General features: G+C 43.2%; 1 protein-coding gene across 3 annotated transcripts; it reads right to left on the reverse strand.

The window, feature by feature from the left end:
* Positions 1-52,122: 52,122 nt before the first annotated feature.
* On the reverse strand, positions 52,123-114,234 carry LOC139582638 (leucine-rich repeat transmembrane protein FLRT2-like). Of its 3 annotated transcripts, none has more exons than XM_071412805.1 (2): positions 113,982-114,234; positions 52,123-55,110 (listed from the first exon to the last, which is right to left on the reverse strand). In XM_071412805.1, the coding sequence occupies exon 2, from the start codon at positions 54,582-54,584 to the stop codon at positions 52,578-52,580; it is 2,007 nt and encodes a 668-aa protein (XP_071268906.1). In that variant the 5' UTR covers positions 54,585-55,110; positions 113,982-114,234; the 3' UTR covers positions 52,123-52,577. The 3 variants fall into 3 exon arrangements, with proteins under 3 accessions (XP_071268906.1, XP_071268905.1, XP_071268904.1); XM_071412804.1 differs by lacking the exon at positions 113,982-114,234 and adding an exon at positions 59,597-59,950; XM_071412803.1 differs by lacking the exon at positions 113,982-114,234 and adding an exon at positions 59,360-59,950.
* Between the last annotated feature and the right edge of the window lie 29,945 nt (positions 114,235-144,179).

Below are 144,179 nucleotides of genomic sequence, written 5' to 3' on the forward strand. Positions count from 1 at the left end.
ATCTAAAAGTGTCTGGAACTCTATTGGAGGGATGTGACACAATTCTTCATCAAGAATTTCCATTATTTGGTGTTTTGTTGATGCTGGTGGAAAACGCTGTCTCAGGCGCCGCTCCACAAACTCCCAGTGTTCAATTGGGTTGAGATCTGGTGACTGAGATGGCCATAGCATATGGTTTACTATGTTTTCATGCTCATCAAACCATTAAGTAACCACTCGTGCCCTGTGGATGGGGGCATTGTCATCCTATGGGGGCATAGTCTTGGTAACCCAAAAATGAAAATAATGATAAATAATGGCCTGTCCAGAATATTCTACATGACCCTAATTATACATGACCATGAGCATGATGGGATGTTAAGTGCTTAATTAACTCAGGAACCACACCTGTGTGGAAGCACCTGCTTTCAATATAGTTTGTATCCCTCATTTACTGTGCTTCCATTATTTTGTCAGTTACCTGCTCACTATCTGTTACACACACACACACACACACACACACACACACACACACACACACACACACACACACACACACACACACACACACACACACACACACACACACACACACACACACACACACACACACACACAAACTCTCTCACACACACACACACACACACACACACACACACACACACACACACAAACTCTCTCACACACACACACACACACACACACACACACACACACACACACACACACACACACACACACACACACACACACACACACACACACACACAACACACACACACACACACACACACACACACACACACACACACACACACACACACACACACACACACACACACACACACACACACACACACACACACACACACACACACACACACACACACACACACACACACACACACACACACAAACACACACACACACACACACACACACACACACACACACACACACACACACACACACACACACACACACACACACACACACACACACACACACACACACACACACACACACACACACACACACACACACACACACACACACACACACACACACACACACACACACACACACACACACACACACACACACACACACACACACACACACACACACACACACACACACACACACAGTCTTATATATTGTGTCAATGTTGAATAGATGGAGACAATCTATATTTAATTTGTGTTGGGACTTGGAAGGCACATCCCCTGTGGTTTCAGCCTTGTCAAACTGTCTCATCTCCATTCCCCACAGGCATAATGACCAACCTCTCTCTCCTCTATTCAACTTCTCTCTCTCCGCCCTCCATCCAACCTCTCTCTCTCCGTCATCCGTCCAACCTATCTCTCTCCATCCTCCGTCCAACCTCTCTCTCTCCATCCATCCTCCATCCAACCTCTCTCTCTCCACCCTCCATCCAACATCTCTCTCTCCACCCTCCATCCAACATCTCTCTCTCCACCCTCCATCCAACATCTCGCTCTCCACCCTCCATCCAACATCTCTCTCTCCACCCTCCATCCAACATCTCTCTCTCCGCCCTCCATCCAACATCTCTCTCTCCACCCTCCATCCAACATCTCTCTCTCCGCCCTCCATCCAACATCTCTCTCTCCGCCCTCCATCCAACATCTCTCTCTCCGCCCTCAATCCAACATCTCTCTCTCCGCCCTCCATTCAACATTTCTCTCTCCGCCCTCCATCCAACATCTCTCTATACTTTTGTATATATAGTGTAAGTTCATGTGGACCTTATGAAGAACAATGCGTGAAAGGGTGTAAAAGGGTCCAGTGCAGAAATTAATTGGTTACTTGTGGGGGTAGTAATGTGAAAGGCCTGTGTGTGGGGGATATGAAAGTAGGATGATTGGGTCTAGAGACTGGAGGTCAGTGGGGAAACACAGTAATTAAGTTCTAACTGCCAGGAAGGGAGAAGGGAGAGAGATGGAGAGGGAAAAGAGAGAGGGGGAGGGAGGGAGCAGTCTGTTTGGTAGGATTGAGCCCCCTAAAGCCATCAGATACACATTCAGCATTTATGACATCGCACAATAAATTACATCACGGGTGATTTCGTGTAAAAGTTATTCGGGATCGGTGTCCATTCCACGGGACGGTTGAGCTAATGTAGGCTACTGCGATTAGCATGAGGTTGTAAGTAACCGTAACATTTCCCAGGACATAGGCATAACTGATATTGGCAGAAAGCTTAAATTCTTGTTAATCTAACTGCACTGTCCAATTTACAGTAGCTAATACAGTGAAATAATACAATGCTATTGTTTCAGGAGAGTGCACAGTTTTGAACATGAAACGTTATTAACAAACAAATTAGGCACATTTGGGCAGTCTTTTTATTTATTTATTTTATTTAACCTTGATTTAACCAGGTATGCTAGTTGAGAACAAGTTCTCATTTGCAACTGCGACCTGGCCAAGATAAAGCATAGCAATTTGGCACATCCAACAACCCAGAGTTACTTATGGAATAAACAAAACATACAGTCAATAATACAGTAGAAAAAGAAGTCTATATACAATGTGATCAAATGAGGTGAGATAAGGGAGGTAAAGGCAAAAAAAGGCCATGGTGGCGAGGTAAATACAATATAGCAAGTAAAACACTATAATGGTAGATTTGCAGTGGAAGAATGTGCAAAATAGAAATAATGGGGTGCAAAGGAGCAAAATAAATAAATAAATAAATACAGTAGGAGAAGAGGTAGTTTTTTGGGGTAAATTATAGATGGGCTATGTACAGGTGCAGTAATATGTGAGCTGTTCTGACAGCTGGTGCTTAAAGCTAGTGAGGGAGATAAGTGTTTCCAGCTTCAAAGATTTTTGCAGTTCGTTCCAGTCATTGGCAGCAGAGAACTGGAAGGAAAGACGACCAAAGGAGGATTTGGCTTTGGGGTTGACCAGTGAGATATACCTGCTGGAGCGCGTGCAACGAGTGGGTGCTGCTATGGTGACCAGTGAGCTGAGATAAGGCGGGGCTTTACCTAGCAGAGACTTGTAGATAACCTGTAGCCAGTGGGTTTGGCGACGGGTATGAAGCGAGGGCCAAACAACGAGAGCGTACAGGTCGCAATGGTGGGTAGTGTATGGGGCTTTGGTGACAAAACGGATGGCACTGTGATAGACTGCATCCAGTTTGTTGAGTAGAGTGTTGGAGGCTGTTTTATAGATGACATCACCGAAGTCGAGGATCGGTAGGATTGTCAGTTTTACAAGGGTATGTTTGGCAGCATGAGTGAAGGAAGCTTTGTTGCGATATAGGAAGCCGATTCTAGATATAATTTTGGATTGGAGATGCTTAATGTGAGCCTGGAAGGAGAGTTTACAGTCTAACCAGAAACCTAGGTATTTGTAGTTGTCCACGTATTCTAAGTCAGAGCCGCCCAGAGTAGTGATGCTGGACGGGCGAGCAGGTGCGGGCAGTGATCGGTTGAATAGCATGCATTTAGTTTTACTTGCATTTAAGAGCAGTTGGAGGCCACGGAAGGAGAGTTGTATGGCATTGAAGCTCGTCTGGAGGTTAGTTAACACAGTGTCCAAAGAGGGGCCAGAAGAATACAGAATGGTGTCGTCTGCGTAGAGGTGTATCAGAGAATCACCAGCAGCAAGAGCAACATCATTGATGTATACAGAGAAGGGAGTCAGCCCGAGGATTGAACCCTGTGGCACCCCCATAGAGACTGCCAGAGGTCCGGACAACAGGCCCTCCGATTTGACACACTGAACTCTATCAGAGAAGTAGTTGGTAAACCAGGCGAGGCAATCATTTGAGAAACCAAGGTTGTCGAGTCTGCCAATAAGAATGTGGTGATTGACAGAGTCGAAAGCCTTGGCCAGGTCGATGAATACGGCTGCGCAGTAATGTATCTTATCGATGGCGGTTATGATGTCGTTTAGGACCTTGAGCGTGGCTGAGGTGCACCCATGACCAGCTCTGAAACCATATTGTATAGCGGAGAAGGTACGGTGGGATTCGAAATGGTCGGTAATCTGTTTGTTAACTTGGCTTTCGAAGACGTTAGAAAGACAGGGTAGGATAGATATAGGTCTGTAGCAGTTTGGGTCTAGAGTGTCACCCCCTTTGAAGAGGGGGATGACCGCAGCAGCTTTCCAATCTTTGGGAATCTCAGACGATACGAAAGAGAGTTTGAACAGGCTAGTAATAGAAGTTGCAACAATTTCGGCAGATAATTTTACAAAGAGAGGGTCCAGATTGTCTAGCCCGACTGATTTGTAGGGGTCCAGATTTTGCAGCTCTTTCAGAACATCAGCTATCTGGATTTGGGTGAAGGAGAAATGGTGGGGGCTTTGGCGGGTTGCTGTGGAGGGTGCCGGGCAGTTGACCGGGGCAGGGGTAGCCAGGTGGAAAGCATGGCCAGCCGTAGAGAAATGCTTATTGAAATTCTCAATTATAGTGGATTTATCGGTGGTGACAGTGTTTCCTAGCCTCAGAGCAGTGGGCAGCTGGGAGGAGGTGCTCTTATTCTCCATGGACTTTACAGTGTCCCAGAACTTTTTTGAGTTTGTACTACAGGATGCAAATTTCTGTTTGAAAAAGCTAGCCTTATCTTTCCTAACTGCCTGTGTATATTTTTTCCTAACTTCCCTGTAAAAAGGTGCATATCACAGGGGCTATTCGATGCTAATGCAGAATGCCACAGGATGTTTTTGTGCTGGTCAAAGGCAGACAGGTCTGGAGTGAACCAAGGACTATATCTATTCCTAGTTCAATTTTTTTTGAATGGGGCATGCTTATTTAAGATGGTGAGGAAGGCACTTTTAAAGAATAGGCATCATCTACTGACGGCATGAGGTCAATGTCATTCCAGGATACCCCGGCCAGGTCGATTAGAAAGGCCTGCTTGCAGAAGTGTTTTAGGGAGCGTTTGACAGTGATGAGAGGTGTTCGTTTGGTCGCAGACCCATTACGGATGCAGGAATGAGGCAGTGATCGCTGAGATCTTGATTTAAAACAGCAGAGGTCTATTTGGAGGGCGAGTTAGTTACGATACAGAACTCTGCAGGCTATCTTTACAGTAGATTGCAACACCGCCCCCTTTAGCAGTTCTATCTTGGCGGAAAATGTTAAAGTTAGCGATTGAGATTTCAGGGTTTTTGGTGGTTTTCCTTAGCCAGGATTCAGACACGGCTAAGACATCCGGGTTGGCAGAGTGTGCTAAAGCAGTGAGTAAAACAAACTTAGGGAGTAGGCTTCTAATGTTAACATGCATAAAACCAAGGCTTTTATGGTTACAGAAGTCAACAAATGAGATCACCTGGGGAGTGGGAGTGGGGCTAGGCACTGCAGGATGTGGATTAACGACTACATCACCAGAGGAACTGCGGAGAAGTAGGATAAGGGTACGTCTAAATGCTATACGTACTGGCCGTCTAGCACGTTCGGAACAGAGAGTAAAAGGAACAGGTTTCTGGGCACGATAGCATGGATTCAAGGCATAGTGTACAGACAAAGGTAAGGTAGGATGTGAGTACATTGGAGGTAAACCTAGGCATTGAGTAATGATGAGAGATATATAGTCTCTAGAGACGTTTAAACCAGGTGATGTCATCGCATATGTAGGAGGTGGAACAACATGGTTGGTTAAGGAATATTGAGCATGGCTAGAGGCTCTACAGTGAAATAAGACAGTAATCACTAACCAGGACAGTAATGGACGAGGCATATTGATATTAGAGAGAGGCATGCGTAGCCAAGTGAACATATGGGTCCAGTGATGCTAACAAGCTAACAATTAGTAGGCCGGGTCTAAACATGCTAGCCGTTAGCAGACCGGGGCTGGCAAGCTAGCAGTTATCAGACCGGGGCAGGCAAGCTAACAGTTAGCAGACCGGGGCAGGCAAGTTAGCAGTTAGCAGACCGGGGCTAGCAAGTTAGCCTTTGGGGGACGTCGCGATGGGGATAAGTCTGTTTTTGCCTCTTTGTGCGGTGACGTCGATAGACCAGTCATGGAATTAGTAGGGTTCCAGGTAGCTCTAGGTAGCTAGCAGGCCTAACAGGTTAGCAGAATGGGCCTTCAGCAGGCGTCGCGCCTGAGGGGCCTGTTGGAATCCTCGGGCAGATTATGTCGGTATTCCAGTCGTAGAGGATCGGCGGGGTTCCGTGCCCCGTACCGGCAATAGAAGGGGTCCGGATATTGTAGCCCAGGAGTGGGCTTCGATGGTAGCACAGGAGCCCTGGCCGGGCTAGCTTCAGGCTAATTGGTGCTTGCTCTGGTATGGAAACGCTAGCCAGGAGTGGTCCCCCGGGATTGCGGTTAGCTAGTTGCGAAGATCCAGATGAAAATGTTCAGAGTTTGCGGTAGGAATCCGGGGATATGGAGAGAAATAGGTCCGTTATGCTCTGCTAGCAATGGTTTGCTAACTGATAGCTGGTAAGTAGTTTGCTGGCTAGCTTCAGTTGAGGGATTCCAGATCCGAAGTAAATGGAAATACTTTAGAAAAAAGCAGATCCACGCCACATTGGGTGAGGCGGGTTGCAGGAGAGTATTTAGAAGTTGAGGTTTAGGAAAATATTTTTAAAAGATATGCGAAGAAAAAGATGTAAAAAGATATACACAAGGGACACGACAGGACAAAGACAAAGACGTCTGACTGCTACGCCATCTTGGATAATCCAGTCTTGATACAACGTTTTGAACAGAAATGCAATAGTTCATTGGATCAGTCTAAAACTTTGCACATACACTGATGCTATCTAGTGGCCAAAATCTAAATTGCACCTGGGCTGGAATAATACATTATGGCCTTTATCTTCCATTTCAAAGATGATGGTACAAAAAAATACAAAAGAACAGTTGGTTTTTCTTTGTATTATCTTTTACCAGATCTATTGTGTTATATTCTACTACATTCCTTTCACATTTCCATAAACTTCAAAGTGTTTCCTTTCAAATGGTACCAAGAATATGCATATCAGGGCCTGAGCTACAGGCAGTTAGATTTGGGTATGACATTTTAGTTGAACATTGAAAAAAAGGGGCTATTCCTTAACCTGAGCATGCACACATTCAGTTAGTTTTTTCCAAATGGAACCATGTGTCACGGCTGTTGAAGGAGGAGGACCAAGGTGCAGCGTGGTGGGCGTACATGTTCCTTTATTAAACAAGACGCCGAACAAAACCGTAAACACTACAAACAAACCTTGAAGCTCAAAGGCTATGTGCCCTAAACAAAGTCAACTTCCCACGAACACAGGTGGAAAAAAGAGCTACCTAAGTATGGTTCTCAATCAGAGACAACGATAGACAGCTGTCCCTGATTGAGAACCATACCCGGCCAAAACATAGAAATAGAAAATCATAGAAACACAAACATAGAATGCCCACCCCAACTCACACCCTGACCAAACCAAAATAGAGACATAAAAAGGATCTCTAAGGTCAGGGCGTGACACCATGTTAATAATTCAGCCAGGTCACACCAGACTGACTTCAGTATTCGACGTCTGTCCAGGTCCCCAGCACATCAGGAGATGCTTTCAATACCCTCCAATAGGGACAATGTGAGCACCTATTACCATGTAGTAGGTTTTTAGCTTGCTAGGGAGTTTGCCCTTCAGAACAGCCTCAATATGTCGGGGCATGGACTCTACAATGCCGAAAGCGTTCCACAGGGATGCTGGTCCATGTTGACTCTAATGCTTCCCACAGTGTCAAGTTGGCTGGATGTCCTTTAGGTGGTGGACCATTATTAATACAGACAGGAAACTGTTGAGCCTGAAAAACACAGCAGCGTTGCAGTTCTTGACACAAACCGAACTTAAATATTTTGTTTTGCCCATTCACCCTTTGAACTGCACACATACATAATCTATGTCTCAATTGTCTCAGTGCATAAACATCCTTCTTTAACCTGTCTCCTCCTCTTCATCTACATTGATTGAAGTGGATTTTACAAGTGACATCAATAAGAGATCATAACTTTCACCTGGGTTCATCTGTTCAGACTATGTCATGAAAAGAGCAGGTGTTCTTAATGTTTTGTACACTCCGTGTATTCTGTAAACCAAACATCTGTTCAGATCTGTTCTTTTCATTCAAAATCTTTCTTTCAATTTGTCAGTTCTGGTTATAGATCGCACGTACATGGACCCATAGAGATGTTTAGAGGGCACACTTGCCACTAGATGGGAAATCCCTCTATGGTGTTTGCTATCACAGAAGTGATCAATGGCAAAGAGGTCAGGGGCCCCGGGACATCCTACAATAGCACCCGATTCCAATCCAACACCAATGCCGTTTAGCAAACTCCAGGCATTTAAGTGTTGTTTGCTCTCAACAAATGTGGCAACCCTACCAAAGACTCTATTGGCATGGAGATGGCATTTAATTTACAATTAAGAGATTTGTTGAACCCAAGATATGACCATGTTCTGTAATTCTTCAACTGTGGCCCCTTTGACTTTTCTTTGCCTCCAGAACCATCTTCTTCACTCTGTGTGGGGACAGGGTACACATAGGTCCACTACCAGGCTAATTTACCACTGTTCAAGTGGTTTTAAACTTCTTAGTTAATAAGTGGTATATTTCTGGGCGGGTTTTGCAAAAAAATACCCATTGCCTGATCTATGAGGGTCAACAACCATTTCACACTGGGCAGAGATGTCAGTTCAACATTCATTTTGATTTACATTTGGTCAACTAACGTGTATTCAGCATTAAATCATCAAAACATTTCACTGAGTCATTGGATTTAGGTTAAAAGTTTAATGATAAAAATACAAAATTCCCTTACATAGATTACTTTTTTCAAATCCAATCAGTTCTCCACATTAAGTCAACGTCATCACATTGATTTATTTTGTTTAAATGACGTGGAAACAACTTTGATTCAACCAGTTTTTGCCTAGTGGGCTGTCTCTTTTCGTTTCAGATTTTTTTACCTTTCCCCATGGTGATAGATGAAAAATGGATTTTAAACGTGTGTTACCTAATTTTATACCCTAGTGAAACAGGCAGCCATGGAAGGCCACAATACCGTTCCTTAAAATGAGATTATCTTTAAAGGTGCAATGTCAATGCAGATTTTATTTTATTTATAAGAATCTTTACGGGTGCCAATCATTTTGACACCTTCATTTTGATTAACCTAAATATATTAAACGGAATAGCATTTTTTAGATGCAGGCAGTTTATTTGAAAAGGTCTAAGATATAATTGAGCCCCCTATACATTTACCTGACACCCCTGTGCACTCCTTCACCAGGTTCTCCTTTTCATCCTTCTCTGTTTCAGAAGTGTGTAAAGCCCTGAAAGAAATTGATTTAAAAAAATCCCCTGGCCCTGATGAACTAGACCCCCGCTTCCTACACCTAGCTGCAGACGTCATTGCTCCCCCCTTAATTAACATGTATTTTTAACCTCACGCTTGATGTTAAGGAAATCCCCAAGTTATGAAAATCTGCTTTTGTACTGCCTCTCCTGAAAGGTGAAGATCCTTCGCTACTTGACAACTATCGACCCATATCACAACTGTCTGTATTGTCAAAGGTACTGGAGTCCTTAGTTAGTAGGCAGCTAAAGACCTACTTCCAAGAAAACAACATCTTAAATGGAATGCAATCAGGTTTTAGGTCTGGCCACAGCACTGTTTCAGCAACATTGAAGGTTTTAAATGACATCCACTGCGCTCTTGATAAGAAGTTACACTGTGTGTCTGTTTTTATTGATTTGTCGAAGACTTTTGACACCGTGGACCATGCTGTGTTAGTGAAAAGGTTAAAATGTTGTGGAATTACTGGTCATGCTCTAAATTGGTTAATAAATTACCTTTCAAATCGTACACAATGTCTAATGGCGGATGGTTGTAAATCTGGGTCCATAGAGATGTGCTCAGCTGTTCCGCAAGGTTCTATTTTGGGCCCACTGTTGTTCATTTTGTATATCAACAACATTGGGGATCTTATTGAAACATCGGATGTTCATTTTTATGCAGATGATACTGTTCTTTATTCAAGTGGTAGTAGTTTATCTTTAGCTTTTGAAAATGCCCAAATAGCATTTAACATCATACAACAGAATCTGTATGATTTAAAGCTGATTCTAAATTCGGGTAAAACAAGATGCATGGTATTTTCAAATGCCAGGCATGTTACAAATCATGTCATTGCTACATTGGCTGGACATACTATAGAGTAAGTTAAAGTGTACAAATATTTGGGTGTGTGGGTTGATGATAAGCTGAGCTTCACTGTGCATGTAGAGAACTTGATAAGGAAGCTCAAGCTGAAAATAGTATTTTATTACCGGCATAAGGCTTGTTTTTATTTTGAGGCCAGGAAGGAGCTGGTACGATGTACATTACTGTCGGTTTTAGATTTTAGTGATGTTATATATATGCAGGGCTCAGCCACTACCCTGAGAGCACTTGATTCAGTGTATCATGCAGCCCTCAGGTTCATTACAAATCAGAAACGTCTAACACATCATTGTGATCTCTACAGCGCTGTTGGCTGGTCGTCATTGACCTTGCGTAGGCTTAAACACTGGTATACACTGATTTATAAGGCCATATTGGGTAAAATGCCATTTTATCTCTGTTCTTTTTTAGTCAGGTCAGTAAATAAATATCAATTACGGTCCCATTCTGATTTGCTTCTAACAGTACCAAAAATTAGAACAGGTCATGGTAGAAATAGTTTTAGTTACTTGGCACCGTGGTCCTGGAATTCTCTCCTGAACATTTTAAAATGTGATGATCTAGTTCCGTTGGTGGAGTTTAAACACTTGATCGATGTATATATCATAGAAGAGTGTAATTGTTTTTAGGCCAGCTGTTTTTAGTCAAGATGTTTGTGTTGTTAATGTAAAATGATTGTTGTACTGTATGTGTGTTTATAGTTTTGTTTAATGTTGTGTTAGTGTATGTAAGTTGTTTTGTCTGCAACATTGTTCCCTCTGCTGTTATTTGACCAGGTCTCTCTTGGAAAAGAGATATTATCTCAATGACAAAAAAACGGTATAAATAAAGGTAAAATAAAACATTTCAAAAAATCTTTGTGTGAGTATTTAAATTAGTATAAAACAGTGGTGGAAAAAGTACCCAATTGTCATACTTGGGTAAAAGTATAGATACCTTAAAAAGTTATTCAAGTAAAAGTGAAAGTCACCCTGTAAAATACTACTCGAGTAAAAGTCTAAAAGTATTTGGTTCTAGATATACTTAAGTATCAAAAGTAAATGCAATTGCTAAAATATAGAAGTATCAAAAGTTAAAGTAAATGTATAAATCATTTAAAATTCCTTATATTAAGCACAGCAGATGCCACCATTTCATTTTTTTTTGGATTGGTAGGGTCACAATCTAACACTCAGACACAATTTACAAATTATGCATTTATTTTCAGTGAGTCGCCAGATCAGAGGCAGTAGGGATGACCACGTGTTCTCTTGATAAGTGTGTGAATTGGACCATTTTCCTGTCCTGCTAAGCAATCAAAATGTAATGAGTACTTTTGGCTGTCAAAGTAAATGTAGGGAGTAAAAAGTACATTATTTTCTGTAGTGAAGTAAAAGCAAAAGTTGTAAAAAAATATATAGAAATAGTAAAGTAAAGAACAGTTACCCTCCAAAATGACTTAAGTAGTACTTTAAAGTAGTTCTACTTAAGTACTTTACGATACTGGGAGAAACCCTGACCTTCTATACTATTCAGGCTAACTGTAACTATGCAATTCTAAGGTACTTTACCTTCTGCTGAACTTAAAAAACATTCCAAATGACAACAAAGGTGTTATGATAGATTTTGATCAAGAAATCTTTAAGATTGTAATATCTATTTCAGACTCTGTAACATCCATAATGTTTGTTTTTCCTCTCTAAAGTAATAATGGAAATGACTGTTTTTGTGTTCAGCCAAGCCTTTCCTTCGAAATGGAAATCAATATATTTGACCTAAGACTTAAAAACTCACAGACTTTTGCTAATATGTTCTGTCACCCCAAAAAGCGTATTACATTTAATGTAACATCCGAACGCTTCTTATTTGTCAATATTTAGAAGTGGGGTTTTTGAGATATACGCTCCCACAAGGGGTACTGTAGAACGTTTCATATATATTTCATTTGTCCATTCTGTGAGACATTGAAGTTGTGGTTTTGCATGCAAATGTAATGTCCTTAACGCTGGAATTGGTCAAGAAAGTCTAGCCATTTTGTATCAGATGGTAGGCTACAGTGGTACTGTAAGCTAAGCGGCAGCTCATCTTGTACACTGCCTACCACAGCCAGAATTAGGTGCAGGTTTGGAGAAAAGTTCAGACGTAATCCGTATGGACGGACAAGGAGTTCCAGATTATAGACATGGTTTTTGGAAACATGTAAGCCTTGGGACATTTGACTGAATATGTTCCGGGCTCCACATTCTAGGACACCATTGCATTCAATGCGCGGCGTCTTATGTGGGGCTACGCTTTCCTGTACTATAGCCTCTGCCAAGAGGTCTCGGCCTTTATTGTACATGTTGCAGTGTGATCACCGTGAAACAGGAGGGTTGCTGGTACAGTGTACTCCTGCCAGAGATGCTAGTCATTATCATCCCAGTCCAAGTCCTGGGCTGCCACCATTGTTGAAAGTACACACACACACACACACACACACACACACACACACACACACACACACACACACACACACACACACACACACACACACACACACACACACACTCACTCACTCACTCACTCACTCACTCACTCACTCACTCACTCACTCACTCACTCACTCACTCAGTCACTCACTCACTCACTCACTCACTCACTCACTCACTCACTCACACACAAACACACTCACAGACACACCTCCTGTTTTCTCAGTTGCTCTGCTAGAATCCTCCCCCCTGGATTCTTGTACTACATGAAACCAATTAAGCAGGAACAGAGAGGCTCCTCATGTTGTGTGTGATTGTTTTTTAATAACAGTGCAGGTAAAAACAGCCCCTCTAATTGCTCATCCAACACATTACACTTCTTTGTCTGAATTCACTGGTTTTACGCACCAGCCAAGCTTCTGGGAGAGCGCAATGGTTTTCTTTTGAATAGTTATCATCCAACACATTCCCACTAAATATTAAACAGTATTGAGGCTGCGTAGTAGCAAATACCATGTGTGCTACATGTGTTTGTCCATATGTTTTAAACGGCCCTTGATGCTTTGCACTGCTTGTCACCAGAATTGTTATTGTCTAAAAATCCTATTTAGACCTTTGCCTGGTAGTCACAGTCATGCAGCCAGATCTTCATAATCATAAATCTCAAGTCTTCCTTGAAAGGAAACAAGGATGAATTTGCGGCATTTGTGCCGCGGCGGTCTAAATGAATGGGAGAGCTACATTTTTAACTGAGTACGAAGTCGTTAATGTCGTTTTAGAAATGTTACCCTTCAACAATGAATTGACGGTTGCCTTAACGGTGAGGGAGACAGGACAGGTGAAATAAAAGGCATGCTTATAATTACCAAACCATTTCATTTTAAAATGGATGCCGTTGTGTCCTCAGAGTTCCACTGTCTCTTTTCTTTGCTGTGGCCCGATGCCAGGCACCCTGTCACCGTCCCTGATACTAAAGACGCAGTAACGTAAACATATCATGTGTAGGAGGGGAGAAGTAGTATGGAGATGGAGTACACAGCTGTATCAGGGTACACATCAGTGTGTTATCTAACACTTCATTGGAGAATTATGCTGTATGGGCTTTTGTGAATCATGAAGTTAGGTTCAAAACAGTTGATATGTAGCATGTGCAGGGTCAGCAGTACTGTATGTCAAGAAAGACTCCTAGGCCTGTATTTTAATGTATTTATAAAAATCTTTATTTAACTAGGCATGTCAGTTAAGAACAAATTCTTATTTACAATGACGGCCTACACCCCCCAAACCCAGACAACTCTGTGCCAATTGTGCGCTGTCCTATGGGACTCCCACTCATGGCCGGTTGTGATAGAGCCTGGATTTGAACCAGAGTGTCTGTATTGACTTGATATTGTAGGCCTAACTTCAAGACATCACTTGCTAACTTCAAGTAAACTTATTAAATCTATACCAAGTACTAGATACTAGATATTAACTTTTTTCTCTATCTCGCTGTGTAAACTTCCCAGCGTATTTTGATTGATATTGATCAACTGGATAAACATTCTAAGACAATATGAAAAGAACCTGACACGATAGAATGAAATAACAGAAAATGACAAATCCAGAGGCGGATTGGACATGGCATTTTTTTAAATCAGCGAGGCAGTTTGTTCATTAAGAAGCCCTTGAGCCATGATACACAATACCGGTGTCAGACGTCCTCACAGGAAGACCGAAACGTAATCCGATTGGAGCGATGACATAAAAATAATTTTATCCCCATCGTTCTTGTTGAAACACCAGAAGGCTTGTCTTGCAGACGGCCCCTGACTGTCAATCCACCCTGTTGATGTATCTCCTCTCAGGATCGGCTTCCTTTGACAGTTGGGTTTGAAAAGACAGAGGAAAACAGTAGGTCACGTACGCAGTGAGAGGGTTGTAGTTACAATGTAGAAGAGGTGACGGATGGTAGCATAAAAACACAGCGGATTGATGTGATTACCATGGATATGCTATGTCAGAGCTGCAATAGAGGTGGTAGGAGAGACTGGAAGGAATCCTGTTGATCAGGCTCGCACCTTCATCTGACACTCCTGCTGCTCCAGAATCCCATTTCCACACGGTTGTGAGACAATGTCAGCCTCCTCCACTACTGTAAATCTCAAGGGCACACTACGAGAAGGGAAATGCTTACCTCAATTTTGTATTTTTTTTAAGTCAACCATCTTAAAGGGCAACAAACCTGCTCCTGTCAATGCGATGGGATGGGAGTCCCGCAGAAAGAGTCCTGTTGTTGAGAAAGACCATATACAGTATGAGATGGATCTAGTAGAAGAGCCAATGGTTGTAGCCGTCACTTTGGTTACAAAACAACAACATATAAGCACAATTTTTTCACCTTTACCACTTATATTGGAACCGGAATCCTTACTGGAGTTTTTGACATCAGCGCATGTTCAACGCAAGGGTCCAAGTGTGTGCGTCACAAAGTAAGGATTCGACCCTTACTGTTGTTTTTCACTATTTCAAACACAATACACATAGCTACACATGCATTTTAGCAGGTGGCTAGCTTAGTACTGACCCTTTCTCATAACACTGTTGCAGTGCACTAAAAGCTGATCGCCTTCTATATACTTCATATAGTATATATATATCACTGTCTCATACTAAACTTACAGCCTGAAAGTATGTAGTATATATATATATATATACATATATATATATATATATATATACATGTATATGTGTGTATTTATATATATATGTGTGTATTTATATATATATATATATATATATATATATATATATATATATGCTACATACTTTCAGGCTGTAAGTTTAGTATGAGACAGTGAGACTGAAGCGTTCCTTAACGAGCGTCTTATTGATTAAGAGTGGCCCTGAAACCATCTTAAACCATGCCTGGGATCCGATTTATGTCTCTTCCTCCCAGGTTTATCTTCACTCTAATGCCTCTTTGTTCAACAGCCTATTGGTGTTTCTATCACGTTGCTGGGATCTATGGCAGAATATCAGTGGCCCGGAATGGGCTCGTCCAAATGTCAGGTCGTTCTAATCTATAGCGTAATATGGACGGCAAGAAAAAGGAGGAGAAAGTAGTAACATCATGCCATACTATCTCCATCCTGATTCATGTCATTTAGAAGAGAGAGGGAGAGGGAGAGAGAGAGAGAGAGAGAGAGAGAGAGAGAGAGAGAGAGAAGAATGTGTGACAGCATTTGCTTTGTAATCAGATTCCAGAGTTCTCTTCAATATGTTTGGTACATTAATTTAATATCGCCCTTGACAATTCTCCTCATCTCATCTACAGTACATCTCCTCTATGTCTGTGACACTAGCTACGTTTCCATTAACTTGTCAAGTGATTTTTTTTGTTGACATTTAGAAAGTATAAGGGCACAAGGCGAGACCCATATGCAGACACAGGAGGCAGATGGTTGAGCTCCGATATTTATTATAACACAAGGGGTAGGCAAAAGGCAGGCTGGGTACAGACGAGAGTTCATAAACCAGGTCAGAGTCCAAACAGTACAGGGCGTTAGACAGTCTCGAGGTCAGGGCAGGAAGAATGGTCAGGCAGGCGGGTTGTGTGTCAGGACAGGCAAGGGTCAAAACCAGGAGGACTAGGAAAAATAGAAACTGGGAAAAAATAGGAGCTAGGAGATAAACACTGGTTGACTTGGCAAACAAGATGAACTGGCACAGAAAGACAGAAAACACAGGAATAAATACTCCGGGATGATGAGCGACACTGGGAGGGGGTGGAGACAAGCACAAGGACAGGTGAAACAGATCAGTGTTTGACATAAAGTTTGCATAGAAAATAGATGTGAAAATTGCCTACTACGATCCGTTTCCACTGAACTGTCTTGTGTTGATACAAACAGTTGCAGGTAAGGACGTCACACATAAAAAAAAGCACATTTCGCAAAAAACCTACGGTGTCTTGAAAGTCAAGACAGTGCTTGTCCTGCAAATAAACATTATTTTTATAGTTGAAAAATAGATCTAGCAAGCAGTAGGTATTTAGAATTAGACGTGAAGCATTATAGATACGTGATTACATCACATGCCCCACTTAACTTCCAAATATTCCGGAAATCATCATTTATTAAAAAAACACAGTCACCGTTATCATTTTTCACAATAAACAAAGTTTGACACAAAAAAAACCCACCCCTGTCGAACGAATAAAAATGTTGGCGATCTTTAAAACATTTCTCCTATAGCTATCGTTTCCATTACACATGTCACTATGTTTTTTTTGGTGACATTGCTTTTGTCGAAAAAAACCTGGGCCAATGGAAACCTGAGTAGTGTGTGAAAAACACTATTATATGTTGATCTATTCCAGTTTTATTGTACTTTTTGTAATAATTTGCATTGATACATCTGAATAAGCATTGCCATTGATAGGGTCAGTCTGTTATATCTTGAGTATTGTTCCTGTCTTATCCGTTGTCCTGTGTGAATTTTAAGTATGTGCTCTCTAATTCTCTCTCTCTTTCTCTCTCTCTTTCTCTCAGAGGACCTGAGCCCTAGGACTATGCCTCAGGACTACCTTGCCTGATGACTCCTTTCTGTCCCCAGTCCACCTGGTCGTGCTGCTGCTCCAGTTTCAACTGTTCTGCCTGAGGCTATGGAACCCTGACCTGTTTACCAGACGTGCTACCTTGTCCCAGACCTTCTGTTTTCAACTCTCTAAAGACAGCAGGAGCGGTAGAGATACTCTGAATGATCGGCTATGAAAAGCCAACTGACATTTACTCCTGAGGTGCTGACCTGTTGCGCCCTCGACAACTACTGTGAATATTATTATTTGACCATGCTGGTTATCTATGAACATTTGAACATCTTGGCCATGTATTGTTATAATCTCCACCTGGCACAGCCAGAAGAGGACTGGCCACCCCTCATAGCTTGGTTCCTCTATAGCTTTCTTCCTAGGTTCCTGCCTTTCTAGGGAGTTTTTCCTAGCTTCTACATCTGCATTGCTTGCTGTTTGGTGTTTTAGGCAGAGTTTCTGTGTAGCACTTGTGACATCAGCTGATGTAAGAAGGGCTTTATAAATACATTTGATTGATTGTGCAATGCGTGTGTCATTTCGGTCTTTTATCCACCTCTTTTTTAAACCTTTGTGATTGCTTATGTAATGTGGACAATTATATAAAAAGGTTGAAATTAGAACTCATCGAACTCAAGTGAAATGCATTAAACAGGAAATGCCCAAAAGTAGTTCTACAAAGCTACAAGATGCAAAGTGTATCTGGCACTGACTCACTAGGCACCCAGTGGAATCAGATTGACCAAAGAAATGCTTATGATTGAGCCTCAGAGTATCTGTCCAGCCAGTGTTGACCCTCTTCTTGCTCCTCTGCTCTCAGGTATTTATTGTGTCCCGAGTTGAGGCCTAGGCGAGCATCCTGCGGATGTCCTGCGCCACTCTGCCCCTTCCACCCAATCAAACATCATTAGGCTTTATTGTCTCCGTGGCATTTCTGCCTTTGACATTCCTGCCTCTGGAACTGAAGATGAGCCAGTGGACACTGGAAAGCAGCAGCATGTTGTTAACCAATGAAATCACAGGCAGGGACATGAAAAGAACATTAGGGAAGAGTACTTGATGGACTCTTGGTCGTTTTAAGAACTTTGATGTTGACTTCATCAATTCGTAGTGACAAGCATTGCTATTGCCCTTAAAAAGGCTTTGACAAGAGTAAACACAGAACTATGTAATTCTTGACACTTCACCACTTGACATACAGTATATATGAGTGTAATGCATAGGTCAGCAGCACATGTTTGAAACTAAGGCAGGTAAAGCTGTCTGCCAGATCACTGGTCCAAAACCATTAGACTGACTGACACAGAAAGAAGCAGACGGGTATGAAATGACAGTACAGACTTCTTGGCCAGCATCCAGAACCGTCTGTCAGCCAGGAGAGTGAGGAGACTAAAGTTATGGAGTTAGGATGGATGGAGATAATTTGTCTGTGTTGATAGATCATTCATTTTGTCTGATTTTAGAATGGACCAATGCAACCTTTCAGCCACACTCTTAGAAAGAAAGGTTTCCGAAAGGGTTCTTCGGCTGTCCCCATAGGATTACCCTTTGAAGAACCCTTTTTGGTTACAGGTAGATCATTTTTGTGTTCCATGTAGAACTCTTTACACAAAGGGTTCTACATGGGGTTCATCCCCCTACTCTCCCCTGTAACTATTCCTCAGGTCATTGCTGTAAATGAGAACGTGTTCTCAGTCAACTTACCTGGTAAAATAACAGATAAATAAAAAATGTAATAAAAGAGTTCTACCTGGAACCAAAAGGGGATCTACCTGGACCCAAAAATTGTTATTCGAAATGTTCTCCTATCAGGACAGCCAAAGAACTTCTTTAGGTTCTACATTTTTTTCTTAGAGTGCAGGCTCAATCTCTACAGGCTAGAGGTTTTTATTTATCCAAATATCTTAATGGACAATGAATAACAGGCGTCCCTCGGTAATGTGTTTATGGTCTTGGAATGAAACTTCACAGCTTTAGTTAAAAGCCCTTGAAACTTGGGTTTTGTATTTAATTTGAGTCCTATTCTTCAAGAGGAGCAAGGATGACTGTGTTAAATTTTCCTTGTCCTTGCTTTCATGTTTTTCACTTATGATGAATGGCTGTATTTAGGCCACTTCCTCTCTCTCTCTCACTGATATCTTGCTCTGTATTGAATCTTTCTTCAAAATCTCATCTCCACTTTTTGTTGTCTCAATTACAGTTTATTTTTTGGGGGGCGTTCAATGGATAGCTCTCTGGCATCATATCCATCCAACATGGCCATTACCAGGGCTCATTTCATTAAATGTTGTCTATAAATCCTTGAATGTCTCTTTTATTCAATATGAGCATTGAGTGAGATTTTACCAAATCAATAGTTATCCTGAGTTTGAACCCCCCTAGCATCCATACTATATAGTTTCTGGCATAGAGCCAATTCTACAGCTAAGGTATTGCCCAGATTCAAATGAAAATACGAAATCGTTTTCGGAGATGAGAGGGCAGCATGACAGAGCCTTGTTGTATCGATCAAGCTCGTATGAATAATATGATCTGGGTGAGACCCCATATTGGCTTCATATTTATCTCCGTATTGCGGCATATTTATTCACTGTGAGGGAGGTATCAGTGACTCAATGAACAGTGGTTTCTGAAACCAGGGCCGGCTCTAGGCTTTTGGAGACCCTAAGTGAGATTTGGTTGGGGGGCCCCCACCAAGTGGTATTTTTTGTTGTTGTTGCAGTTTTAAAGCAAATTTTCTGCATTTCTAAACATTTTACCATGACTTATGCCATGTTAATGATATCTGAATGAGAGTGACTAACACAATCAATGGGGGCCACCGGGAGGTCAGGGCCCCTAGGCATATTCGGCCATGATTACAACAAGTTTAGAACTGGCTAAACTAACTTACGAATCCAAATTTTTTTTAGCTGACATCGCAAATTGAGTGACAAATCGAGAGAAAAATGTTTGATGCACAACCAAATTTCTACTATTCTAACTCTCAACGTTAAGTTGAGACTGCGACTGAGTCCACCGTCCACCCCCCCCAAGAGAAGTACAATATTTTTTTGATGGGAGCCTCTTGCCTAAGCAACCGCTTATGTCATTTATGCCTGGAGTTGGCCCTGTCTAACACGCACACACACATGCACACATACAATCACACACAGTGCTGCTGAGAGAAAACACATTCAAAACTAATCTAATTAATCATTTGGTGTTCAGTTCTGCCCACCAATTTACCAGCTCGATATGTCTATAAAGCTATGGTATATGCTGTGCGCTGCACATTGAGACAGAGGCAGAGGTATCGACAGACGGCGGGCAGCCATTTCACGCCTGCACGGTTTAACAGCTAATGAGAATGGTTTGCATTTCCATGTGTGGGCTGGGTGGCTATGTGATCGAACACTATTTAATCTATGCAGGTATTAGATTCATTTTGTTACGAAATCACTTATCAAAGCCAATATTTTGTGGATTTTGATTGGATGATGTATTGAAAGAAAGATCTCAATACTGTTATTTTGACATTCCATAAATGTCAAGTTCCAAGCATAAATTATATATTTTCCATTGTTAGCAATGCATCAAATTTCTCTTTCCTTATCATTCAACAAACATATTTAAACATTTTGTACTGCAATGTTGAGGGATTGTACACATGTAAGTATTTCACTGCACCTTTTATACCTGTTGTAACCTGTGTACGTGATGTGTACCATTTTTTTTTTTTTGAACGCACATATTTCCACATTCCACATAACATCAATGCATGAACATCCACCATCCAGACTCGCTACACAGTTCATCCACTACTCCATTTCCAGTCATCGTCTGGATCCTCAGTGGCCTTTATTTCTCCATGGGATTGGAGATGCCCAAAGCCTCCGAGCTGCATTCCAATGGCTGCTAATTGAGAACCGACCTATCATTCGCGCTGTGATTGAAGGCATAATTAATGACGGGTCTGTTTGATGGAAATGCCTGGCATGAGGCTAATTCCTCTCTCTGTCTGCCTTTGTGTGGATGAAAGGTGAAGGAGGAGGAGGAAGAGGAGGAAGAGGACGCAGAGTGTCCCTGGAACTCTGGTCTAACGCTAACCTTGTCTCTGTTACATGGACAGCGAGGTGTGCTGAACTGATGTACTGTTGTACACTCCTGGCCTGGCTCTCTCCTTTAACTCTTGGGTGGTGTTCATGTTTTTGTTATTCACCCAATGTTCGCGGGTCTGATGGACCCACACCATTATTGGGTATTTAAAACAATACAGCCATAAAGATTTACGTAAAAAGACTTAATACTTAGATGTTGACATATCAATTACAAGCAATATGGACAGCATACATGGTTAATATGGACAGCATACATGGTTAATATAGACAGCATACATGGTTAATATAGAAAGCATACATGGTTAATATAGACAGCATACATGGTTAATATAGACAGCATACATGGTTAATATAGACAGCATACATGGTTAATATGGACAGCATACATGGTTAATATAGACAGCATACATGGTTAATATAGACAGCATACCTGGTTAATATGGACAGCATACATGGTTAATATGGACAGCATACATGGTTAATATAGACAGCATACATGGTTAATATAGACAGCATACATGGTTAATATAGACAGCATACATGGTTAGAATAGACAGCATACATGGTTAATATGGACAGCATACATGGTTAATATGGACAGCATACATGGTTAATATAGACAGCATACATGGTTAATATGGACAGCATACATGGTTAATATAGACAGCATACATGGTTAATATGGACAGCATACATGGTTAATATAGACAGCATACATGGTTAATATGGACAGCATACATGGTTAATATAGACAGCATACATGGTTAATATGGACAGCATACATGGTTAATATAGACAGCATACATGGTTAATATGGACAGCATACATGGTTAATATAGACAGCATACATGGTTAATATGGACAGCATACATGGTTAATATAGACAGCATACATGGTTAATATAGACAGCATACATGGTTAATATAGACAGCATACATGGTTAATATAGACAGCATACATGGTTAATATGGACAGCATACATGGTTAATATGGACAGCATACATGGTTAATATAGACAGCATACATGGTTAATATAGACAGCATACATGGTTAATATAGACAGCATACATGGTTAATATAGACAGCATACATGGTTAATATGGACGGCATACATGGTTAATATAGACAGCATACATGGTTAATATGGACAGTATACATGGTTAATATGGACAGCATACATGGTTAATATAGACAGCATACATGGTTAATATGGACAGCATACATGGTTAATATGGACAGCATACATGGTTAATATGGACAGCATACATGGTTAATATGGACAGTATACATGGTTAATATGGACAGCATACATGGTTAATATAGACAGCATACATGGTTGATATGGACAGCATACATGGTTAATATGGACAGCATACATGGTTAATATGGACAGCATACATGGTTAATATAGACAGCATACATGGTTAATATGGACAGCATACATGGTTAATATGGACAGCATACATGGTTAATATGGACAGCATACATGGTTAATATAGACAGCATACATGGTTAATATGGACAGCATACATGGTTAATATGGACAGCATACATGGTTAATATGGACAGCATACATGGTTAATATGGACAGCATACATGGTTAATATGGACAGCATACATGTTAATATGGACAGCATACATGGTTAATATAGACAGCATACATGGTTAATATAGACAGCATACATGGTTAATATAGACAGCATACATGGTTAATATGGACAGCATACATGGTTAATATGGACAGCATACATGGTTAATATGGACAGCATACATGGTTAATATGGACAGCATACATGGTTAATATGGACAGCATACATGGTTAATATAGACAGCATACATGTTTAATATGGACAGTATACATGGTTAATATAGACAGCATACATGGTTAATATGGACAGCATACATGGTTAATATAGACAGCATACATGGTTAATATGGACAGCATACATGGTTAATATAGACAGCATACATGGTTAATATGGACAGCATACATGGTTAATATAGACAACATACATGGTTAATATGGACAGCATACATGGTTAATATGGACAGCATACATGGTTAATATAGACAGCATACATGGTTAATATAGACAGCATACATGGTTAATATAGACAGCATACATGGTTAATATGGACAGCATACATGGTTAATATAGACAGCATACATGGTTAATATGGACAGTATACATGGTTAATATAGACAGCATACATGGTTAATATAGACAGCATACATGGTTAATATAGACAGCATACATGGTTAATATGGACAGCATACATGGTTAATATAGACAGCATACATGGTTAATATGGACAGTATACATGGTTAATATAGACAGCATACATGGTTAATATTTGCCATTTACCTGCTAGATCACATTTATTAATAAAAGCGCTATTCGTTTTTTTACATACAGGTTTTTATGGAAATTTAAAATTAGCCCCATTGAACACAAATTAAGGCCGGTCTACACACCACATGAGGGATATAGTTTTACAGTGTGTGTGTTGCAAATGTATTTCTTGTTCTTGATGCATGTGTACTGTGTCTTCCTGTCCTTCTTGGGTCCACACACATCACAGCGCTTCTTCTTGTTGCTACCGGCTGCAGTCTAGAATGATGAAAACACTTAGTTCAGGAATTTTACTAACATCTCACTCACTCACGACTGAAGACCGTGCGTAGATCATGATATTCCTCCGGCACTTCTGTCTCATCACCAGGCTCCTCCTGAGTAGAGGGGACAGAAGAAACAGGAGGGATAGCAGACATTAAACACTTCACATGACAAGAAACGTTCCAGGAAAGGATAGAATTACTAGCCCAATTAATAGAAGGATTATGACATACTAGCCAGGGATAACCCAAAACAACAGGTGTAACAGGTGAACAAAAAATCAAAAAAGAAATGGTCTCACTGTGGTTACCAGATACAGTGAGGGTTAAAGGTAGTGTCTCATATCTGATACTGGGGAGAGGACTACCATCTAAGGCGAACATGGGTGTGATCCTCCCTAACTCTCTGAGAGGAATGTCATGTTTCCGAGCCCATGCTTCGTCCATAAAACAACCCTCAGCCCCAGAGTCTATCAAGGCACTGCAGGAAGCAGCCGACCCGGTCCAGCGTAGATGGACCGACAAGGTAGTACAGGATCTTGATGGAGAGACCTGAGTAGTAGCGCTCACCCGTAGCCCTCCGCTTACTGATGAGCTCTGGCCTTTAACTGGACATGACATGACAAAATGTCCAGCAGAACCGCAATAGAAGCAAAGGCGGTTGGTGATTCTCCGTTCCCTCTCCTTAGTCGAGATGTGAACACCTCCCAGCTGCATGGGCTCAGTCTCTGAACCGATGGAAGGAGATGGTCGAGATGCGGAGAAGGGAAACCCCGTTAACACGAGCTCTCTTCCACGAGCTCGGTGACGAAGATCTACCCGTCGTTCTATGCGGATGGCGAGTGCAATCAAAGAGTCCACGCTGGAAGGAACCTCCCGGGAGAGAATCTCATCCTTAACCTCAGCGTGGAGTCCCTCCAGAAAACGGGCGAGCAACGCCGGCTCGTTCCAGTCACTGGATGCAGCAAGAGTACGAAACTCTATAGAGTAATCCGTTATGGATCGATCACCTTGACATAGGGAAGCCAGACCCCTGGAAGCCTCCTTCCCAAAAACTGAACGATCAAAGACCCGTATCATCTCCTCCTTAAAGTTCTGATAAACGTCAGAACACTCAGCCCTTGCCTCCCAGATAGCTGTGCCCCACTCCCGAGCCCGCCCAGTAAGGAGTGATATGACGTAGGCGATCCGAGCTCTCTCTCCAGAGTATGTGTTGGGCTGGAGAGAGAACACAATATCACACTGGGTGAGAAAGGAGCGACACTCAGTGGGCTGTCCAGAGTAACATGGTGGATTATTAACCCTGGGTTCCGGAGACTCGGAAGACCAGGAAGTAGCTTGTGGTACGAGACGAAGACTCTGAAACTGTCCTGAGAGATCGGAGACCTGAGCGGCCAGGGTCTCAACGGCATGACGAGCAGCAGACAATTCCTGCTCGTGTCTGCCGAGCATTGCTCCCTGGAACTTGACGGTAGTGTTGAGAGAATCCATAGTCGCTGGGTCCATTCTTGGTCGGATTCTTCTGTTATGCTGGTGAATGAGGACCCAAAAGCGACGTAATAGAAACAGAGTCTTTATTCCAGTATTAAACAAATAATGATTCTCCTGGATATATCGATGGTAAATCCAAAACAGGAAACTGAAATCCTCTCGTCAGTAGAGAGGAACGACTGGAGACGCGACCACAGACTGCAGGTCGCTTCAGGAAGGCACAGGCCGTAGCTGACATAGACACCTGCTCACACGCAGCATCTGAAGAAGGCAAAAACACGACAGGGCGGAACAAGGACAGAACAGCAAACATCAAACGAGAATCCGACAAGGACAGGAGCGGAAAACAGAGGGAGAAATAGGGACTCTAATCAGAGGGCAAAATAGGGGACAGGTGTGAAAGAGTAAATGAGGTCGTAGGGAGAATGAGAAACAGCTGGGAGCAGGAACGGAACGATAGAGAGAGAGAAAGAGAAAGAACCTAATAAGACCAGCAGAGGGAAGCACAGGGACAAGACATGATAATCAATGACAAAACATGACACACTCACTCATATATATAGTTACAGCAGGCCAAGGTAGGGGAGTCAGACATACACACATGCAACAACATCACTCACACTTATTGGTTGTTGGTTTTGTGAGTCTGGCGGATGGGGCATCCTCCTCCTGAATCCTCCTCACGATGGCCTTGAGATATGTTTCCTCTTCTGGAATTTAGGTCTTACCAATGCCTTGCCCAGCTCCTCGAGAAATAGCCGTCTCCTCTGGAGCTTCCCTCTGTTCCAATCTGGGTTCAACGCCATCCAGATGACAAATGCATTGTATGCCGAGATGTCCAAGATGTTGAAGAAAATCACAAGTGGCCAGCGTAGGGTTCTTCTTTTGCAGCTGTAGCCAGTCACCAGCTTGTCTAAAATGTCCACCCCTCCTTTTGTGGCATTGTAATCCATTATGATTTCTGGTTATTGATGTTCCTGCCCACAGATTCTCCCATTCCTATGCAGCATACTCATGAGTACCACATTTTTGCCTGTCTTTGCCACATAGGACTCTAGGGACATGTCGGCCGTGAACACAAAATGGGAGGAATTGATAGGCCTGTTCTGTGTATTCAACAGCTGAGGTGGGAGCTATGGCTTGTTTTTTCACACTGTTCCTAACATCATCAGCTTCCTCTTGAGGAGCTCCTGTCACAGCTTGTGTGAAGTAAAAAAGTTATTGCATGTGATGTTATGACCACAGAGTCCTTGTATCATTTCCAGGACAACCCGCATCCCTTGGTTCTTCTCCTCCATCTGGCTTCCCTGTATGCAAGTTCCAGACATATGATGAAGCAGCATCACAGGCAGCCCAGATCTTGATTCCATATTTTGCTGGTTTAGACGGTATGTACTGCCTGAAGGGGCAGCGGCCCTTAAATGGCATAAACTGCTCATCAACAGTAATGTTGGCCCAGGGGGAAGGCGGTCCAGGGGAAGGCGGTCCACCCACTTGTCCCACACTGACCTGATTGCAGCTAGCTTGTCTCTCTGCCGCCGTGCTGGTCTGGTGTCTCGGTTATTGAAGCGGATAAACCTGGAAATAATGTGGAAGTTTTCCAGAGACATTGTTGAATGGAAAGTTCACTGCCAGTTTCTGCATCCCACAGGGATTCTCTGGATTCCCCATTGAATCTGAAAACACCAGCAAGGATAAGAAGCCCAAAGTATGCATGTAAATGAGTTTGGTCCATCTCCTTCCATCCCTCTCCAAAAACACATCTTCCCTCCAAATTAGTGCAGTCCAGAATGATTTTCTGGATGATGTCTGGGATGAACAGATCAAAAGAAGACCATTCGCGTCGAGCCTGGTTGCGTCCTTATCACTTTGGAAGCCATGCGGTGTGGCTCATTCCTTGGGCAAGAAGACCATTCAATTGCCCAATTTTTTGGCATCCATATTGCTCCTCCTGCAGACTGCTGATGAGCTGGCTGCTGATGGGCTGGTCCTGGGGCTGGCTGAGGGTCAATCTCATCCTTTTCTTCCAACTCACTGTCAGACTCCGAATTGACAGAGACATGATCCTCCTATTCATAATATTCTTCATCTTCCAAAGTGGAAGACACTCCTTCCACACTAGCTTCTCTCTCTGCAAAAAAAATGTCTAAGTCCCTCTGAGCAGAGATTATTTTTGACAAACTGATTGGCTGTAGTAAGGAGCCACAGATGCAAAGCAAAGCTAAAGTTGAGGTCGGAAGTTTACATACACTTAGGTTGGAGTCATTCAAACTCGTTTTTCAACCACTCCACACATTTCTTGTTAACAAACTATAGTTTTGGTAAGTCGGTTAGGACATCTACTTTGTGCATGACACAAGTAATTTTTCCAACAATTGTTTACAGACAGATTATTTCACTTATAATTCACTGTATCACAATTCCAGTGGGTCACAAGTTTACATACACTAAGTTGACTGTGCCTTTAAAACCTCTTATGGCTGAGATCGGCTAAGATCCCGTTTGCGGGATCGATTTGACAACAGCCAGTGAAAGTGCAGGGCGCCAAATTCAAACAACAGAAATCTCATAATTAAAATTCCTCAAACATACAAGTATTTCACACCATTTTAAAGATAAACTTGTTGTTAATCCCACCACAGTGTCCGATTTCAAAAAGGCTTTACGACGAAAGCACACCAAACGATTATGTTAGGTCAGTACCTAGTCACAAAAAACCACAGCCATTTTTCCAGCCAAAGAGAAGAGTCACAAAAAGCAGAAATAGAGATAAAATTAATCACTAACCTTTGATGATTTTCATCAGATGACACGCATAGGACTTCATGTTACACAATACATGTATGTTTTGTTCGATAAAGTTCATATTTATATCCAAAAATCTCAGTTTACATTTGCGCTTTATGTTCAGTAGTTCCAAAACATCCGGTGATTTTGCAGAGAGCCACATCAATTTACAGAAATACTCATAATAAACATTGATAAAAGATACAACTGTTATGCATGGAATTTTAGATCCACTTCTCCTTAATGCAACCGCTGTGTCAGATTTCAAAAAAACATTACGGCAAAATCACACCATGCAATAATCTGAGTACAGCGCTCAGACAACAAAACACGCCATACAGATATCCGCCATGTTGTGGAGTCAACAGAAGTCAGAGATAACATTATAAATATTCACTTACCTTTGATGATCTTCATCAGAATGCACTCCCAGGAATCCCTGTTTCACAATGAATGTTTGATTTGTTCGATAAAGTCCATCATTTATGTCCAAATACCTCCTTTTTGTTCACGCGTTTAGTACACAATCCAACTCACAACGCGCGGGCGAAAGTCCGGGCGAAAGTTCAGACGTAAAGTCATATTACAGTTCTTAGAAACATGTCAAACGAAGTATAGAATCAATCTTTAGGATGCTTTTATCATAAATCTTCAATAATGTTTCAACTGAAGAATTCCTTTGTCTGTAAAAATGCAATGGAACAGAGCTAACTCTCACATGAGCGCGCGTGATCAGTCCATGCAACTCTGGCAAGGCCCTGACTCATTCATGATGTCATTCGCCCCCACTTCACAGTAGAATCCTCAAACTAGGTTCTAAAGACTGTTAATATCTAGTAGAAGCCGTAGGAAGTGCAATATGACCCCATAGACACTGTATTTTGGAAAGGCAAACCTACAAACCTCAGATTTCCCACTTCCTGGTTGGATTTTATCTCAGGTTTTTGCCTGCCATATGAGTTCTGTTATACTCACAGATATCATTCAAACAGTTTTAGAAACTTCAGAGTGTTTGTTCTCCAAATCTACTCATTATATGTATAATATTATATTAATTAATATTAATCATATTAATCTATGAATAATATGCATATATTAGCAACTGGGCCTGAGTAGCAGACAGTTTACTCTCGGCACCTTATTCATCCAAGCTACTCAGTACTGCCCCCAGCCATTTAAACAGCTTGGAAAATTCCAGAAAATGATGTCATGGCTTTAGAAGCTTCTGATAGAAAAATTGACATAATTTTAGTCAATTGGAGGTGTACCTGTGGATGTATTTCAAGGCCTACTTTCAAACTTAGTGCCTCTTTGCTTGACATCATGGGAAAATCAAAAGAAATCAGCCAAGACGTCAGAAAAAACATTGTAGACCTCCACAAGTCTGGTTCATCCTTGGGAGCAATTTCCAAATGCCTGAAGGTACCATGTTCATCTGTACAAACAATAGTACGCAAGTATAAACACCATGGGACCATGCAGCCCACAAACCGCTCAGGAAGGAGACGCGTTCTGTCTCCTAGAGATGAACGTGCATTGGTGCGAAAAGTGCAAATCAATAACAGAACAACAGCCTTGTGAAGATGACCTTGTGAAGATGCTGGAGGAAACAGGTACAAAAGTATCTATATCCACAGTAAAACTAGTCCTATATCGACATAACCTGAAAAGCCTCTCAGCAAGGAAGAAAGCCACTACTCCAAAACCACCATTAAAAGCCAGACTAGGGTTTGCAACTGCACATGGGGACAAAGATTGTACTTTTTGGAGAAATGTCCTCTGGTCTGATGAAACAAAAATAGAACTGTTTGGCCATAATGACCGTCGTTATGTTTGGAGGAAAAAGGGGGAGGCTTGCAAGCCGAAGAACACCATCCCAACCGTGAAGCACGGGTGTGGCAGCATCATGTTGTGGGAGTGCTTTGCTGCAGGAGGGACTGGTGCACTGCACAAAATAGATGGCATCATGGGGATGGAAAATTCTGTGGATATATTGAAGCAACATCTCAAGACATCAGTCAGGAAGTTAAAGCTTGGTCGCAAATGGGTCTTCCAAATGGACAATGACCCCAAGCATACTTCCAAAGTTGTGGCAAAATGGCTTAACAAACATAATCGATAATATTTCAACCGGACCGTAACCTATTCAATAAGAGAGAAAAAGAAAATGGAGAGCTACCCTCTCGCGCGCAGGAACTAATCAAAATCTCGCTCATTTTTCAAAATAAAAGCCTGAAACCGCCTGGGTTTCAATGGCTTCCATTGAAAAAGGAATCTGGTTGATACCCCTTTAAATGGAAGAAAGACGGGCCAGGAAACACAGATAAAAAAAATAAAAAATCACTTCCGGGTTAGATTTTCTCAGGTTTTCGCCTGCAGAATCAGTTTTGTTATACTCACAGACAATATTTTGACAGTTTTGGAAACTTTGGAGTGTTTTCTATCCTAATATGTAAATTATATGCATATTCTACGATCTGGACCTGAGAAATAGTCTGTTTACCTTGGAAATGTTATTTAAAAAAAATAATAATAATCTGACCCCGAGCGTCAAGAGGTTAAACAATTTAATGGCATTGCTACCAAATACTAATTGAGTGTATGTAAACTTCTGACCCACTGGGAATGTGATGAAAGAAATAAAAGCTGAAATAAATCACTCTCTACTATTATTCAGATATTTCATATTCTTAAAATAAAGTGGTGATCCTAACTGACCTAAAACAGGAATTTGTACTAGGATTACATGTCAGGGATTGTGCAAAACTGAGTTTGGTCTGGGGTAGAGTGTGGGAAAATTCAGATTTTCTTTACAATGTATCGAAATAATGTATTGTAATAACATATATTCATGTTCTGACACACTACAAAAGGTTGAGTGTGAGAAAAGCAGGAGACAGGCAGACAGGATGGGAGACAGACAGGTTATTGGTGCTATTTTGAAACTGCAGGCCCAGGGAGGAGAAAGACAGGGTGAAGGCACACACAAAATCTTTTTGTTTCATTTATACATGTTTTCACCTACACACTTTTCCACACTATTATTACACTCTGGTCCAGTGGATCTGAACACCACATATGTAATATAAATGTGTCATATAATTATTTTGGTAAAAATTGAAAAAACATTGAAAATGGGTCCCACAGACCCGAACAACACACAAGGGTTAACAATGAGCCACCGAGGGAGCGGGAGACTGATTAAAATAAACTGTCTCACATGCAATCATGACAAGGTCAAAGGGATGCCGAGCAAACTGCTTTTGGCACCAACTTTCTCCTCTCTCTACGTGGAAGGCAAGGCGGCCGGTTGGATATCTGAAGATGTGTGAGAAGACACCTGTACATGCGGGGGCCTGGAATGTAAAACATTTAGTTGTCACTATAGATCTTACTGCGTGCAAATCGGAGAGCAATAAATAAAAAATATTATAGATTTTTGTGTTTGTGTGTGTATTTTACCCCCTTTTTCTCCTCAATTTCGATCTTGTCTCATCACTGCAACTCCCCAATGGGCTCGGAAGGTGAAGGTTGAGTCATGCGTCCTCCAAAACATGACCTTCCAAACTGCAGTTCTTAACACCCGCCGGCTTAACCCGGAAGCCAGCCACACCAATGTGTCGGAGGAAACAGCGTTCACCTGAAGAGTCGCTAGAACACGATGAGCCAACGAAAGCCCCCCCGGTCAAACCCTCCCCTAACCCGGACTACGCTGGGCCCATTGTGCGCCGCCCTATGGGACTCCCGATCACGGGCAAATCAACTTTTAACAATGCAGGGAGTGATATGAGGTCCTAGTAGGAGCTTGTATGACACAGAGACCCTAGAGTATGGATGTTGGTTATCTGGCATTATGGTCAACGAAAACAACCTTTCTCAGAGGTAGGCGTACCACTTTTGACAAAGTATTGTATAGATGCACAGTGGAACATTTGACCCAAGTATGTTTGAGTTAGCAGTATACAGTCCCAAGACGTCAGGGCATTTGTTTAAGCCTTGTGTTTGAAGCCACATTAACATTTTATCTGAATCAATACTATAACAATCATATGAAACTCTACAAATATGGCTTACAGAGTTAAAACAAACAGTGATGGGGAAATATTAGTTTTGTGTCACGTAATTTCAGATAAGCACTGTGTAAAAGTGCTTCCAGCAGGAAGAAGGAGTGGGGCTGGATGAATGAGCGAGGGAGGAGAGAGAGAACAATATATGTGGAGTGAAAGTTGGACAATATATTTCGAATGAGTGGCATCCAATCAGTACTCCTCATTTCTTAAGTGGTTTCAAGGGATGTCGGTGCTTGATGACTCACTATTGGAGCTTGTCCATGTCTCATGGACGGAGTCAGAACCGTGTGCCATCAGAAGGTCCTGTCTGAAACACTAGTGGCATCGGCAGCATATGCTTAATTGGCAGTTTGAGCCTCTTGCTCCGCTGTCCGTGTTCCAACTCATTACCATGTAATGAGCACTCTGGACCATAAGTCTACCGATGAGTGTGCCTGTCATTACATTTAAGCAGCCATGAGACCATGGGTTTTGCCCAGCTGTGAGACAAGAGTCTGGGTTTGTCTGGCGATGGAGTGGTCTCTCTTTTTTAGCTGTGTGATCTAACGGCACCTTTCCACCTCAGGCCATGTTCTTGTAGTTTTCTGGTGGGATAGTGTTCTCACTAGGCTAGTTTTAGACTCGGCTACTTGTAGAACAGTGTGTGAGACAAATAGAGAAAGAGACTATCTTGCACTGACCCCTACACACACACTGTGTCTTCCCTTCCTACTGTGAAATGTTGGGATTTGGATCTTTTTTGGAAAATCACGTTTTTTCTCTTTTTGAAGTATACTGTCAGGGACCATGGATATTTAGATTATGCTGTAGACCTTCTTTGTGGGTGACAATAAAATAACTTCCGTGTCATGCAGGGTGAGACCAGGTTCTGTGGACTTTTGTAATAGTTTTTCCATTTAATTTATATATATATATGTTTAATAGAGTGGGTTCTACAACCCTGTCAGACTCTCCGACCCTGAAAAAAAGTTGTTTGTTTGTTTGCTTCCAATTTTTATTGCACATTTACTGTTTGTATGCACATAGATGTCATTTCTGCTTGGCTGTCAATTAATTGAAAGAGAAAGAAAGCAAGAAGGGCTTTTTACGCCATCAAAAAACACATTCAAATTAACATACCAACTAGAACCTGGCTTAAAATATACAAATCTAGAACTGAACCAATTTCCCTATATGGAAGTGAGGTGTGGGGTCCACAAACCAATCAATATATTTTTTAAATGGTACGAACATCCAATTGAAATCTTTCATGCAGAATTCTGCAAAAGCATTCTTAGAGTACCAGGAAAAGCCCCAAATAATGCATGCAGGGCAGAATTAGGCCAATATCCATAACTAATTCATATCCAAAAACAAGCCATCAAATTCTATAACCACTTAAATTCAAGCGATTCCCACTTCTACCACTACAAAGCCCTGAAATGCAGAGATGGACATAGAGAAAAGTCCACTCATCCAGCTAATCCGGTGCTAAGTTCACAAACCACTACTAACCCAACAAAGCCTCAGGACAGCTCTCAGACAATTTGGCCACCCCAAAATATAACCAAACCAAAATAAAATGATATTACCTATTGGGAAAACATGACAAAATCTCAAACTGAAATGCTATTTGGCCCTAAACAGACAGTACACAGTGGCAGAAAACTGAGGAAAGAATTGACAACGTACAGACTCAGTGAGCATGGCATTGATATTGAGAGAGGCCGGCATAGGCAGACCTGGCTCACATGATAACTTCTGTATTTCCCTCAGAATACAAGGACCCGAAAAATATTTGAAAATAAATCTAATATTGACAAGCTTCCGTACCTGTTCAGTGAAATACCACAGTATGCAACCATCGCAGCAAAATGTGTGACCTGTTGCGATAAGAAAAGGGTATCTGTTGATTTCTTTTCCCTTACCATTTATACTTACATTTGTTCACACAGCACATGCACCAGCTTGCTGCGCGGGCCCTAGTGAAGCCAGCATAATTTGTAATATGCAAGTAGTTACATTTGTCTGTGAGCTATTTTATCTTCATTTATAGCCAACTTTACATTTTATTTAGTGTATAGACCAACTTTTTTGTGTTTGTTTTTGTGCGTAGTTAATAATTTAACATTTCAAACTTTGAAATGTTTGTGTGTTTAACCTTTACTTCATACCCATCCCGGATCCGGGAGCATCCTCATCAAAAAAGCTGACTAGCATAGCCTAGCCTAACGGGACAGGGATATCATATAATATAATTTTCATGAAATCACAAGTCCAATACAGCAAATGAAAGATAAACATCTTGTGAATCCAGCCATCATTTCCGATTTTTCAAATGTTTTACAGCGAAAACACAATATGTATTTCTATTAGCTAACCACAATAGCCAAACACACAACCGCATATTTTCACCATGTTTCCACCGAATAGGTAGCTTTCACAAAACCTACAAAATAGAGATATAATTAGTCACTAACCAAGAAACAACTTCATCAGATGACAGTCTTATAACATGTTATACAATATATTTATGTTTTGTTTGAAAAATGTGCATATTTGAGGTATAAATCATAGTTTTACATTGCAGCTACCATCACAAATAGCACCGAAGCAGCCAGAATAATTACAGAGAGCAACGTGAAATAATTAAATACTCATCATAAAACATTTATGAAAAATACATGGTGTACAACAAATGAAAGATAAACATCTTGTGAATCCAGCCAATATTTCCGATTTTTTAAGTGTTTTACAGCGAAGACACAATGTAGAATTATATTAGCTTACCACAATAGCCAAACACACAAACGCATTTATTCACCGCAAATGTAGCTTTCGCAAAAACCAGCAAAAGATATAAAATTAATCACTAACCTTTGGACAACTTCATCAGATGACAGTCTTATAACATCATGTTATACAATACACTTATGTTTTGTTCGAAAATGTGCATATTTAGCGCTGCAATCGTGGTTATACATTGTGAATATGTAGCAACATTTTCCCAGAATGTCCGGAGATATTTTGGACACTCACCTAATCTGACCAAAGAACACATCATAAACTTTACATAAAAATACTTAAAAATACAAATGAAAGATACACTGGTTCTTAATGCAACCACTGTGTTAGATTTTTTAAAATAACTTTACCATAACATAACTATTGCGAGACAGAGCTCACCAAAACGGCGGAGAATAGGACTCAACATTTTACACAGAAATACGAAATAACATCATCAATTTTTTCTTACTTTTGCTGAGCTTCCATCAGAATGTTGTACAAGGAGTCCTTGGTCCAGAATAAATTGTTGTTCTGGTCCTTGGTCCAGAATAAATTGTTGTTTGGTTTTTAGAATTCGCGCCACAATGCTAGCCAAGGTTGATAACATTCCCATCCTCTCTTGACGCAAAGAATGGAAAACTCCAAAAGTCCCAATAAACGTTAAATAAACTGATCAAACTCGGTTGAAAAAACCTACTTTATGATGTTTTTCTAATATGTATCAAATAAAATCAGAGCCTGAGATATTCGCCGTGTATACCGATCGCTTATCAGAAGACAATGTCGAGGTCCTTCGTGCGCCTTGGAAAACTGACAAAATGGCTGACCTGCCACTCCAAAAGCTCTTGTTCGACCTCAGATCAAGCTAGACACCCCATTCCACCTTCCACTGCCTGTTGACATCTAGTGGAAGGCGTATGAAGTGCATGTATATCGATAAATATAAGCCAGTTGAATAGGCAGGCCCTGACACAGAGCCCCATTTTCAGAATTTTCACTTCCTGTCTGGAAGTTTGCTGCCAAATTAGTTCTGTTTTACTCAGATATAATTCAAACAGTTTTAGAATCTTGAGAGTGTTTTCTATCCAATAGTAATAATAATATGCATATTGTATGATCTACAATAGAGTACGAGGCCGTTTAAATTGGGCATGATTTTTTCCAAAGTGAAAACAGCGCCCCCTATTGACAAGAGGTTTTAATGTTAACTGTTAATTTGTGATTGTTTATTTCACTTGCTTTGGCAATGTTACTGTATGTTTCTCATGCCAATAAACAATTGAATTGAGAGAGAGTGAGCGAGAGCGAGAGCGAGAGAGAGAGAGAGAGCGAGAGAGAGCGAGAGCGAGAGCGAGAGAGATTGCCTTTCTGCACTGCCCTAATTTATCTCATCTAATGTGAATGTACTTCATATTTGTTTTACGAGGGGGATATGGACAGTTTCAAAGCTACTTAATTTTGTCTTTTGAGGAAAACGTCCATCAGGATCTGTACAGTTTGAGGCATTACTGAAAGCACTATACCGGCAGCTCATTTCCGTGGTGTTTCTAGCAGATTGCTGATTCTCTGTGATAATGTTGCAAAGTACAGGATAGTTTCATTTCGACTATTAAAATTCATTGATCCAGCACAGTAAACAAATGCAGTTCTTGCATCAACATAAAGTTTTTGTTGAAATTTTAAACTAGCAACATTTTACAGTTGGTTAGTCATCCTTAAAGCGATGAGAGACCTTTTGTCTTTTACTATTCATCAACGTCTTTCTTCATTACAGGCTTTCCCAGACAGAGCGTTGCGCTCAAGGTCACATCTGCTCGCTCCCACCTGGAATTGTAACCCCCCTGACCATGCGGCCTAGCGCATATGGAGTTCCTACCATGTCCATGCAGTCCAGGGGAGAGAACGTTTCAAGTTTAATTTAGGAGTCTGTCAGGGAATTTGCTCTGAGTTTATCCTGGCAAGTGGAGTTTTAATAATTTACTTAAATGCTTGGTTCACATTTAGTTTAGATGTGGATGACTTTTCATTACGAACAACACATTGCAGCCAGAAATGTAAATGCATTTGTTGCAAAGAGGCAAGTGCTCGACAATTTGGGAATTTAGATTTTGGTTATTCTATTGTGCCTGATTTGTGCTGTGCATGAACCTTTCCCGAAATGACATCTTCTGTTGTTGCATTTCAGTAGTGTATATTATTGACAACTCAAGAGGCAGTTAATATTGCTTCTCTCCCTCTACCAATGATACCTACTGAACTAAAGTACAATGGAACAGTGACAGAACATACTCCAATTATTCCCTTGTTTTATTATTGTATTCTAATCATTCTCTTATTGTATTATTGTATTCTAATTATCACCCTATTCCATTATTGTATTCTAATCTTTCTCCTATTATATTAACGTATTCTAATCCTTCTCCTATCCATTTATTGTATTCTAATCCTTCTCATATTCTGTTATTGTATTCTAATCTTTCTCCTATTCCATGATTGTATTACTGTATTCTAATCATTCTCCTGTGCTATTATTGTATTCTAATCCTTCTCCTATTCTGTTATTGTATTCTAATCCTTCTCCTATTCTGTTATTGTATTCTAATAATTTTCCTATTCTATTATTGTATTCTAATAATTCTCCTGTTCCATACTACTATATCAATGCATTTGTAGCATTCTTCTGTTCCATACAGTTTAAATTATACATTTCCTTGGCAGCTTTCCACGTACAGATTGCTTATTAAGTGATCATAATAAGTTATAGCAGGTAATTGCCAATTACCAATTACATTATTGTAATCCAACACCTGAGACGGAAAGATTAATTTGACGTCAAGAAAAAAATTGTAGATTACAGTAATACTATTCTGTAATCAGAATGCAGACTGATGCAAAATGGCTTATAGATTCATCAATGTAATGAATGGAACATGCAAATTGCTTACCAGCTGTGTCATTCAATTATTTAGCACAGAGTTAAATAACATACTTGACCTATTTTAGCAGTACCGTAAATATACATAACTCAGTGCCTCTGAGACATACAGTATACTGAGGTTTGATCTAGAGACATACAGTATAGTGAGGTTTGATCTAGACACATACAACATAGTGAGGTTTGATCTAGAGACATACAGTATAGTGAGGTTTGATCTAGACACATACAGTATACTGAGGTTTGTCCTAGACACATACAGCATACTGAGGTTTGATCAAGAGACATACAGTATAGTGAGGTTTGATCTAGACACATACAGCATAGTGAGGTTTGATCTAGAGACATACAGTATAGTGATGTTTGATCTAGACACATACAGCATAGTGAGGTTTGATCTAGAGACATACAGCATACTGAGGTTTGATCTAGAGACATACAGTATACTGAGGTTTGATCTAGACACATACTGTCATGTTTTGTCATTGATTATCATGTCTTGTCCCTGTGCTTCCCTTCTATTCGTTTCCCTCTGCTGGTCTTATTAGGTTCTTTCCCTCTTTCTATCCCTCTCTCTCCCCCTCCCTCTCTCCCTCTCTCGCTCTCTCTCTCTATCGTTCCGTTCCTGCTCCCAGCTGTTCCTCATTCTCCTAACTACCTCATTTACTCTTTCACACCTGTCCCCTATTTTGCCCTCTGATTAGAGTCCCTATTTCTCCCTCTGTTTTCCGCTTCTGTCCTTGTCGGATCCTTGTTTGATGTTTGCTGTTCTGTGTCCTTGTTCCGCCCTGTCGTGTTTTTGCCTTCTTCAGATGCTGCGTGTGAGCAGGTGTCTATGTCAGCTACGGCCTGTGCCTTCCCGAAGCGACCTGCAGTCTGTGGTCGCGTCTCCAGTCGTTCCTCTCTACTGACGAGAGGATTTCAGTTTTCCTGTTTTGGATTTACCTAAGATAATATCCAGGAGTATCGTTTTTTGTTTAAGACTGGAATAAAGACTCTGTTTCTATTAAGTCGCTTTTGGGTCCTCATTCACCAGCATAACAGAAGGATCCGACCCAGAATGGACCCAGCGACTACGGATTCTCGCAACACTGCCGTCGAGTTCCAGGGAGCAATGCTCGGCAGACACGAGCAGGAATTGTCTGCTGCTCGTCATGCCGTTGAGACCCTGGCCGCTCAGGTCTCCGACCTCTCAGGACAGTTTCAGAGTCTTCGTCTCGTGCCACCAGCTACTTCCTGGTCTTCCGAGTCTCCGGAACCTAGGGTTAATAACCCACCATGTTACTCTGGGCAGCCCACTGAGTGTCGCTCCTTTCTCACCCAGTGTGATATTGTGTTCTCTCTCCAGCCCAACACATACTCAAGAGAGAGAGCTCGGATCGCTTACGTCATATCACTCCTTACTGGTCGGGCTCGGGAGTGGGGCACAGCTATCTGGGAGGCAAGGGCTGAGTGTTCTAACGATTATCAGAACTTTAAAGAGGAGATGATACGGGTTTTTGATCGTTCAGTTTTTGGGAAGGAGGCTTCCAGGGCCCTGGCTTCCCTATGTCAAGGTGATCGATCCATAACGGATTACTCTATAGAGTTTCGCACTCTTGCTGCCTCCAGTGACTGGAACGAGCCAGCGTTGCTCGCTCGTTTTCTGGAGGGACTCCACGCTGAGGTTAAGGATGAGTTTCTCTCCCGGGAGGTTCCTTCCAGCGTGGACTCTTTGATTGCACTCGCCATCCGCATAGAACGACGGGTAGATCTTCGTCACCGAGCTCGTGGAAGAGAGCTCGCGTTAACGGTGTTCCCCCTCTCCGCATCTCAACCATCTCCTCCCACCGGCTCAGAGACTGAGCCCATGCAGCTGGGAGGTATTCGCATCTCGACTAAGGAGAGGGAACGGAGAATCACCAACCGCCTTTGCCTCTATTGCGGTTCTGCTGGACATTTTGTCATGTCATGTCCAGTAAAAGCCAGAGCTCATCAGTAAGCGGAGGGCTACTGGTGAGCGCTACTACTCAGGTCTCTCCATCAAGATCCTGTACTACCTTGTCGGTCCATCTACGCTGGACCGGTTCGGCTGCTTCCTGCAGTGCCTTGATAGACTCTGGGGCTGAGGGTTGTTTTATGGACGAAGCATGGGCTCGGAAACATGACATTCCTCTCAGACAGTTAGGGAAGCCCACGCCCATGTTCGCCTTAGATGGTAGTCTTCTCCCCAGTATCAGATGTGAGACACTACCTTTAACCCTCACAGTATCTGGTAACCACAGTGAGACCATTTCCTTTTTGATTTTTCGTTCACCTTTTACACCTGTTGTTTTGGGTCATCCCTGGCTAGTATGTCATAATCCTTCTATTAATTGGTCTAGTAATTCTATCCTATCCTGGAACGTTTCTTGTCATGTGAAGTGTTTAATGTCTGCTATCCCTCCTGTTTCTTCTGTCCCCTCTTCTCAGGAGGAACCTGGTGATTTGACAGGAGTGCCGGAGGAATATCATGATCTGCGCACGGTCTTCAGTCGGTCCAGAGCCAACTCTCTTCCTCCTCACCGGTCGTATGATTGTTGTATTGATCTCCTTCCGGGGACCACTCCCCCTCGGGGTAGACTATACTCTCTGTCGGCTCCCGAACGTAAGGCTCTCGAGGATTATCTGTCTGTTTCTCTCGACGCCGGTACCGTGGTGCCTTCTTCCTCTCCCGCCGGAGCGGGGGTTTTTTTTGTTAAGAAGAAGGACGGTACTCTGCGCCCCTGCGTGGATTATCGAGGGCTGAATGACATAACGGTTAAGAATCGTTATCCGCTTCCCCTTATGTTGTCAGCCTTCGAGATTCTGCAGGGAGCCAGGTTCTTTACTAAGTTGGACCTTCGTAACGCTTACCATCTCGTGCGCATCAGAGAGGGGGACGAGTGGAAAACGGCGTTTAACACTCCGTTAGGGCATTTTGAATACCGGGTTCTGCCGTTCGGTCTCGCTAATGCTCCAGCTGTCTTTCAGGCATTAGTTAATGATGTACTGAGAGACATGCTGAACATCTTTGTTTTCGTTTACCTTGACGATATCCTGATTTTTTCACCGTCACTCGAGATTCATGTTCAGCACGTTCGACGTGTACTCCAGCGCCTTTTAGAGAATTGTCTCTACGTGAAGGCTGAGAAGTGCGCCTTTCATGTCTCCTCTGTCACATTTCTCGGTTCTGTTATTTCCGCTGAAGGCATTCAGATGGATCCCGCTAAGGTCCAGGCTGTCAGCGATTGGCCCGTTCCTAAGTCACGTGTCGAGTTGCAGCGCTTTCTCGGTTTCGCTAATTTCTATCGGCGTTTCATTCGTAATTTCGGTCAAGTGGCTGCCCCTCTCACAGCTCTGACTTCTGTCAAGACGTGCTTTAAGTGGTCCGGTTCCGCCCAGGGAGCTTTTGATCTCCTCAAGAAGCGTTTTACATCCGCTCCTATCCTTGTTACTCCTGACGTCACTAAACAATTCATTGTCGAGGTTGACGCTTCAGAGGTGGGCGTGGGAGCCATTCTGTCCCAGCGCTTCCATTCTGACGATAAGGTCCATCCTTGCGCTTACTTTTCTCATCGCCTGTCGCCATCGGAACGCAACTATGATGTGGGTAACCGCGAACTGCTCGCCATCCGCTTAGCCATAGGCGAATGGCGACAGTGGTTGGAGGGGGCGACCGTCCCTTTTGTCGTTTGGACTGACCATAAGAACCTTGAGTACATCCGTTCTGCCAAACGACTTAATGCACGTCAAGCTCGTTGGGCGTTGTTTTTCGCTCGTTTCGAGTTCGTGATTTCTTATCGCCCGGGAAATAAGAACACCAAGCCTGATGCCTTATCCCGTCTCTTTAGTTCTTCTGTGGCTTCTACCGACCCCGAGGGGAAGCATAGTGAGGTTTGATCTAGACACATACAGTATAGTGAGGTTTGATCTAGAGACATACAGCATACTGAGGTTTGATCTAGAGACATACAGTATACTGAGGTTTGATCTAGACACATACAGCATAGTGAGGTTTGATCTAGACACATACAGTATAGTGAGGTTTGATCTAGAGACATACAGTTTACTGAGGTTTGATCTAGAGACATACAGTATACTGAGGTTTGATCTAGACACATACAGTATACTGAGGTTTGTCCTAGACACATACAGCATACTGAGGTTTGATCTAGAGACATACAGCATACTAAGGTTTGATCTAGACACATACAGCATAGTGAGGTTTGATCTAGACACATACAGTATAGTGAGGTTTGATCTAGAGACATACAGCATACTGAGGTTTGATCTAGAGACATACAGTATACTGAGGTTTGATCTAGACACATACAGAATAGTGAGGTTTGATCTAGAGACATACAGCATAGTGAGGTTTGATCTAGAGACATACAGCATACTAAGGTTTGATCTAGAGAAATACCGAATAGTGAGGTTTGATTGAGGTCAAGACAATCTTAACATTCATTTAGGCCAGAAATGTTTTATAATGTCATATCATCCACTTTGAAATTCTAAAGGGGCCATTAAAAATGTTCTACCTCAACCGATCAAAAACACCACCGAAAAATAACAAGTGTTGGTTTTAGTGAGGTGAAGACGGTCATTTGTGAGATGGGGAGTGCGGAGTTTAAAAGCCTGTGGTTGTTATTGGGATTGTAGGGATGAGAGAGGCATCCATGAGATGTTGACAGCCTCAGAGCTGCCATAAGCTGGGTCTCTGGGGAACTACTGATGGAGCAGCTTTCAGACGGCAATTTTATTCTGAAAAACATTTTGTCGCCAATTAGGCTCAGGAGTAGCTGAGATGTGTGTGCTTGTATAAGCTCTGAGAGGCAGAACAGAATGTATTTTGCTAAGAAAAAAAATGTATGTTTGGGAAAGTAGGGAGGAGATTTTCACTGGGTTGTGAAAGCGAGTCTCTTCGGCGGCTGTAAGCCTGTCATTTTCACACTAGTGTTCCTTTTTGGTAAATAGGGTATATTAGATGGTAATCTCCATTGGGTTGCATTGCTCATATTTTCAATCCAGTTGTAGAAACCTTAGAAGGAGCGGACTGTATACAATTGATTACATGTAATCTCTAGACAGGTCATTTTCTCACTTCTCAATGCATTAGGAATACACTTATTTTTCTGAGAAAATAACAGCAATTGGTATCTTTGGTGTTTCAATGGAATCCAATGTTTTGGCCTTATGGGTAAAGGTCGTGGATACAGCTACCAGCATCTTATTTGTGCAAAATAAGCCTTAAACCTGTTATGGCTGCAAGCCCGACACCGGTACACCTATGACAACATCCAGCTCAAGTGCAGGGCGGCAAATTCAAAATCTATTTTTTTTTAATATTTAACTTTCACACATTAACAAGTCCAATACAGCATTTGAAAGATAAACATCTTGTCAATCCAGCCAACATGTCCGATTTTTTAAATGTTTTACAGAGAAAACACCACATATATTTATGTTAGCTCACCACCAAATAAAAAAGAGGACAGACATTTTTCACAGCACAAGTAGGATGCAAGTAGCATGCACAAGCCAACCTAACTAACCTAGAACCAACCTAAATAACCTAGAAAAAACTACCTCAGATGACAGTCCTATAACATGTTACACAATAAATCTATGTTTTGTTCAAAACAATTGCATATTTTAGCTATAAATCAGTTTTACATTACTGCTACCATCATAGCTACAGTCAGAAATCGCACGGGAGTAGCCAGAGAAAATACAGACACCAACGTCAACTACTCTAATTACACATCATAAAACATTTCAGACAAATATATGGTGGATAGCAAATGAAAGACAAAGATCTTGTGAATACAGACAATATTTCAGATTCTTTAAATGTTTTACAGCGAAAACACCACATATATTCATGTTAGCTCACCACCAAATACAAAAAGAGAGACAGACATTTTTCACAGCACCGGTAGCATGCAGCTAGCATGCAGCTAGCATGCAAAGCCAACCTAACTAACCTAGAACTAACCTAAATAACCTAGAAAAAACTACCTCAGATGACAGTCCTATAACATGTTACACAATAAATCTATGTTTTGTTCGAAAAATCTGCATATTTCAGCTATAAATCAGTTTTACATTACTGCTACCATCATAGCTACCATTATAGCTACAGTCAGAAATAGCACGGGAGTAGCCAGAGTAAATACAGACACCAACGTCAACTACTAATTACTCATCATAATACATTTCAGAGAAATATATGGTGGATAGCTAATGAAAGTGAATACAGCTAGTGAATACAGACAATATTTCCGATTCTTTAAGTGTTTTACAGCGAAAACACAATATATCGTCATATTAGCTTACTACAATAGCAAACATAGCAACAGCATTGACTCAAGGCAAACGGTAGCATAGCACAGTTCGACAGATATATATGAAATAGCATCCCAAATTGGGTTCTTATCTTTGTTGATCTTCATTCAGAATGTTGTACAATGGGTCTTTTGTTCAGAACCAGCTTTGTTTCGATCCAAAACGAACTATTTCCCTCTTGAATTAGCAAACACACTGGCCTTCCTGTGCTAACCTCTCCATCTTGAAAAAAATTCTTCCTACGCATCACGTATAAAATCACGAATAAATTTAAATAATATAATTAAACTATATTTAAAAAACATACTTTAGGATGATATTGTGACATGTATCAAAAAAAATCGAAGCCAGATGTCATATTCATCGAGAACGACCGTTTTCCAGGTGGAGAGTCCTTGTCCGAGTTCGCGCCTCAGGAAAAATATATTTTGGCGGTCGTCTCATTCAAAGAGGGTGTATGCATTCTCTGAAAGAGATATTCAACTCCTTTCTGTTCTCACTTCCGCATGAGACCCAGAGGAAGGTGTATGACGTGTTTCTACAGTCCTAAGTGACATGACCTTATATAGACAAGCTTTTGAAGAGCGACTTAGCTTTTGGAAATCTCACTTCCGGATAGGAAATGAGCTATAAAAAGGGTTCTGTTTCACTTAGAGACATAATTCAAACGTTTTTAGAAACTAGAGAGTGTTTTCTATTCAATATTAATAATAATATGCATATTGTACGAGCAAGAATTGAGAACGAGGCCGTTTGAAATGGCCACCTCTTTCCAGGGTACTCAAGGCTCCGCTTACAGCCATAAGAAGTTAAGGACAGGGTTCCCCAACTGGCGGCCAGCGGGCTGAATTTGGCCCACGGGTGGTTTTATTTGAAATATATATGTTTTACATTTTCATTGTTGGATATAAAAGACTGTAGAAACACCAGAAAACCAGCTCCAAGTTCTTTACATTTTGGAAATCTGTTCCCAAGTATTCTTACGCATAACAGAAAGATTTAGGCAAATGTAGGCAAGGTTTGAAATTATTATGTTTTAGTCAAATATTATATATGTTTGGGCTTCTTGCGGTCAATTTGCAGTTTGCAAATGATTAGAAATCATGATCTAGCACCCTGACCATCCGCACAAGAAACAATGAATCAAGTTGATGATCTCTGCCTTAGAAAAACGTTTTCCCATGATAGAAAACCAGTCCAAATATCCTTCCAATTGTTCCTCTCAACCATTTAGCCAAAGCATTTTACTCACTAAGCAGTAGCCTACTTAAAAAAAAATTCCATCAATTTGTGTGTTGATATTCCACTCAGAACAGTAAGCCAAGGCAATGATCTTCAGTGGATTTGCTGTCTCCTTCTACTTAATGATTATTACCCTCATCAGTGGAGGCAGATGGGCAGAGATCCAGAGATCCATTGTATACATTGTTATAACACTGCAGAACGGAGAGGGCAAGGCCTCACCTCCATGCAGGCTGTAATTAAAGCCTATTGAATGGTACAGAAGATGGAATTCGGGGAATTGAATCAGAACTAGAGCATTTAGCGTTTAGCAGGCAAACTGCTCAAATGGAATCCAAGTTGACTATGTGTACAACTGGACATCAATGTTACATTTAATAAGAGTCAATTAACCAGCTCATCTACAGTTGTAGGATCTTAATTTGATTACCCTATTGCAGGATAACTTTTCCTGCACCGTAAGAAATGCACATAAGCTTTGTGATATACGTACATTTGTCAATGACATAAATAGGGATGCACTTGTGTTACACAGTAGAACATTACCGTATTCAATTCAAAGCTAAGCAGGATAGTTGTAATGTGACGTGTTGAGCTACAGTATGAATGATAACCAGGTACAAATATGTGGATAACTATAGATGACACATTGTAAGCATACGTGGATTAAAAGTTCAATAGGTAGATAACTCTGTAGATAGGAATTAAAGCTCAGTGTTTTACCCAGAACAGTGCCTATTTGTGCTCTATTTTGAAATGTCACTGTCTTCACACACCCGCATACACACACATACACTCGCACACACTGACAGCTGTCAGCTACTGTAGAATGCAGTCACCAGAACAGAGAACCAACGCCATGTAAACAATTACAAGGTCAGTAACATTGTCAGTGGATCTACTCAAGTTGTGGAAAAGTACCTCTCTAGTACATCTGCTGACATCTAAAGTAAACTAAATGTTTCAGAGAGCTTAAACAAAACATTCTGATTGAAATGACGATGAATCAAATCCCATGGAACTTTTATTTGCAAAACTCTTCACTTCTATATTTACATTTTGTGCAAAAACATTTAAAGGTTTCAAGAACTTTACATTGTAAGTTAACCTCAAGGCACATACATGGGACAACAACAAGATTTCATCATGAGAACAAAAATTGTACTTTGGTTCCTAAATAGCATATTGGTTTATGATGTTAAAGTCAAAACAACGCAATGAAAAGCCATAATAGTCAAGAACACCCTAAAGAAGCCAAATTACATGCATGGTTGATTTTCAGCATACTTTCTTCTGTCAAATGATACATGAACAAATAGCCTGTCGTTGTTCATATTATTTCAATGAATCCAACCCAGCAGCTGTATGGGGAAGTGTTGATTATCCAAAACACAGAAAATTCAATTACTTCAAAAATCCATTAATAGTTTGCTGAAGACTTCTGTGAATAGATGCACAACTCCTTGAATTAATTTTAGTCTATAATGGAAATTTGCAGACAGTAATGCACATGAGGGGGATTTGCCCTCAAACTGAAAATGAACGAGAGACGAAACAAAGATAACTTAACATGTATTACATTTTATCCACTGGGGTACTTTGTTTGAATTGATCTGCCAATGGTTTAACATAGTTATTCCAATGAGAATCAATGAGCTTTAAGGACATTACTAGCAAAGCCTGAAGCAGTAATAAACCAGAGGTTTCAGTATGTCTCTATTTTTCACTTCTCTCTCTCTCTATAATGTGTTCGGTCTAATTCCATTGGTCACGCCATTGCATCTGTGTACTCTCTTTACATGAGGGAGGAAATTAAGAGTAATGTACTGCCGCAAATAACCAACAAGGCTTCTCAGTCACTTTGTATCATTCATTACCCAGCACCACTCAAGGCGTCGTTACGAATGAACAGTCTTTCATTAGTTATGTGTCAGATCTATTGTTGTCTGTCACTCTCTCTTTGTTGTTGCAGAAATATGAAAATATGTGCTTTCCATACAGTAACTATTCAATCATTAGTTTAAACCTTGCTTCTGCTCTGAACAAGTAATTGAACTAACCAAGTACAGTTTGCCCATACAGTACTGCATAAAGGTAAGGCAATAAATGGACTATTATCACTCCTTGGAACATTCCTTTGGGAACTTGTTGCAACAGGTTGGCCTGACTGACTAACAATACATTTAAAACCTAATCCCTGGTAAAGAAAACAAAGACACTTTGCTGTATGTAATTATTGTCAGATAGAATAACTGTTCTACAGGCAGGTAGGTTAAAGTGTTCAGTGGATAAATAACCTGTCAAAAGCACTAGGGCCATGTAGCAGTGTGAAACTGACCGCAGGTCAGTAAATGTCAGTTGGATATTGTAGGTAACTTGCCATGTAGCAGTGTCAAACTTAATGAGTGTCAAACTGACGATAGGTCAGCTTACGCTAGTGGGGCTAGTTGGACGTAGATTTTAATACAGGTTGATACGCTGATATGTGTACGTTGGTAGAAAAATGTGGAGACACTTTGATAACCACAGAAGAGCAACTGTCATTTCTTAACAAAAAGAGTTTCTGCATAATAAATGGAAATTAGACTCAAAAAGCACGTATGAAAGCGTAAACGTCAAGATGAATGATGGCGTCATAGTGTTTATAGCATCATAAACTCCCCACTTCGGGAAATACTGAAGGAATTAACACTAATACATGCACTGGCATGGCAGTTATTCAAATACAGACAATACAACAGAGATTCTAGCCATGAACAGCCCAGCACAAGAGTTTGACCTTTAAAATGGTCTTTACTGTTGATATTGTTAGAATATCCATCCAAAATAATTTTTAGTCAAGGACAGTGTTTCCCAACCTTTTTCTGCCTTGGCTACCCCTGAAGCACCCCCTCATTTGCATTTTACCTGTAGGCCTATGGTCTCATGAGTCTTTTCAAGTACCCCCTGTGGATAGGCCAAGGTCCTCATACCCCTCGTTGTGAACCACTGGTCTAAAGTCCAGCCAAACCATTGGAATGCAGTGGTTTAATGGTGTCCCGTGAAGGGAAGGGTAATCTCCTGTCATTTGGCCCTCCTCCCTCTCTCAACTTGTGATTCACACGACCAAGTCTGGAAAATAAAGTCTGCATATTTTTCTCACTTTTTTGGATGAGGATTATGAGGAGTACACAATTTGTGGCACCCCAATGGTGGAACAAACTCCCTCACGACGCCAGGTCAGCGGAGTCAATCACCACCTTCCGGAGACACCTGAAACCCCACCTCTTTAAGGAATACCTAGGATAGGATAAAGTAATCCTTCTAACCCCCCCCCCCCCCTTAAAAGAGTTAGATGCACTATTGTAAAGTGGTTGTTCCACTGGATATCATAAGGTGAATGCACCAATTTGTAAGTCGCTCTGGATAAGAGCGTCTGCTAAATGACTTAAATGTAAATGTTAAATGAGTAGGGGGGTGGATCCTTTGAACTCCTCCCGCAAAATAAAATCATGTCAAAGCAAATAAAGTCGGAGTAAGAAGTGTATAATGATGACTTCTCAGTGGCACCAGGCATTCCTAACTTGGAGCCAGCTTGCCTGAAAAAAAGAGCTCTGTCACAACTCACATGCACACACAGGCTGAAAAAATACACACATACTGCAGATCCATAGAGACACACTCTGTTTATTGCCAGATAGCATCTCTCTCTGTGTCTCTCTCTCTCTGTGTCTCTCTCCCTGTGTGTCTCTCTCTCTCTGTGTCTCTCTCCCTGTGTGTCTCTCTCTCTCTGTCTCTCTCCCTGTGTGTCTCTCTCTCTCTCTGTCTCTCTCCCTGTGTGTGTCTCTCTCTCTGTCTCTCTCCCTGTGTGTCTCTCTCTCTCTCTGTCTCTCTCCCTGTGTCTCTCTCTCTCTCTCTGTCTCTCTCCCTGTGTGTCTCTCTCTCTCTCTGTCTCTCTCCCTGTGTGTCTCTCTCTCTCTGTCTCTCTCCCTGTGTGTCTCTCTCTCTCTCTCTCCCTGTGTGTGTCTCTCTCTCTCTCTCTGTCTCTCTCCCTGTGTGTCTCTCTCTCTCTCTCTCTCTCTCTCTCTCTCTCTCTCTCTCTCTCTCTCTCCCTGTGTGTCTCTCTCTCTCTCTCTCTCTCTCTCTCTCTCTCTCTCTCTCTCTCTCTCTCTCTCTCTCTCTCTCTCTCTCTCTCTCTCTCTCTCTCTCTCTCTCTCTCTCTCTCTCTCTCTCTCTCTCTCTCTCTCTCTCTCTCTCTCTCTCTCTCTCTCTCTCTCTCTCTCTCTCTCTCTCTCTCTCTCTCTCTCTCTCTCTCTCAGCATCAGAAGCACTGTAGTTTTAATTGAGCCGATGCAGTCTGAGAAGCTTTAAGATGAGGGAGATCAGATAAGAACATGTTCATGCTTCATGTTTGGGGGCAGCTCCAGATTTAGCTAACATTGTTTTGGTGAATCTGTTGTTTTGGTGAATGGTGAATCGGTCGTTTGAACCAATCAATGAATTAATGAATAGAATAGCCAATCCCAATGGAAATTATTCACATGCTACAGCAGGAAACTCCTTCTATCAACACAGTGTAAAGCAGATAAAAGATAATCACATTGATCATTCGTTGTGATTCACACATTTGTCATTTAAATACTAAACAATAAAGGACAATAGAAAGGTAGCGGACTGTATAATAACTGTGAGTGTATCTCCTACACATTCATCATCACTGCAGACACCTCCCTGCAAAGACAAGATACCCAACACAACCTCATGGGCCTCCCCAATGATAGTAACACACTGTGGTACAAATCAATATCATTTAGCCGCTGAACAACAAAGCTGAGCACAGTTAGTTTTAAATTATTCCACATCATTAAGTTGGAGCAACTTAATGAGCATTAATACTCAGAGCAATGCCATTTGAGATTGAGTAACGGTCGTCACTAGTTAACACAGCCAAAAAGTCATAATTATGTCTAAAACCCACCTATTTCTACAATTTATCTTCCTAAAATCTGATTTGAAACCTTGTCTAAACCTTAACCCTAACCTTAACCACACTGCTATTCTTATGCCTAACCCTAACCACATTTTGTCTTCATTAATCTTTACAATATAGCCATTTTGACTTTGTGGCTGTGGCAACTAGTGACAACCATGAGTTATGGTTGCTGGAGCTAAAGGATCTTTACTGCTAACTCTCTTGCTTACCCCTCTATACTGACTGAGAGAACATGCCCCCTAGTGGCCACAGCTGGTACTATCTCATGTGTCACTGACAGATAATCTATATCCAGTTGTCAAAGCAGTCTCCCTCCCTGCCATAGGAGGTTGGTGGCACCTTCATTTGGGAGGATGGGCTCGTGGTAATGGCTGGAGTGGAATTAGTGGAACGGTATCAAATACATCAAACACATGGTTTCCAGGTGTTTGACACCATTCTATTTGCTCCATCTGGCCATTATTATGAGCCTTTCTCCCCTCAGCAGCCTCCACTGCTCCCTGCCTACCACATTCATACACGTTCACTTAGTCCTGTGAAGGCATTCTCCCTGCCTACCACATTCATACACATTCACTTAGTCCTGTGAAGGCATTCTCCCTGCCTACCACATTCATACATGTTCACTTTGTCCTGTGAAGGCATTCTCCCTGCCTACCACATTCATACATGTTCACTTAGTCCTGTGAAGGCATTCTCCCTGCCTACCACATTCATACATGTTCACTTTGTCCTGTGAAGGCATTCTCCCTGCCTACCACATTCATACATGTTCACTTAGTCCTGTGAAGGCATTCTCCCTGCCTACCACATTCATACATGTTCACTTTGTCTTGTGAGGGTAATAGGGGGTGTTGAAAAGTGTGCGCTTTCCTCTCTGATGGGATTTCCACAAAAAGCTAATTTCCTGGATGGCTGCTTACTCTCTCTGTTACATTAGAAAGTGCACTTTGATTCTTAAAAAAAACACCAGCAGTGCCTATTCTCCACTGCAATCTAATCAGCAGTGTTACTATGTCCCTGACCACTGTGTTATCGTAACTAATGTTTCTGAGGGGGTGGCTCTGCACAAAGACCATCATTTAGCTCCTGTGGTTAGCAAAGAATCCCATCCCTCATAGCACCCAACAACCCAAAACCTGACAGACAGGGCAGCGTTTGTCAGAACCAACCCAGTGTGTCGTAATGGTACAAATTCCTATATACAGTACTTAAAATTAAGGATCTGACAATTTCTTTCAATTTTTGCCTAAAATGACATACCCAAATCTAACTGCCTGTAGCTCAGGCCCTGATTCAAAGATATGCATATTCTTGGTACCATTTGAAAGGAAACACTTTGAAGTTTGTGGAAATGTGAAAGGAATGTAGGAGAATATAACACAATATATGTGGTAAAAGATAATACAAAGAAAAAAACAACCGTTCTTTTGTATTTTTTTGTATCATCATCTTTGAAATGCAAGAGAAAGGCCATAATGTATTATTCCAGCCCAGGTGCAATTTAGATTTTGGCCATTAGATTGAAGCAGTGTATGTGCAACGTTTCAGACTGGTCCAATGACCCATTGCATTTCTGTTCAAAATGTTGTATCAAGACTGCCCAAATGTGCCTAATTTGTTTATTAATAACTTTTCATGTTCAAAATTGTGCACTCTCCTCAAACAATAGTGTGGTATTATTTCACTGTAATAGCTACTGTAAATTGGACAGTACAGTTAGACTAACAATAATTTAAGCTTTCTGCCAATATCAGATATGTCTATGTCCTGGGAAAATGTGTTGTTACAACTCATGCTAATTGTATTAGCCTACGTTAGCTCAACCGTCCCGTAGAAGGGACTCCAATCCCGAAGTTAAGCAAAAAACACTTACTGTAATTTAAACCTACTGATTAGAAAACCATTTGTATTCCTTCTAACTAAGAGTAAAAAAGATAGCAGATAGAATTCCACATTACTGTCCACAGTATAAATTACATGGCAGACAGAACTTGGAAATATCTATGGTACAGTATATTCTTTTCTCAAACAACTGGTGTGGGAGCATCCTGTTAGAAGCATCACGTGTGGCAGAACTCGGTGCTGGGAACGTTGCTGCTCTTGCAGTAGGCTAAGCTATTGTTACTGAGGTGGCAGTCTCTGAAGCCGATGCCTCCATTGGGTGTGTAGATGGGCTGAATCCTGTAATCCCCTTTCAAAAGTTGCTCATTGTTCAGGGAAACTATCTGAAAGCTGGTCTCAGTCATTTCCAGTATAGAGTTATCCTTTTTGGTCCCCGCCTCGCAGTAGTCGTCTTTTCTCCTGCCACGGTTGTATTTCCACTTGGACGATTCAGAGCGGCTCTTCTTGTGCATGTGCCAACAAAACAGGCTCAGCAGCATTACCAGGATGACAAGGACTGCCCCGCCTATCACCCCGGCCAAAAGGAGAGTGGAGTTGGTGTCCTGTTGAGCTTCCTCCGACCCTGTGGCCTTGTTGTTGTTGGAGCTGGATGAGGTCGACTTGGTTCTGGCGTCTGAGCATATTGTATCCTCCCCTGGGCGGTAGGAGTTGAGGGTGTCCAGCACATAAACACAGACCCGGTACACCGACCTGGGCTCCAGGTTGGTCAAGCTAAGCTTCCGCCTTTCCCCACTCACCGTCCTTTCGCGGCTGACGTCGCTCATCAGGCTCTGGCCCATCTTGACCCAGGTCACCTTGTAGGCTGTGACGGTGAAGTAGGAAGCCCAGCTTACCTCGATGCAGGAGGCATTGACCACATGGAAGGATATCCGTAGGGGGTCCTCATATGGGGGCAGTGGGCCAGCGGGGTGGGGAGGCAGGGCAGGGGGAGGGGAGGGTGATGTTGGGTAGGAGGAGGTTGTGGAGGTGGGAATAGACCTGGTCATGGAGGAGGTAATGAGGGTGGTGGTGGGGAGTTGGGGGTGCGGGGGTGTGGAGCGCAGGGTAGGCCAGAAGTCGGGCTGGAGGTCCGTCCCAGCTGGGCACTGGATAGAATCCAGGGTGAGTTCTCTGATTGCCATGCCGCGCACCCTCGCTGGGCTCTGGCACATTGAACCGCGCACGTTGATGGAGCTTGGCAGCGACTTGAGCCACACCACCACCCATTTGACGGTGCAATCGCAGCGCCACGGGTTGTTCCGAACAGTGAGCTGTCTGAGGCTGACGAGGCCGTCAAAGACCCCCTGTGTCAGCGTCTGCAGCTGGTTATTGGAGATATCCAGTCTCTCGAGCCTCTGGAGGCCGGAGAAGGCTGTCACTGGGATCTGGTCCATCTGATTATCCTGCAGGCTGAGCTTGACCAGGGACTGCGTCGGGAGGAGGGGCGGGGGGAACGTCAGAGAGTTACGGGCCAGCGCCAGCTCCCGGAGGTTGGACAGCTCCTGGAACGTCCCCGGGGCCACGCCCTCGTCTGTCAACAAGTTGCCATCCAACAGGAGGCGCTGTAGCCGCGTCACGTTCTGGAACGCCTCCTCAGCGATGACGGCGATACGATTCTCATCTAATCGCAGCTCTGTGAGGTCCTCTGGGAGACCAATGGGGACACTGCTCAGGTGGTTCTTGGTGAGGAAGAGCAGCTTGAGGCTGACAGCATCCCGGAACGCCCCCTCCTCCACCCCAACCGTAGAGATGGAGTTATCGTCCAGGTGGAGCTCCTCTAGGCGGGGAAGTTGGGCCAAGGCAGCCCTGGAGATGGTTTGGATGTTGTTCTCTTGCAGGTGGAGCACCCGGATGTTCTTAGGCAGGTTGATGGGGAACTCGTCCAACTGGTTGCCGTAGAGATACACTGTCTCCACGGACGCCACATTGTGTAGTTCCCATGGGAACCCTGCATTGTTGATCTGGTTGTTGTGGAGGTAGAGGATCTTGTAGCCCTCTGTCACCCCCAGAGGCACAGACGTCAGGCTCCGCTCGTTGCAGTAAACAAAGGTTTTGTCGCAGCGGCACTCTTCTGGGCACGAGGTGGCAGGGCAGCTGAAGTGCACATTGAGACTCAGGATGACTGTCAACCAGAAACGCAGAAATGAACCCCAATCTTTATTACACAGCCCAGCCTGAAACTCCATAGTGTAAAATCAGAAGGAGGGGAATGTCCTTGGGTTGGAGAAATGAAAAAGCAATGCACCAACAACAAAAAAATAAGAAAAAAAAGGGGAAAAGTATTGAAAGTATTGAAGTAAATCCACCAAAAGAATCAACATAAAAACAGTCCACTGAAAGAGTTCGATAATGCTGAGTTCACCTCTTCTTCACGGGGCGGTAGAACAAGAAGCTGTAGGGTTAGGCTTAATCCCCCTGTAATTGATTAGTCCTCAACTTTAAGAGAGACAGCGGTCTCTTTAGGAAGAGCAGGTCCTCTAAGTGAAGTTGACTCTGACTCCATTCATGCTGAGATATCAGACCAGAGCACTCTCTGCTCGTCCTCACAGGACAGGACGCAGCCTGGGCCAATTTAGTGCAGAATCGCAGCCGAAAGCCGATGTGTTTGTGGCCTCCTCCTCTCCTCTCCACGCCACCCACCCGTCACCGTCACACACTGCTGGTCCCCGCCTGGGGCAGCTTCCAGGGGGGGTGACATTTGGATCCAGAGACCTGTTCCACAAGACAAAGGAAAGGCGAGATTAGTGGCGGGATTTAGGGCAGGGGTGGTCTGTTTCTCTCTGTGAGAAAAAAAGAGCTCTGTCACAACTCACATGCACACACAGGCTGAAAAAATACACACATACTGCAGATCCATAGAGACACACTCTGTTTATGGCCAGATAGCATCTCTCTCTCTCTCTCTCTCAGGCACATACTTAACCCACACACAGATCCACACAGTCTCACACTTTCACACTCCTTTGAAATGTATGCACAGGCTATTTCTATCGAAATTTCAAACCATCTGATAAAAATGCAGGAGAGTTCTAGAACATCCGGTTTTAGCAGACATAAAGGGGGCTTTCATTCCTTCCTCTCAGTCAAAGAGAGAGGAGAGAATATAGTAGATGCCAGGACAGCATGCACATTCTTAGATTTCCACAGCAACAAGTCAATGCCTCAGTGCTAAATAACATGCTAATAAACACATTGCAATTATTTTGAACCGTATGAAACATAAATGAGATATAGCAGAGACATGAAAGGAAAACATACAGATGCATCAGGCAGCTCTTGTGTGAAAAAACAGTCTTTGCTTCTTCTTTGTCTTTGTTAGAGCAGTGTTTTGAAGTCAGAGCTGGTTGTTGTGCTTACAGTAAACAGAGATATGTGTTGTTTCTCCTCTAAAGGTTCCCCTTACATATTACAAACAACCAACCATCTCCAGCACACAGACATGAAATAAGGAACTGCAAAATGAAATATAAGGGGAGTGAGTGTGTGTGTGTGTGTGTGTGTGTGTGTGTGTGTGTGTGTGTGTGTGTGTGTGTGTGTGTGTGTGTGTGTGTGTGTGTGTGCGTGTGTGCGTGTGTGTGTTGTGTGTGTTGTGTGTTGTGTGTGTGAGTGGGTGGGATTTTATACCAACCCCAGAGTGACAAACACAGCCTGTCAAATGAAATGGGATTGGAAAAGAATTTAGCTCCTCCACTTGCGATAAATGATCGATATTGGACCATTTCTTAACATGGTTTAGAGGTTTAGAGTGGGCACAAGGCCACCTGGTTACAGTATGGGCCTCAGCACAAGGCCACCTGGTTACAGTATGGGCCTCAGCACAAGGCCACCCGGTTACAGTATGGGCCTAAGCACAAGGCCACCCGGTTACAGTATGGGCCTCAGCACAAGGCCACCGGTTACAGTATGGGCCTCAGCACAAAGCCACCTGGTTACAGTATGGGCCTCAGCACAAGGCCACCTGGTTACAGTATGGGCCTCAGCACAAGGCCACCTGGTTACAGTATGGGCCTCAGCACAAGGCCACCCGGTTACAGTATGGGCCTAAGCACAAGGCCACCCGGTTACAGTATGGGCCTCAGCACAAAGCCACCCGGCTCAGCACAAGGCCACCCGGCTACAGTATGGGCCTCAGCACAAGGTCACCCGGTTACAGTATGGGCCTCAGCACAAGGCCACCTGGTTACAGTATGGGCCTCAGCACAAGGCCACCTGGTTACAGTATGGCCCTCAGCACAAGGCCACCCGGTTACAGTATGGGCCTCAGCACAAGGCCACCTGGTTACAGTATGGCCCTCAGCACAAGGCCACCTGGTTACAGTATGGGCCTCAGCACAAGGCCACCTGGTTACAGTATGGCCCTCAGCACAAGGCCACCCGGTTACAGTATGGGCCTCAGCACAAGGCCACCTGGTTACAGTATGGCCCTCAGCACAAGGCCACCCGGTTACAGTATGGGCCTCAGCACAAGGCCACCGGTTACAGTATGGGCCTCAGCACAAAGCCACCCGGCTACAGTATGGGCCTCAGCACAAGGCCACCTGGCTACAGTATGGGCCTAAGCACAAGGCCAGCCGGTTACAGTATGGGCCTCAGCACAAGGCCACCCGGTTACAGTATGGGCCTCAGCACAAAGCCACCCGGCTACAGTATGGGCCTCAGCACAAGGCCACCCGGTTACAGTATGGGCCTCAGCACAAAGCCACCCGGCTACAGTATGGGCCTCAGCACAAGGCCACCCGGTTACAGTATGGGCCTCAGCACAAAGCCACCCGGTTACAGTATGGGCCTCAGCACAAGGCCACCCGGTTACAGTATGGGCCTCAGCACAAAGCCACCCGGCTACAGTATGGGCCTCAGCACAAGGCCACCCGGTTACAGTATGGGCCTCAACACAAGGCCACCCGGTTACAGTATGGGCCTCAGCACAAGGCCACCCGGTTACAGTATGGGCCTCAGCACAAGGCCACCCGGTTACAGTATGGGCCTTAGCACAAGGCCACCCGGTTACAGTATGGGCCTCAGCACAAGGCCACCCGGTTACAGTATGGGCCTCAGCACAAGGCCACCCGGTTACAGTATGGGCCTCAGCACAAGGCCACCCGGTTACAGTATGGGCCTCAGCACAAGGCCACCCGGTTACAGTATGGGCCTCAGCACAAGGCCACCCGGTTACAGTATGGGCCTCAGCACAAGGCCACCCGGTTACAGTATGGGCCTCAGCACAAGGCCACCCGGTTACAGTATGGGCCTCAGCACAAGGCCACCCGGTTACAGTATGGGCCTCAGCACAAGGCCACCCGGTTACAGTACAGCAGGTAGGCCATCCAGGGTGGTAGCTAACCTAGCGCTTAGAATGTTGGACCAGTAAACGAAAGGCCGGTAGTTCGATTCCCCAAGCAGACAAGGTGAAAATATGTCGATGTGCCCTTGAGCAAGGCACTTAACCCTAGTTGTTCCAAGGTTTCTGTTGATAATGGCAGACCCTGGCCGTGACCCCACTCTCTGAAGGTGTCTCAGGGAGAGTTGGGATATGAAAAAAAATTACGAATTTCCAATTAATGCACACTTTTATGTGTGAAAAAGGACAAATATAAGCAGACACCAAATGATTATTACAGTAGGGCCTCAGCTCCCCGCATCCCAGTATTCAAGTTTATTGCCTATTACACATTTCCTCCCCATCAGTGCTTTTAACTTAACAGGAGCACCACCCTGTGTCAATGCTGAATAGACCCATACCTTTAATACAAAACAGGTTTGATGGGCAGCCTTTTCAATAGGGGATTGGGTAACATAGCCAAGGAGGAATGTGCATATGGATAGAATAAAGTTATCTGTATTGTTCGGTTGCTCTGTAGACTGTTGAGATGGGGCACTGCTCCTTATAAAGATGGAACAAACAATATGAAATACATCTGCGATCTACTTTTCGAAATTGAAAAGGGCTAAATTTAATCAAATAAGCTTCAGGGGAAATAAGCAGCAACCACATGCGGCAATACATTTGCTGCCACGGCAACAGTACCTAAAATGATTATAGCTGCATAAATAACGACATTGGACATTGGAAGGAACTGTGGAGGAAAACAAAAAACCTTTAGAAGCAAGGCTGAAGAACACGTCTAATACACACACAATAAAGTTGGCATTTCCATGTATCCAAATACAAAATGTATTGCACAGAGAGAGAAATGTACATTCGGACCAATTAACTCAGAGGGCAAGTTGTGAGGCAACTGCCAATGTGTCTGTGTGAACAGATAGAACAACGTTTCTCGGCTGAGGGAGCACAGTTCTCGCCAGATGAATTAAGTGATATCGCGGCCAGGTTCAATCCGATTAGGATTGGATTAAATGACAATAACGCTATTAAAAGTTTAAAACGGATCGGCTATTTAAAAGGCGATAAAACTCGGATCAGGTATACTTCAAAGGCAGCTCAGTGAGTGGTGTTCATTTGAATGAATTATTACAAAGGGACATTGAGAGCCGTAACCGAGCATTGAAATTTCAAGTGCAAACGGAGGCTTCGCTTTTCTCTAAAGGAAAAAAAAACTAAAGCCGTGCGCTTTGTAGCACATTGATCTTTGACATGATGAAAAAACTAATTAACGGATTAATAAATTGTACCATCTATAAACAATTTTTTTTTTAAACTATTGACAAGTTGACCACATTTCGTTTATAGATGGCAGTAGATTGTAAAGATAATATAATATATTAGGAAACGGCGTGCTTTGAATAAAAATAATACCATAGCGCTTGAGTTTTAATACCTCCATAATGTATGAACCAAATCCAGTTCAATCTGCCTATAAAACGAGAACTCCACAAAAAACGATTGAAACACCTTCTAGTAAACTAGAGTTGTTAATTCAGCTCGGCATTATAGAAAACCAACTGCTGTGAAGAAAAAATTGCCTTTACGGTGCTATAAAACATTTGGACTACTGTAGCCTACCTTAGATGAGGCTTTGTCCGTATCCATTGTATGTCCCTTAATCATGTTAAACTTTTTTCTTTATTGCTTTGCCTTGACCCAGCGCCATTCGGTATTGTTTGTGCGATTCGGTTCCGAGCGCACTGCCACCCGTAGGTATTCCGGACAGCATGCTGCCTGAGTTCGGGAAACAGTTTTCTGATCTGTCCGAAATTTTCTCCTATTCCGCGTCAGGCAGCTCAACAACCTACGACTCACCTCAGCGCTTCTCAAAACCTTGGGCAAGGCATTAGAGCGGGAGAGCAGGACTTGAGGCAGCAGAGGCAGAACCGACTTCTTCCGTAGGAGTCCCCCGAAACAGCGAACACGCACTTTTCAAGGAATCTGGCTGATCCCCCAATCATGACGGCTTGCGTTCGGATTGTTTTGGGGACGATAAAAACTTGCCTTCCATGCTTGGAATACCAGAGGTATTTTGCTAAGATAAATTCAGTTGATAGTGATGTGTGTGCACCGCTCACCTCTCTCTCTCTCTGCTCTCTCTCTCTCTCCGTCTGTCTCTTATCTCGCTCTCTCATCGTCACTCAGGTCCCTCCTACCCTACTGGGCCTACCCTCCCCTGAATAAAGAATGCATCTCCCGGAGCAGCTCGGAGAGAGATGGTTAGGAGCCACAGCTCCTCCCAACACTGACGCCCTCATACCTCTCATTTTACATGGTAAATTCAACTTTCTTGTTTTTCTGGACTAGCCTAATTTATATGATTCTTAGTTAACTATATATTTTCCGTAAACACAAAGTTCATTAGGAATGGTCCTAAACGATTGATCTGGATAAAGTACATGTCCAGACCATTCTCACTTGACATTCTATTCAGGCTCTATTGGAAGGCACATCTCTATGCATAATTCGGTTGGCATTCATTGTGATCTCTCCTTCCTTTCCATGATTTGAGCCTTTCAGACACATGCACTGACAAGCACAGTAACTTCCTCTGAATATTCAGCCTCTTTCTAAGTACTGATTCAGCATTAAACAATTGCTTTTCCGCACTCACTCTCTCGCTCGCTCTCTCTCTCTCACTCTCACACTCTCCCTTTCTCTCACTCTCACACTCACACTCTCCCTTTCTCTCACACTCACACTCTCCCTTTCTCTCACACACACACACACACACACACACACACACACACACACACACACACACACACACACACACACACACACACACACACACACACACACACACACACACACACACACACACACACACACACACAAAAGAGGTATGGTGTGAGGGAGCTCAATATGAGATCTTTTGGTCCAGGATTCTGTAGGGGAGAGTGGATTAAGTTGAGCCATTTTTTACAATCAGCATCACTCCATCAAGGGAAATATAGTATTATTTCTAACAAAGACATCACGATGTGTATCCCTGGAAATAATCAGAAATCATGTAAATATGACAGATTTGAAAACATAACTTGTGCAAATATAGTGGTCTCTTGGCACAATTTACAGGGTAAATTATGGGGTAAATTGAGCTGCAGGACAAGGTAAGTTAAGCCGCCTACAAATGTCTTAACTGAATTCATTATTACCACTACCTTTTTAAAATGTATATTTATTTCCCAAACACATTTCAACACATTCACAATAGCTTTTTGGTATTTTAATAATTTTAAGCATCTTTTAACACAGGCTTAACACCTAACAAACACTTTGTCAATTTTTAAACACTTTTAACATGGGCCAGGTCCTGTTGTTACCTCATATCCCATTGATAATGCCTTGCATAATAAAAATACGCTTACATTTGCTCAACTTGCCATTGGCTCAAATATTGGCTCAACTTACCCCATGGTCATCATCTCAATTTATCCCAAGGAAAACATTTTGACTATATTAGCCCACACAGCTACAAGGATGCACTTTCATGCTAGGTTTATGACCTCATTTTGAAGCGTATAGAGACCCCAACTGATCATTTAATTCGGTTTAGATACAAGCATCATGAAACACAATAAATGTATTTGACTAGGTGGAAATCAGTTTTTTGGACTTATCTTGCTTACCATTTTTTCCATGTGGTTTCTTACTTACTTTAAATGTTGTGTACCGTTTCCTATAAACAAGGGTGGCTCAATTTACCACTTTGGCTCAATTTACCCCACTCTCCCCCATTGGATAATGAGAAGTTGTATTTTAGCAGGAGGCCTTTCCATATTCTTACTTGCATACATTATTATTCCACAATTCCTGTGTGTGTGTGTGTGTGTGTGTGTGTGTGTGTGTGTGTGTGTGTGTGTGTGTGTGTGTGTGTGTGTGTGTGTGTGTGTGTGTGTGTGTGTGTGTGTCACGGTAGCAGAAGCAGCATGTGCTGCAGTCCTGTTGTGAAATGTAATAGACGTCACACTAACAGGTCAGCAGCTGCTAGATTATCTTTGATCACAGAGTTGGTGCCAATCAATGATTGATTAAATTAACCCTTTGAAACACAAGACACAGTTGCTACATGCCAAGGTGAGTTGTCTCTACCTCCAAGCTATTGGAAAATAAAGATGATATGTAGACTGTCAGGGAAGAAAAGTAAACTCTGAGCCAGCACATGGCGATTCCATTCCTCTATTTTATCAACCCTCCATGAGACGATTTTGTGAGTTTCATTCTGCCTTTCATGTTTAATTTTGTCTGCCACAGCCCAAAGATTGACTGCCTTGCCATGTACAGTCCACACAATTTAATGTATCCATAAATCACAAAGCTGTACACAGGATGAATTATATATTGGACATAAAGAATGCAGGCTGAAATAGCCTATTTTACGGACGGACATGTTTTGCAACATAATTCCAATACATGGAATCTTTATACATTATACACAGTTATAAAATGTTTCTCTATTAGAAATGACAAACATTTTAAGGTTGTTGGATATGCAGCACATTTTATTAAAATATCCTATGTTTGTGTAGACCAGGGTTTATATCAGTTTACTTTTAGCTATGGTAATCGAGCTACTAGGCCCATCTCTGGGTTTGAGATATAGGATTTATTTGTGAAATGTGATGTTCCAATCATTATACCTTTCAAAGTTTAATTCTTGACCTATTGTAACTTTGAATTTCCAATGCAATACCAGTATCCTTCACAGAGGAAAACAAGTAAACATGTATAATCTGTGTTTCCCTCAGTGGAAGTCTCCTAAACCCTAAGTATCTCCGTTCACCCGGGCACCTTTTTGTGTAGGTATATTGAAGATGGGTCAGGAGGCCAAGGGTACCTACACTCTTTGTTCTTTAAAGGGTAAATAATCATTGAGCTGGCCTGCGTAGATGCTCGACCTTAACTGCTGACGTTATGTCTCACTTCTGTTGAACTCTTCTAAACTTTCCCATCATTCTTATATCAGACGTGACCCTTACAGACTTACCAATATCAAGCTACAAGTCCTGAAAAGGCTAATCACGAACTTCCTGATAATTGACTGAAGGTTTCTGTTCCACCCGAAATGCAGCCTTACAGGACAGAATGCAGCAGATAGACCTGTATGGCAGAGTGTACACTTATTACTATGAAATGATTAACGTGAAACCAGTCCAGTTATTGGACGAAATGGCCTTCTATGAAGACCTGACTCATGAGTTATTGTAGTAATAACTCTAGAAGACTACAATTAGAATAATAGTAATACATTTATAAATCTGAAGGTATGAATTCTTATAACAAAAACCATATTAGGCAGAAAACAAACTCTCTGACAAAAGTTTATCCCCTCCTCCTTTATTTTAAAAAAAGTATAGAAAATGTCTGTCCATCATCCATCTCTCAGCGATAGAATAGAGCCTAAATGGGTTGTGGATTGTTTTGACCGGACTGTATAATTTACTGTATCTTGCTGAATCGGTAGAAACACTCAACACTGGCCCAAGGGGAGATGAAAGTTCAGTCTAGGATTGCAAAATTTGAGTAACTGTCCCAAAAGCCACAGGTTTTCCAGAAATCCCAGTAGAAATATTCACAAAATCATTAGGGAATAAGCAGGAAAACCGGAATTCAGAAAAAAATCTGGGAATTTTGGGAAAGCTACCGGAATGTTGCAAGCCTAGTCCAGTCCCATGGCTCCTTCAGGGCCGTTTGACCAGGAGAAGAACATTTGTACTCAGATACACACTTATTTTTTCCCCCTATATCCATACATTCTTAAGTCCCTGTAGACATCATTATCTTACCACTTAGCATGTTACACAGTACAATGGTTACATCAGAACTTCACAAGGGCACAATTCAAAGTCGTTAATCGACTTTTAACTTCCTTTAAAGAGTGATTGACAAGAGTGATTGGCAAGATCTCTGAAATATGTGATTGTGTAATTATTATAAATATTTGATTATATCAAAATGATTATATCCCCAGATGCCATAATGAGACTAGAGAGAGACCTCCTGCTGCGCAGTGTAACGAACGCTGACGATGTTGTTAAGATTATAGTTGATCAATACATACATTAATTATATTTGTTCTCACTGTAATCATCTATATGCGTGTCAATTATCAACCGACCATCATTTCATTTTTCAACACAACTCCCACATGAGAAAAGCAACATTTTCAAAAGTAAACCGTCAAAATTTGTTCTAAGTGCATGCTACTGCGTCACCACCATATCAATCGATGACTGTGTTTCCGCCACTGTAATGCTGGTGTAGGCGCTCCATTAAATGAAATAAAGAAAAACTTGCAAGCTTATAGTTCCTTTTAATAGAATAAACCTGCTTGTCAAACTGTTGGATGGAGGAAGGAGGAGGCAGTTCTCCATCAGCATGGTAGTCATTTCATCAGGAGGACATGGTGTGAATTATGGAGGAATATACAGTGGCTTGCGAAAGTATTTTATTTTTATTTCACCTTTATTTAACCAGGTAGGCTAGTTGAGAACAAGTTCTCATTTGCAACTGCGACCTGGCCAAGATAAAGCATAGCAATTCGACACATACAGCAACACAGAGTTACACATGGAATAAACAAAACATACAGTCAATAATACAGTAGAAAAATAAGTCTATATACAATGTGAGCAAATGAGGTGAGATAAGGGAGGTAAATGCAGAAAAAAGGCATGGTGGCGAGGTAAATACAATATAGCAAGTAAAACACTGGAATGGTAGATTTGCAGTGGAAGAATGTGCAAAGTAGAAATATAAATAATTGGGTGCAAAGGAGCAAAATAAATAAATAAATACAGTAGGGGAAGAGGTAGTTGTTTGGGCTAAATTATAGATAGGCTATGTACAGGTGCAGTAATCTGTGAGCTGTTCTGACAGCTGGTGCTTAAAGCTAGTGAGGGAGATAAGTGTTTCCAGCTTCAGAGATTTTTGCAGTTCGTTCCAGTCATTGGCAGCAGAGAACTGGAAGGAAAGACGACCAAAGGAGGAATTGGCTTTGGGGGTGACCAGTGGGATATACCTGCTGGAGTGCGTGCAACGAGTGGGTGCTGCTATGGTGACCAGTGAGCTGAGATAAGGCGGGGCTTTACCTAGCAGAGAGTTGTAGATAACCTGTAGCCAATGGGTTTGGCGACGAGTATGAAGCGAGGGTCAAACAACGAGAGCGTACAGGTCGCAATGGTGGGTAGTGGATGGGGCTTTGGTGACAAAACGGATGGCACTGTGATAGACTGCATCCAGTTTGTTGAGTAGAGTGTTGGAGGCTATAGATGACATCACTGAAGTCGAGGATCGAAGTAGGATGGTCAGTTTTACGAGGGTTTGTTTGGCAGCATGAGTGAAGGAGGCTTTGTTGTGATATAGGAAGACGATTCTAGATTTCCTTTTGGATTGGAGATGCTTATGAGATGTTTAAATATTCACCCTCTTGGCATTTTTCCTATTTTTTTGCCTTACAACCTGGAATTAAAATAGATTTTTGGGAGGGTTTGTATCATTTGATCTACACAACATGCCTACCGCTTTGAAGATGCAAAATATTTTTTCTTGTGAAACAAACAAGAAATAAGACAAATAAACAGAAAACTTGAGCGTGCATAACTATTCATCCCCCCAAAGTCCAAACTTTGTAGAGGCACCTTTCACAGCAATTACAGCTGCAAGCCTCTTGGGGTATGTCTCTATAAGCTTGGCACGTCTAGCCACTGGGATTTTTGCCCATTTTTCCAAGACAAAACTGCTCCAGCTCCTTCATGTTGGATGAGTTCTGCTGGTGTACAGAAATCTTTAAGTCATACCACATATTCTCAATTGTAATGAGGTCTGGGCTTTGACTAGGCCATTCCAAGACAATTAAATGTTTCCCCTTAAACCACTTGAGTGTTGGTTTAGCAGTAGGCTTATGGTCATTGTCCTGCTGGAAGGTGAACCTCCGTCCCAGTCTCAAATCTCTGGAAGACTGAAACAGGTTTCCCTCAAGAATTTCCCTGTATTTAGCGCCATCCATCATACCTTCAATTCTGACCAGTGTCCCAGTCCCTGCCGATGAAAAACACCCCCACAGCATGATGCTGCCATCACCCTTCTTCACTGTGGGGATGGTATTCTCTGGGTTATGAGAGGTGTTGGGTTTGCGCCAGACATAGCGTTTTCCTTAATGTCCAAAAAGCTACATTTTAGTCTCATCTGACCAGAGTACCTTCTTCCATATGTTTGGTTAGTCTCCCACATGCCTTTTGGCGAACACCAAACGTGTTTGCTTATTTTTTTTCTTTAAGCAATGGCTTTTTTTCTGGCCACTCTTCCATAAAGCCCAGCTCTGTGGAGTGTACGGCTTAATGTGGTCCTATGGACAGATACTTCAATCTCCGCTGTGGAGCTTTGCAGCTCCTTCAGGGTTACCTTTGGTCTCTTTGTTGCCTCTCTGATCAATGCCCTCCTTGCCGCCTGGTCCGTGAGTTTTGGTGGGCGGCCCTCTCTTGGCAGGTTTGTTGTGGTGCCATATTATTTCAATTTTTTAATAATGGATTTAATGGTGCGCCGTGGGATGTTCAAAGTCCCGGATATTTTTTTATAACCCAACCCTGATCTGTAATTCTCCACAACTTTGTCCCTGACCTGTTTGGAGAGCTCCTTGGTCTTCATGTTGCCGCTTGCTTGGTGGTGCCCCTTGCTTAGTGGTGTTGTAGAATCTGGGGCCTTTCAGAACAGGTGGTCCTCCAAGAAAGGAGGACCAAGGCACTCTTCATATAATTAATTAAAATGCCTTTATTGGTATGGCACGTTCAATAGAAACAAAACATTTTAAACACCGACGCGTTTCGGCTGCATGGCCTACGTCAGATAGTCTTATTATGTATTATTTTTCATTTCACTTCACCAATTTGGACTATTTTGTCCATTACATGAAATCCCCCCCAAAATAATATTTAAATTACAGGTTGTAATGCAACAAAATAGGAAAAACGCCAAGGGGGTGAATACTTTTGCAAGGCGCTGTACCTGTAAATGGTAGCTAGTTCCTCACTTTAGGCTGCCCTGTGCTAATGTCACACTGTAAAAACAGAGTGACAAAAACAGACAGACACAGACAGACAGACAGACAGACAGACAGACAGGCAGACAGACAGACAGACAGACAGACAGACAGACAGACAGACAGACAGACAGACAGACAGACAGACAGACAGAACGACAGACAGACAGACAGACAGACAGACAGACAGACAGACAGACAGACAGACAGACAGACAGACAGACAGACAGACAGACAGACAGACAGACAGACAGACAGACAGACAGACAGACAGAAAGACAGACAGACAGACAGACAGACAGACAGACAGACAGACAGACAGACAGACAGACAGACAGACAGACAGACAGACAGACAGACAGACAGACAGACAGACAGACAGACAGACAGACAGACAGACAGACAGACAGACAGACAGACAGACAGACAGACAGACAGACAGAGTGAAATGGAACGGTATAGAGAGAAAGAGAGAGTTGCTAGAGATATAAAAAGAGATAGACAGACAGAGTGAAATGGAACGGTATAGAGAGAAAGAGAGAGTTGCTAGAGATATAAAAAGAGATAGACAGAGAGAGTGAAATAGAAATAAAGATGAACAGAAGGAGATTAAGACAAAGAGAGAGAGTGAAGCCAGGAACAGGTCAAAGGATGGGCCTTATCCCACCTTCAATCCCTCCAGCTTTCGCTCTGTTTCAAGTCACATCTGGCCTGAAGTTCCCCTCCTGAGCTGAGCATAGAGGAAGTCTTATTCTGGCTGTTCACAGCCTGGATGTGGAGGTGAGCTAGCGTCTACCTCCCAGGCTATAGCTCTGTCTCTCTCTCTCTCTGAGTCTCTTTCTGTCACAAGACCAAATCTGCCTGCCTGCTGCTGTCCAGACCAAATCTGCCTGCCTGTCTGGTGCTGTCCAGACCTGACCTCACTTTGTATATCTGCATGATGGACACATAGCTGGCTACTACTGCCTGGAAGATCTCCTGAATGACCTCGTATGGCTCGGCTCTCACAGGGCCAGGAGTTGTCCCTGTCTTTGTGACCTGACCAGGACAAACTCTGGACCCAACAAGCCTCCTGACACAACAAAACTCTGGACCCAACAAAACTCTCATCTGGACCCAACAAAACTCTGGACCCAACAAAACTCTCGTCTGGACCCAACAAATCTCTGGACCCAACAAAACTCTGGATCCAACAAACCTACATTTCTTCTGGTCAGGACTGATGTAGGACATATTATGTCTCTTTGACAAGTAGTTTCTTTTTGGATTGCCTTCACTTTTCCAAACAATAATGCAATAATTCCCAAAACAGAATTGACTTCTATATTCATAAAACTCTCCATAGTTACATTTCATTGTTTCCATTCTGTTGATGAGTCGATTCATTATTGTATTGGCTCCTAATTAGGGGAGGGTGGAGAAAGACCCAGACCAATTTACAGCCATAATGACCTCAGATTATTATTACTAATTATTATATATGAATGAATGTTAATTATGATGTGTCATTAGGGATTTAATTATTTATTCAACAACTACTTAACTCCAAGGATGTTGCACACTTTGGGAAGATACGAGTATGCTGTGCAGGCTCCAGTGCTTAGCAATCTAGACCAGAACAAAGCTGTGACATCAATTAAAGAAGTGATTTAATTTGTATGACGAAATTCACTGCTTGCTTATCTCTTCCAGTATCCCCAGGGGATGCCTGTAGCACAGTGTGTGTGTGTGTGTGTGTGTGTGTGTGTGTGTGTGTGTGTGTGTGTGTGTGTGTGTGTGTGTGTGTGTGTGTGTGTGTGTGTGTGTGTGTGTGTGTGTGTGTGTGTGTGCCTCCTAATTATAGTTCTAGTCTTCTGCATCTTGGGTTTTCCACTCCGCATTCCACAGTAATACTGGAATAGCCAGCCTGTTTTGAAGGCACTCATTTGCTTGTGAAGGGTTATAACTGTTCTTAGACTCATTGAGAAGGTGACGGACATGTCTCAGGATCGGGGGCTGCTTTTGGAGGTTAGTGTTCTTCTCGGTCTAAATCTCCCCTTCAACAAGAAAGGATTTTGGTTAATTCCAGATTACATATTTTTTTGGGGAATGAGAATACTTTTTAAAATCTCATTACGAAAGATTTTGATACAGCCCAAACTTCATCCACAGTACTTCTACATACTATATGTTTACCTGTCTAGTACTTATCTAATGGCTGTTCTTTCCAATATGAGTTAATTATATGTAATGTATGATCCTTTGTTTACCGTCTTCTCCCAACTCCCTCATTTTTTTTTAACCTCATATGGCCTTCGCTAAGGCAATAAATAGCTCTCACATACCAATCGGTGATTCCATCTGATCACTGTCGTTTTCACATTTACTGTTTTGTTCCCCCCAGCTTTCACTTACTGCCACAGCGAGTCTCCCCGTTTGAAAATAGTCTTGCAAACATCCCCAGGGTGTCTCCTTTGAATGTCTAACATCAGTACTCTGGAAGAACCACACTGCCCAGAGTACTGTTGGGAGGCTGGTGAAGAACCACACTGCCCAGAGTACTGTTGGGAGGCTGATGAAGAACCACACTGCCCAGAGTACTGTTGGGAGGCTGATGAAGAACCACACTGACCAGAGTACTGTTGGGAGGCTGATGAAGAACCACACTGACCAGAGTACTGTTTCGAGGCAGGTGAAGAACAACACTGCCCAGAGTACTGTTGGGAGGCTGGTGAAGAACCACACTACCCAGAGTACTGTTGGGAGGCAGGTGAAGAACCACACTGCCCAGAGAACTATTGGGAGGCTGGTGAAGAACCACACTACCCAGAGTACTGTTGGGAGGCTGGTGAAGTACCACACTACCCAGAGTACTGTTTCGAGGCTGGTGAAGAACCACACTACCCAGAGTACTGTTGGGAGGCTGGTGAAGAACCACACTACCCAGAGTACTGTTGGGAGGCTGGTGAAGAACCACACTACCCAGAGAACTGTTTCGAGGCAGGTGAAGAACCACACTACCCAGAGTACTGTTGGGAGGCAGGTGAAGAACCACACTGCCCAGAGAACTGTTGGGAGGCTGGTGAAGAACCACACTGCCCAGAGTACTGTTGGGAGGCTGGTGAAGTACCACACTACCCAGAGTACTGTTTCGAGGCTGGTGAAGAACCACACTACCCAGAGTACTGTTGGGAGGCTGGTGAAGAACCACACTACCCAGAGTACTTTTGGGAGGCTGGTGAAGAACCACACTACCCTGAATACTGTTGGGAGGCTGATGAAGAACCACACTACCCAGAGTACTGTTGGGAGGCTGGTGAAGAACCACACTACCCAGAGTACTGTTGGGATGCTGGTGATGAACCACACTACCCAGAGTACTGTTGAGAGGCTGATGAAGAACCACACTACCCAGAGAACTGTTGGGAGGCTGGTGAAGAACCACACAACCCAGAGTACTGTTGGGAGGCTGGTGATGAACCACACTACCCAGAGTACTGTTGAGAGGCTGATGAAGAACCACACTACCCAGAGAACTGTTGGGAGGCTGGTGAAGAACCACACTACCCAGAGTACTGTTGGGAGGCTGGTGAAGAACCACACTACCCAGAGTACTGTTGGGAGGCTGGTGAAGAACCACACTACCCAGAGTACTGTTGGGAGGCTGGTGAAGAACCACACTACCCAGAGTACTGTTGGGAGGCTGGTGAAGAACCACACTACCCAGAGTACTGTTGGGAGGCTGGTGAAGAACCACACTACCCAGAGTACTGTTGGGAGGCTGGTGAAGAACCACACTACCCAGAGTACTGTTGGGAGGCTGGTGAAGAACCACACTACCCAGAGTACTGTTTGGTGGCTGTTGAAGAACCACACTACCCAGAGTACTGTTGGGAGGCGCATTTAGAACATGTCCTGCTCTCTTCCAGGTTTCTGTTTCATTAGTTAGCATATTATTTCCAGAGGGAATGAGGGAGAGGTAGAGGGCAGAAGGAAAGAGAGAGAGAGTGAAAATCAGACAGACATACAGAGCGAAAGCGAGAGAGAAAACTAAAGAGGAGTAGAGAGAGAAAAATGGCAATGTGGTTGGTGTGAGTGATGATGTAAGATCTTTCGATTAAAAGAATCACTTTTCATCCCTCATCCTTCACAGGGCCGCGATGCCCCAGAAGATTACTCTTTTTCTGTGTCCCTCTCCGTCTCTCTCCCTCCCATCTCCCCTCTCTCTCTCGCTCATCTTTTACTCTCTCTCTCATCTCTCTCTCTCTCTCTCTCATCTTTTACTCTCTCTCTCATTCCTCTCTCTCAGGTGGCACAAGGCCCAACCCTGGTGCCTGCCACCCTGCGCAGATTAATTGAAGCATAACGTTGTAAATTAATCACATAAGGCTAATATCTCTCCTCTCAGCTTTGCAGGGAGGGCCAGAGTCACATCGCTCTATTCTTCCGGGAGTCAGTCAGCGGTGCTTCGCTTTGTGTGACGCTCAGCGCTTTAAAAAAAACAGCACTCTGCACTCCAAAAATAGAAAATAATAAAATAAATGAAAAACTGTAAAGTAGCCAAGGTCAGTGGCTGGAGTCCCACTATATAATTCATGACTTTCCCCTTTTCAGTTTTCAGTTTTCATTTTTCATTCCTCAGTTCCTCCGGCCCACTCTCTCTCTCTCTCCGTTCATAACGCAGAACTCTAGATTAATTACATTGTTCCGGATAAGTATAAAGCAGCGGCGCACCTGTCCCATTGCCACCACGCATTAAGGTGAAGGGAGAGATCATAGTTTTAGTTATCATTAATTATTTAAAAGGGCCACTGCCCAAAATAACACTTTACTGAGGAAGTGGAGTACGGCTGGTCATCACTAAGGGTTCATGGAGGTAATGGTCTCATGGAGTTCAAGGAAGTGAATTAATGACATGAAAGTACAATAGAAGATGATTGAAGACAGCAGCATCTGGAACATTCTGGAACATTCTGGAATGTTCTGGAACATTCTGGAAGATTGCAATGCATTGGCAGCAACAATAATGATTTTATTATGTTGACACAGTTATGTTGTTGTGTAAACACAAAGCAACTATCCTGTAACAACGTACACATTTTCCTCTCAGATACTCAGTGTAATCTCATCAATGATACGGACTGTCAACTCCTTGGAGTTCAAACACTCGCTATTTTCTCTAGTCATGGGTTTGATTTGTTGCTGCTAGATTAGATTGCAGAGATCTGCGAAAGGACATTATTCCTGTAACTGAGGTCTGACATCAAAGGTCTGATTTCTAAAAAGCTCCATTGCACTGTTGGTTCCCCTTATCGTCTGGCTGATCAACAGTATTCATTGACTTGGCAAATGCACTGATTGTACAGTTAGAAATGAAGGTAATTAGTTTGAAATGAATGTTAAAGGTCCAATGCAGTCATTTTAATCTCAATATCAAATCATTTCTGGGGAACAATTAGGTACCATACTGTGATTGTTTTCAATTAAAATGGTAAAAAGAAACAGCAATAGCTTCTTAGCTAAGGGACATTTCTGGGAGTGGTCTGAGTGGGGAGGGGAAAACTGAAAATGGGCTGTTATTGCCAGAGAGGTTTGGAACTCTTTCTTATTGTTTATTAACTAATTTTGAGTTTTGGCCAACTCCATCCCACCAAAACAGGCTAAAATATCAAGCAGTCTTTTCAAACAGCTCTACACTAAAAGGGCATTATCATAATTTTCAAAATTGTACGGTTTTATTCCAATGTCATTGTGTGGAAATATATACAAAAACACAGGAAATCATGTTTTTGACTGTACTGGTTTTTTAAAGTGGTTTTGCCTATGGGGATTTTTCCTCTTTAGCTTTGTCACATCTTTGAGAACTAAAAACTTTCAAACAATAGACTAGCCTAAATACATGTTTAAATATTGAACATTTTCGGGGGTTATTTGTCAAGGAAATGTTTGTGGTTTCAACTGCACTTTGATGTTACTTTCAAAATTCTGTTTCAATTCTGTGCCTTGAATTTCCCTATTGAATCCTATATTAAGGAATACAATGCTAAGAAATTCATACAGCAATTCCTCGCTCTTGTATATCAAAAGGAACAGAGTCTATGTTGTGTTATATTTAGTTGCAGCAGGTTAAACCTTTGTCTATCATCCTTGTTCTGCGTGGTGTATTTCCTGCTAGTATTGTGTACACATGGTGTGATCTATTTGAGAAAAACAGGAGAACAGAATGGGGTTTTGTTGGATTGATGTGACATTCCGCCCATGTGTTCTGTGTGATGTTTCTCCATATACTGTATGACAAGCAAGCCTGGGTCTGATTAAAAGTAATCTTGATGTGTGTAATGCATATACTGAACGCCATGTCCTCCATGCACACTGCCCACACACATTTGTCATTCCAAGCTACTTATTGTGATTAATGGGCTTTTTGAGCAAGAGGGAAAAATAACGTTTTATAGTATGTGAAATTACACTTTAAATGCCAGGATGTCACACACATTTCGGCTTTTCAACTAGTATAAGAATTTGCTGCACACTACTGAGGAAGAGCATCGTATTTTCACACTCACGTCTGTTCGACAGCAGCTGACAATCAGAAAAGGTGCTCTACAAAAATGTACGAATGATGAGGATTGCGCATCCGATGACGCCTTCTCAGTGTGGATGATTAGAATGTTGATATTTGTTTCACAATGCATACGTTTGTACTAAACAGTATGTTCTAAATAGGATGCAGTACTATTAGTACACATTATGCAGTAATATGAGTACACAGTATGCAGTTTAAGTAAGTAGTAGGCAAGCCAAATTTCAGACACGGCCATGTTGTCGTTTGAGGTGGCTTTAGCTTGATGGCTGCGGTATCAACGCAGCGTGTGTCATTTCGCTGTGCATTTTGCTGTCCTACATTCACATTATTAACAGCAGGCAGGAATAAAACAAACAGAAAAAAAGAGCGAAAGCAAACTCATTTAAACCGCAGGCTGGCAGGATTGCGTCTACAAACGCTAAAGTGGTCTACCTGTATTCCCACACAGTGAACATCTTCTAAAGTGGTCTACCTGTATTCCCACACAGTGAACATCTTCTAAAGTGGTCTACCTGTATTCCCACACAGTGAACATCTTCTAAAGTGGTCTACCTGTATTCCCACACAGTGAACATCTTCTAAAGTGGTCTACCTGTATTCCCACACAGTGAACATCTTCTAAAGTGGTCTACCTGTATTCCCACACAGTGAACATCTTCTAAAGTGGTCTACCTGTATTCCCACACAGTGAACATCTTCTAAAGTGGTCTACCTGTATTCCCACACAGTGAACATCTTCTAAAGTGGTCTACCTGTATTCCCACACAGTGAACATCTTCTAAAGTGGTCTACCTGTATTCCCACACAGTGAACATCTTCTAAAGTGGTCTACCTGTATTCCCACACAGTGAACATCTTCTTTCCACGTCCTTCTTTCAGACACATTTATTTGACATCGAAGTGTGTCCTGTTTCAGCAACTGTTGTTAAAGCATCTCAAGTCCCCAGAATACACAGACAATGTGTGACTATGACTAATAAAGCAACCTTGGCTCTGTTTCCCTCAGAAAATAAAACAATAGCCAACACATGTATGAAGCATGGCAAAAATCCCCCTTGTGTTACTTAAAACTGTTATGGCATCTAGAGCGAGCAGGTATTTCCCATGAGTATCCATTTCCCCTGGGTGTTCAGTGTCTGAGGCGAAAAGTATTGGAACGCCTGGAATAGGTAGTCACAATGGAGAATGCTCCAGAACTGCACATGGAAGTGTTTTAGAGATACTCTGTGGAGGAGGCAGTTTGCCAGTGAAATCTAGGATCAAACATTGCTCAATGTCTTCTTAAATGCATCTCTTGGAAGCCTGGAAGGAGAGCGTTAGCACATGTGCGTTCCTCTCTCGCTATCTGTGCATGTCTGAACTGTGTGGGAACTGTAACTGTCATGTCACATGGGGGTTGTGTTAGAATAACCTGCCTCAGGACTCGAACGCTGGCTTCGGTCCAGTTCAACTGATAGGTTAACAAGAAGAACTTGTTCTTATCAATGGAGCCCTTCATGCTGTCTGTACACACAGAAACACACACACACACACACATGCACGCACGCCCATAAGTACGCATTCAGGCGTCAGAGAGAGGAGTGCTGACACCAGGAAGGCCCTTCCACCTCCACAGCATTCATCATGGCACTTCAGTAACACAAGCAGAAAGTCATTATTATTATATATATATATATATATATATATATATAGAGAGAGAGAGAGAGAGAGAGAGAGAGAGAGAGAGAGAGAGAGAGAGAGAGAGAGAGAGAGAGAGAGAGAGAGAGAGAGAGAGAGAGAGAGAGAGAGAGAGAGAGAGAGAGAGAGAGAGAGAGAGAGAGAGAGAGAGAGAGAGAGAGAGAGAGATAGAGAGAGAGATCAAAATGGTGATAGGGAGGAGGAGAGATCTGTCGCTTGTCTCTTGCTGGGGTTTTCTTGGCTCCTATAGTGGGTACAAGAAAGGGTGAGGTAGAGCAAACAGTACTGCCACTGAGCATGCCGAGTTCCGCATGCTAAACTCTCAATGCGCTCCGACCTACCCGGGGCGGCCCACCACCAAAAACAACAGTCCTCTGACAGCATTTAATTACAAACACGCTTCCGACTGGGAACAGATGTCAATTTAACGTCTATTCCACGTTGGTTTCATGTCATTTTATTGAAATGACATGGAAACAATGTTGATTTCACCAGTGTGTGCCCAGTGGGTAGTGTCAGACAGCTACACACTCACGTACACGCGCACACACACACGCGCACACACACACACGTGCACACACACACACACACACACACACACACACACACACACACACACACACACACACACACACACACACACACACACACACACACACACACACACACACACACACACACACACACACACACACACACACACACACACACACACACACACTCCTTGCTCTCACTCTCTCACACTTCATCTTCCTAGGCCGCAATTATACCCTTTCACTCTTGTCAACGCAGCAGGGTTTTTTCCTGCTCCGTGTAGCCAAACATCTACCCCTCCCTCCCTCCCTCACCTGCCCTACCTCAACTAATTCTCTGCACTATACTTGCTTGTTTTGACACATAAACTGAAATTAGGCGAACTGTTAGACTTATTAGTGGTTTCTGCATAGTGCATCTTTAATTTGATTTGATTAATTAATGACTCATTAATAATGAGTATCCAAAGCAATGGAAGTGTTGTACTGTATCAGTTGAAAGGGGATTAGTGTGAAATTTTTAAAAAAGTCTCTAGTGTTTTTAATTAAACTGAGATCAACAGTGTTTCCGTCTGGTTTCATCTGATACTCCCATTTATGACATGTTACATTCTGAATTTAAATAACAGTTTTCTTGTTTTCAATAAGAAAAAAAAGGTGGTAAAAACTATAAAGCCATTTAAATAGTAAAATCGTTGTTTTAGATCAGGGACGGGCAACTTTGATGGGGGCCACAAAAACGCTGAACTCATCATGTGGGGCCACAGTGGCTTGCAGGTCTGCGTGCTGATATCCTTACCTACCCATGCAGTCAGAGCCGGCCCTAGCCTTTTGGGGGTCCTAAGCAAAATGTATAGTTTTACAGTTAATTTCCTGCAATTCCACACTTTTTGCCATGGGGTGTAGAGAAAATTTTGCAGTTTTAAAGCAAGTTTGCTGCAAATCTACACATTTTGCCATGGGGAGGAGAAAAGATTTAGCAATTTTATTTAAAAAAATCATGCAATTCTACTAATTTTGCCATAGTGTGGAGAGAAATCTTTGCAGTTTTTATTATGATATCTGAGTGAGAGTGTCTACTAAAATCAATGGGGGCCACCTGGTCGGTAATTCAACCATGATTACTACAAGTTAATATAGCTGGTAGCAAGACAAACTTACAATATACAGTACCAGTCAAATGCTTGGATACACCTACTCATTCCAGGGTTTTTCTTTATTTTTTTTGTATTGTAGAACAATAGTGAAGACATGAAAACTATGAAATAACACATATGGAATCATGTAGAAACCAAAAAAAGTGGTAAACAAATCCAAATATAAGTAGCCACCCTTTGCCTTAATGACAGCTTTGCACACTCTTTGCATTCTCTCAACCAGATTCATGAGGTACTCACCTGGAATGCGTTTCAAATAACAGGTGTGCCTTGTTAAAAGTTAATTTGTGGAATTTATTTCCTTAATGCACTTGAGCCAATCAGTTATGTTGTGACAAGGAAGGGTTGGTATACAGAAGATAGCCGTATTTGGTAAAAGACCAAGTTCATATTATGACATGAACAGCTCAAATAAGCAAAGAGAAATGACAGTCCATCATTACTTTTAGCAGGTATCAAGGTAAGACCCAAGTGCAGACTGTGTGAAGCAACAATGTTTATTGTAACAGCAGGGGCAGGCAAAGGATAGGTCAAGGCAGGCAGGGGTTGATAATCCAGAGTAATAGCAAAGGTACAGGACGGCAGGCAGGCTCAGGGACAGCCAGAGTTCAGTTATCCAGAGGTGGAGCAAAGGTACAGGATGGCAGGCAGGCACAGGGTCAGGGACAGGCAGAGTGGTCAGGTGGGCAGGTACAGGGTCAGGACAGGCAAGGGTCAAAAACCAGGAGGTCGAGAAAAAGAGAGGCTGAGAAAAAACAGGAGCTGACAGGACAAACCTTGGTAAGCTTGACAAACAAGACAAACTGGCCCAGACAGAAAGAAAACACAGGTATAAATATTCTTGTTCTGAGAAATGAAGGCTATTCCATGCAAGAAAATCTCGTACAACGCTGTGTACTACTCCTTTCATAGAACAGAATAGAAAGAGGAGTGGGAGGCCCCGGTGCACAACTGAGCAAACTAGAGACTCTAATGTACTTGTCCTCTTCCTCAGTTGCGCACCGGGGCCTCCCACTCCTCTTTCTATTCTGGTTAGAGACAGTCTGCGCTGTTCTGTGAAGAGAGTAGTACACAGATCTTCAGTTTCTTGGCAATTTCTCACACGAAATAGCCTTAATTTCTCAGAACAAGAATAGACTGACGAATTTCAGAAGAAAGTTATTTGTTTCTGGCCATTTTGAGCCTGTTATCGAACCCACAAATGCTGATGCTCCAGATACTAAACTAGTCTAAAGAAGGCCAGTTTTATTGCTTCTTTAATCAGAACAACAGTTTTCAGCTGTGCTAACATAATTGCAAAAGGGTTTTCTAATGATCAATTAGCCTTTTAAATTATAAACTTGGATTAGCTAACACAACATGCCATTGGAACACAGGAGTGATGGTTGCAGATAATGGGCCTCTGTACGTAGATATACCATTAGAAATCTGCCGTTTCCAGCTAGAATAGTCATTTACAACATTTGCAATGTCTACACTGTATTTCTGATCAATTTGATGTTATCTGAATGGATAAAAATATGTTTTTCTTTCAAAAACAAGGACATTTCTATGTGACCCCAAATTTTCCAACGGTACTGTATATATATATATATTGATTTGTTTAACACTTTTTTGGTTACTACATGATTCCATATGCGTTATTTCATAGTATTGATGTCTTCACTATTATTCTACAATGTAGACAATAGCAAAAATAAAAAATAAACTTTCAACGAGTAGTGTGTCCAAACTTTTTTGTCTTTTGAAATTATATATTGTCTTTTGTAATTTATCCGCGGGCTTACAAAAGGGGGCATGCCAGTTACCCATCCCTGTTTTAGATATTTAGAATGTAATTAGACAATCAACTTTTAAAATAAGAACTACTATTACATTTGTTTTATATAGCTGTCACTAGTATGCATTATCAAAACATTAATTATTATTAATGCATCACCATGTATTTGCTAATGCCAATATTGTGCAACATTGTGCAAATATGCATATTTTAAAAAAGATATATTTTCAAAATAAAGTATTGCTTCAGGCAGGATACACAGCAGGCCTATAGAAAAGTGCCATAGCATAGGACCTGCTTAATGAAAATATACATTTTAAGAGGGATCTTTCTGTGGTGATTACGGGATTTGATGAAGGCTACTTGTCACCTCCTTAATACTCGCAGTACTTATGGGATAAAAGCCTGACTTTATTCTTCCCTAGCGTTGTTTTTCCGAGCCAGCCAGAGTCAATAAATACCAACACATAACTTCACCCTCAACCTCTCCCTCTTTACCGCAGCCAATTTCCTCCAATGGAGGTGATCCTTTCTGCTGCAGGCTTATTGAGATGGAGGCCACTCCGGCGTTTACACAGTGGAGTGAAAATGAGGGATTTCTAATGACTGTGCACTCGGATAGTCTTCCAACGGAACAGGGCCCAAGGCCTCTGCCAAGGCCCCTAGATCCAGAGCTCCAACTCAGCACAACTCATCAACAGCCACATAACTCTCCCTACTATCCACCAGGCTATAGTAGTATACAGATGTAGGATCTTAATTTGAGCCAGTTTGCTACAGCAGGAAAATAATCCTGCAGCAACAGGAAATTATAATTATTATGTGGATTATTATTAATGGATATTTTTGTAGGGGTTGATACATTATTTGTAAGGGAAAATCAAGTCTGAAAGTGGAAATTGCACACTTCAGAAGGCTTTTTAAATGTCAAATGCACTACAAATTTGAAATATCCTAAAAAGCTATCCTAAAAAAGTGTGATCAAAATTGAGCCTACGTCTGTACTGGCGACTGGAAGGGAAGCCGAGCTGCTCGCTCTACTCTACGAGTATTAGCAGATGGATAGAGTTAATGCCAGTCTGTAACTGAGAAATATGTGGCGTACTCGGCCAAAACCTTCAAAATGATTATATCTCATTATGGAGATTCCGTCGTGACAGCAGGAGAATGGTCGGGCTGTTGATATCGTTTTCTAAGCCGTGAACATCTGCAGAGAAATACGGTGGTGGATGCATCAGAGGGAAACAACACTGTGTATCAGCCAGTCATGCTAATGTAATGCATCAGTAATGAGCACTTAAATATGTAGTGTCAAAAATGTTAATGGACTCTCAGTTAATTGATTGAGTAATTAGTGGTATGTTTGTCCTGAGGTGTTGAATAACCTCAAAACTTCATAAGCGTTTCTTGAGAAAGCAATGTGAGTGAAATGTTGCTTCTTGTTTTTTGCTCTCGATTTGCCCAAAATGTTTGCATAGGTGATAAATATGTTTGTGTATGTGTTGTATTTCTCTGCTATATTTCCTTTATTATGATGGAAATAAAGAAATATTTGTTTTAGACAGCATGTGGAGTTTCAGTCTTATTTGAATCCTGAAGTCTCTCTGTGTAGTGCAGTTGAAGTCAGAAGTTTACATGCATTTAGGCTGGAGTCACTAAAAATAATTTTTCAACCACTCCACACATGTCTTGTGAACAAACGATAGTTTTGGCAAGTCGGTTAGGACATCTACTTCGTGCATGACACAATATATTTTTCCAACAATTGTTTACAGACAGATTATTTCACTTATAATTCACTGTATCACAATTCCAGTGGGTCAGACGTTTACATACACTAAGTTGACTGTGCTTTTAAACAGCTTGGAAAATTCCAGATAAAGATGTCATGGCTTTAGAAACTTCTGATAGGCTAATTGACATAATTTGAGTCAATTGGAGGTGTACCTGTGGATGTATTTCAAGGCCTACCTTAAAACTCCGTGCCTTTTTGCTTGACATCATGGGAAAATCAAAAGAAATCAGCCAAGACCTCAGAAAAGAAATGTAGACCCCAAAAGTCTGGTTCATCGTTGGGACCAATTTCCAAATGCCTGAAGGTACCACGTTCATCTGTACAAACAATAGTACGCAAGTATAAACACCATGGGACTTTGCAGCCGTCATACCGCTCAGGAAGGAGACGCGTTCTGTCTCCTAGAGATGAACGTACTTTGGTGCGAAAAGTGCAAATCAATCCCAGAACAACAGCAAAATACCTTTCGCTGGAGGAAACAGGTACAAAAGTATCTATATCCACAATAACACAGGGCCTATATCGACATAACCTGAAAGGCCGCTGCGCAAGGAAGAAGCCACTGCTCTAGAACCGCCATAAAAAAAGCCAGACTACGGTTTGCAACTGCACATGGGTACAAAGAGTGTACTTTTTGGAGAAATGTCCTCTGGTCTGATGAAACAAAAGTAGAACTGTTTGACCATAATGACCATCAGTATGTTTGGAAGAAAAAGGGGGAGGCTTGCAAGTCGAAGAACACCATCCCAACCGTGAAACATGGGGGTGACGTCAACATGTTGTGGGGGTGCTTTGCTGCAGGAGGGACTGGTGCACTTCACAAAATAAATGGCATCATGAGGAGAGAAATTATGTGGATATATTGAAGCAATATCTCAAGACATCAGTCAGGAAGTTAAAGCTTGGTCGCAAATGGGTCTTGTCCAAATGGACAATTTTCTCTACTATTATTCGGACATTTCACATTCTTAAAATAAAGTGGTGATCCTAACTGACCTAAGACAGTGAAGCTGGTTGAGAGACTGCCAAGAGTGTGCAAAGCTGTCATCAAGGCAAAGAGTGGCTACTCTGAAGAATGTAAAATCTAAAATATATTTTGATTTGTTTAACACTTTTCGGTTACTACATGATTCCACATGTTATTTCATAGTTTTGTTGTCTTCACTATTATTCTACAATATAGACAATAGTAAAAATAAAGAAAAAGTAGGTGTATCCAAACTTTTGATTGGTACTGTATATACCCATTGATTCTTGACGAATATCACTTTTAAACGCCTTATGAGAAATACCTTTATTCAACGGGAGTTCGCTGGAGATTCTTCAGTTTTTGATCTGGTTCCAGTGGCAGGTTTGGGATAGATAGATGCAACATAGATAGATAGATAGATAGATAGATAGATAGATAGATAGATAGATAGATAGATAGATAGATAGATAGATAGATAGATAGATAGATAGATAGATAGATAGATAGATAGATAGATAGATAGATAGATAGATAGATAGATAGATAGATAGATAGATAGATAGATAGTAGACACTAGGGAACTAGCCTCACAGGGTCAACACTCCAGATGTAACAGGAGAACATCTCTCCCTGGGTCAGCATTAGCTCTGTGTAACAGGAGAACATCTCTCCCTGGGTCAGCATTAGCTCTGTGTAACAGGAGAACATCTCTCCCTGGGTCAGCATTAGCTCTGTGTAACAGGAGAACATCTCTCCCTGGGTCAGCATTAGCTCTGTGTAACAGGAGAACATCTCTCCCTGGGTCAGCATTAGCTCTGTGTAACAGGAGAACATCTCTCCCTGGGTCAGCATTAGCTCTGTGTAACAGGAGAACATGTCCTCTCCCTGGGTCAGCATTAGCTCTGTGTAACAGGAGAACATCTCTCCCTGGGTCAGCATTAGCTCTGTGTAACAGGAGAACATCTCTCCCTGGGTCAGCATTAGCTCTGTGTAACAGGAGAACATCTCTCCCTGGGTCAGCATTAGCTCTGTGTAACAGGAGAACATCTCTCCCTGGGTCAGCATTAGCTCTGTGTAACAGGAGAACATCTCTCCCTGGGTCAGCATTAGCTATGTGTAACAGGAGAACATCTCTCCCTGGGTCAGCATTAGCTATGTGTAACAGGAGAACATCTCTCCCTGGGTCAGCATTAGCTTTGTGTAACAGGAGAACATCTCATCCCTGGGTCAACATTAGCTATGTGTAACAGGAGAACATCTCTCCCTCGGTCAACATTAGCTCTGTGTAACAGGAGAACATCTCTCCCTGGGTCAGCATTAGCTATGTGTAACAGGAGAACATCTCTCCCTGGGTCAGCATTAGCTCTGTGTAACAGGAGAACATCTCTCCCTGGGTCAGCATTAGCTCTGTGTAACAGGAGAACATCTCTCCCTGGGTCAGCATTAGCTCTGTGTAACAGGAGAACATCTCTCCCTGGGTCAGCATTAGCTCTGTGTAACAGGAGAACATCTCTCCCTGGGTCAGCATTAGCTTTGTGTAACAGGAGAACATCTCATCCCTGGGTCAACATTAGCTATGTGTAACAGGAGAACATCTCTCCCTCGGTCAACATTAGCTCTGTGTAACAGGAGAACATCTCTCCCTGGGTCAGCATTAGCTATGTGTAACAGGAGAACATCTCTCCCTGGGTCAGCATTAGCTCTGTGTAACAGGAGAACATCTCTCCCTGGGTCAGCATTAGCTCTGTGTAACAGGAGAACATCTCTCCCTGGGTCAGCATTAGCTCTGTGTAACAGGAGAACATCTCTCCCTGGGTCAGCATTAGCTCTGTGTAACAGGAGAACATCTCTCCCTGGGTCAGCATTAGCTTTGTGTAACAGGAGAACATCTCATCCCTGGGTCAACATTAGCTATGTGTAACAGGAGAACATCTCTCCCTCGGTCAACATTAGCTCTGTGTAACAGGAGAACATCTCTCCCTGGGTCAGCATTAGCTATGTGTAACAGGAGAACATCTCTCCCTGGGTCAGCATTAGCTCTGTGTAACAGGAGAACATCTCTCCCTGGGTCAGCATTAGCTCTGTGTAACAGGAGAACATCTCTCCCTGGGTCAGCATTAGCTCTGTGTAACAGGAGAACATCTCTCCCTGGGTCAGCATTAGCTCTGTGTAACAGGAGAACATCTCTCCCTGGGTCAGCATTAGCTCTGTGTAACAGGAGAACATCTCTCCCTGGGTCAGCATTAGCTTTGTGTAACAGGAGAACATCTCATCCCTGGGTCAACATTAGCTATGTGTAACAGGAGAACATCTCTCCCTCGGTCAACATTAGCTCTGTGTAACAGGAGAACATCTCTCCCTGGGTCAGCATTAGCTATGTGTAACAGGAGAACATCTCTCCCTGGGTCAGCATTAGCTATGTGTAACAGGAGAACATCTCTCCCTGGGTCAGCATTAGCTCTGTGTAACAGGAGAACATGTCCTCTCCCTGGGTCAGCATTAGCTCTGTGTAACAGGAGAACATCTCTCCCTGGGTCAGCATTAGCTCTGTGTAACAGGAGAACATCTCTCCCTGGGTCAGCATTAGCTCTGTGTAACAGGAGAACATCTCTCCCTGGGTCAGCATTAGCTATGTGTAACAGGAGAACATCTCTCCCTGGGTCAGCATTAGCTTTGTGTAACAGGAGAACATCTCATCCCTGGGTCAACATTAGCTATGTGTAACAGGAGAACATCTCTCCCTCGGTCAACATTAGCTCTGTGTAACAGGAGAACATCTCTCCCTGGGTCAACATTAGCTCTGTGTAACAGGAGAACATCTCTCCCTCGGTCAACATTAGCTATGTGTAACAGGAGAACAACTCTCCCTGGGTCAGCATTAGCTCTGTGTAACAGGAGAACATCTCTCCCTGGGTCAGCATTAGCTTTGTGTAACAGGAGAACATCTCATCCCTGGGTCAACATTAGCTATGTGTAACAGGAGAACATCTCTCCCTCGGTCAACATTAGCTCTGTGTAACAGGAGAACATCTCTCCCTGGGTCAACATTAGCTCTGTGTAACAGGAGAACATCTCTCCCTGGGTCAGCATTAGCTATGTGTAACAGGAGAACATCTCTCCCTGGGTCAGCATTAGCTCTGTGTAACAGGAGAACATCTCTCCCTGGGTCAGCATTAGCTCTGTGTAACAGGAGAACATCTCTCCCTCGGTCAACATTAGCTCTGTGTAACAGGAGAACATCTCTCCCTGGGTCAGCATTAGCTCTGTGTAACAGGAGAACATCTCATCCCTGGGTCAGCATTAGCTTTGTGTAACAGGAGAACATCTCATCCCTGGGTCAACATTAGCTCTGTGTAACAGGAGAACATCTCTCCCTCGGTCAACATTAGCTTTGTGGAACAGGAGAACATCTCTCCCTGGGTCAACATTAGCTTTGTGTAACAGGAGAACATCTCATCCCTGGGTCAACATTAGCTTTGTGTAACAGGAGAACATCTCTCCCTCGGTCAACATTAGCTTTGTGTAACAGGAGAATATCTCTCCCTGGGTCAACATTAGCTATGTGTAACAGGAGAACATCTCATCCCTGGGTCAACATTAGCTATGTGTAACAGGAGAACATCTCTCCCTCGGTCAACATTAGCTCTGTGTAACAGGAGAATATCTCTCCCTGGGTCAACATTAGCTATGTGGAACAGGAGAACATCTCTCCCTGGGTCAACATTAGCTAACACCTCACCCCTATTTTCTCCATCTACCGACATATTCCCCTGCCTGGGTAATGGGTTTTTAAATATCAGTGTTAAGACATACACACACACACAAGCCATATCAAAGAAACACATGAATAAGTGCCAGCACACACACGCACACACGCACACACCATATCACACTGACTTGGGTTCATCACTCCCAGATTATCTTTTATTTTCTTCTGGAGAGAAACATTTTTGCTTTTCTTTTCATTGACGTACCATGCTCAGGATACATGTGTTTTAAAGGAATTCTTTCCTTAACATTTGCCTTGTGACATTCAACTGAAGCAAAACAAATTACACTTAAAATATTGCAGCACAAAAACAGATCTGTCAATTGAGGAACAGTGGTGTCATGTCAACGTGCAAAGACCTACCGATAAGACATCTTGAAGTGTAACAGCACTGTGTTCTGCAGAGAGCTAAAACAGATAGAAGTAGTGTCAGAATTCATCAGCTGTCTGTTACTATGGAAATGAGGCATGTTCAATAGATCATGATGTGGTTTACAATTTAAAGGAGCAATTTAGAGTTATAATCCAGGAGGAATTCACTGGTTTTGCAGAAATACTCATAGTAAAAAGTGCTCCTACTTCTAACATTTATGTATCTGTTCTTCAGTTAAGTGCACATTTCCTGTAGTGTCTGTCTGTCTGTCTGTCTGTCTGTCTGTCTGTCTGTCTGTCTGTCTGTCTGTCTGTCTGTCTGTCTGTCTGTCTGTCTGTCTGTCTGTCCGTCCGTCCGTCCGTCCGTCCGTCCGTCTGTCTGTCTGTCTGTCCATACTGTTTTGTCAGTGCCACATGGACCTATATTTCCCTCTCTTTCCTCTCTCTTCAGTGGGCCATATGCTTCAACAAGATGTGGGAGGCAGGGAGACATCTTGGGTGGAAAATGTGTTATAGATGGCTGATCCTTGGGATACGTATAATGACGCCCATAGTGCCTCAGTCCCACAGTGCAATGTCGCCACAAGCTATTAGCCTTAGCGCTCTGAGCTTTGATGCTGCCCGGTGCATATTCTGAGTGGGTAAGACTATATGCCCCAGGGGACCGCGTCAACCAATGGGCTCCTTGCCATCTCCTCTTCTTTGATATTGTTATGGAGGACATTTTTTTATGGGCTTGATGTTGGAGCAGCTAGGGTTCAGCAGAAACAAAGGGCCAACTCTTCTAACTACGCTGAGGGTAGAGTAGATGTAACTGACCGCCGTTGTTTTAGTGCCAACACAAACTGACTCACTTCTTGGAATCTTTTAATTTGCCATAATAAATTGCAGTAGGAAGCAATTGCTGGGCGATGTGCTGAGGGGTTTGTAATTGAAGCCCGTATCGTGTGGGGACGTCGAAGCACCCTCAAAGAGAAACGTTGGGGTCCCTGGGGGATTTCCGGAAAGGCCATCCGATCCCACCTCCGACCAGCTGAGTAAATGTACACGATACAGCTTTCAGAACCACACTCTGTGCTGTCTGCTTGAACACACAGATACACACACGCACACGCGCACACACACACACACACGCACACGCACACGCACACGCACGCACGCACGCACGCACGCACGCACGCACGCACACACACACACACACGCACACACGCACACACGCACACACACACACACACACGCACACATACATACATACACACACACGCACACATACATACACACACACACACGTGCACACACATACACACACACAGATACACACACACACACACACATACATACACACACACACAGATACACACACGCACACATACACACACACGTACACATACACACATGCACACACATACACATACACACATGCACACACATACACACACACAGACACACACACACATTGACACACACACACATACACACGCGCATATACGCACACACGCACATACACACATACACGCACGCACACATACACACACACACACAAGCATACACACACACACGTGCATACATACGCACACACGCACACATACACACACACGCACACATACACACACACACAGCGACAGATCAAACTCGACGTGCCATATAATTGCCTCAAAACGATACACCAACAAGAACAACATCTATTCCAGCAAATGACAGCCCTCATCTGCTAGTGGGAGAAATGGGAGTCAAGCAAGGCCATCAAAGATCTCTCTCTAACCCTCACAGGCTGAAATGACCCTGAACAGTCCAAGGCCCAGACACTCCTCCTGATTGTTTTGGTTAAAACAGCAGGTCGTTGCCGTGGCGTTGATGCCCCGCTGTGTGGCGGTCAGCCCTGTTTGATCTAACTCCACGTGGCATTGGCGACATGCATTAGGAACCCTCAGCGCTCATAATGGGAGAATGAAAGTGAGCCTCAATGCTGTTGGGCCCAGACATAACTGGATAAAGGCTGTCAGAGGCTTGTCTGCAAGTGGAAACACAGAAAGAATCTAATAAGGAGGTCCAGCGATGCAGACAGAATCAAAACAAGGGGCCTCTGAATATGGGCATTACAGGTCATTATGGCACTACTGGGTCTAAACTCATGTTATTCGGTTAAATATTTCCCATGTCCTCTCTCCCCTCCCCTCTATCATGGTCCTGGTTTCAGTTTGGTAGGAATGTCAGTTTTTTTCCAAAACACTATATCCACAAATTTTTCACATTTGTGTTTTTTTTTACCAGAAATTATTGCTTATGGGTACCTTCACGTGTGTGCAAAACATTACTGTTCTTATTAATTTATAGATTTTAGATCTGTATGAAAATGTGTTTTTGCAAAACGCTTTACACTGATTGTACAAAACAATAAGAACACCTTCCTAATATTGAATCCCTCCACACTTTTCACCCTCAGAACAGCCTAAATTTGTCGGGGCATGGGACTACAAGGTGTCGATAGCGTTCCACAGGGATGCTGGCCCATGTTGACTGAAATGCTTACCAAAGTTGTGTCAAGTTGACTGGATGTGAACCATCGTTGATACACACTTGAAACTATTGAGAATGAAAAACCCAGCAGCTCTTGACACAAACCTGTGCACCTGGTACATACCACGATATCCAGCACTTAACTCTTTTGTCATCCACTGAATGGCACACACACAATCGATGTCTCAATTGTCTCAAGGCTTAAAAATCCTTCTTTAAGTTTGGGATAGGGGGCAGCATTTTCACTTTTGGATGAAATGCGTGCCCACAGTAAACTGTCCCAGATGCTAATATTAGCATATTATTAGTAGTTTTGGATAGAAAACACTCTGAAGTTTCTAAAACGGTTTGAATGATGTTTGTGAGTATTACAGAACTCATATGGCAGGCGAAAATCTGAGAAAAATCCAACCAGGACGTGGGAAATCTGAGGTTTGTAGTTTTTCAAAGCTTGGCCTACTGAATACACAGTCTCTATGGGGTCAAGTTGCACTTCCTAAGGCTTCCACTAGATGTCAACCATCTTTAGAAACTTGTTTCAGGCTTCTGCTATAAAGGAGGGGGGAATGGGAGCTGAATGAGTCAGATGTCTGGCAGAGGGTCTCACGCTCGTGACGTGCGGTCCCGACAGAGTTAGCTCACGTTCCAGTGCTTTTCTACAGACAATGGAATTCTCCAGTTGGGACATTATTGAAGTTTTATGTTAAAAACATCCTAAAGATTGATTCCATACATCGTTTGACATGTTTCTACGACCTGTAACGGAACTTTTCGAGTTATTGTCTGGACGTAGTGCTCGCGCCTCATGAAGACGGATTACTGGGCTGAACACGCTAACAACAAGTTGCTATTTGGACATAAATGATGGACTTTATGGAAAAAATCTGTCATTTATTGTCGAACTGGGATTCCTGGGAGTGCATTCTGATGAAGATCATCAAAGGTAAGTGAATATTTATAATGTTATTTCTAACTTCTGTTGACTCCAACATAGCGGATATTTCTTTGGCTGGATTGGGCTCTGAGCGCCGTACTCAGATGATGCTTTTTCCGTAAAGATTTTTTTAAATCTGACACAGCGGTTGCATTAAGGAGAAGTCTATCTTTAATTCTGTGAATAACACTTGTATCTTTTATCAATGTTTATTATGAGTATTTCTGGGATTTGATGTGGCTATCTGCAAAATCACCGGATGTTTTGGAATCAAAACATTACCGCACGTAACGCGCCAATGTAAACTGAGATTTTTGGATATAAATATGCACATTATCGAACAAAACATACATGTATTGTGTAACATGATGTCCTATGAGGGTCATCTGATGAAGATCATCAAAGGTTAGTGAATCATTTTATCTATATTTCTGCTTTTTGTGACTCCTATCTTTGGCTTGAAAAATGGCTGTGTTTTTTTGACTTGGCTCTGACCTAACATAATCATATCTTGTGCTTTCGCTGTAAAGCTTTTTTTGCAATCGGACACGATGTGTAGATTAACAAGAAGTTTATCTTTCATTTGGTGTATTGCACTTGTTATTGTGTGAAAGTTACATATTACAACAAAAAAGAAATTGAATTTCGCGCGCTGCCTTTTCAGCGGAATGTTGTCTAGCGGAACCCCTGCGCTAAACTGTCTCCTCCCTTTCATCTACACTGATTGAAGTGGATTTAACAAATGACATAAATAAGGGATCATAGATTACACACCTGGGTTCACCTGGATTCACCTGGTCAGTCTATGTCATGGAAAGAGCAGTTTCGAATGTTTTATACACTCAGTGTATATCCATTGTTTAGATGGAATGGGATGCTCGTATCCTGTATATTTGACTGTGATATGTGTTTTTCTCACCTAGCTATCTTAAAATGAATGCACTTGATGTAAATCACTCTGGATAAGAGCATCTGCTAAATGACTAAAATGTCTCCCATACTCTCTCTCATTCTCGAATCTCACTCAATACAATTTCAATTTAAGGGGCTATAATGGCATTGGAAACATAGGTTAAGTATAGCCAATCTGTGGTCTGCATATTTTATCATTTCATTGAATATACCATCAACAACACAGGCCTTTTTTGTCACACCCTGATCTGTTACACCCGTCTTTGTGATTGTCTCCACCCCCCTCTAGGTGTCGCCCATCTTCTCCATTATCCCCTGTGTATTTATACCTGTGTTCTCTGTTTGTCTGTTGCCAGTTTATCTTGTTTGTTCAAGTCAACCAGCGTTTTGTGTCTCAGCTCCGGCTTTTTCCAGTCTCTCTTTTCTCGCCCTCCTGGTTTTGACCCTTACCTGTCCTGACTCTGAGACTTCCTGCCTGACCACTCTGCCTGCCTCTGACCCTGCCTGCCGCCCGGTACTGTTGCCCCACCTCTGGTTTACTGACCCCTGCCTGCCTTGTCCTGTCTATTGCCTGCCCCTGTTGGAATATTTAACTATTGTTTATTCGACATGGTCTGCATCTGGGTCTTACCTTCATACTTGATATTTTTGAGTTGGAGGTTATGTATTTTGTCCTGTAGTTCATTCAATGTAATTGGAGAATCCAGTGAGCTCTGGTAGTGTTTAATAGCTGATTCTAAGATTTGTATTTGATCATGTATATGTTTTTGCTGTTTGTTCTTTGTTATAGGGCCAAAAATATTGGAGAAGTGGTTTATCCATACATCTCCGTTTTGGATAGATAACTCTTTGTGTTCTTGTTTGTTTAGTGTTTTCCAATTTTACCAGAAGTGGTTAGAGTCTATGGATAGTTCAGTGATATTGAGCTGGTTTCTGATGTGCTGTTCCTTCTTTTTCCGTAGTGTATTTCTGTATTGTTTTAGTGATTTTACCATAGTGAAGGTGTAGACTCCGGTTTTCTGGGTCTCTATGTTTTTGGTTGGATAGGTTTCTCCATTTCTTTCTGAGGTTTTTGCATTCTTCATCAAACCATTTGTCATTGTTGTTAATTTTCTTTGGTTTTCTGCATGATATGTTTTGATTTGATAAGGAAGCTGAGAGGTCAAATATACTGTTTAGGTATAGTTTACACCTTCACTTTTCTCTCTCTTTCTCTCTCTCTCTCTCTTTATATTCTGCTCCATCTAGCCACAGTGAACTCATTTAACAGGCATCACATCTCTGACCACTGACAACTGACTCCCCCTTCATGCCTTAGTGCCTCTTCCACTCTAAAATAAACACTAAAGCATCAGCCATTATTCATGTTGCTGTTGCAACATCCATTCCATTCCATATCATGCACCACGGATATAGTCTGGATATGTTGGGGTTTAGCACACGTCCAAGATAAACTTTGTGGAGATTGTGCAAGCCTAGACGTTTGGTTGTCCACTTGCCCCGAGGCTTCTAATGGAAATGCCTGAACATGCTCATCCAAGCTTTGCTACCTGCTCTCCTCTGGTTTCAATCTGTCGGTTGCGTTCAGATTGCATTAGCAGGCTCAGTTGACGACCTGGCCGTGACACTGCTGCCTGCCAGGCGGATCTCTTAACCCTGTGGGGGGTGGAGTGTGTGTGTGTGTGTGTGTGTGTGTGTGTGTGTGTGTGTGTGTGTGTGTGTGTGTGTGTGTGTGTGTGTGTGTGTGTGTGTGTGTGTGTGTGTGTGTGTGTGTGTGTGTGTGTGTGTGTGTGTGTGTGTGTGTGTGTGTGTGTGTGTGTGTAATGCTCTGTCAGTAGCCTAATGGAGGCCTGGGTAGCTGGGTGATTACCACTCTGCCTTTTCTTAGCCAGAGAGAGAAAACATTGACCCCCTCTCTCTGCCTACCACCCTCCCAGCAGACAGCAGCCCAGCCATTTTAAAATATTCACATGTCACACAGACCTGGCCTTGAGCAAAGTAAGGCTAAGTTATCATATCACACCACACACCTCCTTTTTGACTAGCATGGGAAATGGACAGTCATCCAGATAAACAGCTGAAAAAAAGCTTGTGTTTTGATGTGCCACCTCTCCTCAGGTTTAAAACACCCTGCGTTGTCACCCTTGGCATTTTTTCAAAAATGAATGAAATGAACTATATTCTTTTTGCATCCCGGGTTTCTTGGGTTATTACTTTCCATGGTCAGAGTACCCCTTGAACTCCTTCAAAATCAGGGCCACACAACTTTTTGACCGGACTAGTTCATATGTTGTCACTATGAGAAACAGAGCTAATGAGTCGGATGTGTTTTTCTTCTAAAGCAGAAAAGAAACTCTGTATTTCAATCATCCACATCAAATGAGGCGCCATGTCAACAGAGGTTTACGCATATATTTTCCTAGTTATTTCCATCCAACAGCAATAAGGAGGGCAGGAGCAGCTATGAGAAGACCAGGTCTTACTTTGATCAGGCACTAGGAGAGACAACCAGGACCAGTATGTTGTTTTCCTACTTGTGTGTGTGTGCGCTTGTGTGTGTTTGTAGCTATGAGTGTGTGCGTTTGTCCCCTTCCACGTGCGTGTGTTTGTATGTGTGTGTTTGTATGTGTGTGTGTGTGTGTGTGTGTGTGTGTGTGTGTGTGTGTGTTTGTTTGTATGTGTGTGTGTGTGTGTGTGTGTGTGTGTGTGTGTGTGTGTGTGTGTGTGTGTGTGTGTGTGTGTGTGTGTGTGTGTGTGTGTGTGTGTGTGTGTGTGTGTGTGTGTGTGTGTGTGTGTGTGTGTGTGTGTGTGTGTGTGTGTGTCTGCTAGGGCATATGAAGGATATTAGTCTGTGTTGTTTCTCTCTTAGTCTGACACTGCAGTCCCAGTGAAACATGACTCAGGATGAATGGGCCTTTTAGACCAATGTCTGTCTTCCCACACATTGTTCTGGGATTTTTTATTAGTCTGTCACTTAATAAAACACACGCGCACTATCTAATGCACTCGGAAACACACAAGAGCAGACACACACACACACACACACTGTGCTATCAGATAACTCATGCTGACCCAGCTCTGCCTCTCTCCCCTCACCGATCCTTTTTTGGTGGTTTCTATTTCCACTCATGTTATCCCTGATAGAAGAGAAAAAACTCTGAATACAGATAAATAAGACATTTACTGACTGTAGTTATCTATATTACAAAAGTATGCCTATAGATTACCATCCCAAATTGGCTAGTTGGACTCATTGAAACAGAATGTGATTGGTGCAAACAGCATTATTTGGTTGAAAAAGCAATGAACCATTTAAAGTTTCATTCCAAAACGCCATACAGTGAGCTTCAAAAGAATTGGGATAGTGACATTTTTTGTAGTTGTTTTGGCTCTGTACGCCATCACTTTGTGTTTGAAATGACACAATGACTATGAGGTTAAAGTGCAGACTATCAGCTTTAATTTTAGGGTATTGTCATCCATATCAGGTGAACCGTTTAGAAATCACAGCACTTTTTGTACATAATCCCCTCCATTTTAGTGGGGAAAAATATTGGAACTAATTCACTTACGACTACTTCTTCCGGTTTGGAGCGAGCGGTCGCATTTGCATTCGCTCTGCAGGTAGTATAACTTTTCATTACATTTCATTACATTTCATTATAGTACAACGGTTTAATTTGTTTAATTTGTCCAACCTTAGCAATTTCTTCTTAGCTAGCTACATAGCCGTCTGTGTATCAAAGATAATTGCGTAATTATCGTATTTCGTCGTCTATCGTAGTCCACACTGCTATCTGCCCAGCAGCTAGCCAGCTAGCAAACGTCCACCGTCTACCCAATAGTAGTATAACTTTTCATTACATTTCATTATAGTACAACGGTCTGATTTTCATTTTCATTACAGTACAACGGTTTGATTAGTTTGATCTTAGCTAGCTACATAGCCGTCTTTGTATCAAACATAATTGTGTAGTTATTGAGGTTCGCTAGCCAGCTATTTTCGTCCTAACGTAACGCAACGTAGCCAACACTGCTAGCTAGCCAGCTTGCCACCGAATAGCAGCATTGTAGAAACGAGTGATTTACAACGGAACGACTTGATTAGTGTAGTGTTGGCTGGCTACACAGTTGTCTTTGCTATCTTTGATTTGTTTGATCTTAGCTAGCTACTTAGCTGGCTACGTAGCCGTCTTTGTATCAAGGATAATTGTGTAGTTATCGAGGTTCGCTGAGGTTCGCTAGCCAGGTATTCTCGTCCTAACGTAACGTAACGTAGTCAACCCTGCTAGCTAGCCAGCTAGCCACCGATTAGCAGCACTGTAGAAACGATTACATTACAACGGAACGACTTGATTTGTGTAGTGTTAGCTAGCTACATAGTTTTCTTTGCTATCTTTGTATCTAAGATAATTGTGTAGCTTTGAGTAATTATCGGTTAGCTAGCCAGCTATTTTCGCCTGCCGCGCTGCCGTCCTCCTACCTAGTCAACACTGCTAGCTAACACTGCTAGCTAGCCAACTTCTACCGAATAGCAGCACTGTAGAAACTTACATTACAACGGAACGACTTGATTAGCGTAGTGTTAGCTAGTTGTCTTTGCTGTCCTTGTATCCATGATAATTGTGTAGTTTAGAGAAATTTAGAGAAATTGTCGAGGTCACCTAGCCAGCTTCACTTTCAACAACGCAGCCACTGCTAGCCAGGCTACTTCACCAGCCAGCAGTACTATATCATTTTAGTCAATTAGATCTTTTATTTTTTTTTTTTTTTTTTTTTGCAACGTAAGCTTAACTTTCTGAACATTCGAGTCGTGTAGCCCACTTGTCATTCTAATCTCCTTTGCTTTAGCGTAGCCTCTTCTGTAGCCTGTCAACTATGTGTCTGTCTATCCCTGTTCTCTCCTCTCTGCACAGACCATACAAACGCTTCACACCGCGTGGCCGCGCCCACCCTATCCTGGTGGTCCCAGCCCGCACGACCCACGTGGAGTTCCAGGTCTCCGGTAGCCTCTGGAACTGCCGATCCGCGGCCAACAAGGCAGAGCTCATCTCAGCCTATGCGTCCCTCCAGTCCCTCGACTTCTTGGCACTGACGGAAACATGGCTCACCACAGATAACACTGCTACTCCTACTGCTCTCTCTTCGTCTGCCCACGTGTTCTCGCACACCCCGAGAGCTTCTGGTCAGCGGGGTGGTGGCACCGGGATCCTCATCTCTCCCAAGTGGTCATTCTCTCTTTCTCCCCTTACCCATCTGTCTATCGCCTCCTTTGAATTCCATGCTGTCACAGTTACCAGCCCTTTCAAGCTTAACATCCTTATCATTTATCGCCCTCCAGGTTCCCTTGGAGAGTTCATCAATGAGCTTGATGCCTTGATAAGCTCCTTTCCTGAGGACGGCTCACCTCTCACAGTTCTGGGTGACTTTAACCTCCCCATTGCTACCTTTGACTCATTCCTCTCTGCCTCCTTCTTTCCACTCCTCTCCTCTTTTGACCTCACCCTCTCACCTTCCCCCCCTACTCACAAGGCAGGCAATACGCTTGACCTCATCTTTACTAGATGCTGTTCTTCCACTAACCTCATTGCAACTCCCCTCCAAGTCTCCGACCACTACCTTGTATCCTTTTCCCTCTCGCTCTCATCCAACACTTCCCACACTGCCCCTACTCGGATGGTATCGCGCCGTCCCAACCTTCGCTCTCTCTCCCCCGCTACTCTCTCCTCTTCCATCCTATCATCTCTTCCCTCTGCCCAAACCTTCTCCAACCTATCTCCTGATTCTGCCTCCTCAACCCTCCTCTCCTCCCTTTCTGCATCCTTTGACTCTCTATGTCCCCTATCCTCCAGGCCGGCTCGGTCCTCCCCTCCCGCTCCGTGGCTCGACGACTCATTGCGAGCTCACAGAACAGGGCTCCGGGCAGCCGAGCGGAAATGGAGGAAAACTCGCCTCCCTGCGGACCTGGCATCCTTTCACTCCCTCCTCTCTACATTTTCCTCTTCTGTCTCTGCTGCTAAAGCCACTTTCTACCACTCTAAATTCCAAGCATCTGCCTCTAACCCTAGGAAGCTCTTTGCCACCTTCTCCTCCCTCCTGAATCCTCCTCCCCCTCCCCCCCCCTCCTCCCTCTCTGCAGACGACTTCGTCAACCATTTTGAAAAGAAGGTCGACGACATCCGATCCTCGTTTGCTAAGTCAAACGACACCGCTGGTTCTGCTCACACTGCCCTACCCTGTGCTTTGACCTCTTTCTCCCCTCTCTCTCCAGATGAAATCTCGCGTCTTGTGACGGCCGGCCGCCCAACAACCTGCCCGCTTGACCCTATCCCCTCCTCTCTTCTCCAGACCATTTCCGGAGACCTTCTCCCTTACCTCACCTCGCTCATCAACTCATCCTTGACCGCTGGCTACGTCCCTTCCGTCTTCAAGAGAGCGAGAGTTGCACCCCTTCTGAAAAAACCTACACTCGATCCCTCCGATGTCAACAACTACAGACCAGTATCCCTTCTTTCTTTTCTCTCCAAAACTCTTGAACGTGCCGTCCTTGGCCAGCTCTCCTGCTATCTCTCTCAGAATGACCTTCTTGATCCAAATCAGTCAGGTTTCAAGACTAGTCACTCAACTGAGACTGCTCTTCTCTGTATCACGGAGGCGCTCCGCACTGCTAAAGCTAACTCTCTCTCCTCTGCTCTCATCCTTCTAGACCTATCGGCTGCCTTCGATACTGTGAACCATCAGATCCTCCTCTCCACCCTCTCCGAGTTGGGCATCTCCGGCGCGGCCCACGCTTGGATTGCGTCCTACCTGACAGGTCGCTCCTACCAGGTGGCGTGGCGAGAATCTGTCTCCTCACCACGCGCTCTCACCACTGGTGTCCCCCAGGGCTCTGTTCTAGGCCCTCTCCTATTCTCGCTATACACCAAGTCACTTGGCTCTGTCATAACCTCACATGGTCTCTCCTATCACTGCTATGCAGACGACACACAATTAATCTTCTCCTTTCCCCCTTCTGATGACCAGGTGGCGAATCGCATCTCTGCATGTCTGGCAGACATATCAGTGTGGATGACGGATCACCACCTCAAGCTGAACCTCGGCAAGACGGAGCTGCTCTTCCTCCCGGGGAAGGACTGCCCGTTCCATGATCTCGCCATCACGGTTGACAACTCCATTGTGTCCTCCTCCCAGAGCGCTAAGAACCTTGGCGTGATCCTGGACAACACCCTGTCGTTCTCAACTAACATCAAGGCGGTGGCCCGTTCCTGTAGGTTCATGCTCTACAACATCCGCAGAGTACGACCCTGCCTCACACAGGAAGCGGCGCAGGTCCTAATCCAGGCACTTGTCATCTCCCGTCTGGATTACTGCAACTCGCTGTTGGCTGGGCTCCCTGCCTGTGCCATCAAACCCCTACAACTCATCCAGAACGCCGCAGCCCGTCTGGTGTTCAACCTTCCCAAGTTCTCTCACGTCACCCCGCTCCTCCGCTCTCTCCACTGGCTTCCAGTTGAAGCTCGCATCCGCTACAAGACCATGGTGCTTGCCTACGGAGCTGTGAGGGGAACGGCACCTCAGTACCTTCAGGCTCTGATCAGGCCCTACACCCAAACAAGGGCTCTGCGTTCATCCACCTCTGGCCTGCTCGCCTCCCTACCACTGAGGAAGTACAGTTCCCGCTCAGCCCAGTCAAAACTGTTCGCTGCTCTGGCACCCCAATGGTGGAACAAACTCCCTCACGACGCCAGGACAGCGGAGTCAATCACCACCTTCCGGAGACACCTGAAACCCCACCTCTTCAAGGAATACCTAGGATAAAGCAATCCTTCTGCCCCCCCCCCCCCCCCCCCCTTAAAAGATTTAGATGCACTATTGTAAAGTGGCTGTTCCACTGGATGTCATTAGGTGAATGCACCAATTTGTAAGTCGCTCTGGATAAGAGCGTCTGCTAAATGACTTAAATGTAAATTAAATGTATTCAAGTTTAGTATTTGGTTCCATATTCATAGCACTCAATGATTACAGAAATCTTATGACTCTACAAACTTGTTGGATAGATTTGGTGTTTGTTTTGGTTGTGTTTCAGATTATTTTGTGCCCAATAGAAATTAATAGTAAATAATGTATTGTGTCATTTTGGAGTCACTGTTATTGTAAATACGAATATAAAATGTTTATAAACACTTCTACATGCTACAATGATTACAGATTTATTTAACTAGGCAAGTCAGTCAAGAACAAATTCTTACTAAGAATGACGGCCTACACCGGCCAGTGCCTTAGACCCCTGCGCCACTCGGGAGCCAAAATAATGAATGAGCGAGAAAGTTAAAGACTCACAAATATCATATTCCCCCCAAAAATGCTAACCTTCCCTGTTATTGTAAAGGTGAGAGGTTAGCACGTCTTGGTGTTCTGATATTTGTGTGTTTGTAACTTTCTCACTCATCACTATTCAAGGTTCATTCAGGACTATGCATTGTTATTGTAGCATCCACATTAATTGTAAATCATGCAGTGCCTTGTGTCACAATCGCAGATTTTAGAGAAACAACAAATGTTGGTACATATAACTGTCTTATATCGGCTGAAAGCTTAAATTCTTGTTAATATAACTGCACTGTCCAATTTACAGTTGCTATTACAGCGAAAAAATGCCATGCTATAGTTTGAGGAGAGCTCCTAACAACAAGCTGCTCACTGCACTGAGGATAGGTAACACTGTCACCACCGATAAATCCACGATAATTGAGAATTTCAAAAAACATTTCTCTACAGCGGGCCATGCTTTCCTCCTGGCTATGCCAACCCCGGCCAACAGCTCTGCACCCCCCGTAGCTACTTGCCCAAGCCTCCCCAGCTTCTCCTTCACCCAAATCCAGATAGCAGATGTTCTGAAAGAGCTGCAAAACTTGGACCCGTACAAATCAGCTGGGCTAGACAATCTGGACCATCTCTTTCTAAAATTATCCGCCGCCATTGTTGCAACCCCTATTACCAGTCTGTTCAACCTCTCTTTCGTATCGTCTGAGATCCCTAAGGATTGGAAAGCTGCCGCGGTCATCCCCCTCTTCTAAGGGGGTGACACTCTAGACCCAAACTGTTATAGACCTATATCCATCCTGCCCTGCCTTTCTAAAGTCTTCAAAAACCTTATTCGCTGTGCAATCCGGTTTCCGAGCTGGTCATGGGTGCCCCTCAGCCCCGCTCAAGGTACTAAATGATATCATAACTGCCATCGATAAAAGACAGTACTGTGCAGCCGTCTTATTCGACCTGGCCAAGGCTTTCGACTCTGTCAATCACCGTATCCTTATCGGCAGACTCAACTGCCTTGGTTCCTCAAATGACTGCCTCGCCTGGTTCACCAACTACTTCTGAGACAGAGTTCAGAGTGTCAAATTGGAGGGCCTGTTGTCCGGACCTCTGACAGTCTCTATGGGGGTACCACAGGGTTCAATTCTCGGGCCGACTCTTTTCTCTGTATATATCAACGATGTTGCTCTTGCTGGTGATTCCCTGATCCACCTCTACGCAGACGACACCATTTTGTATACATCTGGCCCTTTTTTGGACATTGTGTTAATAACTAACCTCCAAACGAGCTTCAATGCCATACAACACTCCTTCCGTGGCCTCCAACTGCTCTTAAACGCTAGTAAAACCAAATGCATGCTTTTCAACCGTTCGCTGCCCGCACCCGTCCAGCATCACTACTCTGGACGGTTCTGACTGAGAATATGTAGACAACTACAAATACCTAGGTGTCTGGCTAGACTGTAATCTCTCCTTCCACACTCATATTAAACATCTCCAATCCAAAATTAAATCTAGAATCGGCTTCCTTTTTCACAACAAAGCCTCCTTCACTCGCGCGGCCAAACATACCCTCGTAAAACTGAGTATCCGAAATGACATCTCCTCGACTTTGGCAATGTCATTTACAAAATAGCTTCCAATGCTCTATTCAGCAAACTGGATGCAGTCTATCACAGTGCCATCCGTTTTGTCACCAAAGCCCCTTATACCACCCACCACTGTGACCTGTATGCTCTAGTCGGCTGGCCCTCGCTACATATTCGTCGCCAGACCCCCTGGCTACAGGTCATCTATAAGTCTATGCTAGGTAAAGCTCCACCTTATCTCAGCTCACTGGTCACGATAACAACACCCACCCGTAGCACGCGCTCCAGCAGGTGTATCTCACTGGTCATCCCCAAAGCCAACACCTCTTTGGTCTCCTTTCCTTCTAGTTCTCTGCTGCCAATGACTGGAACGAATTGCAAAAATCACTGAAGCTGTAGACTTATATTTCCCTCACTAACTTCAAACATCAGCTATCTGAGCAGCTAACCGATCGCTGCAGCTGTACATAGCCCATCTGTAAATATCCCACCCAATCTACCTACCTCATCCCCATATTGCTTTTATTTACTTTTCTGCTCTTTTTCACACCAGTCTTTCTACTTGCACATCATTATCATCATCATCTGCTCATCTATCACTCCAGTATTAATTTGCTAAACTGTAATTACTTTGCTACCATGACCTATTTATTGCCTTACCTCCTCACACCATTTGCACACACAGTATATAGACTTTCTTTTTTTCTATTGTGTTATTGACTGTACGCTTGTTTATTCCATGTGTAACTCTGTGTTGTTTGTGTCGCATTGCTTTGCTCTATCTTGGCCAGGTCGCAGTTGTAAATGAGAACTTGTTCTCAACTAGCCTACCTGGTTAAATAAAGGTGAATAAAAAATAAAAAAGAATATACATATCCTTGCTTTCAGGGCCTGAGCTACAGGCAGTTAGATTTGGGTATGTCATTTTAAGCAAAATTTTAAAAAACGGGGCTATCCCTATTTAGATGTGTTTAGAAACATATTATATTCTTATTTACAATAAAAGTGACTCCAAAATGACAGAATATATTGTTTACCATTTACCATTACCATTTCTATTGGGCACAAAATAATCTAAAACACAACCAAAACAAACATCAAATGCATCCAACAAGTTTGTAGAGTCACACGCTTGATGTTGTTATTGCGTACTAGGAATATGGGACCAAATACTAAACTTCTGACTGTTTTAATACACATACTGTTTAAGTGAATTTGTCCCTTTTGTCACTCGCTGTATATCCGTTTTCAGAAATATTGGTAAATTTGCTTTTATTGTTAAAATAAATTAAGGAAAAGATGATTGTGCTTTTTCACTGTTGTTTAATGACAGACATGTATTTGTTTAAAATCTATCACTTGATGCTTTCATTTTATAATAGTCATGGTTTGCAAAAATGATATCTGCATCACTCTCAGAGAAATAAGTAGTACTGCTAGGTTTTACACAGTCAAATGTTACAAATAACTACATTTTTTTTTATAAAGAACTGTACAAATGATACATTTGTGACCCGCTACAAAGTTTCTCCCTGCAGGCAGTCACTGAGTCCGAGGAACATCTGGGTCAGATGGTTTAGACCCTTTCTTCTTTAAGGTTGCTGCCCCTATCACCGCCAAGCCTACAGTATCTCCGACCTTTTTAACCTGTCTCTCCTTTCTGCGGAGGTTCCCATTGCTTGGAAGGCAGCCACGGTTCGTATTTTATTTAAAGGGGTAGATCAAGCTGATCCTAACTATTATAGGCCTATTTCTCTTTTGCCCTGTTTATCAAAAGTGTTGGAAAAACTTGTCAATAATCAACTGACTGGCTTTCTTGATGTCTATAGTATTCTCTCGGGTATGCAATCTGGTTTCCGCTCAGGTTATGGATGTGTCACTGCAACCTTAATAAAGGTCCTCAATGATGTCACCATTGCCCTTGATTAAAGGCAATAGTGTGCTACTATGTTTATTGACTTGGCCAAAGCTTTTGATATGGTAGACCATTTCCAATCTTGTGGGCCAGCTAAGGAGTATTGGTGTCTCTGAGGAGTATTTGGCTTGGTTTGCTAACTACCTCTCTCAAAGAGTGCAGTGTATAAAGTCAGAAAATGTGCTGTTTCAGCCACTGCCTGTCACCAAGGCAGTACCCCAAGGCTCAATCCTAGACCCCACACTCTTCTCAATTTACATCAACAACATAGCTCAGGAAGCTCTCTCATCCATTTATATGCAGATGATACAGTCTTATACTCAGCTAGCCCCTCCCTGGATTGTGTGTTAAATGCTTTACAACAAAGTTGTCTTAGTGTTCAACAAGCTTTCTCTACCATTAACCTTGTTCTGAACACCTCCAAAACAAATCTCATGTGGTTTGTTAGGAAGATTGTCCTTCTCCCCACAAGTGTGATTACTACCTCTGAAGGTTTAGAGCTTGAGGAGGTCACCTCATACAATTACTTGAGAGTATGGCTAGACGATACGCTGTCCTTCTCTCAGCACATATCAAAGCTGCAGGCTAAAGGTAAATCTAGACTTGGTTTTCTCTATCGTAAATGCTCCTCTTTCACCCCAGCTGCCATACTAACCCTGATTCAGATGACCATCCTACCCATGCTAGATTACGTAGACATAATTTATAGATCGGCAGGTAAGGGTGCTCTCAAGCGGCTAGATGTTCTTTACCATTCGGCCATCAGATTTGCAAACAATGCTTCTTATAGGACACATTACTGCACTCTATACTCCTCTGTAAACCTGTCATCTCTGTATGCCATCGCAAGACCCACTGGTTGATGCCTACTTATAAAACCCTCTTAGGCCTCACTCCCCCCTATCTGAGATATCTACTGCAGCCCTCATTCTCCACATACAACACCCGTTCTGCCAGTAACATTCTGTTAAAGGTCCCCAAAGCACACACATCCCTGGGTCGCTCCTCTTTTCAGTTCGTTGCACTTAGCGACTAGAACGAGCTGCAACAAACACTCAAACCGGACAGTTTTATCTCAATCTCTTCATTCAAAGACTCAATCATGGACACTCTTATTGACAGTTGTGGCTGCTTTGCGTGATGTATTGTTGTCTCTACCTTCTTGCCCTTCGTGCTGTTGTCTGTGCCCAATAATGTTTGTTCCATGTTTTGTGCTGCTACCATGTGTTCCTATCATCTTGTTGTCATGTTGTGTTGTGACCACGGTGTGTTGTCATGTGTTGCTGCCTTGCTATGTTGTCTTAGGTCTCTCTTTATGTAGTTTTGTGTTGTCTCTCTTGTCGTGATGTGAGTTTTGTCCTATGTTTATATATATATATATTTGTTTTTATCCCAGCTCTGTCCCTGCGGGGGCCTTTTATTCTTAACTGACTTGCCTAGTTAAACAAATGTTAGATAAATAAATAAAATAAAAAATATACAGTACCGCTCAAAAGTACCATTTAATGAAGCTGCCAATTGAGGACTTGTGAGGAGTCTGTTTCTCAAACTAGACACTCTAATGTACTTGTCCTCTTGCTCAGTTGTGCACTGGGGCCTCCTACTCCTCTTTCTACTCTGGTTAGAGCCAGTTTGCCCAGTTCTGTGAAGGGAGTAGTACACAGCGTTGTACAAGATCTTCAGTTTATTGGCAATTTCTTTCATGGAATAGCCCTTAGATCAAGAATAGACTGACGAGTTTCAGAAGAAAGTTATTTGTTTCTAGCCATGATGAGCCTGTAATGGAACCCACAAATGCTGATGCTCCAGATACTCAACTAGTCTAAAGAAGGCCAGTTCAATTGCTTCTTTAATCAGAACAACAGTTTGCAGCTGTGCTAACATTATTGCAAAATGGTTTTCTATCGATCAATTAGCCTTGTAAAATTATAAACTTGTATTAGCTAACACAATGTGCCATTGGAACACAGGAGAGATGGTTTCTGATAATTGGCCTCTGTACGCCTATGTAGATATTCCATTAAAAATAATAAATTTCCAGCTACAATAGTCATTTACAACATGAACAATGTCTACACTGGATTTCTGATCAATTTGATGTTATTTTAATGGACAAAAAATGTACTTTGCTTTAAAAAACAAGGACATTTCCAAGTGACCCCAAACTTTTTAACTGCAGTGTATATATATATATATATATATATAAAGAATATTTCAATACAGTGATATGAGATCTGAGAGAGAATTGAGACAAGAGAGAAAACAAACGAGAGACAGAGAGAGGCTGAGAGACCGCAGAGAGAGGGGGAGAGAGAGAGACAGAGGCTGAGAGTCCACACAGAGAGACAGAGAGAGAATGAGAGAGGCTGTGAGGCTAACAGACAGAGGGGGAGAGAGAGAGGCTGATAGACCACAGAAAGAGGGGGAGAGAGAGACAGAGAGAGGCTGATAGACCACAGAGAGAGGGGGAGAGAGAGACAGAGAGAAGCTGATAGAACACAGAGAGAGACAGAGAGAGAGACAGAGAGAGGCTGATAGAACACAGAGAGAGGGGGAGAGAGAGACAGAGAGAGGCTGATAGACCACAGAGAGAGGGGAGAGAGAGAGACAGAGAGAGGTTGTAGCTGTTATTAATGGTAATCCCATGTCCACTACTACTATTATTATTGCTGTTAATCCCACCATTTATTTATATATAAATATATATATATATTTTGTGTATATATATACATATATATTTTATTTAAATTTTTCAATATGTATACTTTGACAATGTAAGTAATAATAACTTGCCATGTCAATAAAGTCAATTGAATTGAATTGAATTGAATTGAGAGGCTGATAGACCACAGAGAGAGGGGAGAGAGAGACAGAGAGAGGCTGATAGACCTCAGAGAGAGGGGAGAGAGAGACAGAGAGAGGCTGATAGACCACAGAGAGAAGGGGGGAGAGAGAGAGAACGAGAGAGACAGAGAGAGACTGAGAGACCACAGAGAGAGGGGGAGAGAGAGGCTGATAGACCACAGAGAGAGGGGGCGAGAGATAGACAGAGAGAGGCTGAGAGACCACAGAGAGAGGGGGAGAGAGAGAGACAGAGAGTCGCTGAGAGACCACAGACAGAGGGGGAAAGAGAGAGACAGAGAGAGGCTGAGAGACCAAAGAGAGAGGGGGAGAAAGAGAGAGAGTGAGAGACCACAGAGAGAGACAGAGAGAGAGAATGAGAGAGAGGCTGAGATACCACAGAGAGAGGGGGGAGAGAGAGAGAGACAGAGAGAGGCTGAGAGACCATAGAGAGAGGGGGAGAGAGAGCAAACACAAACAGACCCCACAGAGCCCCAGGACAGCAAAACAATTAGACCCAACCAAATCAAAAGAAAACAAAAAGATAATTACTTGACACATTCGAAAAGGGGAAAGGGGGATACCTAGTCAGTTGTACAACTGAATACCTTCAACTGAAATATGTCTTCCGCATTTAACCCAACCCCTCTGAATCAGAGGTGCGAGGGGTTGTCTTTACATCCATGTGTTCGGCTCCTGGGGAACAGTAGGTTAACTGCCTTGCTCAGAGGCAGAACGACAGATTTTTACCTTGAAGGCTCAGAGATTCTCTAACCACTAGATTTACAAAAAAAAAACACAGCAAACTAGAATGCTATTTGGCCCTAAACAAAGAGTACACAGTGGCAAAATACCCGACCAATGTGACTGACCCAAAATTAAGGAATTTATGTACATCTCAGTGAGCATAACCTTACTATTGAGAGAGGCCGCCGTAGGCAGACCTGGGTCTCAAGCAGGCCTTGTGCACACTGCCTACAAAATGAGGTGGAAACTGAGCTGTACTTCCTAACCTCCTGACAATGTATGACCATATTACAGACACATATTTCCCTTAAATTACACAGACCCACAAAAAATTCCAAATCAAATCCAATTCGACTAAACTCCCATATCTATTGTGTAAAATACCATAGCGTGCCATCACAGCAACAAGATTTGTAACCTTTTGCCTCAAGAAAAGGGCAACCAGTTAAGAAAGAACACCATTGTAAATACAACCCATATTTATATTTATTTATTTTCCCGTTTGTACTTTAACTATTTGCACATCATTATAACACTGTACATAGCCATAATATGACTTTTGACATTTCTCTTTACTGTACATTTTTTTTTTTTTTTTCACTTTTGTTTATTATCTATTTCACTTGCTTTGGCAATGTAAACATATGTTTCCCATGCCAAAAATGCCCTTTGAATTGAAATGGAATTGAGAGAGAGAGACACTGTGTGGGAAGCCTTGGCCTGCTGGCAGCTCGGAACGTTCCAAAACAAACATCAATGGCCTTGCTACTCACAGCCCATAAAATGCTCTCTGGATCCATGTTTCAGCCAAGAGAGGATGCATGCAGTGCAGTCATCACTGGCAGGCTAAAATGTTTGACAGTGTTTCAACCGCAGGTGTGTTAGATTCAGTATCATTTTTTGTTGTGTTTTTGTGTTATCATCTTAATGTTTTATAGTAAATAAAACAAATCCCATGAAAGTAAGCAATGACAGACATCTAATTTACCAAAATTCATATTTCTCTATCTGGGGATTGGGCTCAATTCTGAATTAAATGATGGGACTGATGGCTGGTGAAAATAGCATCTTTACTATAATCAAATGTTTATATATAATACTGTAGTATGCTGAGGCACTATTTTAAGAAAAAGTATAATTTACAGAATAATACTTAAAAAATAATTTTGACATAAACTATGTTAATTTCATTTACATCACCCGGTCATGAAGTTCAAAGGAAAATATACACTATATATACAAAGTATGTGGACAACTCTTCAAATGACTGGATTCGGCTATTTCAGCCACACCCGTTGATGTATACAATCGAGCACACAGCCATGCAATCTCCATAGGGAAACATTGGCAGTAGAATGGCCTTAATGGGGAGTTCAGTGACTTTAAACGTGGCACCGTCACCTTTCCAACAAGTCAATTAGTCAAATTTCTGCCCTGCTAGAGCGTCCCCGGTCAACTACAAGTCCGGTTATTGTGAAGTAGAAACGTCTAGGAGCAACAACGGCTCAGCCGCGAAGTGGTAGGCCACACAAGCTCACAGAACCGGACCTCCGAGTGCTGAAGCACGTAGCGCATTAAAATCGCCTGTCCTCGGTTGCAACACTCACTACCGACTTCCAAACTGCTTCTGGAAGCAACATCAGCACAATAACTGTTTGTCGGGAGATTCACAAAATAGGTTTCCATGGCCGAGCAGCTGCACACAAGCCTAGATCACCATGTGCAATGTAAAGCTCACCACCATTGGACTCTGGAACAGTGGAAACGTGTTCCCTGAAGTGATGAATCACACTTCACCATTTGGCAGTCCGACATACAAATGTGTGTTTGGCGGATGCCAGGAGAATGCTTCCTGCCTCAATGCATAGTGCCAACTGTAAGGTTTGGTGGAGGAAGAATAATGGTCTGGGGCTGTTTTTCATGGTTCAGGCTAAGCCCCTTAGTTCCAGTGAACGGACATTTTAACGCTACAGCATACAATTACATTCTAGATTATTCTGTTCTTCCAACTTTGTACCAACAGTTTGGGGAAGGCCCTTTCCTGTTTCAGCATGACAATGCACCTGTGCACAAAGCGAGGTCCATACAGAAATGGCTTGTCGAGATCGGTGTGGAAGAACTTGACTGGCCTGCACAGAGCCCTGACATCAACCCCATAGAACATATTTTGTATGATTCGGAACATTGACTGCAAGTCCGGCCTAATCGCCTAACATCGGTGCCCGGCCTCACTAATGCTCTTGCGGCTGAATGGAAGCAAGTCCCCGCAGCAATGTTCCAACATCTAGTGGAAAGCCTTCCCAGAAGAGTGGAGGCTGTTATAGCAGCAAAGGGGGGGATCAACTCCATATTATTGCCCATGATTTTGGAATAAGATGTTTGATAAGCAGGTTTCCACATACCTTTGGTCATGTAGTGTAGCTCACAAATACCAGTGCAGTATATTTTTCAACATATATACTTTTTATATTACACCCTCCGTTCCTTCAGCACTAATGCCATTACCTGCTCTGGTATTTGAATCCATTTTTATTTAATCTGCTGGAGGCCATTTGTCTCTCCCTCTTTCTCTGATGCCCAGTAGAGGCTGAGTGGTGAGGCGTTATGTTACACCCAAGGAACAGTTCCTCCCTTGTGCCTGGTTCTTGGTTTGCTCCCCCCCACACCCCTCTCTCTCTGTCTCTCTCTCTCTGTCTCTCTCTCTCTGCATATCTGGGCTGTGCCCTCAGGCCAAGTTGCTGCTCTAGACAACGTCTGATTCATGACTGAGTTTCTCGACGGTCATCCGACTCAAGACATGCACTAACGAGGCAGTTAAAGTGAAGGTGTAACCTGTAAACTGTAACCATACCTGATGCTCATGTAGGGGTCATAGTGGCAATGTGTTGTTCTAATGTCATAGTTACATCTTTATGAAATAGTATGTAAATAGAGTTCTGGTTTCTGAGAAATGTGTTAATTGAAAGTACTACACTACCGTTCAAAAGTTTGGGGTCACCTAGAAATGTCAGTGTTTTTTAAAGAAAAGCACATTTTTTGTCCATTAAAATAACATAAAATTGATCAGAAATACAGTGTAGAGATTGTTAATGTTGTAAATGACTATTGTACCTGGAACCGGCAGATTTTTTATGGAATATTTACATAGGCGTAAAGACGCCCATTATCAGCAATCATCACTCCTGTATTCCAATGGCACGTTGTGTTATCTAATACAAGTTTATAATTTTAAAAGGCTAATTGATCATTAGAAAACCCTTTTGCAATTTGGTTAGCACAGCTGAAAACTGTTGTTCTGATTAAAGAAGCAATAAAACGGGCCTTCTTTAGACTAGTTGAGTATCTGGAGCATCAGCATTTGTGGGTTCGATTACAGGCTCAAAATGACCAGAAACAAAGACCTTTCTTCTGAAACTCATCAGTCCATTCTTGTTCTGAGAAATTAAGGCTATTCCATGCGAGAAATTGCCAAGAAACTGAAAATCTCATACAACGCTGTGTACTACTCCCTTCACAGAACAGAGCAAACTGGCTCTAACCAGAATAGAAAGAGGAGTTGGAGATCCCGGTGCACATCTGAGCAAGAGGACAAGTACATTAGAGTGTCTAGTTTGAGAAACAGACGCCTCACAAGCCCTCAACTGGCAGCTTCATTAAATAGTACCCCGCAAAACACCAGTCTCAACGTCAACAGTGAAGAGGCGACTCCGGGATGCTAGCCTTCTAAGCAGAGTTACAAAGAAAAAGCCATATCTCAGACTGGCCAATATAAAGAAAAGATGGGCAAAAGAACACAGACACATGACAGAGGAACTCTGCCTAGAAAGCCAGCATCCCGGAGTCGCCTCTTCACTGTTGACGTTGAGACTGATGTTTTTTGGACATTGAGATAAGATTTTTGCAATTCATTCCAGTTACTGGCAGCAGAGAACTGAAAGGAAAGGCGGCCAAAGTAAGTGTTGGCTTTGGGGATGACTAGTGCAATATACCTGCTGGAGCGCGTGCTACGGGTGGGTGTTGCTATGGTGACCAGTGAGATGAGATAAGGCGGGGCTTTACCTAGCAAAGACTTATAGATGACCTGGATCCAGTGGGTTTGGCGACGGATATGTAGTGAGGGCCAGCCAACGAGAGCATACAGGTCACAGTGGTGGGTATTATATGGGGCTTTGGTGGGGCTTTGGCTCCAATTTTGGATTGGAGATACTTAATGTGAGTCTGGAAGGAGAGTTTACAGTCTAACCAGACACCTAGGTATTTGTAGTTGTCCACATATTCTAAGTCAGAACCGTCCAGAGTAGAGATGCTAGTCGGGCAGGAGGGTGCGGGCAGCAATCGATTGAAGAGCATGCACTTAGTTGTACTAGAATTTAAAAGCAGTTGGAGGCCATGAAAGGAATGTTGTATGGCGTTGAAGCTCGTTTGGAGGTTTGTTAACACAGTGTACAAAGATGGGCCAGATGTATACAGAATGGTGTCGTCTGCATACAGGTGGATCAGAGAATCACCAGCAGCAAGAGCGACATCAATGATATATACAGAGAAAAGAGTCGGCCTGAGAATTGAACCCTGTGGCGTCCCAATAGAGACTGTCAGAGGGCCGGACAACAGGCAATTTGACCCAATGAACTCTATCTGAGAAGTAGTTGGTGAACCAGGCGGGGCAGTCATTTGAGAAGCCAAGGCTATTGAGTCTGCCAGTAAGAATGTGGTGATTGACAGTATCAAAAGCCTTGGCAAGGTCGATGAAGACGGCTGCACAGTACTGTCTTTTATCGATAGAGGTTATGATATCGTTTTGGACTTTGAGCATGGCTGAGGTGCACCTATGACCAGCTGGGAAACCAGATTGCATAGTGGAGAAGGTACGGTGGGATTCGAAATGGTCGGTCATCTGTTTATTAACTTGGCTTTCAAAGATTTTAGAAAGGCAGGGCAGGATGGATATAGGTCTGTAATAGTTTGGGTGCAGAGTTCTGTCTCCCCCTTTGAAGAGGGGGATGGCCGTGGCAGCTTTCCAATCTTTGGGGATCTCAGACGATACAAAAAAGAGGTTGAATAGGCTAGTAATAGGGGTTGCAACAATTTTGGCGGATCATTTTAGAAAGAGAGGGTCCAGATTGTCTAGCCCGGCTGATTTGGAGGGATCCAGATTTTGCAGTTCTTTCAGAACATCAGCTGTCTGGATTTGGGTGAAGGAGAAGCGGGGGGGGGGGGGGGGGCAAGTTGCTGCAGGGGGTGCTTAGATGTTGGCCGAGGTAGTGGTAGCCAGTTGGAAAGCATGTGGTGGTAGCCAGTGGAAAGCTGGAAAAATGCTAATTTAAATGATTGATTATCGTGGATTTATTGGTGGTGACAGTGTTTCCTATCCTCAGTGCAGTGGGCAGCTGGGAGGAGGTGCTCTTATTCTCCATGGACCTTCATTGTCCCAAAACGTTTTGGAAGTAGTGCTACAGGAAGCAAATTTCTGTTTGAAACCTGGCCTTAGTTTTCTTAACTGACTGAGCATATTGGTTCCTGACTACCCTGAAAAGTTGCATATTGCGGGGGCTATTCGATACTAATGCAGAACGCACAGGATGTTTTTGTGGTGGTCAAGGGCAGTCAAGTCTGGGGTGAACCGAGGGCTATATCTGTTCTTAGTTCGACATTTTTTGAATGGGGCATGCTTATTTAAGATGGAGAGGAAAGCACTTTTGAAAGGCATCCAGGCATCCTCTACGGACGGGATGAGTTCAATATCTTTCCAGGATACCCGGGCCAGGTTGATTAGAAAGGCCTGCTGGCTGAAGTGTTTTAGGGAGCGTTTGACAGTGATGAGGGATGGTCGTTTGATCGCGGACCCATTACGCACGCAGGCAACGAGGCAGTGATTGCTGAGATCCTGGTTGAAGACAGCAGAGGTGTATTTAGATGGCAAGTTGGTCAGGATGAAATCTATGAGGTTGCCCATGGTTACAGATTTAGGGTTGTACCTGGTAGGTTCCTTGATCATTTGTGGGATTGAGGGCATCTAGCTTAGATTGTAGGACGGCCGGGGTGTTAAGCATGTCCCAGTTTAGTTCACCTAACAGTACGAACTCTGAAGATAGATGGGGGGAGATCAATTCACATATGGCATCCAGGGCACAGCTGGGGGCTGAGGGGGGTCTATAAGAAGCGAAAACAGTGAGAGACTTGTTTCTGGATAGGTGGATTTTTAAAAGTAGAAGCTCAAATTATTTGGGCACAGACGTTGATAGTTTGACAGAACTCTGCAGGCTATCTCTGCAGTAGATTGCAACCCCGCCCCCTTTGGCAGTTATATCTTATCGGAAAATGTTATAGTTGTTATAGGAATGGACATTTCTTCCTAAGCCAGGATTCAGACACGGCTAGGACATCCTGGTTGGCGGAGTGTGCTAAAGCAGTGAATAAAACAAACTTAGGGAGGAGGCTTCTGATGTTAACATGCATGAAACCAATACTTTTACGGTTACAGAAGTCAACAAATGAGAGCGCCTGGGTAATGGGAGTGATGCTGGGGGCTGCAGGGCCTGGGTTAACCTCTACATTACCAGAGGAACAGAGGAGGAGTAGGATAAGAGTATGGCTAAAGGCTAAAAGAACTGGTCGTCTAGTGCGTTCGGAACAGAGAGTAAAAGGAGCAGATTTCTGGGCACAGAAGAATAGATTAAAGGCATAATGTACAGACAAGGGTATGGTAGGATGTGAGTACAGTGGAGGTAAGCCCAGGCATTGAGTGACGACGAGAGAGGTTTTGTCTCTTGAGACACCATTTAAGCCAGGTGCAGTCACCTCATGTGTGGGAGGTGGAACATAAGGGCTAGCCAAGGCATATTGAACAGGGCTGGATGCTCTACAGTTAAATAAAACAAAAATGACTCACCAAAACAGCAATAGACAAGGCATATTGACATTAGGGAGAGACATGTGTGGCCGAGTGATTATAGGGTCCATTGAGTAGCTAGGCGAGCTGGAGGCACGGCGATTCAGACAGCTACCAGGCCGGGGCTAGCAGCAGGCTAGCAGATGGGCCTCAGGGGGACGTCGCAATGGGAGAGCCTTGGACGGTCATGTCGGCAGACAAGTCGTGATGGATCGGCGGGGCTCCGTGTCGGCAGCAAAGTGTCCAGACCAATTGACAAAAGAGGTATTGAAGCCCAGGAATTATCTGAATGATTTATTCGGCTAGTCGGGAGATGGGCCTAGTTCGAGGCTAGCTCCAGACTAACTGCTGCTTGCTTCAGGACAGATACGTTAGCCAGGAGTAGCCACTTGGATAGCAGCTAGCTAGCTGCGATGATCCAGAGTAAAGGTTCAGAGCTTGCGGTAGGAATCCGGAGATGTGGTACAGAAAAGCAGTCCAATATACTCTGGGTAGATATCGCGCTGTGCAGGCTGGCAGGAATTGACCGGGCTGACGCTGGCAGATTTCCAAGTTAACGGTGATGACCGCTAGCAGTGGCTAACTGACTACTAGCTAGTAGTTAGTTAGCTGGCTAGCTTCTGAAGGAGGGTCCGGTTATAAAGTATCAAAAATAGCAGATCCATACCACATTGGGTGAGACGGGTTGCAGGAGAGTATGTTCAGTCCGTAGATGGAAAATTAGATTAAAAACATGAAAAATATATACAAAATATATACGAAGAAAAACGATATATACAAGGGACGGGACAAGACAAAACAGACATCCCACTGCTACGCCATCTTGGAACCGTGGGTCTGAGTGGGTCTGAGTACCCACATTATTCTTTTGTGGGCACGCGGACCCATCCATCCCTGGTTTAGGGTATAGGGATGTCACAAGGATGCCGGATAGCACTAACCATTTTGACAGGGTTCCCATTAATTCCTCATTGTACGCTGAAATTAAAACTGACATAGAGATAACAAGTACTTTTAATGGCAACCCAGCAGAAGTGCTGCGGCAGATTTTTTATGAATTCTCGATCAGAGCTCTTCTATGGATGTGCTTATGTGTTTAAATGTTTTCTTGATAATTAAGATTTAACTGAAGACTAAACAGTCAGATCATGTTAAACGCAACACAGAAAAGCTCTCAGAACCCATTAAATGAATAAAACCCATCACCAAACATTTCATACCTTTTTGTTGGAAAGTGGTTCAAGATATCAATAGTGTGTACCAGCTTTAAGATGTACTCTTATATCTTCAAGATTTCCAGGCTACTCCTTAGCGCCTGTCTATCTCTGCTTCCCAGAACAATACGCAACTTTATCAGGCTATAAAAATACCATAACTCACTCTTCTTAACCATACCGCAAAGCATCACAATTATTCTGAAACTTTCACAGGGGAATTTTCCTTGTAAACACTACACAAGCAAGTACAATTAGTGTCAGTGGCAACGAAGACATAGCTTACAATGCACAACAGTCAGTGAACTGGAAAAAAACAGACAGTGCCCAAACTCTTAATAATGCATGGAATAGCACCGTAAAACATTTAAAAGAGCTTCCTTGCATTCAGCTCCAGTAGACAGCCCTTTCGGGAGTACATTTTCATTCGTTCAAACTCTACCTCTTTATGCAGATGCTCTGATTGGTTTAATTATGATTGCACTGATTAAGTGTGTCTTATCAACTCTCGTAGCTATCTCAGCCTGAATCACAATGATACAGGGAGTTTGAGTTTGGAGTTTTGCTTTAAGTGCTGTGGGGTGTTGCTAGTCTCTCTCTCTCTCTCTCCCTCTGCTGCTACTTTTGCTCACATGTTGTCAGACAAACGTTAGAAGAAGGGCCCTTACCGTTCTTGAGGCAGCTGGTGGTCAGAGCATAGTCCATCCCAGGACAGCTCCCGGATGGCAGGGTAGCGAGGGGCTCGTAACTTTAAAGAGAGCGGCGTCTGTTGGGCAGTGGGTAACAAGCGACAGACGTGTGTGGGGAGGAAACTACAGGCACCAGTCAGGACGCCGACAGTGGGTTTGCTTCCTCCTTAACTTAACCCTTGATCAGCCTCAACCCAACGGTTGTCTTTTTTTTCATGTTGTTTAACTCCTCTAACTTCTGTGCCTGGCGATGAGCTCAACGTGGTCTCTTGTTTCAGGGCTGGGGTGTCTTGGAGGAATGTGAGGGCAGGCTCACAGAGAGGCAGAGGCGCTGGAGAGGTCAGAGGGCACCTGAGGGGGATGGTGGTGGAGAGGGGGGGGGAGTTATGGGGGAAGTGATGGGGGAATTCCAGGGGAATGCTGAGAACAAAAGAGGAGTTATAGGGGTCATGGTAAGACATGCTGTGGGGCCAGAGAAGCACCCAGGCGGATTGAGAGCTGGAAGATGTGGACATGAGGACACAGAGTGCATTAAGCACCAATGACAGTCCCCCAATTGGGCACAGAAGTTAGCTCAATGTGTAGTTTTGATTTACATTTGGTTGAGTTGTCAACTAACGTGAGTTCAATGTGAAATCAACAAAATTGTCACCAAGTCATTGGATTTAGGTTAAAAGTTGGGTGACAAAAATATGAAATTACATTACAGTTTTCCACGTTGATTCAATGTCATCATATATAATTTCGGGGTTGAAATGACATGGAAACAACGTTGATATGCCCAGTTTTTGCCCAATGGGTTCGTCTGCGGTTGACAGAAGCTGAGGTGTGCTTTTTACTGTCTAATGCTGGAGAAGGGAAATGACAGGTGCCTGCTTTGTTGGAAATGGGGCCTATCCTGTCTGACTAGATGATTTCTATGTTTCAGTTCTGTTCCACCTGAGGAGAGTGGACGGAGGTGTGAGATTGAGGGTGTTACAGGCATTCTTTCCTCATGGCTAACTCAATATAGAAACAAGCCAATTAGAAAGAAAGAAACTGGTGGAGAATAATAATGCACTCTAACTCTACTTCCCTAACGACGCAAGCATACCTCACTGTGCTGGTAGTCGGGAGTTGGAGCATTTATTTGTTTTTTTTTCGTGGCAGTTTTCTCACTGTTTACTCTCCTTGCCTGCTGTTGCTGTTGCAGATCAGCACTGGTCTGTATCAGGGAGAGGAAAACTGTATACCCCACATCTCAGAAACCTTTATCCCTTTTCCTGTTGTGGCCAATTCACGAGTGGGACTCGCTAATCGCTGGCACTGATAGCCTGCTTTCTGAGGCCTGTTAGGACAGGAGGGGGAGAAGGCCTGCTTTCTGAGGCCTGTTGGGACAGGAGGGGGAGAAGGCCTGCTTTCTGAGGCCTGTTGGGACAGGAGGGGGAGAAGGCCTGCTTTCTGAGGCCTGTTAGGACAGGAGGGGGAGAAGGCCTGCTTTCTGAGGCCTGTTGGGACAGGAGGGGGAGAAGGCCTGCTTTCTGAGGCCTGTTGGGACAGGAGGGGGAGAAGGCCTGCTTTCTGAGGCCTGTTGGGACAGGAGGGGGAGAAGGCCTGCTTTCTGAGGCCTGTTAGGACAGGAGGGGGAGAAGGCCTGCTTTCTGAGGCCTGTTGGGACAGGAGGGGGAGAAGGCCTGCTTTCTGAGGCCTGTTGGGACAGGAGGGGGAGAAGGCCTGCTTTCTGAGGCCTGTTGGGACAGGAGGGGGAGAAGGCCTGCTTTCTGAGGCCTGTTGGGACAGGAGGGGGAGAAGGCCTGCTTTATGAGGCTTGTTGGGACAGGAGGGGGAGAAGGCCTGCTTTCTGAGGCCTGTTGGGACAGGAGGGGGAGAAGGCCTGCTTTATGAGGCTTGTTGGGACAAGAGCAGGCGAAGTCCTGCTTTCTGAGGCCTGTTTGGACAGGAGGGGGAGAAGGCCTGCTTTCTGAGGCCTGTTGGGACAGGAGGGGGAGAAGGCCTGCTTTATGAGGCCTGTTGGGACAGGAGGGGGAGAAGGCCTGCTTTCTGATGCCTGTTGGGACAGGAGGGGGAGAAGGCCTGCTTTCTGAGGTCTGTTGGGACAGGAGGGGGAGAAGGACGTCTCTGTAAACTCCATCTTCCTTACTGGATGGGATTGTGTGTGTGTGTGTGTGTGTGTGTGTGTGTGTGTGTGTGTGTGTGTGTGTGTGTGTGTGTGTGTGTGTGTGTGTGTGTGTGTGTGTGTGTGTGTGTGTGTGTGTGTGTGTGTGTGTGTGTGTGTGTGTGTGTGTGTGTGTGTGCGCACGCGCATGTGTGTGTACGTGCGTGTGTGTGGTTGGTTGGCTGTAATTCTGCTGATGTTTGTGCTGATTAGTGTTAGTTGGTGTGGGGTGGGCACACCCTGGTCGGCTCATTCCCATGGGAACACAGTGATAGCGAACAGCTTGTTTTTGTGTCCTTTGACGTGGCTGCTGCTGCTGCTGCTGCTGCTGCTGCTAGGATTCTGACAGCTATATGGGAGGTCTGATATATAAAAAAGTGTCAGGTATAAAAACGTTTTTATTTTTTTACTTAGTTTGAGTTTGGACTTAGTTTTGAGTCAGTGTTTGTCTTATGGTTGTCATACTGTATTTAACCTGTATGTTGATCAAATGTGGTTTAAGTCCTATTTGGAGTTCTTAGTCCGTTTTTAGTTTGGAGTTTTTAATCAGTGTATCATGTCTGCCATCTGTTCATTTAGGTAGACATATGTGTTGATCAGATTTAGTTTATTTTTTATGTTAATTCCTTGTCACAGCCTGACAGGTTGAACTTGTACTTGAGGTTGAGTACAATCCTCTGCTGAATCATCGGATCTGTCTGAGCCAAATGAGTGAGGTTAGTGTTACCTCTCCACGCCCAGCTTACTGACACTAGGCTCTGGTCATGACCCCTCTGCGCCTTAAGGGGAAATTCCACACTACATAAACAGGAAAATAACTTTAAAATGTCCCCCTCTCCAAAATAATAAAATCCCTGTAAATTTACACTCCGGTCATTAACATATAAGTAATTGGAGACCAATCTTGAATCTCGATTAGAAGAGTGAGAGAGAGGGAGCTATCAAACTAGCTAAGATTTGATATGGCAGATTGCTTTTGTGAGAAGTCGTCAACATGCTATGGGCCTAGTCCCATATAAAGAAACATCTTGAATCATCAATATTTTACAAGGGTTTAAACTGAGATGAAAACAAAAGCGTTTTGTCTTGGTTAATAGGAAGCAACAAAGGTTTGACGTTGGATAAACACATTGCCTATCTCTGTCTAACAACTAGAAACAAACGACCCCACTGCACACATCAAAGGAAGTTCCATAACCTCAAATTCTCAAATACTCCGTCCCCCATCTGTCTTAAACATTACAAACACAAGCCACTAGCCGAATCCACAGTAGAAAGGCTCAAATAAAATTGAAGTGTACATTTATTGTGCAAACGACTACCAGTCTTTATGGTGTTTTTATTCATAAATGAAAATATACTCCAGGAAACCCCTGACACAGGCCTCTCACCGGGAGTCCACAACCTCTGTGTTTCTCTGTGTGTGTGTGTGTGTGTGTGTGTGTGTGTGTGTGTGTGTGTGTGTGTGTGTGTGTGTGTGTGTGTGTGTGTGTGTGTGTGTGTGTGTGTGTGTGTGTGTGTGTGTGTGTGTGTGTGTGTGTGTGTGTGTGTGTGTGTGTGTGTGTGTGTGTGTGTGTGTGTGCTTCTCTTCACCAATGTAGGCAGGGTCGAGGCCGCCACTACGCTGCCCGGGATGCCTGGCTAATTACATCATTTTGGAGACGGCATAAAAGCACTTTACAAGCGAGAGCAACTGAAATGCTTTATTGCTCGCGGAATTGCCAATAGAAATGGAACACCTGGACACACTACTGCGGCTCAGCTCAGCTTGCTAACATGGCCGCCGTCTTCCTCCTCTCCTGACAGGCCGGGGAGGCATTTGGTCTTCGTACGAAGGTCAAAGAGGCCCCCTGAGTTTTTCTTTCCATATTTTTTTTTATAACTCCCACTGTTTTTTTTGTTGAAGTTACTGACAATCCACCTTCACATTCAGTCACATGGCCCATAAGTCCCTCTCTGACGCGCTCTGAATGGTCTTAATAAATCCTGTTTCCTGGATGGGGCGTATGGCATGGGTACAACGTAAACTTGTTCGGGGAACGCTACTGAAAAAGAAAACAGTCCTGTTTCATCACACACCCCCAGAACCTAACCCTACCCTTTATAAGTTTAACACGACAGGTTAGAGCGTTGGGCCAGCTAGATCAAATCCCCGAGCTGACAAGGTAAAAATATGTTGTTCTGCCCCTGAAAAAGGCACTGTTCCTAGGCCGTCATTGCAAATAGGAATTTGTTCTTAAATTACTTGCCAAATTAAATAAAGGTTAAATATATTATTTTTTAAACACTACCCCTCATCAGTTTAACCCTACCTCCCATCAGTTTAACCCTACTCCCCATCAGTTTAACCCTACTCCCCATCAGTTTAACCCTACTCCCCATCAGTTTAACCCTACTCCCCATCAGTTTAACCCTACTCCCCATCAGTTTAACCCTACTCCCCATCAGTATAGCCATACTCCCCATCAGTTTAACCATACTCCCCATCAGTTTAACCATACTCCCCATCAGTTTAACCCTACTCCCCATCAGTTTAACCCTACTCCCCATCAGTATAGCCATACTCCCCATCAGTTTAACCCTACTCCCCATCAGTATAGCCATACTCCCCATCAGTTTAACCATACTTCCCATCAGTTTAACCATACTCCCCATCAGTTTAACCCTACTCCCCATCAGTTTAACCCTACTCCCCATCAGTATAGCCATACTCCCCATCAGTTTAACCCTACTCCCCATCAGTATAGCCATACCCCCCATCAGTTTAACCCTACTCCCCATCAGTATAGCCATACCCCCCATCAGTTTAACCATACTCCCCATCAGTATAGCCATACTCCCCATCAGTTTAACCCTACTCCCCATCAGTATAGCCATACCCCCCATCAGTTTAACCCTACTCCTCATCAGTATAGCCATACCCCCCATCAGTTTAACCCTACTCCCCATCAGTATAGCCATACCCCCCATCAGTTTAACCCTACTCCTCATCAGTATAGCCATACCCCCCATCAGTTTAACCCTACTCCCCATCAGTTTAACCCTACTCCCCATCAGTATAGCCATACTCCCCATCAGTTTAACCCTACTCCCCATCAGTTTAACCCTACTCCCCATCAGTATAGCCATACCCCCCATCAGTTTAACCCTACTCCCCATCAGTTTAACCCTACTCCCCATCAGTATAGCCATACCCCCCATCAGTATAGCCATACTCCCCATCAGTTTAACCCTACTCCCCATCAGTATAGCCATACCCCCCATCAGTTTAACCCTACTCCCCATCAGTTTAACCCTACTCCCCATCAGTATAGCCATACTCCCCATCAGTTTAACCCTACTCCCCATCAGTTTAACCCTACTCCCCATCAGTATAGCCATACTCCCCATCAGTTTAACCCTACTCCCCATCAGTATAGCCATACTCCCCATCAGTTTAACCATACTTCCCATCAGTTTAACCATACTCCCCATCAGTTTAACCCTACTCCCCATCAGTTTAACCCTACTCCCCATCAGTATAGCCATACTCCCCATCAGTTTAACCCTACTCCCCATCAGTATAGCCATACCCCCCATCAGTTTAACCCTACTCCCCATCAGTATAGCCATACCCCCCATCAGTTTAACCATACTCCCCATCAGTATAGCCATACTCCCCATCAGTTTAACCCTACTCCCCATCAGTATAGCCATACCCCCCATCAGTTTAACCCTACTCCTCATCAGTATAGCCATACCCCCCATCAGTTTAACCCTACTCCCCATCAGTATAGCCATACCCCCCATCAGTTTAACCCTACTCCTCATCAGTATAGCCATACCCCCCATCAGTTTAACCCTACTCCCCATCAGTTTAACCCTACTCCCCATCAGTATAGCCATACTCCCCATCAGTTTAACCCTACTCCCCATCAGTTTAACCCTACTCCCCATCAGTATAGCCATACCCCCCATCAGTTTAACCCTACTCCCCATCAGTTTAACCCTACTCCCCATCAGTATAGCCATACCCCCCATCAGTATAGCCATACTCCCCATCAGTTTAACCCTACTCCCCATCAGTATAGCCATACCCCCCATCAGTTTAACCCTACTCCCCATCAGTTTAACCCTACTCCCCATCAGTATAGCCATACTCCCCATCAGTTTAACCCTACTCCCCATCAGTTTAACCCTACTCCCCATCAGTATAGCCATACCCCCCATCAGTATAGCCATACTCCCCATCAGTTTAACCCTACTCCCCATCAGTTTAACCCTACTCCCCATCAGTATAGCCATACCCCCCATCAGTTTAACCCTACTCCCCATCAGTTTAACCCTACTCCCCATCAGTTTAACCCTACTCCCCATCAGTTTAACCCTACTCCCCATCAATTTAACAATACCCCTCATCATTTTAACTCTATCCCTCATCAGTTTAACACTACCCCTCATCAATTTAACTCTACCCCTCATCATTTTAACTCTACCCTTCATCAGTTTAACACTACCCCCCACCTTAGTCCGAAACCTGAAACACATAGGCACAGGCAGGCAGATCTACACTCATGTATGAACACACACTATAATTCTTAAAATGGGTCTTTCTGATTCCTCCAAATGTCATTCACATCAGGCCTCCTCATGTCCAACAGTAGCACACTGACAGTTCATTCACATCAGGCCTCCTCATGTCCAACAGTAGCACACTGACAGGTCGTTCACATCAGGCCTCCTCATGTCCAACAGTAGCACACTGACAGGTCGTTCACATCAGGCCTCCTCATGTCCAACAGTAGCACACTGACAGGTCGTTCACATCAGGCCTCCTCATGTCCAACAGTAGCACACTGACAGGTCGTTCACATCAGGCCTCCTCATGTCCAACAGTAGCACACTGACAGTTCATTCACATCAGGCCTCCTCATGTCCAACAGTAGCACACTGACAGGTCGTTCACATCAGGCCTCCTCATGTCCAACAGTAGCACACTGACAGGTCGTTCACATCAGGCCTCCTCATGTCCAACAGTAGCACACTGACAGGTCGTTCACATCAGGCCTCCTCATGTCCAACAGTAGCACACTGACAGGTCGTTCACATCAGGCCTCCTCATGTCCAACAGTAGCACACTGACAGGTCGTTCACATCAGGCCTCCTCATGTCCAACAGTAGCACACTGACAGGTCGTTCACATCAGGCCTCCTCATGTCCAACAGTAGCACACTGACAGGTCGTTCACATCAGGCCTCCTCATGTCCAACAGTAGCACACTGACAGGTCGTTCACATCAGGCCTCCTCATGTCCAACAGTAGCACACTGACAGGTCGTTCACATCAGGCCTCCTCATGTCCAACAGTAGCACACTGACAGGTCGTTCACATCAGGCCTCCTCATGTCCAACAGTAGCACACTGACAGGTCGTTCACATCAGGCCTCCTCATGTCCAACAGTAGCACACTGACAGGTCGTTCGCCGCGCCACACCCTTTCGGAGCTGTGATAAGTCTGCAAGGCCCACCAATAAAATATGGCTTACTCTCACAGCCGCAGAAGGGATTAGAATGAACCGCAGTGCCATGGCGACATTGTGGATGACTTCAGTACAATGACAGTCGTTGCCATGGTGACAATGGTCCTACTAGACACACATTGTATTTACTTTAGAAATCTCTTTACCAGCAGCGTTGAGTTATTTTTTATAGGTTATTACACTAAAGGGAGGCAGACACACAGAACAAGCTCCCCGGAAATTCAGCAGAACCACCAGGCATACGTCTGACAGTGGAGGCTGCTGAGGGGAGGATGGCTCATAACAGTGGCTGGAACGAAGTCCATGGAATGGTATAAAACTTATGGTTTTGATGTGTTTGATACCATTCCATTTGTTCCATTCCAGCCATTATCATGAGCCGTCCTCCCCTCAGCATCCTCCATTCATGTCTTGTACTGAATATACAGTACGTGTCTCTACAGCGTGTGTCTCTCTTTGTGTGTGTGTGTGTGTGTGTGTGTGTGTGTGTGTGTGTGTGTGTGTGTGTGTGTGTGTGTGTGTGTGTGTGTGTGTGTGTGTGTGTGTGTGTGTGTGTGTGTGTGTGTGTGTGTGTGTGTGTGTGTGTGTGTGTGTGTGCTGTCAGTGTGATGTGAAACATGGTGAATTCACTGAGATAAGATGTTATTGTCATGAGAAGGGAGACATGATGTCATAGGAGTGTGACTAGTGTTGTGCTGCTCACTCTCAACCAGAAAATATGCCTCTCATATCCAAATAATGGATGCTGCGTTTTATTTGTACGACGTCGGAGTATAAGGTCTGGGCTACAGTTTAAAAACCTTAATGTTCCCTGACTAGTATCACATTCATTTTTGTGTATTCTCTTTCATAAAAATAGTACAGAAAAGAAGTAAACTCTTTCATGCATGGTTTATGAAACTGTCTGTACTCTGAAACAGTCTGTTCTAGCTGTGTTGCTCTGTGTGAGTGAGGCTAGAGATTAATCTGATTCATTGCCAGCAGACCTGGGTTCAGATAGTATTTAATACTCTTTTAAATACTTTAGCTGTGTTTGATTGAGCTTGTCTGGTGCAATGGAACCAATGGAACAGTCGCAAAAATCCCAAACTTCGCCAGTCTGACATTCCAGGCCAGGCTCCAGAAAACACTCAAAGTATAAAAATAAAAAAGCGTGTTTTTTGACCCAGGTCTGCAGCATGGCCTGTCCAGTGTGTTCTGGTTATAGCTAATGCCCCACCTGTGGTGTTGCGGCCTGTGCCAGGTACACTCAGTCGGACATAACAGCCATGTGACTCACTAAAATATTCATAGATGCACCCGGGGCAGCGAGAGGTTGTGTGCCTCACAAAAGGGATGCGACTGCTCTCCTCTTTTAGCCACATAGAAACACACTCTAACCAGACATGTGGAAAGAAGACAAATCCATATATCTGGAACATTTTAGTTTTCATGTTTCGGATACAGCAGAAAACAACATATAAAGGAGTTGTAGTCAAGCTCATTCCAGAATTCGATCTTACACTTTGATTAAATGAGGTCCATGATTTCTTGAGTGAGTGAGTGAATGAGTGAGTTAGCTCTGACTTGGCTCTCGTTCCTTGAGCTCAACCTTTTCCCCTTTTCTTCAGATCAGCATGGAGTGTAACATATGGAGCCTGTAGGCATGGCCCTTTAAATGAATACCGTGGATTGATTAAGTCTGGTCCTGGATGACCCAGACAGGCTCCCAGCATTAATGTGTTCTGTATGCTGAACCACCAGGGTACCTGATTGAGCCATTGTCCAGCTCATCGGCTGGTCTGGGAATTTGGAACTCCCTGGCCACACAGATGCAAACACACAAGCATGCACATACACAGACACAGACACAGACACAGACACACGCACATACACAGACACAGACACAGACACACGCACAGACACATGTAGGACGCACGTGTACGCACAACCATGCTTACAATACAAACCTACGCATGGAGACACATTCACACACGCACGTACTGTACATGCACGGACACACTTACAATACAAACCTACGCATGGAGACACATTCACACACGCACGTACTGTACATGCACGGACACACTTACAATACAAACACACACACACACACACACACACACACACACACACACACACACACACACACACACACACACACACACACACACACACACACACACACACACACAATAAAGACGAGATTCAGCAGGCCCTGATATAGACATCATACCACAGCCCTGCCTTGACAGGAACCTGTTATAAAAAAACATGTATTGGCAGTTTAATCTGAGGGCTACTCTACACACCATCACTTATGACTATGCGATATCTGAAATGATATCTGAGTGGATGCATTAGATTCAATACACAAACTTTTGAGATTGGCTGAGAGAGAGAGGGAGAGAGGGAGAGAGGGAGAGAGAGATTTATATTATCTCTCCCTCTCTTCCTCTCTTCCTCTCTCTCTCTCTCCCTCTCTCTCTCTCTCTCTCAATTCTCAATTTCAATATAAGGGGCTTTATCGGCATGGGAAACATATGTTTACATTGCCAAAACAAGTAAAATAGATAATAAACAAAAGTGAAATAAACAATAACAAATAAATAGTAAACATTACACTCACAGAAGTTCCAAAAGAATAAAGACATTTCAAATGTCATATTATGTTTATATGCAGTGTTGTAATGATACGCAAATAGTTAAAGTTCAAAAGGGAAAATAAATAAACGTAAATATAGGTTGTATTTACAATGGTGTTTGTTCTTCACTGGTTGCCCTTTTCTTGTGACAACACATCACAAATCTTGCTGCTCTGATGGCACACTGTGGTGTTTCACCTAATAGATATTGGCATTTATCAAAATTGGATTTGTTTTCTAATTCTTTGTGGGTCTGTGTAATCTGAGGGAAATATGTGTCTCTAATATGGTCATACATTTGGCAGGAGGTTAGGAAGTGCAGCTCAGTTTCCACCTCAATTTGTGGGCCGTGTGCACATAGCCTGTCTTCTCTTGAGAGCCAGGTCTGCCTTCGGCTACCTTTCTAAATAGCAAGGCTATGCTCACTGAGTCTGTACATAGTCAAAGATTTCATTAATTGTGGGTCAGTCACAGTGGTCAGGTATTCTGCCACTGTGTACACTCTGTTTAGGGCCAAATAGCATTCTAGTTTGCTCTGTTTTTTTGTTAATTCTTTCCAATGTGTCAAGTAATTATCTTTTTGCTTTCTTATGGTTTGGTTGAGTCTAATTGTTTTGCTGTCCTGGGGCTCTCTGGGGTCTGTTTGTGTTTTTGTTATTTTTATTTAACCTTTATTTAACTAGTTAAGTACAAATTCTTCTTTACAATGACAGCCTACCCCAGCCAATCCCGGACAATGCTGGGCCAAATGTGCGCCGCTCTAGGGGACCGCCGCTCTAGGGGCCAGCTTGCTTAGGGGGCTCTTCTCCAGGTTCATTTCTCTGTAGGTGATGGCTTTGTTATGGAAGGTTTGGGAATTGATTCCTTTTAGGTGGTTGTAGAATTTAAAGGCTCTTTTCTGGATTTTGATAATTTGTGGGTGTCAGGCTAATTCTGCTCTGCATGCATTATTTGGTGTTTTACTTTGTACACAAAATATATTTTTGCAGAATTCTGCATGCAGTCTCAATTTGGTGTTTGTCCAATTTTGTGAATTATTGTTTGATGAGCGGACCCCAGACCTCACAACCATAAAGGGCAATGAGTTCTATAACTGATTCAAGTATTTTTTGCCAGATCCTAATTGGTATGTCGGATTTTATGTTCCTTTTGATGGCATAGAAGGCCCTTCTTGCCTTGTCTCTCAGATCGTTCACAGCTTTGTGGAAGTTACCTGTGGCACCGATGTTTAGGCCAAGGTATATATAGTTCATTGGTGCTCTAGGGCAACAGTGTCTAGATGGAATATTTATTAGTGGTGCTGACAACTGGACCTTTTTTGGAACACAATTATTTTTGTCTTACTCAGATTTACTGTCTCTCTCTCCGTCTTTCTCCCTCTCTCTCTCGCTCCCTCTTTCTCCCTCCCTCTCTCTCTCTCTGTCCTCTCTCTCGCCCTTCCACATCTACTACCTCCCTTTCACTATGACTTATATAGTGTCTAATACCTTTCATTATGACTTATACAGTATCTAATACCTTCCATTATGACTTACACAGTATCTAATATCTTCCATTATGACTTATACAGCATCTAATACCTTCCATTATGACTTAAACAATATCTAATATCTTTCATTATGCCTTTCAAAGTGTCTAATACCTTTCATTATGACTTTCACAGTATCTAATACCTTTCATTATGACTTATACAGTATCTAATATCTTCCATTATGACTTATACAGCATCTAATACCTTCCATTATGACTTAAACAATATCTAATATCTTTCATTATGACTTTCAAAGTATCTAATACCTTTCATTATGACTTTCACAGTATGTAATATATTTCATAATGACTTATACAGTATGTAACATCTTTCATTATGACTTATACAGTATGTCATATCTTTCATTATGACTTATACAGTATGTAATATCTTTCATTATGACTTATACAGTATGTAACATCTTTCATTATGACTTATACAGTATGTAATATCTTTCACTATGACTTTCAAAGTATCTAATACCTTTCATTATGACTTTCACAGTATGTAATATATTTCATTATGACTTATACAGTATGTAATATATTTCATAATGACTTATACAGTATGTAATATCTTTCATTATGACTTATACAGTAGGTAATATCTTTCATTATGACTTATACAGTAGGTAATATCTTTCATTATGACTAATACAGTATGTAATATCTTTCATTATGACTAATACAGTAAGTAATATCTTTCATTATGACTTATACAGTATGTAACATCTTTCATTATGACTTATACAGTATGTAATATCTTTCATTATGACTTATACAGTATGTAATATCTTTCATTATGACTAATACAGTATGTAACATCTTTCATTATGACTTATACAGTATGTAATATCTTTCATTATGGCTTATACAGTAGGTAATATCTTTCATTATGACTTATACAGTATGTAATATCTTTCATTATGACTAATACAGTAGGTAATATCTTTCATTATGACTTACACAGTATGTCATATCTTTCATTATGACTTATACAGTATGTAATATCTTTCATTATGACTAATACAGTATGTAATATCTTTCATTATGACTTAAACAGTAGGTAATATCTTTCATTATGACTTACACAGTATGTCATATCTTTCATTATGACTTATACAGTATGTAATATCTTTCATTATGACTAATACAGTATGTAATATCTTTCATTATGACTAATACAGTATGTAACATCTTTCATTATGACTTATACAGTATGTAATATCTTTCATTATGACTTATACAGTATGTAATATCTTTCATTATGACTAATACAGTATGTAACATCTTTCATTATGACTTAAACAGTAGGTAATATCTTTCATTATGACTTACACAGTATGTCATATCTTTCATTATGACTTATACAGTATGTAATATCTTTCATTATGACTAATACAGTATGTAACATCTTTCATTATGACTTATACAGTATGTAATATCTTTCATTATGACTAACACAGTATGTCATATCTTTCATTATGACTTATACAGTATGTAATATCTTCCATTATGACTTACACAGTATCTAATACCTTTCATTATGACTTATACAGTATCTAATATCTTCCATTATGACTTATACAGCATCTAATACCTTCCATTATGACTTAAACAATATCTAATATCTTTCATTATGCCTTTCAAAGTATCTAATACCTTTCATTATGACTTTCACAGTATGTAATATCTTTCATTATGACTTTCAAAGTATCTAATACCTTTCATTATGACTTTCACAGTATGTAATATATTTCATAATGACTTATACAGTATGTAACATCTTTCATTATGACTTATACAGTATGTCATATCTTTCATTATGACTTATACAGTATGTAATATCTTTCATTATGACTTATACAGTATGTAACATCTTTCATTATGACTTATACAGTATGTAATATCTTTCACTATGACTTTCAAAGTATCTAATACCTTTCATTATGACTTTCACAGTATGTAATATATTTCATTATGACTTATACAGTATGTAATATATTTCATAATGACTTATACAGTATGTAATATCTTTCATTATGACTTATACAGTACGTAATATCTTTCATTATGACTTATACAGTAGGTAATATCTTTCATTATGACTAATACAGTATGTAATATCTTTCATTATGACTAATACAGTATGTAATATCTTTCATTATGACTTATACAGTATGTAACATCTTTCATTATGACTTATACAGTATGTAATATCTTTCATTATGACTTATACAGTATGTAATATCTTTCATTATGACTAATACAGTATGTAACATCTTTCATTATGACTTATACAGTATGTAATATCTTTCATTATGGCTTATACAGTAGGTAATATCTTTCATTATGACTTATACAGTATGTAATATCTTTCATTATGACTTACACAGTATGTAATATCTTTCATTATGACTTAAACAGTAGGTAATATCTTTCATTATGACTTATACAGTATGTAATATCTTTCATTATGACTTAAACAGTAGGTAATATCTTTCATTATGACTTATACAGTATGTAATATCTTTCATTATGACTAATACAGTAGGTAATATCTTTCATTATGACTTACACAGTAGGTAATATCTTTCATTATGACTTATACAGTATGTAATATCTTTCATTATGACTAATACAGTATGTAATATCTTTCATTATGACTTAAACAGTAGGTAATATCTTTCATTATGACTTACACAGTATGTCATATCTTTCATTATGACTTATACAGTATGTAATATCTTTCATTATGACTAATACAGTATGTAATATCTTTCATTATGACTAATACAGTATGTAACATCTTTCATTATGACTTATACAGTATGTAATATCTTTCATTATGACTTATACAGTATGTAATATCTTTCATTATGACTAATACAGTATGTAACATCTTTCATTATGACTTAAACAGTAGGTAATATCTTTCATTATGACTTACACAGTATGTCATATCTTTCATTATGACTTATACAGTATGTAATATCTTTCATTATGACTAATACAGTATGTAACATCTTTCATTATGACTAATACAGTATGTAACATCTTTCATTATGACTTACACAGTATGTAATACCTTGGAAAGGAGATCTGGAGTTAGAGGTTTTAAAAACACACACACTATGTGTCTCTATCTCTCTGTCTCTAGTCTGTCTGTCTCACACTGTCTCTCTGTATCTCTCTGTCTCTAGTCTGTCTGTCTCACACTGTCTCTCTGTCTCTAGCCTGTCTGTCTCAAGATGTCTCTCTGTCTCTAGTCTGTCTGGCTCACGCTGTCTCTCTGTATCTCTCTGTCTCTAGCCTGTCTGTCTCAAGATGTCTCTGTGTCTCTAGTCTGTCTGGCTCACGTTGTCTCTCTGTATCTCGCTGTCTCTAGTCTGTCTGTCTCAAGATGTCTCTCTGTATCTCTCTGTCACTAGTCTGTCTGTCTCACGCTGTCTCTCTGTATCTCGCTGTCTCTAGTCTGTCTATCTCACGCTGTCTCTCTGTATCTCTCTGTCTCTAGCCTGTCTGTCTCAAGATGTCTCTCTGTCTCTAGTCTGTCTGTCTCAAGATGTCTCTCTGTATCTCTCTGTCACTAGTCTGTCTGTCTCACGCTGTCTCTCTGTATCTCTTTGTCTCTAATCTGTCTGTCTCACGTTGTCTCTTTGTATCTCTCTGTCTCTAGTCTGTCTGTCTCATGCTGCCTCTCTGTATCTCTTTGTCTCCAATCTGTCTGTCTCACGTTGTCTCTGTATCTCTCTGTCTCTAGTCTGTCTGTCTGTCGAACACTGTCTCTCTGTATCTCTTTGTCTCCAATCTGTCTGTTTCACGTTGTCTCTCTGTATCTCTCTGTCTCTAGTCTGTCTGTCTGTCGAACACTGTCTCTCTGTATCTCTTTGTCTCTGTCTCACGCTGTCTTTCTGTTTCTCTCTGTCTCTAGTCTGTCTTTCTCACGCTGTCTCTCTGTATCTCTCTTTCTCTTCCGTCCATAGCCTTAGTTATGTGTCCATAAACACTAGTAACAGGCATATTTTTCTACTACCTGACACAGAGTTCTGGCAGATCCTGTAAACACACCAGACCATAAATGGAAAAAAGGGATTGCATCCACCATCCACTGGTTTTCACACAACTTGTTTTAAGAACAGTTCATTTATCAAAACCACAAGTGGTGCATTGTCTCAGTGTGACAACACCTGTATGCTGTGAACGCCCGCCAACGTCTTTCTCAGTCTTCCAAAACATGCAGCACATGGACTATTAGACACAACTATTCTCAGGGCCTCCCAGAGCATATACTGTGCAGGGTGAATGATGGGAGGCATGTATTCATGTATGTGGAGAGAGAGAGAAAGAGTAAGAGAGAGTAACAGAGAGAGAGAGAGAGAGAGAGAGAGAGAGAGAGAGAGAGAGAGAGAGAGAGAGAGAGAGAGAGAGAGAGAGAGAGAGAGAGAGAGAGAGAGAGAGAGAGAGAGAGAGAGAGAGAGAGAGACCGTGTTCCTTCCTCTCAGACATTTGGCCTCTTGCCTACAGTCAGACATGTTCCATGTACTGTGTTTCCACAGACAGTTCCCCCTGTTCTCTCCTTCTCCTCGTCAACCTCCACCAGCCCTGGGCTCGGCAGCACCAGCTGCTGAATGCATCACTCCCTAAATCTATTCTCAGCTGCTGCGATGGCGGCCGGAGGAAAGGCATAGAAAGGCTGGGCAGGGATGACTGCATGGGCAGCTGGGGGTCCATGGCTGCATACTACCAGACCTTGGTTCAAATACTATTTAAAATTGTTCTAATACTTTTGTTGTTTGCTTTTCCCTGCCTGATACTGCCAGATGGGTTTTTGGTTACGTTTCTATTGGTTCCATTGCAGCAGGCAAGCTCAATCAAGCACAGATAAACTATTTGGAATGATTTCAAATAGTAATTCAGCCCAGGTCTGCCATTACTGCAAACACATACTCCGACATTGGGGATCTCTTTTGGTCTCATCAACAGTTACCAGCCAACAACCCCATGTTACCATATAATAAGCCAATCAATGGTGTCAGGTTGCCTGGGTTGGCTATGATGTGAAGTAATTCAATGTAATTTGGCTATTGTTCTCAAAGCTGAGGATATGAAGGATATGAATCTATAAAGTTTATCTGTTTATACACTGTTAGAGGATTGAAACCAATTATCAATGTATCAAAAAACTCACCATCCTTCATGTTGTGTAGAACCATTGAGATGTTCTGAGCATGCTTGTTATATCCCTATCTGATGTCATTTGGCCATTGTCCTAAAGGATTGAAATCTAAAGAGGATGTGAATGTAAAGAGACATTGTGTACTCCGTGAAAAGACATATAACCCCTATGTTTATTCTATGTATAAAGACATACCACACATGCGCCATTCATTTCTTTATGTAAGCGTTGTGAAATGGCTAGCTAGTTAGCGTTGTGCACTAGTAGCGTTTCAATTGCTGACGTCACTCGCTCTGACACCTTGAAGTAGTTGTTTCCCTTGCTCAGCAAGGGCCGTAGCTTTTGTGGAGCGATAGGTAACGATGCTTCGAAGGTGACTGTTGACAATGTATTGAGAAGGTCTCTGGTTCAAGCCCGGGTTGAGGCAGGGAGAGGGTTTGACTGGCACCACGATTGCCTTGTGCTCCTTTTGTCACAGGAGTGAGTTCAGTTTACATTTATGATTTTGTTTATCAGGTCCACGTGTGAAAACTGTATTGGCTGTTGTATCATGTTTCATACCTTGTGACTTACATTTACATTACATTTAAGTCATTTAGCAGACGCTCGACTTGTGAGGTGCTTCGTTGTTCCGCCGTCGGGGAAAAGCTGACGATTTTAATAGCAGTGAGAGTTCAATCTGTCTCAGCCTGAGGCGAGTTCACCTCTTGAACATGTTTCATGTCTGTCTGATTGTGTAAACTCCTGAGGCAGCTCTGTGAAGACATGACTACTGTGATTATCTCTGGATCTACTTTGACAGGCAGGCCGTTTTACATACCAAAGGTTGACGTATTACATATGGATATCTGTGGAGGAAATACTGTGCAAATTAACAATGTCAATGTATTAGGATTTATGACTTATAACAAGTAATTTGTGTTTACATGGGAAACAGCATGTTTTTAAGTTATATTGTACTTTGTCTGGATGTTGGCTTGGTATTTGTCCAGGATGGAAACAAACATATCAGTTGTATTTCAGGTCTATACCCATCTCCCCTGCCTGCCACAGTCATAGCACCACAAGTCTATACCCCCTCTCCCCTGCCTGCCACAGTCATAGCACCACAAGTCTATACCCCCTCTCCCCTGCCTGCCACAATCATAGCACCACAAGTCTATACCCCTCTCCCCTGCCTGCCACAGTCATAGCACCACAAGTCTATACCCCTCTCCCCTGCCTGCCACAATCATAGCACCACAAGTCTATACCCCTCTCCCCTGCCTGCCACAATCATAGCACCACAAGTCTATACCACATCTCCCCTGCCTGCCACAGTCATAGCACCACAAGTCTATACCCCATCTCCCCTGCCTGCCACAGTCATAGCACCACAAGTCTATACCCCATCTCCCCTGCCTGCCACAGTCATAGCACCACAAGTCTATACCCCATCTCCCCTGCCTGCCACAGTCATAGCACCACAAGTCTATACCCCTCTCCCCTGCCTGCCACAATCATAGCACCACAAGTCTATACCCCTCTCCCCTGCCTGCCACAATCATAGCACCACAAGTCTATACCACATCTCCCCTGCCTGCCACAGTCATAGCACCACAAGTCTATACCCCATCTCCCCTGCCTGCCACAGTCATAGCACCACAAGTCTATACCCCCTCTCCCCTGCCTGCCACAGTCATAGCACCACAAGTCTATACCCCATCTCCCCTGCCTGCCACAGTCATAGCACCACAAGTCTATACCCCCTCTCCCCTGCCTGCCACAATCATAGCACCACAAGTCTATACCCCCTCTCCCCTGCCTGCCACAGTCATAGCACCACAAGTCTATACCCCCTCTCCCCTGCCTGCCACAATCATAGCACCACAAGTCTATACCCCCTCTCCCCTGCCTGCCACAGTCATAGCACCACAAGTCTATACCCCCTCTAACCCTGCCTGCCACAATCATAGCACCACAAGTCTATACCCCATCTCCCCTGCCTGCCACAGTCATAGCACAACGAGTCTATACCCCCTCTCCCCTGCCTGCCACAGTCATAGCACAACGAGTCTATACCCCCCCTCCCCTGCCTGCCACAGTCATAGCACCACAAGTCTATACCCCCTCTCCCCTGCCTGCCACAGTCATAGCACCACAAGTCTATACCCCCTCTCCCCTGCCTGCCACAGTCATAGCACCACAAGTCTATACCTCCTCTCCCCTGCCTCCCACAGACATAGCACCACAAGTCTATACCCCCTCTCCCCTGCCTGCCACAGTCATAGCACCACAAATCTATACCCCCCTCTCCCCTGCCTGCCACAGTCATAGCACAACGAGTCTATACCCCCTCTCCCCTGCCTGCCACAGTCATAGCACAACGAGTCTATACCCCCTCTCCCCTGCCTGCCACAGTCATAGCACCACAAGTCTATACCCCCTCTCCCCTGCCTGCCACAGTCATAGCACAACGAGTCTATTCCCCCTCTCCCCTGCCTGCCACAGTCATAGCACCACAAATCTATACCCCCCTCTCCCCTGCCTGCCACAGTCATAGCACCACAAGTCTATACCCCCTCTCCCCTGCCTGCCACAGTCATAGCACCACAAGTCTATACTCCCTCTCCCCTGCCTGCCGCAGTCATAGCACAACGAGTCTATACCCCCTCTCCCCTGCCTGCCACAGTCATAGCACAACGAGTCTATACCCCCCCTCCCCTGCCTGCCACAGTCATAGCACCACAAGTCTATACCCCCTCTCCCCTGCCTGCCACAGTCATAGCACCACAAGTCTATACCCCCTCTCCCCTGCCTGCCACAGTCATAGCACCACAAGTCTATACCTCCTCTCCCCTGCCTCCCACAGTCATAGCACCACAAGTCTTTACCTCCTCTCCCCTGCCTGCCACAGTCATAGCACAACGAGTCTATACCCCCTCTCCCCTGCCTGCCACAGTCATAGCACCACAAATCTATACCCCCCTCTCCCCTGCCTGCCACAGTCATAGCACAACGAGTCTATACCCCCTCTCCCCTGCCTGCCACAGTCATAGCACAACGAGTCTATACCCCCTCTCCCCTGCCTGCCACAGTCATAGCACCACAAGTCTATACCCCCTCTCCCCTGCCTGCCACAGTCATAGCACAATGAGTCTATACCCCCTCTCCCCTGCCTGCCACAGTCATAGCACAACGAGTCTATACCCCCTCTCCCCTGCCTGCCACAGTCATAGCACCACAAGTCTATACCCCCTCTCCCCTGCCTGCCACAGTCATAGCACAACGAGTCTATACCCCCTCTCCCCTGCCTGCCACAGTCATAGCACAACGAGTCTATACCCCCTCTCCCCTGCCTGCCACAGTCATAGCACAACGAGTCTATACCCCCTCTCCCCTGCCTGCCACAGTCATAGCACCACAAGTCTATACCCCCTCTCCCCTGCCTGCCACAGTCATAGCACCACAAGTCTATACCCCCTCTCCCCTGCCTGCCACAGTCATAGCACCACAAATCTATACCCCCTCTCCCCTGCCTGCCACAGTCATACCACCAAGTCTGGGGAGCATGAGAATTGCCTTGCAGGTTTTCCTGTCACTACAAATTCTACACACTCACCCATGCGCGCACACACACAGTGATTGACAGTCATATGAACATAATATGTATGTTTACATTTATCACCAAGGACTACAGTAGTTGGATATTTTGTTCTATAACCATCTGATGAAATATAAATTGAAAACACTCCTCTAAACTATGTGCATCTTAACCATGAAGATAAACAGTAAATTAGTTTGGGGTTACAGAAATGTAAAATGAGTCGTAAGCACTCCTGCCATCATCATTACACACACCTGCCTTCCCCCCTTCATGCGCATCAGTGATTATTGGACTCACCTGGACTCAATTACCTCTGTCATTACCTTCCCTATATCTGTCTGGTTCCCCGCTCTGTTCCCTGCTTCTGCATTGATTGTCATATGTCCTTGTTTACCCGTGTGCTGACGCTGTTCCTGTCCTGTTACCTGTCTGTTCCTCATTAAATGTTCAACTTCCCGTACCTGCTTCTCATCCCCGGCTTCGGTCCTTACACTTCTGAACAAAAGGAATATAGATTCTTCAGCTCTTAGCAATTTTCAGCCAATCTCCAACCTTCCATTCTTAAGAAAGATTCTGGAGAAATTCATGTTCTAACAGCTAAATCGTTTTTTTAAGTACCAACTGTATTTTTGAAAAAATTCCAATCGGTTTGTTCGTGCCCAGCACAGAGACAACCTTGGTTAAAGTGGTAAATGATCTTAGAGCCAACACAGATGCCAAACAGCTGTCTGTCCTTGTCCTCTTAGATTTAAGTCCTATGTACAACACTTTTGACTATGATGTTCTTCTGGACAAACTGGAGAGGTGGGTTGGCCTCTCCGGTCCAGTTCTAAATTGGTTTCAGACCTATTTAACCGGTCAGGAGTTTTTGTCACCCTTGGTGAACATAACTCAAGAGAAAATACATACCACAGGGTTCGATGTTGGTTCAGGTAGTGTTCAGTTTATATATATTACCTCTTGTCAGCGTTATCAGAAAGCACAGCATTGATTTTCACTGCTACGCACACGATACACAACTTTACATTTCTGTGTAACCAGAGGATTTTGAACAAAATTTTAAATCACACATCAGGAATGTGACCAAAGTAGGTTTTTACCACCTGAGGAACATTTCCAACGTGCGGCCATTTAACGGCACTGGCCTTTTAACCTTTCTAGCGCGGGGGAACCCCTCGACAACATTCCGCTGAAAAGGCAGCGCACGAAATAAAAACATTTTTTTTTTAAATATGTAACTTTCACACATTAACAAGTCCAAAACCGCAAATGAAAGATACACTTCTTGTTAATCTACCCATCGTGTCCGATTCCAAAAAGGCTTTACAGCGAAAGCACAACATATGATTATGTTAGTTCAGAGCCAAGTCAAAAAAACACAGCCATTTTTCAAGTCAAAGATAGGAGTCACAAAAAGCTGAAATATAGATAAAATTAATCACTAACCTTTGATGATCTTCAACAGATGACACTCATAGGACATCATGTTACACAATACATGTATGTTTTGTTCGATAATGTGCATATTTATATCCAAAAATCTCAGTTTACATTGGCGCGTTATGTGCAGTAATGTTTTGATTCCAAAACATCCGGTGATTTTGCAGATAGCCACAGAAATCCCTGAAATACTCATAATAAACATTGCTAAAAGATACAAGTGTTATTCACAGAATTAGAGATAGACTTCTCCTTAATGCAACCGCTGTCACGTCTGCTCCCGCTCTTTCCCTCCCCCTGGCGCTTGAGGGCGCCAGAATGCCTTGCATCACTCACTCCTGCCATCCATCACGTACACCTGCCTTTCCTTGTCACGCGCATCAGCGTTATTGGACTCACCTGGACTCTCTTATCACCTGTTCATTTCCTCCCCTATATGTGTCAGTTCCCCAGCTCTGTTCCCTGCTTCTGCATTGATTGTTTTTCTGTTTGCTAAGCTGTTTATGTCTCGTTCCATGTCCGTTATTTATTAAATGTTACTCCCCGTACCTGCTTCGTCTCTCCAGCGTCATCCTTGTGATAGATCGTGACAGAATGCAGAAACCATCACACGAAGCATCGGGGAGTACTGGCGTTCTGGTTGGTATAGTGGCATCGGCTCTGGGTCACCACCGATGGAACCGGGGGTGCCTAGCCTGCTCGTCGGGCTTCCACGCCCTAGCAGGCTCGAGAGGTTTCCTTGCCCCGGTTGGCTCAGATGGCGCCCATCCCACGTCGGGCCTCAGCTGGATCGTCAGTTCTTGTCTGCCCAGCCTGTCCAGGAGTTTTTTGTTTGTTTGTTTTGTCGGTGACGTCGGGGGTGGATTCTGCCGCCGATGGAACCGGGGGTGCCTAAGCCAGCCCGTCGAGCTTTCATGCCCTGGCTGGCTCGAGAGGTTTCATTGCCTCGGTTGGCTCGGTGGCTTCCCATCCCACGTCACAATCCACCGGATCATCGGGTTTCCTTAGCGGGATCGACAGGCGTCTGGACTCAGCCGGATCGTCAGGCTCCCATGCCTCAGCCGGCTCGCCAGGCTCTCACGCTCCAGCCGGTTCGTCGGGCTTCCACGCCTCAACCGGCTTGCCCAGCGCCCATGTCTCGGCCGGTTTGCCCAGGTGGGACGCCGGGTGGCGCCCCTAGTGGGGGTTACTGTCACGTCTGCTCCCGCTCTTTCCCTCCCCCTGGCGCTTCAGGGCGCCAGAATGCCTTGCATCACTCACTCCTGCCATCCATCACGTACACCTGCCTTTCCTTGTCACGCGCATCAGCGTTATTGGACTCACCTGGACTCTCTTATCACCTGTTCATTTCCTCCCCTATATGTGTCAGTTCCCCAGCTCTGTTCCCTGCTTCTGCATTGATTGTTTTTCTGTTTGCTAAGCTGTTTATGTCTCGTTCCATGTCCGTTATTTATTAAATGTTACTCCCCGTACCTGCTTCGTCTCTCCAGCGTCATCCTTGTGATAGATCGTGACAGAATGCAGAAACCATCACACGAAGCATCGGGGAGTACTGGCGTTCTGGTTGGTATAGTGGCATCGGCTCTGGGTCACCACCGATGGAACCGGGGGTGCCTAGCCTGCTCGTCGGGCTTCCACGCCCTAGCAGGCTCGAGAGGTTTCCTTGCCCCGGTTGGCTCAGATGGCGCCCATCCCACGTCGGGCCTCAGCTGGATCGTCAGTTCTTGTCTGCCCAGCCTGTCCAGGAGTTTTTTGTTTGTTTGTTTTGTCGGTGACGTCGGGGGTGGATTCTGCCGCCGATGGAACCGGGGGTGCCTAAGCTAGCCCGTCGAGCTTTCATGCCCTGGCTGGCTCGAGAGGTTTCATTGCCTCGGTTGGCTCGGTGGCTTCCCATCCCACGTCACAATCCACCGGATCATCGGGTTTCCTTAGCGGGATCGACAGGCGTCTGGACTCAGCCGGATCGTCAGGCTCCCATGCCTCAGCCGGCTCGCCAGGCTCTCACGCTCCAGCCGGTTCGTCGGGCTTCCACGCCTCAACCGGCTTGCCCAGCGCCCATGTCTCGGCCGGTTTGCCCAGGTGGGACGCCGGGTGGCGCCCCTAGTGGGGGGGTACTGTCACGTCTGCTCCCGCTCTTCCCCTCCCCCTGGCGCTTGAGGGCGCCAGAATGCCTTGCATCACTCACTCCTGCCATCCATCACGTACACCTGCCTTTCCTTGTCACGCGCATCAGCGTTATTGGACTCACCTGGACTCTCTTATCACCTGTTCATTTCCTCCCCTATATGTGTCAGTTCCCCAGCTCTGTTCCCTGCTTCTGCATTGATTGTTTTTCTGTTTGCTAAGCTGTTTATGTCTCGTTCCATGTCCGTTATTTATTAAATGTTACTCCCCGTACCTGCTTCGTCTCTCCAGCGTCATCCTTGTGATAGATCGTGACAACCGCTGTGTCAGATTTCAAATTTTTTTTACGAAAAAGCATAATCTGAGTACGGCGCTCAGAGCCCAATCCAGCCAAAGAAATATCCGCCATGTTGGAGTCAACAGAAGTTAGAAATAACATTATAAATATTCACTTACCTTTGATGATCTTCATCAGAATGCACTCCCAGGAATCTCAGTTCGACAATAAATGACTGATTTGTTCCATAAAGTTCCATAAAGTCCATCATTTATGTCCAAATAGCCACTTGTTGTTAGCGTGTTCAGCTCAGTAATCCATCTCCATGAGCACTACGTCCAGACAAAAACTCAAAAAGTTCCGTTACAGGTCGTAGAAACATGTCAAGCGATGTATGGAATCAATCTTTAGGATGTTTTTATGTTGAACATAAATCATCAATAATGTTCCAACCGGAGAATTCCATTGTCTTTAGAAAAGCACTGGAACGAGAGCTAACTCTGTCGGGAGCGCACGTCACAAGCCTGAGACACTCTGCCAGACCCATGACTCATTCAGCTCCCATTCCCCCCTCCTTTATAGCAGAAGCCTGAAACAAGTTTCTAAAGACGGTTGACATCTAATGGAAGTCTTAGGAAGTGCAACTTGACCCCATAGACACTGTGTATTCGGTAGGCCAAGCTTTGAAAAACTACAAACCTCATTTCCCACTTCCTGGTTGGATTTTTCTCAGGTTTTCGCCTGCCATATGAGTTCTGTTATACTCACAGACATCATTCAAACAGTTTTAGAAACTTCAGAGTGTTTTCTATCCAATGCTACTAATAATTTGCATACATTCGCATCTGGGACAGAGTAGCAGGCAGTTTACTCTGGGCACGCATTTCATCCAAAAGTGAAAATGCTGCCCCCTATCACAAACAGGTTTTAACTATCCCAAAGCCTAGGACCTAGAAGCATGGAGAGGCAGCCTTTAGTTATTTTGCCCCAGCCTCTGCAATAGCCTGCCAGATAATCTGAGGGGGGCTGAATGTAGTAAATATTAGTAAATATTTCAGCTTTTATTTTTGTTTTTTAATTTATATTTTTCCTGTGAAGCACATTGTGTTGCATTCCATGTCATAAATGTGCTGTAGAAATAAAGCTTGATTTGATTGATCATTATAGCGCTTGTCCACCGTTTGGTAGAATCACCCTGAGTGTTCCTGTAGACACAGGAAGTCAGGACTGTGAGCTCGGTACACACAGACATCAACATGGAAGTCTGCACTGTGAGCCTAGTACAGACAAACAGCACCATGAAAGTCAAGGAGAATATTATTTTGCTACCATTATCTAATCAATCTAACCAAGTATTGAAAATACTTATTTTTCTTCACAAGAACAACCTGGAAACAGTGTTCTTACTGGTTGTTGATGAGAAATACAACACAAGAAAAACAACAGCGTTGCTATTTGAAGATTTCTAAGGATGATCTTTGACTATTGCTTCCATGCCCCCGTCTTCAATATGCAGCATGCCATTTAATAATATATGCCATTTAATAATGTATGCAATTTAGCAGAAACTTTTATCCAAAGCGTGTTGATTTCAGCTCACATAAACCACAGATGAGTTCATGTTAAAGAAAACGTAGCAAATTAATATCATGGAATGGACAGATGGTGTTTCTATATTCGTTATAAACACTACCCTCTCAGTCCTGTGTCATGCCCTGACCTGAGAGAGCCGTTTTATTTCTCTATTTGGTTAAGTCAGGGTGTGATGTGGGGTGGGCATTCTATGTGTTGTATTTCTTTGTGTTGGCCGAGTGTGGTTCCCAATCAGAGGCAGCTGTTGATCGTTGTCTCTGATTGGGAATCATACTTAGGCAGCCTGTTTTGCCACCTTAGTTGTGGGTAGTTGTCTTTGTTAGTGGCCTGTTTAGCCCTAGTAAGCTTCATGTTCGTTTTTGTTGGCGACATTCTTAATAAAGAGAAATGTACGCTCACCACGCTGCACCTTGGTCCGGTCATTTCCCTGACGATGATCGTGACATCCTGCTAGTTTCTAAAATGTACTGAAACAAAGAAGCTGAGATGAAATCTCTACGCTCATATGAGCAAAGCCACAGTGAATACTCAAATACATCAATTGAATGCATTTCCAGATACAGATGAACAGGAAGAAGATGTTTTGATTGTGATTCCTGTGAGTTCTTTGTATAGACTTTTATGTTAACATTATCATTAATTCAGTAAACTGCCACACACTTTTAAATTGAATATGTTTCCAGATTGAACTATTTCACCAGCGAGGCCTGGCTTTACTCAAGTTTAAAGACAGAAGAGCAGCTTCGTTTTGGATCCTGTCTCTCCTCTGCTCTCTTCTCTTCCCCTTACAAAAAAATCTAAATAAATCACATGTGAAAAATGTCACATGGTTTTCGGAACACGTATAAAACCAATCAGACATGTGGTTTCTCAACATTTCACGTGTAATATTATAAGCTTCACATGTGTGCTTTTGTAACTGGCGAGGTTAGAACCCAGGCCCCCCATGGGAGAAGCCAACATCTTCACCGTTCCAACCAAGAGGGTCAACACTCACTACCTCATCACCTGACCATAAGCAACCATGACCGGCTCATGTTCTCTACACTTGCACATGTGGATTTTCTCACTTTAATATCAACTAGGGCTGTTAAAACGATTACTTACGAGCCCCTAACCAACAATGCAGTTAAAAAAGAATATGAGCAAGAATAAGAAATAAAAGTAACAAGTAATTAAAGAGCAGCAGGAAAAATAACAATAGCGAGACTATACACAGGGGGGTGCCGGTACAGAGTCAATGTGCTGGGGCACCGGTTAGTTGAGGTAATATGGACATGTAGGTAGAGTTATTAAAGTGACTATGCATAGATGATAACAACAGAGAGTAGCAGCAGTGTAAAATGGGGGGGGGGGGGGGGGGGGGGGTAATGCAAATAGTCTGGGTAGCCATTTGATTAGATGTTCAGGAGTCTTATGGCTTGGGGGTAGAAGCTGTTTAGAAGCATCAGAAGTACAGTCTATGACTAGGGTGGCTGGAGTCTTTGACAATTTTTAGGGCCTTCCTCTGACACCGCCTAGTGTAGAGGTCCTGGATGGCAGGAAACTTGGCCCCAGTAATGTACTGGGCCGTACGCACTACCCTCTGTAGTGCCTTGCGGTCGGAGGCCGAGCAGCTGCCATACCAGGCAGTGATGCAACCAGTCAGGATGCTCTCGATGGTGCAGCTGTAGAACCTTTTGAGGATCTGAGGACCCATGCCAATCTTTTCAGTCTCTTGAGGGGGAAAAGGTTTTGTCATGCCCTTTTCACGTGTGCACTTCCAATATCCTCTCTCCTCTTCTCCTGATCCTCACAAAAAAAGTGAACGGAACATCAAACGTCAAATGATACCAGAATCACTGCTTCTCTTTCTCTCTGTACAGCAATCAAAGGCTTCTGCCCTGCACTTCCTTGTCTGCCCTGCACTATCCTGTCTGCCCTGCACTACCCTGTCTGCCATGCATTCCCCTGTCTGCCCTGCACTACCCTGTCTGTCCTGCACTACCCTGTTTGCCATGCATTCCCCTGTCTGCCCTGCACTATCCTGTCTGCCTTGCACTACCCTGTCTGCCTTGCACTACCCTGTCTGCCCTGCACTACCTTGTTTGCCATGCATTCCCCTGTCTGCCCTGCACTATCCTGTCTGCCCTGCACGACCCTGTCTGCCTTGCACTACCCTGTCTGCCCTGCACTATCCTGTCTGCCATGCATTCCCCTGTCTGCCCTGCACTACCCTATCTGTCCTGCACTTTCCTGCCTGTCCTGCACTTCCCTGTCTGCCCTGCACTACCCTGTCTGCCCTGCACTTCCCTGTCTGTCCTGCACTGCCATGTCTGCCCTGCATTTCCCTGTCTGTCCTGCATTTCCCTGTCTGTCCTGCACTACCCTGTCTGCCCTGCACTACCCTGTCTGTCCTGCACTACCATGTCTGCCTTGCACTACCCTGTCTGTCCTGCACTGCCCTGTCTGTCCTGCATTTCCCTGTCTGTCCTGCATTTCCCTGTCTGTCCTGCATTTCCCTGTCTGTCCTGCATTTCCCTGTCTGTCCTGCATTTCCCTGTCTGTCCTGCATTTCCCTGTCTGTCCTGCACTTCCCTGTCTGCCCTGCATTTCCCTGTCTGTCCTACACTGCCCTGTCTGTCCTGCACTGCCATGTCTGCCCTGCATTTCCCTGTCTGTCCTGCACTACCATGTCTGTCCTGCACTGCCATGTCTGCCCTGCATTGCCCTGTCTGTCCTGCACTACCCTGTCTGTCCTGCACTGCCATGTCTGCCCTGCACTGCCCTTGCATCTCAGGAGAGTCAAACACTTTAGAACAAGCACCTCTCTCCCTGACTGGAGCATCGGGCTGGTAGACAGGCAGACAGAGTGATATAAACCTGGATACACTAACCTCTCTGCTTATCTTGCCTCCTGTGTGAGGGAGAACTGTCTGCCTGTCCTCCTCTGCACTCAGCCACCGCCACTGCAGTTCACAGAGGTGACAAAGAACGAATGGCTCAAAATATGCACAAACAATACATGCAGGCAAACCACACGCTCACACTCGCATTAACACACACGCACACACACATAGACACACACATGAACATGGGTGCACGCACACACTCTCACACCTAGACACAAAAGATGATTAAACGAGGAAGCCTTTTGAAGCCAGGCTACAGTGTAACATGAAACCTGGGATGTGGGAGTGAAGAGGGTTTGTTGTTTGTCTGTGACATCTGTCTCTTTTATCTGGGGATGTGAACGCTGTCCCGACTCGATTCACCCCTGTGATGCCCACTCTCCACCTGGCTTTGATGTGCCATACGCTCCACTTTCCTGGGAGGAAGCAGGCATTTACTGTGCTGGAACATTACACTCACAATCCAAATGTAAAAGGTTTATCCAGGTAAAATTCTAGGTCCCAATTATACAAGTTATAATGATGTCATTGGGAGAGACTCTAGTCCTGTCTCAGTGCAGACTTGTGAAATGGGAAAACTTAATTCTGGCCCCAGTGCTCTTCTCTATCACAAATGAATTTAGGGTTGTAAATAATTGAAAATCCCAAGGAAAATGTAAAACAGAAATTAGTAATTGTTATTTGTTTATTTGGATCCCCATTAGCTTTTGCAGCAGCTACACTTCCTGGGTTCCACAAAAAACACGAAACATGACAAGTAACAAACCACTGATACACTGATAGACAAGGACAGTCACACACATTACAATACAACGATATACAAACAATATAACACAAATACAAAAAAAAAAGAATGTGTATATTAGAGTGTCTCTGTGGGTGTTTATGTGTTTGTGTCCCCTCACAGTGCCCATGGATTGTTTAATTCATTTTTTAAAGGTAATTCTGCTATTTTCTTTTAGTATGGACTAGTGTTCTCAAATTCTCTCAAACTGAAAAATAATAATTTAGTGTGAATGTTAATTTAAGATGAGCTATAAGCCCAAACTAGAGACATCATAACAGATATGAACTCTTCCTAAGAAAGATTGGACATTCACATATTTGGGATATGCTGATACTTGACATGAATCTCAGCTGGCTTATGTTCTCATGCAGAAATGAGGCGTTCATATCATCAAATATTATTCTCCTTCGGGCTTTGTAAGTTTGTATGATTTTACATTCTAAATAATGACTCTCCAGTGTATTATGACATAT

This window comes from Salvelinus alpinus, chromosome 8, assembly GCF_045679555.1.
Source record: "Salvelinus alpinus chromosome 8, SLU_Salpinus.1, whole genome shotgun sequence".
NCBI lineage: Eukaryota > Metazoa > Chordata > Actinopteri > Salmoniformes > Salmonidae > Salvelinus > Salvelinus alpinus.

Excerpts from the sequence above, each read along its gene's own strand:
- LOC139582638 (XM_071412805.1), bottom strand. The coding sequence starts at position 54,584 with ATGGAGTTTCAGGCTGGGCTGTGTAATAAAGATTGGGGTTCATTTCTG.